This window comes from Festucalex cinctus, chromosome 4 (assembly GCF_051991245.1).
Source record: "Festucalex cinctus isolate MCC-2025b chromosome 4, RoL_Fcin_1.0, whole genome shotgun sequence".
Lineage (NCBI taxonomy): Eukaryota > Metazoa > Chordata > Actinopteri > Syngnathiformes > Syngnathidae > Festucalex > Festucalex cinctus.
In genome coordinates this window covers 21,598,438-21,722,371 of record NC_135414.1, presented here as the reverse complement: position 1 = coordinate 21,722,371, position 123,934 = coordinate 21,598,438, and the positions used below count along the sequence as shown (strand labels likewise).

At 38.8% G+C, this 123,934-nt stretch overlaps 1 protein-coding gene, 1 long non-coding RNA gene and 1 pseudogene across 2 annotated transcripts in view; all 3 read left to right on the top strand.

Annotated features, from left to right (window-relative positions):
- The first annotated feature begins 24,717 nt into the window (after nt 1–24,717).
- tox3 (TOX high mobility group box family member 3) lies at nt 24,718–75,073 on the top strand. Its single transcript, XM_077519712.1, has 7 exons — nt 24,718–25,435; nt 55,641–55,703; nt 61,835–62,086; nt 70,847–71,110; nt 71,211–71,441; nt 72,382–72,462; nt 72,539–75,073. The coding sequence occupies exons 1-7, from the start codon at nt 25,334–25,336 to the stop codon at nt 73,295–73,297; spliced, it is 1,752 nt and encodes a 583-aa protein (XP_077375838.1). The 5' UTR covers nt 24,718–25,333; the 3' UTR covers nt 73,298–75,073.
- Nucleotides 75,074–78,728: 3,655 nt separating this feature from the next.
- LOC144017120 (uncharacterized) overlaps nt 78,729–123,934 on the top strand; it is a 189,088-nt gene continuing 143,882 nt past the window's right edge. Inside the window, exon 1 of the long non-coding RNA XR_013283112.1 lies at nt 78,729–79,068. This is a non-coding gene — a long non-coding RNA (uncharacterized LOC144017120). The remainder of the gene's footprint in view (nt 79,069–123,934) is intronic.
- Nucleotides 111,865–113,041, top strand: LOC144017024 (profilin-2 pseudogene; annotated as a pseudogene).

Sequence of the window (123,934 nt, the reverse complement as noted above, 5' to 3'; positions counted from 1 at the left end):
TGCCAGACCAGCAAAAAATGCATCATTTTCCGTCAATGGCAGTGAATGAGTTAATCAGAATGTCATGTTCAGACTATTGAGGTAACATATAATGTATTATTGTCAAGAAATGTTTAAGGTTGACTTCCACTTTAATAAATAGAATAGTCTGTTGTTTAAATTCTTCTTTGCTATCCACTTTTTCTCACAACACTTAACCTTGTTTAAATTCTTTTAAGAAAATGTACCGTATATTAACCAGCTTTTAAGTTCCCCCCCCCATGATAGAAAATAGACAAATTTGTTTAAAAATTCGAACCAAAATTGCAGGGAGCTTGCATGTTTGTATTAACCGTTTCTCTATTTTATCAATCATTTTAATTGGAACACCACCAAAAAACAGAAGGTGTCCTGTTGGAAATATTTTTACATATGACTTGCATTTCCCATGATATTTTGCTGGTATAAAAACATACAGTATGAGCCACACGTGCACGTTAGTCCATGTTGCTGTCATATTGTGAAACATGTTTTCCATTTGTGCACAGTATGTTTTTGCAGGGAGGTTGAAATGAGATCCTGCCATGCTGTAAAGCTAAACAAATGGATTTGAATGTGCTGTATGAAATGTTGCACACTGAAGGCCATGGAGTGCGTGCGTGTGCGAGTGTGCGTTTGCTGCAGGCACTCAACACTTTGTCCTAATGGGAATTTCACTCCAGTCTTGTTTGCCTGCGAGTGGTCTCGCTGCTTGTGTGTGCTCTAATTACAGACAAGATTAGGGGGGAAGCAAATGAAAGCGCTCGCAGCCACTCCTTTGTAATTGCCACAAGCAAACGTTTGTAATTATGAACAGATTGCTTTACTATTGACAATTAAAACAACAGCGCAACTTATTTAACGACCGTCGGGAGACTCTCTGAAAGTGTGGCAAAAAAAAAAAAAATCCTTTTCAACTGCATGCAAGCGCTTTTTGTTCTGCAGTGCTCTTTATTCTTTATGATGTAGATGCAAATAAGCAGCAGTAACGGTGAAATTTCTGTACAAATCACATTTGAATGCGAAAATATGTTGGAAAATTCTGAAATATATGACAGAAGCACATTTGTAAACTTAATTTTGCTATGGAAAATATGCAGTTCGTTTAAAATGTTGTGTTTTTATGATTGTGTGTTTTGAATATTTTGAAGGTGAAATGCTTGGAAGTGGTGAAAAGTGCCGAATTCAAGAAACTCAAATTTAAAAATCTTGTGATGTTTTAAATTATTTGGGGGATGTTAAACATTTTAAAGTTAGTTCTTTAGCATTTACCCAACAATAGCAAGGTTGACACATTACAGTACTGCGATTGTCCATTGTGTTTTGTGGTAAGCGATATGCACAAGGCGTCAGTATTATTAGTAGCACGGCCATGACGGTAATCCCGCCCACCTGTTCCCATTTGCCATTTGATACTGACACATGATATCAAAGCGAGGTGAGTGACCATGTCGCTATGCTGCCGACTAATGAGCTGCATTATGAGGCAACTGGCAGCAAGCTACCAAACATTTCAATGATGATGATGATGATGATGATGACAGTGTAGTTGGGGTGGTCATTTAATCTTCTCACTACTGTTTGTGTAGATACAATATCGTCAAGTATATGTCCTCTGCTTGTGGCCTAAATGAAGCATCCAATTTGAACGTTAAAAATCGAACCTCATGCATTGTTCCGTGGTTTGAGTGTCACTGTCTTGAAGGTCTGACGTTCTACTGTCATTGCCTTTTAGTCACTGTTCACACAAGTCCTCTGTTTGTCCACAAATAGAATGTCAGATTTTTATTTTAGGCATCATGCAATCTTCCATGGCTTGGGTTTCTCTTTAGTTTCGCCTTCATGCACTATTCCTGAATGTCTGACTCTCTATTGTCTACATTTGGCATTTTAAACTTCTTGTCCTGTCTGTGGCCAAAATGAAACATCCAATTAAAATTTCAGTCATTGCAGAAGTTAGTATGAGAAAATGTAATCATATTGGTCTTTTATCAGCATTTTAGTATCAATTTACTGCACTCGCGTGAATAGAATGTTGACAAAACAATCATATACCTTTTACACCATGGTCACCATCACCTCCCATTACCAAGTGTATTTATTATTACACTCATTCCCATTTTTATTCAACTTGTGTGCTGGATCTTTATACCTTCATAAGGCGCTCTCGATGCCATAACAGATGGTGTTTCATTTTGTGGTCAAAGAGTGCCAGGAGTTGTGTTTGATTTTATTAGTGCCGAGATTTAGCACATACATGCTACATTACGGCACAACACAAGTCCCATTTCTCATCTGCGGGAGAAAATGAAAGTGTGATGAAATGTAATATAGTCACCCTCGGGCGCAACTGCAGGGACTGGGAATTGCGGCACAATAAATCTAATGGATATTACTACACTCCAACACCACCCCCCACTAGGTCTATCCTTTATAATCACCCTCTCTATGCCTAGGTTACCTTCTTTTATTCTCCGTACAATGTACATGTTCGCATCCCCCCAGCCCCCCCTTTCTATCACTTACTGTAGCTTTCCCATCAGACTCGTTTTGCATGCGTTTTAATGGATTTCAAGAAGAGTTGGCTAAATGTGAGTCTGGCTGCGTTTTAAAGAGCACACCATTGGAAGCATACAAGTCATTATGGACGCATGTGACCATGACATAAAAAGGAATGATGGGTCGTTTGTTCGTTATTGTAACAAAGAAAGCAGTCACCGAGCTCTATTAATGCAAGATGCTGCCTTTTTTTTTTTTTTTTAAGTTGTTAAGATTTTTATATATATATATTTTTGAGAACTCATCGTATATTTTTTTTTTAGAAAAAAATTGTAAGAATTTTTTTAGAAGATATATACATAAATTTGAGGGGAAAATGCGTGTATTCTGAGAATAAAATTGTATATATTTCTGAGAATTACATATATTTTCCAGATTTTTTTTTTTTTAAATCTCTTTAAATTGTAATTGTTTTTTTTTAAGAAAAAGGGACATTTTCAATATAAAATGACATTTATGGGAAAAAATACATGTATGTATATCAATCAATCAATCAATCAACTTTATTTATATAGCACCTTTCATACATTTAAAATGCAACTCAAAGTGCTGGACATCCATAATGCAATAAAATAAAAGAAAGAAAAAGCCCCCCCATCCCCATGATCGTACCCACAGACACACCCAAAATATGTATGTGTGTAATAATATAATAAGGTTTTAAAAAAGAAATTCCGCCTCAACAGTGCATATTTTTCATGGAAATCGTTATGCTATGTGAACTAGTTAAAGCTTTGTTTCAAGGCACAAACAGTAAAGCGAGGACATGCACGCTAAACAAGAAGTATCAATAGAAAGAATAGTAAGAGGATGAGTGTTGTCTTAACAGATGGTGCAACACCTACACAGTGACAGTCAATTGCTCTTTGTTCCCTTGTGTATTTATAGCTCACTCAACCATCTTTGCCTCCATTTTACTGCCTAGAGAAACCTGCAGTCCTGTTATCAACATTGCAAACACTGTTCTCAATGAATACATTGAAAAAGCCAAAGTACATTAGTCAAGATATGGTTATTGTTTTGTTTTTCTCACTATACTCTTTTTAACTTATTTCGTCTTGAAATAATGCAACACTTATTTTCATCAAAATTACTTAGGAATGTTTTGTCATTTATTACAACTTAATTGTGATAAAATCTAAAGGTTTGCATACATTTCTTCATACGCTAAAATATTTTTTCTCTCACAATTTATTTTTTCTCTGTTGACTTTTATTTAGTGAAATGGTGTATTTTTGGCTTAATTACGTATTCAGTCTTATAATTTTTTATTATTATTTGCAATATTTTGTAACCGCAAAATTTTACACTTTCAAAATATGACTTTATGACTCTTTTTGTAAACAATGTACCTTTTTTTTTTTTTAAACGATACGTGTCACACTTTTATCAACCTACATACTTTCTTTTCAGTGCGGTTGTATTTGTAACTCTATCCAAAATTATAATAGAGAAACCATTTTTGATGTGTGTGCCTGCGTGCATATGTGTGAGGACGTGCTCGTTACTGAAGGGTTCTTCGTTCTTTTGTAAAATAAAAACAAAAACAGCAGAAAGCTGGCAAACAAAACTGACTGAAGGCTCCTTACCTACGTTTTCCCCCATTAAAATAGTGCGAATCTCATGTCAGGCTTGCTTTTTGAAGTGAGTGCTGAGCGTACAGTTGTGAGTGACGCCACCTCCTCCCATCTTTTGTGCTCGTCTTCATTGTGCTTCGCTCACCCTGCCGCTTTCTGCAATGGAGCAACAACCCACACCTCCTATTAATGCCTGATTAGGCCCAACACTGGCTGTGAGCATTCAGGGCGTCACTCCCACACCCGAGAACGGGAGAATTAATACCAATCCCCCCCACCACCCTTCAAAAAGGCCTGCACTTATCCTCAGCGTCTCCAATCTGCTCTGTGCTTCCTTCACTCACACCACAAAACTCATTGGACTGTTGAAGTGTCAAACTTTTACCACACACGAAGGCCAAACTCGTGCTTCGTTTTGCTCATTTCCTGCAAACACGTTCAATCAAACAAACTTCAAGATCAAGTTCTCCTTGAGGGTTTTGGGATTTGTTTAAGCTAAATAAACCTGCACAGGAAGACGGCTTCAATATGTGCTTTTCATCTCATGGCAACAGGGAGGAGTGGGAGGGGGGGATGGGGTGGCTCATTTAAGTTCAGCTAATTAGAAATTCCTACCACTCCTTTATACAAATGTTATGTAAAGAATTGGTGAAATTACTGGAATAACTTTATATAAGGGGACCTCAGTGAGACAGAAAGCTCACCATCTTTTTTGGAAATACATGTATACTGGTGACCATGTATGAAAATGTTTGGGCTTATGAACACAGCAGCCCAAAACTTGATCAGTAGCGTCGCTTGGAAAATCCGAAAATAAATACCCCCAACACCAGTTACACCAGTCAACATGACATTGGGCGGACATGTCAATAACATGATAGACAAAACAAGTCTCAAGGACACATAACTGAACAGGAAGTCGTCCCATTTTTGTTTGAAGCAGCCAATTTTTGGGCTGATGCCAGGTATGTACTTTGCCAAAATAAAGACAATTTGGAAGCAGATCTTAGGTGAGTGATACTAAATTGCCAACATTTTTTGCCCACGCCATAATAATATGGACAAAGGGCGTCAAAGTCTGATGATCATTTTGATGACCTGAAAAAAGGGACCTGGAAATATGGACGGAAAGAAGTCCTAGACACCAGTTTCACCAATCAGCACAAAATGTGGGTGGACATGTATTGTACCAGGATGCATAAAAACGGCTGTAACAGAGGGGAAGAGAAATTTGGCCATTTTGTTTTGAAGCAACCAATTTTAGGCCGAATTACAGCGCTCGTACTTGAAGCTCCTACTTGGGTAGGATGGATGGATTCCTGACTGTTGTTTGTGCCTGTGCACCAGTTCAGAGCTAGCGTTATTCTCATAATATTAAAGGGAATTTTTAGATCATTACAACTTTCTTTTCACGCCACATTCTGAAAAAAATATAACCTAATTCACATCATTTTACAACAGGACGACAATTTGAATATGCAGCTCCAACTCACAAGCTTGTTTAAGTTGAAGAACTAATTACAAATTCTTTCCACTCTTTTAGACACAAGTTTAATTAAGTACAAAAGAAAAATCACTGGCGCTTCAATTTATCTAATCTTGCTTTAAAACAACTCATCTTTAACTTGTGAAATGTAAAATAAAAAACCGTCACAATTAATTAAAACTCTCCTAAATTGTATTATATCACTTCTGCTTCATTTTCAAGGACATTCTGTGTCCGGTTGATTTGATTTTAAGGGGAAAAACAAATTAATCATTAATTAATATAACTTAAAGTGAAGTTTAAAGCTTAATTAAAACGACTATTATGAAGCACACAGTATTGTGTGAGCATCTAAGTGGACTGGCCTGCAGTGTCCATGTACGGTAAACTCATCATAATACTGCACTGGAACTCATTTATATGTGGTAGGACTACATGATGATTGTTTTGCTGCTGGTTTAGTAACGCTATGTCCCTGGTGACCACAGCAATCACAGTTTTAGACATCAAATTTAGACACCACTGTTGGGTGTGGGCATGATTCAAAACGGGGTTGTATATGACAGGCTGTGATTTCCGTGGATGCCTTTTAAACTGTCAAAAAAAATTGCAACAGCAGTCAAAGGTGCAGATGAGAAACCTCCTCAGTCTTAGTAAAATGGGGTAAATACAACAAACCTAAATCGGAGGTGTTCTGTAGTGGGCCGGGAAGGATATTGCTTCTGAAAAAAATGACTACAAGACTTTACATTGACTGTTGCTTTCACTGCTGCTGTTTTGGTTAGCAACTCCGTAAGCAAATGTGACACCTTTTAAAAACCCTTAAAAATAAATAAAAAAAAGAAAAAAAAAGAAAAAAGACTACTGGTAGGCCATTTTCTTTTAAACATAGCCTGAGAATAATCTGTTCTTTTACATTCACGTGCGAACAATAGCTTCTATGGACTAAGATAATTAAATTTCCCCCCCAATGTATTGCCGTTCCCCAGACATCAACAAAGAGGCGCACGCCACATGGTCACTGTCGACTGGAAAGCTCATTATTGTGATCATAAGATTGTCAGACCATCTGTAATAATGCACATGGAGCAATCAAACATACAGTACATTTGCACACTTTAATTATATTCTAAGTGAGTGGTTGATGCTGCTGTTTTGGTTAACAACAGTTCAAATAGGCCTTCAAACAGTTCAAATAGGCCTTAAAAGTCAATATCCATGTTCATATCCATGTTTGTTTGATAGCGTGTATGAACTGAACCCCCCCTTTAGTAAAACAGAAAGCCATTATTCTGTTGTATGAATGGCAACAGGTGGAATCACAGGTTAATTAGACCTTTAATTGTTGTTCCTTTCATTATTCATCACTGGCATAAAAAGATGAACAAGGATACATTATTTGTCGTAAATAATTAACATACTGTAAGACATTTCTGAATAATTGAAGTGAAATCGGATCATTTTAACGGGGTGCCGGTCCGGCTCAGTGGTTGGGAATTACCACGCAAAGTTAATACTTTCCGAAGTGTTACTGTTGAGGCAGTCCACACAGACCGGGCTGAGGTAAGAGGGGGCTCCATGTGTAGAGTCAGCACACCATTAGTCAGCTAAGGGGGAGGGGGAATCAAAAACAGAATATGCATGCATTAAATTCAACACATTTGTTTCCATGGCAACCATTCAGCATGTCATTCACTTGTCAAGCCGCATCAGGGCCTACGGACTCCATTGTCTGGGTCCTGGTGGGCAAGGTTACTCGAAGGAAGACGGAGAGGGGGGCGATCAGCCCCAATCTTTTCCCCTTCTTCCTCCCCCCTGGCCAACATCCAGGTCATTCAACATGCTGTTATTCCTCTTTAATTCAGATTTTTTTTTTCTTATTTTCCCAGCGCTAATCACATGACAAATGACCAGTGCATCGAAAAAGAAAGCAGCAGTGTGGTATTGAGGCGTGGCTCTTATTAGAATGGGAGGACAAGAGGGGGTTCATCGGGATTAGGGGGACCAAACACCTCAAAGATTTCCCTGCTTCACTTCATAGATGCAGGGCACCCTCGATGACTGGCTGTCAAGATCAGTTAAACAGCCACAATGGCAGAAATGGACATTTGACTTTTCTTTTCTTACTGTTCCCAAACTCCTCACTTTAAACCCCACAGTGGGTTTTCCTCGCTTTTTGGCGCCGTTATTGCTCGGGACGTCAAGAAATGCAGAACAAGCAGTTTGTTTGTAAGACTGGAACAGACCCATCTCCTTTGGCAGAACAAATGCACACTTCCTCCTTGCAGTTAATGATCAACCTCAACTTGTTAACAAGCTTAACATTTAAGTCAATGTTGTGCACCGTGACGCAAACATTGATAAAGACTAACTTCCAGCTATCCATTTTCTATCATGCTTTTTCTCATTAGGTGAGCTGTAGCTTATTTCAGCATTGGACCCGAGGCAGGATAAAACCTGGATTGCTCACTAGTCAATTCCAGTACCCCTATACTCTGGAGAATCATTCACATCTACAGACAATTTTGCCTTGTAAATTAACTTTAAATACTTGATTTTGGATCATCGAGGGTTAGCCAGAATACCTGGAGAAAGCCCATTCAAGAACAGGGAAAACAGACCTGGGACGAAGCAGATCTGCTATACTATAGCAGTCTGCTACCTGATATGAAGTTCCATCCATCCATTTTCTATAGCGCATGTACTTAGGGTGGCAGATGTGCTGTAGCGTATCCATATTGACTTTGAGAGGCAGGGTACACCCTGGACCGGTCGCCAGTCACAAGTCAAAAATGTTCTTTACAATAATGTGTTCTATGCGCCTCTGCTAGTCTAAGCACGGCATCCTCATTGTGTTTGTGGAATATGAGTTAAAGGGTCAGTGTGTCTTTTACTGCCATCCACTGGTGAATTAATAGAATGCAACAATTTTGACACATGCACACCAGGGTGCCTCAGAGAAACCACAGTTTGCAATTGTTACCTAGAGTGAGCGAGCAGGAGCAGCGCTAACGGCTAACGAGTGGCTAGCAAGAACTCGCGGGAGAAGCTAGCAAACGCTTGCAAGAGCAAAGCAGAGAGAGAGAGTGGCGTCGCATCGCCCTGTAGACAGCTGATAGACGCGCTGCAGACAGCTGAAAATATAAACAACTTGTAGATTAGTGCGCATCTATCAGTTGTATGCGGGGCGCCGCGCAGTGATACAAACGAACAGAAATATAGTGCCTGGCGGTAATGGAGTTTGACTTTTTTTCAGGAGGGAGTTTTGTGATACAAATGTATCACTCACTTGAAAACAAATTGTTTTTAGAAGAAAAACGTTTTATTCCCGTGAGTTTCCGTGACTACTGTCCTCGCGACCAACACCGGACCAGAACTCGTGTCACAGAACGTTGTCAGCGGTAAGTCAGTGCTGATCGCACACCACTGGAGGTGAGGATGAAATAGAGATTCACGTCAAAAGATCCGAACTATCCCTTTAAGCGGAAAAAGCCACCTCAGGACGTGACCATTTTGACACTTGTTGTCGACTGAAATTGGCATCATAGTGCCTAAGGACTCAGGTTACGACCTGTTTTCTGAGTTTGATCATGTGATGTTTGCAAGTCAAGCCCTTATGCATTGTGATGTCATTTTTAGTCACCTGGCACAATGGCCATGTGGTTAGTATATCTGCTTCACAGTCAAGACATTCTGGGTTTAAATCTTGTCTTATATTTTCCCTCTGTGCGAATGTGAGGTTTTTTTTCTTCCAAGGACCCTGACATCTTCGGAGTAGTATTATGCAAATTAGCACCACTCTTATGTCGCAATCCAGCAAAATTCAGAATGGCGTGTTTACACAAGGCCAGCAAAAAAAACAAAAAACAAAAAAAGTACTTCGATGCATCGGACAGAAATGTCCGCGAATCAACTGTTATTATAATAGCGATTAAACTTCACTTTTTCATAATATGTCCCTTTTAAAGTCGAATTATTACCAGTAATATCTATGCATTGCTGCCATTTTTGGCTATTTAAAGAATAATGGACAAGAACATAGCAGATATTGTTCCTTGAAAATGACAGGCATGCTTGTCGGGTTAATAAGTAACGTAGTTTGTCACCTGTTATCAGCAGCTGCGTAAAAACCTCAGTGTTTGCGATATTTCATTCTGAGGAGTGATTTCCTGTCTACACAATAACGGGGGGCTAAATTGCGCAAAAAGGGCGTGGGGGTGGGGTGTTTGCTGTAAAGAATGTTTGTATCATATCCGCCTTACGACAGATTACGTGACATGTCGGCTTTTGTAAAACAGCCGCTGATGAAAAGGTGAGAATCTTCAGCCCGATACAATGGGAGCGCGTGTGTGCGTGCGTGTGCGCGCACGCAAGAGCGTCATCTCAAATATTACCAGCACCAATTTATCATTTTCACACTCGGATAATAGAAAGCAATCTTCCTAGCCGTCCGGGCTCACACTTCTCCAAGAAATCATATTTCATGTAAGGGAAGACATGCTCTGCGGAATATCTAAAGTGCCAATCACAGAGTGTAAACACTCTAAAGACAACAATGCAAAAGGATACATGGCGGTGTATCATGCGGCCTCATGGGTGGGAGGGGTAATAAATGTGCAGTGTCTGACCCCTAGAAAATACATTTCTGTTTATGCAGAGCATTTCACAGATAATGTGACAACATGACAGTTAGAATGCTTTACGCATGGCGACATGATACAAAATGCTTTGTATTACCTTTAAAATGTGGTTGGGCGGCCACACTTTAAGATTCCGAATCCATTCAATTTTATCATCACAAGAATGAGAAAAACTGTTTACATGCAAGCAATAACCCTTTTAAAACACAAATGTTGGCAATATATGGATTTTGAAAGGCCATTTAAACATGTGCAAAAAACAAACAAACAAACAAACAAAAGCAAAACAGGTATGGTCTTATATGGATTTAAAAAAAACAACAAAAAAAAACTTTTGTAACCAGAATTCTTCATATAAACGAATTTGGAATACCTCGATTGATCGGGGCATTGGTTTGCCTTGTCTGCATGCTCTATTCTTCCTCTCATTTTTCACAAGGAATCTTGTTCTTTGTAGTACGGGAACAACTATATGCGGTGCTGTCCCAACATCGTTTTTTCTCCATGGCGTTTTCACATTATCTTTCTGCGCCGAAAATGCCACCGTGTGTATCTAGACAAACATACTGTATATACGTGTATATAATTCTGTGCTTCTGGTATGCAACCCACCAGAAATACTCAAGCAGAGGTAAACAAACATGATGACGCAGCAAAGAACTGCACTTTTGGCACAAAGAGGAAATCGACTACTTTGTTTAGGGTGATGAGTGACGTGAATATGATGTCTTTTATTGAATGTAGATTGGTTTTCCAATAGAGCACAATAATCATCTAATATACGGGGTAAAGCATGATACAAATCAAGGGTATATCCTTTAAAGCAACACTAAGAACTTTCAGTTTATGTTGATTATGGCGGCGCCATATGGACAAAAGCTGTAATGCTATGTCTGAAGGAAGACCACATTTCGCATGAGGACCAGTGCATTGCGTTGTTTTTTTGAGCGCATGTCAGCGAGTGAAATCCGGGCCAGTGTTGATCCTGGACTGTCCTTTTATCTGGGTAGCTTCCTTTTTTTTTTTCTGTCTCCTCGGACAAAACTTTTCAGTTGTTTTGCAGCTTCTGCCAGGAAAGCAGTTTTTTATGTGTCTGTGTGTGTGGTAGTGTTCCTACCTAACCTGGCAATAGCCAGATGGATATTAGGTAATATCCTAATATACACCTCCTGAAAAAAAGTCAGACTCCATTACCCCCGGGCACTATTTTTCTGTTCATTCGTATCACTGCGCGTCACCTTATAGACAGCTGATAGACGCACTGCAGACAGCTGATCCGCACGCCTTCCGCCTTCAAAAAGACAAACAACTTGTAGATTAGTGCGCGTCTATCAGCTGCATGTGGGGCGCCGCGCAGTGATACGAACAAACAGAAAAGTAGTGGCCGGCGGTAATGGAGTCTTGACTTTTTTTCAGGAGAGAGTATTGTGATGCAAATGTATCACTCTTTTGAAGACAAATTGTTTTAGAGGAAAAACACTTTATTTAGGTGACCCCAGCCAACTCGCCGGACTATTTTCTTCTCGTCTAACACCGGACCAGAACTCTTCTCACAGAACACTGTCAAGGGTAAGTCAGTGCTGATCGCACACACTGGAGGTGAGGATGAAATAGAGATCCATGTAAAAAAAAAAATCCGAACTCGCTTTAAGGTGAACAAGTTCCTTAGTGCTACTTTAAAGCAATAAAAAACAAATGCTGACATAGGATATTATTAATAAAATAATAATAATGTTCTACTTGTACAAATTAGGTGTTTAATGTTGCAGTATGTGCTCCTGTTTTGGTTTGTAACAGAGTTAAAATCAGCAACTAAGTCTTTGTCTGTGTGAAAACAATAGTGTACTGTATACTTACAGTACCTGTCTATTATCGGGATGTGCTGATTTATCGGAAGTGGATGGTGCCACTGTTTGTGGAAATACACTTGGTCCACTTTGTATCAGCACTTCGTCACTGCTAATGTGCTCTCAAGGTTCACATGGAACGCGTTTCCCTTTCAACGGATACCTGCTCTAGCCCCTCCGTGTTTCTCTATACGTTTCTGCAGCTTGTTTATGTTCTCATCCAATGCAGACGACAGTGTGTTGTGATTGTGCTGTTGAAAAGCGGAGAGAGATATAGAAAGAGTGGGGGGATGGGCAGAAGGAGGGGGAGGAGGAGAGTACATGCCAGTGAGTGTCCCAAGCCATTAGAACAAGGGATATTTCTGCTTGACTGAGCAATTCATTCTCTACATGTCACATTGAATTTCTTCCATTATAAAACACCGCTGCCTTTTCCACTCCAAAGGCAGATTGCCTGCACCTCTTTGGCCCGCTGAAATATTGCCTCGCTCGCCCTCAAACCATCTTTTCTTGTTGCAAAAAAACTTACGAGAGGTGTTTGCAAACAGTGATTAGTGTACGCTCACTCTCAAGGTTGTGCTTTATGAGGTGAGCCACACATGCAAATATGCACAGATGGAAAAAGTGGATGTACGTTTGTTTATGTAAATGGCAGCAACCGCCGAGTGTAAAAATACACCCAAGAGCGAGTACAAATGCAAGAGTAGCAGCAAAGCAGACTGGAAAATCGGAAAGATAAACTTACTTATTTCATCAAATAATGATAGATAATGATAGTTAATAGATAATAACGGCCTCATTTTTCTCGTCAGTTACTTAATTACCCCAGTTCATAGAATTTAAATACTGAGCCCATTTGAACTCTACTGCTAACCAAATTGGGTGTTTAAGAAACATGCTCTTTTGCAATTTTTTCCACAATTTAAAACAATTCCCATGTATTTTAAAATCATAGTTTTGTCCCTTGACATACCTCATATCTTGTCTTGCTGAAATCAACTTTTCAAGTTGATTATCAATATTTCCTCTTTCATGACCAGTAGCATTTCAGTAGACTAATAGGTTGTCACTCCCCAAGTTTTGTGAGCATCAACACTTCTGTTCCAAGTGAGCGATAAGATGGTCTTGGCTTTGGTCCCTCCCAGTCTGCTTCTGTTGTTGCTATTTCTCTATGCATATTCATCAGAATAGATACATCTTCTTTCAATCAGGTAGTGAGTGTAATCGAACATTTGTTAACTTCTGAGACACTTCAAAGTGATTTGCGAACCAAAACAGCAGCACTAAAACAGCAAAATGATCTCTCAGGTGAACTAAATTGTGCCATTTATTGGAAACAAGTTGTAATATTTTCTAAGTAAGTCGCTGAAGCGCCCCATCAGTACACCATATGCTTGGAACGTTCATAAATTGATATTTTTATCATGCACTTTGTTATTGTCAGCGTGTGGTGACATGCGATGTAAAGAGGATGAGCAAGTGTTTAAGCTGAGCCGCTTGCACGGTTGCCTCATCCTCGCTCTGACACTTTCCCCAAAGCCCAACACAGGAGATCTGACTTCACTCCGCAAGCTTCCCGACAGCTCTGACAAGAGCTGCAACAGAGATTGATGTTGCCCGGATAGAAAATATAACAAGAGCAGGGCAATTATGTCCTGTGTAGCAGCACACCAAACGGCACCGGCTGCATTGTTATCGTTCTCAATATCTCCAAGGTGTGTTGTGGGGAGTAAATGGATTGTCTGCAAGAACATTTCATCCCCTGCTCTTCAGCTCCGTTCAATCTCACTCCCATTTTTTCTCTCTCCTCTCTTTTATACAACTGCATGTTGCCTGTTAGTTTAGACCGAGAAAACAGCATTGCCTGTTCAAAGCGCTGAACATGAAAGGCTCAGATAACTGAGGTGACGCAACATCGACGCTATCATTAACAGGCAGGAGTAATCTTTTTTTGTTGAATTTAACCAACCAAAATACCATTTATATTCCACTGAAGTTTGGTTTATGAATAATTGATGTATTAATACAGTGCTCACAAGGCAGTAGTTTGAGAGAACTGCTTATGCAAGTGCAAACAATATCTATCTATCTATCTATCTATCTATCTATCTATCTATCTATCTATCTATCTATCTATCTATCTTCGCACAAGACACAACTATTAGCACCGTGTAATAATACCCATGTCAACCAGTTCAGGCTTTGATTCTACCACCATACTCCTTAAGCAGTATCCCAAAGGCCAATGAAAGAGAAACTCCACTACTATACGGTATACACTGTGTACCGATTTCTTTTACCAGCACAGCGAATCCATCCATGCCTCAGAAAGCACTGTCATTTATGAAGACTTTAAGGACACAGTCCAATGCATGTCCAATTGAAGTGAGTTGAGAGAGTTTGTCAGGGCACTGGCAGCTCGACACTAATGGAAATGACAGCATTCGGAGAGAGATGGTAAAGGGGTCGAGGCTTCTATTCGTCGACACTGAGCCGTATCAAGCGATTAAATTCACAATATGAAGTAACCTGACCTTAAAATAACTTGGAATCAGTAGAATTCAGATGGTATACTTACTATCCACTCATAAGGAGAAGCGCATGCCTGTGATTGAAATGCTGACACACATTTAAGAGGCAGATGTTTTAGTGCTAGCTTCCATGCTAATGCTACGGGGGATGTTTTTATATATATACTCATCATGAAATTGCCTCTGCCCTCAGAACAATTTTGCTATCCAAAGCTAAAGTCACACTCTCTTGATTATTGCTCATCTACTGTCATTTGCAGTCAAGCGTATAACAATAATCACACAACTAGATTTTAAAAGGGTGGTTTATTTTCTTCCCATTTTGTAGCAGCTCCTGGAGCCCTGGTGCCCTTAGCATTTCCCTATTGGGCTAACTAGCCCAAGTTGCCTCCAAGAGTGAAAATTAATCCATCTTCAAATCTTTACTGGTGCTCGATTTTTCTTTCTCACCCTGGACTCGTAGTAGTTGATATTGTTGTCATGGTAACAACATCTGTACTTGTCATTGGTTAGCAGTAGAATGGGATGGTGTGAGTGGTGGCTCATTTGCATGAAACAGGTCCATCAATACAGGCTAATTTCAGCGATGCGAGCAAAAGAGAGTGTAAATTATGCTGTAATTCTCTATCCTTGGGGTATAAGCAAATCACATACATGTTATTTAGACAGCTTTGACATGCTTTAAATTATGAAAAATAATGCAAAAAGTGTCTTCTGAAAAGATTTGCATGCATTCCGGCATAATGAAGGAGCAGAAATCAATTACATTAGAGAAATATTATCATCGGCGCCATCAGCAATTTGTTTTGACTCGTTAAATTAGGTTGATTTAAATTACGCTACGTCGCCTTGATTCCGCTTCGGCTTACATTATTAGCAAATAAGTTTCACTTATTAGATGTCGGCATATTACTTTTCTCCCCGAATGACCGTGAGGGGAACGAGATGCGGTGAGGAATTATAGTACAGATTGAAATGAACTGTTTGCTGCAAATCAAAGATATGTCACTCAAGTGCAGACACCCTCTCTTATTAATTTATGAGCGTGCAGATGAGCCCCACTCTCGCTGCGCTGGACTTCTCATCTATATCAGAAGAGTGGCACATTTATATTCCGCCAGAGATGAGGTTACATTTAGTTTTACACCTTTGTTGACATTTAATTCAAAAGACAACGTTCAAGAGGGCAAGGCTATTCTCCGAGCCGTTTTTAATGTGTTTCAACATTCAGCCGCTGTAAAAAAAAAAAAAAAAAAAAAAGAAAAAAAAAGAAAAAAGAGCCCCAATTTTATTGTGATAATGGAAAAGTAGACTGGAAAAGTGGATTTGGAATTGGTTTGCACATAATATCGGGCTGCTATAAAAATGAGATTTGCAGCCATGGGGGAAAACAAATCAAGCTCCTTTCTTCAGTTATTGGAGCATGGAAGAGAAAATGCAGTTATTTTAATGTAGCTGGGAAAAGTGCACTGTGTTCATAGTGTCTGTCTCGATGCTCTGAGCCTGATGTGATTGCCAGCCAAGAAACACGATTGTCTGTAAATGTGCATTGGCAAAATGTCATTTTTTTCTCCCTGCCTATCTAAAATGTGTCTTTTATTGCCACACAAACACAGAAACACAACAGATATAAAGTGAGTGCATTCCAAATAACACAACAAGCTATTTCTTAATATCTGATCTCGGACTACTTGAGGGAGCCTGCAGGTTCTGCCAGTGTCCATTTGTATGCAACGGGCCATATGTAGATTTAGATTTGCCTAAGCAGTGCACTATTTCATTTCATGCTGAGTGTTCAGTTGCGCTGCAGGGCATACATATGCATGAGGAGTCCTCCTCCCATGATATAAACACAGGAATATGGCCGGTGACAGGCATTAGTGAGCCGGGCCACAGTGGATCAAATAGAATAACCTGTCTCTGATATTACAGAGGCGTCGGCGTCATTACTGTGATTACAGAAAACGTATGAGGCATAAATAGGACTCGTTAAAGCTGCTTTGCCGGTTTTTCTTACGCTGTAATGCAATGTGATTATTACATCACATCTACACTCCCTTCCAAAAGCATTGGAACAGTGAAGCTAATTCCTTCATTTTTGCGGAGGACTGAAAACATTTGGGTTTGACATCAAAAGAGATCAATAGTTTAGTTTTTGTTTTAACATACTGCAACTTGTAACTGTTTCCAATACATTATGTCAGGGATGTAGCTCACGTGGTTAAGTTCTTGTGCCAGGTGCATTGTAAAGACAGCCGTACGAATGGTGTGCCGGTTCAAACCCCGACTGGAGCAACTTACAGAGCAGGGGTGGGGTGAGGGGGGATCGCACATAGAGGACCACACACTTCCTAACCAGATCTATGACAGAAAGGCCTGTTTAAATATTGTCAAAATTAGGGGTGTGAATTGCCTAGTACCTGACGATTTGATTCGTATCACGATTCACAGGTCACGATTCGATTCGATACCGATTAATCCCGATACGAATTTATAAGTCGATTGTTGCGATTTTTTTTCATTCAAATTTAGAAAATACTAATCAGTAAGCTTGTAGAGTGTAAGATTTATATGAAAATGTATTATTTATTTATCTGAAATTTCAGTCTTATAGAGGTTGTAATCTGTTTCATGTTTGAACAGCATTAAAATAAAATATTAAGGCTTAATGTTCCGTTCATATAACATTCTTCCATGTTCAAGGTGTGAATCCTAAAAAAAAAAAAAAAAAAAAAAAAAAAAAAAAAAAAAAAAAAAAAAATCGATTCTGCCGATTATTGAATCGATTCGAGAATCGCGCGATGTAGTATCGCGATATATCGATTTTTTTTTTTAACACCCCTAGTATGCACATATGGGCAAAATATGTGCTGTTCATATTTCATTTTTCATATATTTTTTTAATGCATATATCCACTATCCTAACTCAACAACGAAGTGATTGAATCAAACAACAAAATAACCATATACGTATTATCTATATATATTTTTTTCCCAGAGGGAAAAAAACCCCCATAAAAATTACCATTCAAGGGCGGCACAGAACTGCTTAACAAGAAAATATATAAAAAAAAAAAAAAAAAAAACTCATTTTGTACAGTTTGTCACAAAACTAGCTCAAAATTTTAATATTATTGACGTGCGTATTCTCCTGCATATCATTTCCAAATCTGTAAAAAAAAAAAAAAATGTTTGGCTCACTCACATTGTAGTAGTATAGGGCATTGTAATGCTGCATTCAGGGAAGGTGAAAGTCGGCTTTATCCCACTCGGATAAAGCATTCTCGGCGAAAGATAGCAGCTTCCGATAAATTGTTATTCTGATTCATGCAGTCAGTACAAATCATGTGTTACTAATGTAAATAAATAGATAAATGTGTTTATAATCGTGTAAATTATGTTTAGATATTCGTGTTCTGCTTCTTCATGGGGTTGCCATTCTCAGATTGCAGCCGGTCGGTGAACAACTTGGACCTCCCAGTTCATTGTACCTGGTCGGAGATCGGAAAAGTCCAACTTCTCACTTTCTTGGAAGGCAGTATATGACCCAGTTGAAGTGCAACTAAGACATATCTTCCATCTAGTGGTGACTGGTGATATTACAACTTAAAACCACTGTCAACCCCTGCATAGCATATCCGTAGTTCGGCACGTACAAATTCATATATTAGCAGATTTTGTTTGATCTTTTCTTTTTAGATTTTTTTTTTTCAGTTCCCCCACCCCCAACCCCCATCTAAACAATTTGATTTAAAAAGAAGACTGTGTAAAGATTACATTCAAACTGAAGGATTGGTTCGATCTCCAGACTGCGCTTGCCTTTTACCTGCTAAAGGGGAAACTTGTCACAATACTGTATTGCTTTAACACAAACACACTTTCGTCGAAGGATGTGCAAAATATTACAGGTCTTAGGGAGGGTGACATTTCTCTGAACATGTCACACTACCTTAAAATAGCATCCTGCTTAGATTTTATAATTATAACTTCAAGATTTCAATGTTTTCGATGCTCCTCATATTCATGCCTTTTAGATGTAAGAAGAAACAAATGCTTCTTGTTTCCTTCCTATTATGTATACAACGAAATGTTTGCTTGCAGTATAATTGACCATGTTCTAGCTGAGAGCTATTAATCATCCCACATTGAAATTTCATTACTAAAAACTCATTACACCGCACCATTTAGGGTACGTACACAACCACAGGAGACGCATATAATGTTTTCTCGCGAGCCAACGTTTCTGCAATAACAGATGTCCTGTCAGAATGTAAGGTAATTAATGCTTGGTGGCAATGCAATAAATATTTAAAGACATTCAGAGGCTTTGTGTGTATGTGTGTGTGTGTATGTGCTTTTAATTTAAGCTCGGAGAGTGAACTGCAGCTCAGAGGAGCCACTTTACACAGCTTTAAATCAGCAAATCATTAAAATTTCACACAATCCTTTTCCTACGCCAAAACTGCCACACGGAATAAAGATGTGCATCCAAGTAACTGTTCAGCGTGGTGGCTTTCATTTTATACGGTTATGAAAGGCAAAACGTAGGCTCTTTGATTTAGATGACTGACTCAAAACAGCTGCACTTTGACAGCGAAGAAGCCAGTTAAATCAGATGTAAACATAAGCGATGGATAATTCACTGTCTCCACTTACAACTTGAACTATTAAAAAAATAAAACTCAAATCATTAAAAGAAAAGTGAAGTGCGAAACAGAATTCCATCCTTTCCCGCATTTAAATGGAACGTCAATCAAGAGCACTATCATGGAATAACTTAATGGGATATTGAAATGTCCTCTTTCCAGCACACTGCATGCAAGAGGAGCACTAATTAGTATGAATAGCGAGCGCTAAGATGACTAACGTGGCCGAGGACAGAGATTTAATTGGGAGTAATGTAATGAAATGTCCTGCACATTTGTCATTGTGCTGTCCTTGCTCCTTATTGGACACTGAAGGGCAATATGGAAATAATTTGAGGGCAACAGAACACAATTCAACAAACTACACTACAAACATTGCTAGATTGTTAGCTAGCCCATCATCCATCCATCCATTTTCTTAACCGCTTGTCCTTCACAAGGGTCGCGAGGGTGCTGGAGCCTATCTCAGCTGGCTTCGGGCAGTGGGCGGGGTACACCTGAACTGGTTGCCAGCCAGTCGCAGTGTTAGCTCATCACTTTTGCCCAAAAAAAAAAAACACAAGTTCTTGAGGGAACAGAAACATTTCTAAAATAGCAACAGGGCCGCATTCTCCCGTCACGTGTGACACTCACAACAATTCTCTTGTTCTTACGGGCTTCAAGCTTAGGCAATAATTGAGACCTTATAAATTATAGGATATTTATTGTGTCCTAGGTTAGCTCTATCAACATATATAAGTCATTTACTCTACTTTTGCATTTGGCAGGGAAAAAAAGGAGGGTTAACTTAACATTCCTGCTTTGGTTTTAGGTGACCTCCCTTTTAAAACGCCATTGAGCTTTTCATATTAATACTGAAAAGAGAAGCGCTAACATTATTGGCTTGAAAAAAGTCATTAAACTTCTTTATTACTGCAATAACTTCTAACATTAGAAATTGCCCCCTTGTGGATCAATATGCTGGTGGGGGTGCGGTACAAAGACGAGAATGCACTGCAGGATTTTATATTAATAAAAGATACATTGCAAACCTCGAATGCCATAAATGTTGTAAACTTTGCAATTGAAACAACATATGTCACAACAGTCACGTGAGACATCACATTTCTTCTTCAGAGAATTCAGTAAATCTCACGACACATGAACGACCATAAAAGAGAAATGTAGTACCATAGAACCAGAAATGGTATGTTCTCAACTTTGTTTTGCCCCACCGATGTATGTGTGGATGAATGTGATGCGCACGATAACTTTGAATGATTGATGTGAGCGATGCCAAGTCAAAGTTCAGCAACATGCGTGATTTTAAAGTGAAGAGCTGCGCTGATTGGCTGCGTAGCAAGTCGTATGTATTTGTGCCCTCAACGGCACAATCTTGTTATTAATTGTGTTAAGATGTGTCCAACTGTGAAAATAAAACACCAACACTTTTTGCTGCGGTCAGACCGGACACTATCGTATTTTGTATGTGTATTTACTTGTAAACAAAACTTAGCATTAGCTTAGTCCTTAGCACAACCACCGGCTACCTGATTGACTAGCGATGTACACATATATATATATATATATATATATTTTTTTTTTTTTTAATGCCAGAGCAGAAGCACACCTCCTCTTCTCTGTTGTTACATGGTACGAATGAATAGCTACAAAGTATCCCGTGATGAACTCTTGCGTTTCAGTGTAAATGTAGCATTAGACCACGATTAGCGCCTGACTTGCGCTAGATAGGAATATAGAGCCCATTATTTCAACTTTTGTTAATTGGAAGCTGATCAACATCGTGTGACTGATTTTGTTCAACTTTAGAGCTTCCACTGTAGCTGTTATTGTTTAGCTTTCAGCGTCTTACAAAGTCACAATTGCCCTGATTATTGTGTGGCGTTATAAATAAAATGAGCATCAAATTGTCTTTATCGTCTTCATTTGAAGAGCAATTTATGAAATGTTGCACAGAATCAACAAGCGGTAGCTGTAAACAAAAGATTATTAGGCTAATGAATTATTTTTGCATTCATAACTTTTATTGTAAGTGGGCCTAATCAGGCTGCTCTGCTTTATTTGCAGATAAGCAGGAGCCAGCGAATGATGATAATTTGTTTTCATGTCGCTGCAGTGTTGCCAGACCGGGGAGGAAATGACATATGGTGGAGAAGCGTAACTCATCTTGGCTTTTCCCAAAAAGCAGAGGAGAGAAAAGGAAATGAATTCCACCGACTGGGTGCACTGCTAAACAACAATAAAAAACATGCAATAAGGTGTGTGGGGAAAAAAAAAGACACACAATGATTGTGTCATGTGGCCAACACAACATCCAATAAGCAGGCACAGTGTGGAAGCTTGCTTATCTGATGTGTGCTGTGTGGGAGCCGGTGTGGGATGTTTTATGTGTCACTTGAATGGGATTTGATTGGGTGGGCGTATCTGCAAGTGTAGCACTGCTTGCTTATGCATGCGGGCGGGGGGGAATGGGGGGAAAACGATATCAAACGGGAACACGTTTTGCATGTAGGCCAACATCAATGTGTCCGTAATTACAAAGCGCATTTCTTGGCGACACTTCCGGATTGTTGACCATCTCCCGAGCAAGGAGGCTGGAGAGCGTTCAAATGGGGATTATCTGCCTCGAGCACAGCAGCACACTGTACGACAATGATTACGCTCGCACACAAACATGCCAACGCGCACCGTGCTCACTTTCATTGGCTTGCCTGTCTTGTAATGCTTGTACAATATACTCAGAAAGGCAACAAAACTTTGACATTGAGTTCATTTGAAGTATGTGTTGTGCAATTAGATGCAACATGAAAATAAAGTAAAAACTAAAATCTGTTATTAAAGTGATACTTGAGTGATTGAGCCATTTTCAGAAGTAAAAAGTTAATATTTTGTCTACAATTACTTTGAGAACTTTTTTTTTTTTCATATACAACTATAATACATTTAAAAAGGAATTTACCAATCTACTTGCTGTCGGCTGATGATGACATCACCTGTTCTGAGGAAGTAGGTAACGACCAATCATGGCTGTTTTCTGGGTTTGGTCTGTAAACTGAGCCATGATCGACCGTTACCAAGTGGAAAACTTAGTTTTTAAATGTATTAATTGTACATGAAAAATAATGAAGTTAGCAAATTAATTCTGGACAAAATGTTAACTTTTCACTGCTCACTTCATTTTAATTGATTAATTTAATTTGTTCAGATTTAATTACATCCATATTAGTAAAATACACAAGTTAGGCTGTCACTACTGTATATTTTTAGAATTTATTATTCTATTGATTATTCCATCTGATCAAATTTCATTTTATATTTATGTGTATTGCAGAAACTGTAAAAAGTAAAAAACATTCATTGATTGACGAAGGTATAATGCAAAGGTGTTTCGAGCCCCCACAGAAGGGATGTGTGAGGCCTAAAAAGTTTCTGAAAGGCTGAAATAAAAGTTTTCTGACTTGTTTTTAGGTTTGTGAGGGAACGGGGCCAGGAATTGTGTCAACTCTGACACGGTGTTGAAGGAGATGCGTTTCTTAAAAGGTGAGGGAAAGACTGCAATAAATGAAAATGTAATAAAAGTTGTTGTTTTTTTTTTACTTTGCTGAAAGTGGGTGACAGGTAGAGAGGAAGCGACATCTCTGTCAGGAATGTTGAAGGGGGTGCATGGCTTGACTAATTTGTGAATAGCTGCAATAAAAGCTTTCAGCAGTAACACGGATTCACAGGTCTCCCTTATGATGTATAGTTGGCTGGATTTCCAAGAAGAAATTTGTTTTGTATGTACAGACACCTGTGACATTTTGCAGACAAACACAAACACAAAGCTTTGCTCATGTGTCATACTCAAGGCCGACGCCATTGATTTCCATGTTTATTCACACCTCTTTTGCCCCTCGCCAGAGCCAAATGTGACAACCACAGAGAAAGAGTCCTGTTTGGAAAAACAGCACATGCTAGGAAATGGCGGGGTGTAAATCCAGTATCTGAATCCATTTATTTGACAAGAAGGAGCACTGAGGGAAGATGTAGACTGATATGTTAACTTCTCTCACTAGCTGCCGACTGGTTGTGTTTAAAATGAATATACTGCACATTGCTTTATCACCTTCATCTCACATCAAATGTTAGAGTACACTGCTGTTGAAAAGCGGTGACCTATTTATTAAAACACCCAGGAAAGAAGAATCTGTTACTCCTCAGAGGAGTAACCTATTTCTTAACACCATTTATTTTTAATGTTTGCAGAACTTTGTAATTCAACGACTTGCGTTGTTAGCGTTAGCACAGGTTGTGGTACCGTAAATAAAATGTAACCTAATTCTTTCTCACAATTAGAAAAAAAACAAAGCAATAGCAGTCATTATATGACATTGCTAAGTGCACTTAACAACAAAAACTTGCATCTAGATATACACGAAGCATTAACTGTCGCTACAAATATACGCTAATAATACAAGATGATTAGCATCAGTCACTGTTCTGCTTGACAAGCTTCTTTTCACAAAAAGCTCGGGTTCCCCACTTCAGTCAGAAACTTTTTTTTTTTTTTTGGTGAAAACAACACATGTTCTCCTGCTGTTAATTACGATGGCATATTAGGGACACATATAAATGTTGTTTTTTTTCGTTTTATTTTATTTTATTTTTTTTAGAGGTAATATTTGGAGAAAAAAAATCACATATTTCTGAGAAAAACTTGAATATTTGTGACATAAATTGGCAAAAGTTAGAAGGAAAAAATCACAAATTTAAGAGAAATAAACTTGGATATTTGTGCCATTAAAATTCACAAATTTGCTAGATGATGACACGTTCAGGATGGAGGGGGCAGCACACAACTTAAATCCACTCTGTATTCATAATAATATAGACATTTACACATGCAAAATTTGTCACACTGACAGCTACATTGCCTCTGTCCGGTTTGTTGTAGCTACTGGTGGACAAAAGCCCACACCTCGTCCAGACTACTGTAATTTTTCCTCCGAAATAAACTCCTAGCTTCGGAGTGCCTCTTTAACGTGCAAATGCTTCATGTGATATGTCTCTTATCTGCTAAAGAATTACTTTCTCCTTATTTGACAACCCGACTGAAAAGTATAATTTAACGAGTTTCTGTAGGCGTTATGCACACTTGGGAATTGTGATCATCTGAGAAGGCTACGTGTATTTTTGTGCAAGTTTTGGATTTGTTTTCTTTTTCTCACAAATCTCGGAGTTTATTTCTTGCAAGTTTGCCACTTTATGTCATAAATCTACATTTTTTTCTTGTACATTTGTGAGCTTTTTCTTGGAATATTATATATATATATAAACCTATAAAACTTTTCTTGTAGAATTTTTACACATAGGTAGATGTTCATTTTGCAAGGAGGGAAACAGGGGAACTTGTAATCAGGACAGATAGTGACAAAGCTTCCTGTTAGCAATTAGCATGGGCGTGTCTTGTCGTGTGTATCCCCTTCGCACCCTTTACCTTGTTTTCCTCTGGCTTGTGTGCAGCCAGTCACATCTCACGTCTTTCCCAACAACACATCATCACCTTCACTCACCACACCGCGTGTCCGTGGAGCTCCAGCGCAATTTAGCTCGGCTACTTCCTCCGCTAAGTTGTTCCAACTCACGTGGAAGTGTGTCGGGAGGACTAACTTTTAACTTTTAATCGGTGCGTGAGAAGAAGCAGGAGGAGAAGTAAGAGGAGGAGTTGGACCCGCGCTCAATCGAGCCTCGCTCACTCACGCACTCGCTCACTCGCTCCCTGCCGGTCTTTTGTATCCAGCAGCTGCGTGTACATGCTCGGCCACTGGCGCTCCATGAGGGGCACCTTCTTCCAGCTTTCCTGCAGGGATTCCTTGCGTGTAGAAGAGGGATAACTCAAACTTATACTTTTACTAAGACGTCTGCTTACTACTACGACTACCAGCAACAATACCACCAGGCACCGCGGTGCACTTTAGGATTGTAAAGCCGAGAAAAGCACCCTGTACCCCGGTGCGCCAAAGCCGCGCGACCCCCCCCTACCTTTTGCTATGGATGTACGTTTTTACCCCAATGCCGGTGGAAATGCTATTCCCGGAGAACCACCGAACCTGGATTTCTCCCACTGTTTGGGATACTACAACTTCAACAAGGTGAGGGTGATTGTTTGGGCGATGGTAACCCTAAAACACCAGCGTGCACATCTTAAGTTGTTCCTTTTCTGATCTTTATCTAACCCCACTGGACTGAAAGCTACTCAGTTGATCTCATCTGGCACTTATAAGCAAACTTTTAACAGACTTTAATGCAACGTGTTAAAATCTGTCAAATGCACCAAACCTTTGCCACCTCAAAGTTAATGCATTGCCATGATATCATGTTCAAGATGCATGGATTTATTGCTACAAACGTGGATCATAAAGCCATGATTAATAACACAGCTTTTTACCATCTCGCAAGCAAACGGGTAAAAATAAAAAAAAATTAAAAAAAATCATCACCTGCAAACAATTCTTAGGCAAAATGTCAACCTTGGACTTGAACTTATCCTGTGAATGCTGTCAAACAAATGCAAGCATATGGCAACTCACTACAGCCGTAGTGTTGCAGTAGTAGAACTGCAGGTTTTCCTTAAACAATCACTGAATATGTAATTTTATTCAGAATATTTGAACCTCCTCTAAACATTTGAAAATGTGTTTATTTAGCTAGTTTCACTTGAATATTTTTTTTTTCAAAATATCATAGACGTTCATTGAAACGACATACAAATATTATACACCTATATTTAAAGCCACACTTTCAGTTATTGGTGTAACTAGGGGTGTTAAAAAAAAATCGATTCGGCGATATATCGCGATACTACATCGCGCGATTCTCGAATCGATTCAATAATGGGCAGAATCGATTTTTTTTTTTTTTTTTTTTTTTTTTTTTTTTTTTTTTTTTTTTTTTTTTAGGATTCACACCTTGAGCATGGAAGAATGTTATATGAACGGCACATTAAGCCTTAATATTTTTATTTTAATGCTGTTCAAATGTGAAACAGATTGCAAACTGTTTGTGTACAGTGGCTCACGGTTATAAGCCTCAAGTTTTAGATAAATATATTCATACAAATCTTACAGTGTACATGTACAAATTTACTGATAGTATTTTCTAAATTTGAATGGAAAAAAATCGCAACAATCGACTTATAAATTCGTATCGGGATTAATCGGTATCGAATCGTGACCATTCGTATCGGGATTAATCGGTATCGTATCGAATCGTGACCTGTGAATCGTGATACGAATCGAATCGTCAGGTACTAGGCAATTCACACCCCTAGGTGTAACCTTTGTTTGCCTATTGCCTCAAATGATTTGCCCAGGTTTAAGCAGCCCTTTAAAAATAAACTTAAATCAGGAAAAAAAAAAAAGAAAAAAAAAAGAATCAATGGCGGCACACAAGGCTGTTGAGCTTTTCTCCTACAACTGAATTTGTAAAACAAAATAATGAAGAACACAAGGATACTCGGTGTAAGATGTTCCTGACAGACTTTTCAACAGCGAACGGTGTAAAATAAACTGTTTTGTGCAGGGGCGTCATAATATGCCATCCTGTGGCACAAGAAGTTAAGAGCATACATAAACTTTGCTGTTTGTTGATCTTGCACTTTTGTCGTATAATGTTGACCCCAAATGCATGGGGTCTTTGTGTTTATGATGGTCCCGCAATGTTCCCAACTTGGCGACTTTCTCGCTAAATCTGGCCACATCTCAAAGCCTCTTGGCGACTCTTATTTTTTCAATCAAAAGCGACTAGCGACTTTTTCTGGCGTTCCTTAGGGTGTTCCCCCCCCCCTTATTTGTTGCCTCCCACGACGTTGTTCCTCTCTCCTACATCGTCCATTACTGTTACATGCAAATTGCCAATTATGCAAATTAGGCCCTGACATCATTTAGCAACATCTAGCAACTTTTAGGACAAACGATAGTTACTTTCCTTACTGGAGGTTTGGCAACACTGCGGTTCCGTCATTTGAGAATTTGAAGTTACAACGGACGCGCAATGAAGGCTCAGTTACCTCAGTATTTATTGTTTTTTTATTTGATTGTTTAATATTTATTGGATAGAAGTGTTTTCATACAAATAGTTATTGTAACTAGGACTTTGCTGTTTAATTAGTGTGGATTAGTGATTGACTACGGTCCATTCCGATTTATGTATAAAATCATATTGTGTTGCTCTCATAGGGATGGAACGCTGTCATAAACTATGAACTCATATCCAGCATTTTCATTCATTTAAGTTAGGAATGAAACTTTACAAACCTACTAAGTATTTGACGTCCTTAGTAAATTGTGCTTTAAGTGTAAATTGTGAAAAGAAAATCCACGCTTTATTAGCAAATATGCTTCTAAAGACTTGTGTATTGTTGAGTTCAAAGCATGGTATAGGCTAGCAGAATAATGTCGGCGCATAAGTGGAATTTAGGCCTTTACTGATGTCATGTTGCTTCTTCATTAGTCTGTAAAAGTTGAGATTGAATCAACAGTGTCTCTGCTGGTTGCAGCCAAGTAGTGCACTCCAATTTCAAAACAATAGACCAAATTCTTAACAATCACATTATTGATTATTATGCTCTCCCTTCATCCAAAACGTAGATTTAGACCAACATATCTCTTTGGCTGTGTGACTATAATTATGAGACCATGTGATGTTCTCCATTAACATTACTGTATTTCCAAGAGTCACCTAACTGCATGTTTGTTAAGCATCACCAGGGATTTGTGGTATGTTTATTAGCCCCACAATGTTATGTAAGACCCGCATTTATTTTTTTTTTGTTTCAATATGATGTCAGCGTAACTTGTAGCAGTGGTGATACATCACCCTGACAGAAAAATAATGCCACAACTGGTTTTGGGGTAGTAAAGTCCAAACAGTGTTTCCTCCCCTTCAAGGTTATTGGGTCTATTTGGCCTCTGCCGGTACAAAAAAACAGTTGCCGGCTTTGTCGTACTGTTTCATCAGCTCCATTGTGGCCAACTTGTCATATGTGCCTGATTTCATCATATCTTCATCAGCCCCCAGAGAACGCTGCTTTGATTCAGCCCTGATTTCTTGTTCTTCGTTTGCTCCTAAATTCCCCAGGTCAAGTGTAATCATCTGTAACAGTTAATGGGCCACAATGCAAAAGGAGGCTTATCCTATACTTTTATCGCTAGCAGTTCTGAAAGGGGTGGGGGGGTTGGTAGAGGGGGTTAGAACTAGCACAAATCAAGCGTTTCATCTTAATGACTACTGTTTGAACAGTGGACACATGTTCTCCTTGCATGTATCATTCAAACTGTCCCTCTGTTTATTTCTCACTTTGCCAAACGCTTGCACTCAGTTGGTGTTACACATCGCTCTATTAAATCTATTAACACATCCTGGCAGGATCTTTAGAAATGGATCAAAAAATAAAAAACACAGAGGCAGATTTTGAGACAAGAGGTTCTTTTTTTGTGTTTAATTGACAGGGAAAGCCAAACGAGTGACACAGTTAATTAGCTACTGCAGTCATATCTAATAGAGATTAGATGGAGGAGGAACAAGCTGCGACTTCACACAGAAGAGTAATGCTTCTGTAAAGTGCTTTTGATTGAACAAGAGAATTTCATCATTCAGTGGAATCTATCAACTTGAATGTAAGATTAAGTCGTACACATTAGAATTTGGTGGAAAAAAAAGTTGGAAACTATGGCTGTGCAAAAGTTTGGAGTTCTTTGTCACAACTCATTTAGTCAACACTATTTCAAAAACAGTAGTCCAGGACACCCAAGATATTACTGTCCCATTTAAATAACTGTTGTAACAATACTACTAGTGAATAATTGTTACTTTTAGGAAAAGGTCCAAAAGTCATGCAAAAGGTTTAGTTTGCACCTTAATCTTCTGTGATTCAGAGCAGATGTTTCTTCTTAAATGTGCATCATTTTTTTATTCAGGGCATTCTTTGCCATTTTTTGTATCACCCTGCTTCTACCACCTTAATTTACCTTCTAAAAAAAACATAGTTAGTAAATATTCACTAATGTACAGTATTTGATTTCGTTACATGTTCAAAAAACACAAACATTGATCATAAACATTACAGGTACTTAAAGAGTTGTAAGCTGATCTGGACTTCTTTATGTGGATCTCTTTCACATCAAGTTGATTTTTACTCTGCGGAATAGAATGCTCTAATCCATCATTCTCAAAATCTGTCATCTGATGTAATTCAGTAGAAGCCGGCAAAGAGCAATTGTGGTCATTTCCGCTCTGCAGATTTTGCCAAACATGGCAGGACGCCTTACACTGTAACATACAGTGTATTCTTGCTTTAAAGCGACAGCAAAATGAAAAATCAACTTTTTTTTTTAGCTGTTTTAAAATGCTAATTCCTCACCAAAAACATTACCGAAGCGGTGTTAGCCTTCATTTGCCCTTCTATGAGAAATTCTAGGTTATTCTGCTCTCCAAGCACCAGCCCCTTCCAACTTGAGAAAACGAGCTGTTGGCACTTTTTGATGTCATAAGGTCAAATTCAGATAAAAGCACACGATTCCATATGAAACTTATTGCATGTCTTTGCGATATGCATATTGCATGGCCCAATATCACAATATCGATATTTTTTTTGATATATTGTGCAGCCCTTGAGAAACACAAAACTCGTGTGTCCATTCTCTATTTAAAATATTTAGGGGAAAAACAGATTGTGTTTGACCTCAGATGTTCCACTGTACACAGATTTATTCTATTTCATTTACTTTTAAGTGACATTATTGCTATGCACTGATTGGTTGTGTTGGTGACTCAACATTATGACTCACATTTTTTTTTTTTTTCGCTATTGCCTCTTTGGAGCACATAAAGCAACACAAGGTTGCAGTCACTAACAGGGCTGCTTCCATTGTTTGGAAAACATTTAAGCGCGCACACTGGAGTTTATTTCCATCCATGCAGTGTTTATTTGCCCGATTCTGTATAATATACATTCATATGAGACAGCGAAGGTTATGCGGTTACGCGTGTAAGTCTCAGCACTTAGCACAAGATGAGGAGCTATTCGGGTTTGTCTGGCTTTTTGGTATTTGTAAAAGCAGAATGTGATCAAACTAAATGCTTTCATGAAAGAGACCCAGTGTAGCCCTCATATTTATGACCATCTGGTCTGCCTTCCTTCTTTTTTTTCTTAATAATGTTTCAGATACAGTATCCATTTAGTGTGGGATTTCATTGCCTCCAGGCGCAGAGAGATTGAAATTACCAACAGATGTTCTTGCAAACTCTTCACCTGCTCTGGTGCTAATACTCAAACGAACAAGAATTCCACCAGTGCTAAAACATATGTGGACACATACCAACTTTTGTGTGAAAGGAGGGTTAACATTAGCAACACAGAATAGTTGTTGCATTACAGTACGATTTGAGTATACTTGGCTAGAACTGACATTAGCTTAGCCTGTTGCTATACATTAGCTCTGGATGCTGCAATATTGTACTCCATAGTTTCCATTTAGCTGCAGTGGTCATATGTCCTGCTGTCCTCAGTAGCTGTATAAAATTGGCACATTGGTAACATTTTAGTGCACGTGGCTAGAAATAACAAATAAGCACACAAACTAATGTTAGCTAACCCTGTTGGTGTTCCTTACACTCCACAGTTCACAGTTTTCCCACATCAGGCTGTTTTCTTTCTGACCTCCTTCAAATAAAATTGGAATATTGTAACATTTGTGTTACCATTGCTCGAAATAACAAAGCTAAAAAAATAAAAATAAATACTTGATGCTAACTTAGCTCACCCTGTTGCTGTGCCATAGTTCTGGACATTGAAAAGTTGCAGTATGTTCCATCTCCACTTGCGGGAGCAACACGTTCTTGCTTCCTTCAGTCTCCTCTCAAATAAAATTGCAGCACCAGCATAATATTTGAGGAGAGAGAGAGAGAGAGTGTGAGAGAGAGAGAGTGTGAGAGTGTGAGAGCGAAAGCTTCCCATAGCTTACCCTGTTGCTTGTCAGTAGCTAATATATGCCCACAATTTCCATTTCGCCCGCCGAAGCAGTCTGTTTCTTGCTTCTCTTCTTCTTCTTAAAATTCATCTTCCTATGCAATGAGGTAGACCGTGCCTCATTTTGTTTAATATTTTCAATGTGGTATGTTGTTGCAGTTGTGTAATGTGTAGGCACTATTTTGGAAAAGCAACATTGTGTGCATTCCGTTTGGTGGTGCTTCTCCTCCAGGGATGTTCAGGCTGTTAATTGAATTGGTTTATATGTTTTTTTGTGGCCTACAACATTACATGTGAAAAGCATTTCTTTTTTTAAGCCACCTATGAGCTTCTTGAGTCACTCATGTTTGCGCTGTGGAAAAAAAATGTCAGTTGAAGGGTTGCAGCTGTAATTACCTGAGGCATTTAGTAGGTCTGTAAAAAGAAACTGATCCTGACACTGAATAGCTGCAAAAGCTCTAAGCCCCCTCCCCATCCCATTGTGTCCTTTTGTCCCGCCTTCTGCACAGCAAAGGGTTAAAGCTTCACCTCCACCAGTGGGCCATGTGCATCCCTCCAGTGTACACAGCTGGTGCCATTTCATCACACACATTCTAAACATATCCAAACACAACTTAAACTGTGTGCCCGGGAGGAGTGTGTATATGCGTGTACAGGGGTGTGTGTGTGTGACCTCACAAGCTGTTTTTTCAAGCCCCACAGTTGACAGATAGGACTCCAGGGTGCGTGTAAAATGTGTAATTGTACAAGACGCGAATAGCTGATGCTGTTTTTTTTTTTTTTTTTTTTTTTTTTACAGCCTTTTAATTGTAGCCTGTCAGGAAATGTAGTTTGCCAGATTTATTAAATGCCCAACTTTCCCACTGAGATGAGAGGGTTTATTTTTAGGGCATCGTCATCGCCGCAGAACTCTCATACTGAGCTCCTATATCGGAGAATGATTTTAAAAACTGACAATCGCGCAGTACGATCATATGCTTAACCATATTAGTGCATGGGACAGGAAATAGGGATGCCACAACACTCCTAACTGTTCGTGCATATTAACAGTCATACAACTGTAACAAAAATATTTTTGGATCCTGAAAATGCAGTTCAATGAGATTAGTTGAATTAATTTGTCAGTTGTTATATGCAATAAGAGGCCAACATTTCCAGGAACATTTGCACAGTGGTGGTACATGAGCGAATGACACTGAATGACACTTTAAATTTTGGCGTTAATCCAGATGAAGACGTGGAATGCTTTTAGCCATTCCTGTCCACTTGCAATGGGGCAAAGTTAGGCAGTAAACTGCCCATTTCACTCCAGTTTTCTCTCCCATTTCATTTGAAACAGTTAATATTCCCTGAAACATTGTGCTCTTTGTACGATTTTATAAAAGCAACATTTGAGTTGTGAAACATGACTTTGTTTCATGAAGCAGATTTGACAACGGCTCTGAAAAAAGACAAACAGGCACTGGAACAGTCCAACACCCGAACCGCTCTTTAATTCTGACATTGTGTCTTGAAAAAGAACCTCATTACAACTACTCTGTTGTTTATTCAGCGTTCAGGGCGGAGCACACACCCATAAACCTGCTCTATCGCGTGTCAATCAAGATTATTTGTCATTGTGTTGTCAGCAGGGATGGCTTTGTTTCCCATGTTGGATTAGATACAAGCAGTGGCATTGATGATGTGTTACATCCTGAAGACTGAGCGTCAAAATTGTTAACTGCCAAGTAACAAATCTGATTTACAAAAAAAAAAAAAAAAAGGTGTAGGGTAGTGAGTAGTGACTGACCCAAGGAAAATGCATTTGCAAATTGTGTTCTTAAATTTGACATAGTCACTGAAGAAAATGGAACAGTCCATGCAAGTATCAAAATGGTATTGTCCGTCTGTAGTCTGCAAATAGAAAAATATGTCTCAAGTCATTTAGTTTACTTAAGTTTATTTCAAACAGTACATGGGCCTTTACGGAGGTTTTTGCTTTGACAGTCGTTTTAGTTCCACAATTCTGTATGCAAAAAAAAGTTAGAATAAATAAAGTAACTACAATGTAGCTGTTGACACAATTACAGTCAGCTGCCTGTAAAATGAGGTAAAGGCAGGTTAGTTAAACATGATATAACATAGTTCTTGTTTTTATTCCTCTCATTAAAAACACTTCCTTAAATCAAAATTTTAAAGCCCCTAAATGATGTTTGCACATGTTGACTCACTGCTATTAGCACCAGAGCGTCCGTGTGAACCCGCAGCTGTGCATTCAGTCCGCAGCTCATATTTTGCCGCTTATCTCTCTGTTGTGTACTTGTACAAAGTAAATATGCGGTTGTTAAGTTGGCAGCCATGGACACGGTTTTCCATCTCCACATTGCTTTCAGTAACAACCAACCCAAATCTAAAGATTGGTTTTAGGATTAAAGACAAGTAAGTATTGATTTGATGATATATTGCAAGCACTGGCTGCGAATATCAGTTTGTGGTGGTCCTTCCACACAAGAACTAACAAACTGTAACATTTTCAAATCTGTGTTGTTATTAGAAACATAAATACTTTCCCACTTCAGTCAGTTTATCAAACTGATCAAACTACAGAAAAAGAAAAAAAATACTCATAGTTCCAAGCAATAAAAGAAGTGCTATGCTGCTCAGTTTTATTAAACTGTTCTGTAAATGTTTAACTTTTGCTATAAGGGTTGATATACAATAATTTAATAATCAGATTTATTCATCAGACCAGGTTAAAATGGGTGCAGGTAACATGTATATTTGAGTCATCATAGTGTGATAGTTCTTGATCGGTCTTGGTCACCTCTTAAAATGCAACTCATATTTAAATATAATCCTCCATAGTCTAGAGGACTAAGTTTTATCAGTGAATCAGACTCTAACCACTTTAATCAGTTTAACAGGTTTTGAAATCTTGCTTCATAAGGCCTTGGTGTTGTCTTAGTTTCATCACCACATCATCTTTCGGTGTTGTTCATGACTTGGTATCAACTTCTCTATGTCTTGGTCTCAACTTGTCAAAGACTTGGTCTCAATCGCCTTATCTTCATCTTGATACAAGTCCTCAAAGTCTTGATTACAACATTTCAAGTTTCAGCACTTGAACACTAAATTGTCACCTATGTCCATCCGTCCATCCATCCATCCATCCATCCATTACACGGCTAATTCTACTAAATATGGCACAACCTAGTACCCCGCACTGGGGGCAAGTTGTGCCTCCAAACCTGCAAGCAGGGTTGTAGGGTGCTGGAGCCTATCCCATTTGACGTTGGGCGAAAGGGGAAGTGCATCCTGAACTGGTCGCCAATCAATCTCTGTTTGGGAACTGAAATCCTTAGGAACGTTGTTAACCATACCTTGTAGGTCTTCCTAGAATGCCGGAAGTCACAGGATTGCGTGAGGGGGAAGGGTGCATGACATTTAGGATTCTTTAGACAAGAGTCTTGCGTAGCAACATGAAAAGTCACAGATTTGGGTCACTTTATCTCATAGCTTCAAGGGGAAACAAACCTTCTGTCATTATACACTGATTTAGTCTAGCTTGCCACATCTTTAGACAGCCTTGATCTTATTAAAAGGGGAAAATATCCACTGTCCAACTGCTTTTATCCAAAGTGAAGAAGCACTTCTCAACAGAGCCAGTCAATCACTTGTTGTTGGCTGATTCAATAAGTGTTGTGTCCCTGCAGTGGTTAGGACACATCCATTTTTAAAGCTTTCCAGATGGGGCAGCGCTCCTATGTTTCATAGCGCTAATATCCAATCCTCCTAATGGGCTCATGGGCCGTATTAAAACAGTTGTCTTTTAACTTGACATGCTTGATTTAAGATCTCAACCCCCCATTCCCTCCCATGATAAATGCCCCCCCCCCCTCTTAATTTTCTCTGTTAAATTTCTTGCATTCCTTAAATGTCTCTGCTGGTTATTTTCAATTCAGCTTCTAATCAAGATAGATGCATAATATCATAAATATGGAAGATAAACGTTCCCTGTCAAAACCAGTTTTAAAAAATATAAGCCTCCTTTCCAACAACAGGGTTAGAATTTGTTCCTTCTGTGCTGCAGGTGTGTGTTGTGTATGATTTATCTGCACAACACAGCCAACCCCCCTTCCCCTCCCCTCACATGACACATTCCCATAATGCAGTGTTACCAGGCTGCACTCAATAGGACTGACAAAAGCAGCAGGTGTGCAAATATCTCTCAGAGCCATTGGACAAAGAGCTTCAATATTAGCATTAAATAAAAATGTCCTCATTTTAATGGACAAATGGGTGCACATCAGAACATAGAGCTGTTTTTTTTCTTATCACCGAGATGAAAAGATAGTGTGGAACTGTGGATGTTATGTTAAAGCATGTTGTTGCAAATGTAAGCTAACCAACAATGAAACAAGACTATAGGACAGTAAACCACAGGCAGTTGTAGGCCATGAGAATGATCAGGAGTAGCAGTTTTTCTATGTTATTGAAAAGTTAAGTAATTATTATTCGTAGTATTATATGAAAACATCCATCGTGCCATATAGGCCTAACTATAGTTTGTATACTGTGACTGTGGCAACCCATGCTCCATCTGAGCCACACTAAATCAGGCCAGCATACACTTTGAAGGCTCAGAGGAATGAGGTTTTGCTAATGTATAGGCCGTTCTAGTCTGACGTCACGTTTGGGTGCCGCCACATGCTGGAGGAGAAACTAACAATGCGAGTGACTGAGAAAACAATCAGTGTGACCATGAAAATAGGGCAGTTGATAAATCAGCGACCAATGCTATGGTGAACTTTTGCGTGGCCTACGGATGCTCTAATCGCTCAAAGAGAGATAAGATCATTCTGTCGGCGGCCGGCAGTTACTCTACACCAGGTGGAAGACAGTGAGGTTCCTAGCGAACCTACAACGCGACTGCTTTGCACCCACAAAAGTACGAGGATATACTTTTATATCAGGTAGTTATTCTCTTTTTCATATACATGGGGCATAACATTAACCTCTGATTGTAAATTTCCTGGCAGACGTGATGAATGCGCCATATTATCTTTAATGAAACAATCTTTCATACTTTTTTTTTTTTGCATAAGTATTCAAGTAATTTTGAACAAAAAGTTAACTATTTAAACACGATTATCACAACAATCACACACAACACTCAGGCTTGATATCTGCTGAGGAATGCGTTGCAAACATGCAACGTGTTGTTAGCAGCTAGCAAGCTAAGATAGCTTAAAGGCTTCGATATACAGCAAGAAGAGTACACAAACGGACACAAACGATTTAATGAATGACAATTTACATCATGAAAGTAGTGATCGACGTACTGTTTCAACCAAAAACATACCTTTGGCTTCCACTTCCCCCTTGTCTCCAATCAACTCAATTTTTTTGTAGCTAGTAGCTCCAAACGACTGGTTCCAATTAGTCGCAGTAATGTAGTGTCCTATTCGGGACATATTTTGTGACACTTGACATATTTCCCGCCTTTTAACAAAAACAGTCGCCGAAAATCAAGCTCTCTACATTCATTTGTTATGGGGGCCTTCTCCACCAGGATGCAGAGTTGTAGCTAAGCAGTGACGTCAGCCCTAGCATAAAACACACATTGTTTCACACAATGTTTTCAGCGAAAAAATAACACGTCAGTAAAAGTGGCAACGTAAGGTGGGTGGATGCCCTCTGGCTTCTGCCACAAGGGTCCTATTGAAGGTCCAGTTATTTAGAAGTCCGTGCATCCATTACATTGTGTTAGCGCTGTTGCTCGACGAACATACCTGAGCATTTCGCTCTCCAGGCATTACTAATCAATTAAACACTCAATCCAACTATTACGCCATCACTAAAAGTTTGTTTTTTCTTGGTTTTATTGGTCATGTCTGGAGTGGGCTGGAGGAATGATGTCATCTTTTGTTTTGCCAAATTCAGTCCTTTTGGCATAACACGATGACAAGCGTTTTCAAGGGATTATATAGGTAGTTCTCCTGCAATTCTCTCTCATTTAGCACACCATCGCTGATTACAACATCGGTGCTCCTAGTGATTGACAATCACAGTGGATAGATTGAAACGGTCAAAAGTGTGGAGGTGACAATGCACAATTGGCCACAAGTGAAATCAACCATTATCTACCAGCTAACAATCTCTCAATGGAATGTCACATCTTTGAGAGCTGTTTCATGTACTGACATTACTTGCCAAAGGAGAATGCAGCTTCGAAGTCCAGTCGCTGAAAAATTAACTAATATTATTCTCCAATTGGGCTCTACTATGAAATTCTTGATTCAACTTCTGATATTTTTGAGAGTTCACAGCATGTCTTGGTTGTTTCTTTTGGCGGGTGAACTCTTCCATGAGGCAGGATCGCAGATGGTTTCGGCACTGGCAGTGTATGCCCTCAATGGCCTGACTTGTTTTTTTATTTTTATTTTTTTTTTAAAGATAACTTTCCTAATACCTGAAACAGCCAGTAAAATTGTACATTTTGATGTCTTTTCCTGGCTGATAAACAAGGAGCGGGGCGGCATGATTGCCCTGTTTGGAAGGCATTACTGGCAGCTGATTACAGCGTTGGGTCAAAGTTAGCCAAGGTTAACCGTCCATAATGAAACACTTTGAAAATAATGATACGCCGCATGGTTTTATGAAGGCCTGCTGCTGGCTGCTCCGCTCCACAGTGGTGACCTTCAGCAGCTCCACCGGCTAATCGAAGCTAAGCTCTCTCTGTAGCTGGGAGACTCCGTTTGCTTCTGGGAACATGATCGTCAGATGTGGTCTGTTCTGGTGTTGACCATCTTGTGCGAGCTTCACCTTTGGGGCCGGTCTTGTTTCTTCCCAAACAGAAAGTTTAACTCCCATCAGCTGATCATCTTGAGAAAAGAACTTGAAAAAAACAACAACATTACACGGCACATCTGTTTGAGGATTAACAACAGAACCAAATTGGACCACAGTAATTAGAAGCACATTGAGTTGCAAGAGTTATTCCAGGGAATGCGGGCTGTTAAAACAGCTAAGTATTGAACACCTGGATTATATTAAATATGTTCCATATCCAGGACAGGCCTCCATCCGTGATGTTATAACGAAAGACAGATACAAGACTGTTACAAACAGGGCTATTGCAATATATTGCAATGCTACCTCACATGGTAAAGTAACTATACCAAGGGTGGGAAAATATCACGTACATTGATAGTATCGTGATGATACATTGATGTGTGATACCAGATATGTTAGAAAGTCTCGTACATTTTGTGGAAAATGTATCATAATTGATAATAATTTGATACATAACAAACTTGAGATTTAGGTACACCCCTAATTGACATGCAGACATCAGGTACTAGAAAAATTACAAATGAATAAGTTTTAGTGTGTTGTGATTGTGGTTTCAACTTTCAACTTCTTGGTGTATAAATGCTGGGTCTTAATATTTTCGCTTTTCAAAATATTATGATAATATAGCTTTAACTAAACAGATTGATTCTGCTATACACTTCATATCAATTATAATTATCTAGTTTAATGCTGCAATTACTGGAAACTGATGGTCCTCACACTTACTACAGTGTATCAGATTTTTGTAGCAAATATAGCTCGTTACATTCAGCTTGACACTTGCATGTTCAATAGATATTCACACATTTTGATTTGTTTTTTTTTTGTTTTCAGAAGAACTGACGGGAACTAATTAACAAATTAGAAAGAAAATGGCTCCGGCTCTTTCATTTATCAGCACAGTGCTCTCATAAGAGGCGAGCTTCAAGTAGAAACAACAAAGTAGTAAATCAAAGTGGTTTCCTTTGCCAAGTCGGAGACCCTTGGGAGCTACCTTGGCGCTTAATTAAAATCCAGAAGGATCATGTTTTAAGTGTAGGTGAGCAAGCACTGAATTACAATGACAAATCACACCCCAGAGCATAAGTGCCTTATTTTATTCATTTCTTTAAGAATAGCAGACTGTTATTTCTTTTTTGTTGCATGAATTCAATTTGATATGACAGGGAACCATTTTTCGCAGCATTGCGTTGCCTTTTCTGTCTGGAGAACATGCCAAAAAACAGGATTGACATAGTGTATTAATCTCTTCATTACCCAAACAGGATTAAAAGGAATTATTAGACATTATTATGACGGCTTACTGTTTTCATTGCTTTATATATGTGGTGTTACGGAATGTAGTCATAATGGTGCAGTATATGATTAGATATACATTTACTTTGATTTATGGTAAAAGAATACTTGACGTTAAAGCTTGTAGGGTGTTATTGAATTTCAAAATCTCAAACAGGATCTTTTCAAATTTGCACCACATAGAAATTGGAATGAAATATTTGTATTTCCATTTTCTCCTATGACGAAAAATAATTTCATACTACCAACAAATCTATGGTTGACCAGCAGCCCAAGAATGGATTGTGTTCGACCATAGAGTTCTGACTTTATTTTAGTTTTTCAGAGACAATTTTCCTCATCATGTTTACATACTGCACTGGATGTCAGAGGCCATGGTGGCCATCCTCTGGGCTGTTCTTGTCCCCGATTTTTCAGTTTTGTATGTATGACATTTCTGAAGTGACACTGGCTTGTCTGGGGTCACAACGTAGGGGGGGTGTGGGGGTGTGGGGGTGGGGGGGGGGGAGTACAGTATGGAGTCATCTTTTCAGTGGACAACGACGTGAGTGGCCTATATATTGTACCGCTGTCTCTTAAAACCAAACCAAACTAAATGGCTCATATTTTTTATCAGCAAAAAGTCAAATGTTCTTATACTGCCTAATCATTCAAAGCAAAAACACATTATTTGGAGCTAGGATGAACCAAATAGAACTTTATAGACCTTAAGTCCTGATTTACTAGAGGTTTGCATGTTCAAAATTAGCGTAAACTTGACTGCGCACGCAAATAGATGTGGAAGCTGATCTGCTAGTATCTATGCACAATCGGGGCTGCATATGTCAAATGTGATAAATTAGCACTTTGCGGGAGGAGTTAAGGAGCAAATTATTGAATTTAGCACGTGCATTCTGTGCAATAGTGCATCTGAAAGGCAGGTGCAAACCAGCCAGCAAAGTGGTGCTAGCATAGTGTGGCAAAGTGAGGCAGCTGGGAGAACCTCCCCACTTGTGTAAACATTTTTAAAATGCCAACAAGAATGAATATGACATATCATATATTCAGCAATGCTATTTTGGAGCTTGTCAATAATCTAAGGGCTGACTTATAGCCAGTTGCAAGAAGGAATCATGTCATTGCATATGAAAAAAATCTCATTTCATCAGACAGCTGACATATCTTCCCGATCAGAAACTATCACTAAGGTGAGCCTGGGTGTTTGATAACTGACATTCCTGTTCAGGACATAAATGCTCCACTATCTGTCTCTGCAGCCCAGTACCACAGCCGGACCGTGGACGCTCTAAGTGGTTTGTCCAGTTTTAAATGCCATGTTATGCATGAAGTGCATATACCTGTACATCCAGTTCACACACACTAGCGTTGAAGTAAATCAAACAAAACACGGATTTTCATGCAGTTGTTGGCTGCTAAATTATTGGAATGATGGATTTATTTTGTGTTAATCAATAATACGTTTGCCTTCCACTAACGTCCAAGCTCATCACTTCAAACTTCATTTTGTGCTTGCGGTGCGCTTTCTAATGTTCCAAGATGAAAACCACAAGAGCCACCTAAAGTGTGAAATCCTCTTTTAAATACACCGATCTCCACTTTTACACCTACAGCATATGCCAACCGCGTGCAGTGCCGTGCATAATCTGCTGCAATCTGTGACCACGCAATTTAGCGCCCACTATTTGAGATTTTAGTCAATCAGGCCATAAATGTTGCAAGCATCAGTTCGGTCAGTCAGCATGCTCATTTGGACGATCAGTTTTTACAAAGAAAAAGATTAACTTTCCCTATGTTTCCGGAGAAACTGCCCTTCTGGCTGCTGGTAAATGAGTTGATGACAAGCTGACAGTGGGAAAGCTGTCTCTAAGCCTCTCTGGCTGGGCGCCCCCCTGTTGAATTACCAGATTTTCCCATTGTTTTTACATCGATTAATTGGCTTAGTGCCTTTTAGCTTCTGGGGCTTCTTGACCGTGCACCTGGGTGAAGGTGTGTGCACCGTTTTAGAAAGGATTGACAAAAATCTGTTGTAGGTGTTACTAAAAAGTGAAGTCCATAAAGCATGAGCTGGCTGACCTCATCTATTTGAGCAAAGAAACTCGCCTTCTGGTCCAACAATGCAGGTCAACGCTCAAGAACAGAAAATGTCAATGAACCCCTTTCTTTTAAAGCTACTTGCAGTGGAGAAACAAGGGGGATGGGCAGAGGAGGGGGCACTAACAGGGGGTAGATGGAGGAGGAAATCAATATTGCTGGGACGAGGGGATGGACGTACAACAGAACATGCAAGGTTGCTTCAATGTGCTGTAAAAGCAGAAGAACCAGAGCAATTTATATAATGATGGTCCTGTTTGTGGGCGTGCAGCAAATGGTCTTCATTCATAATCACTAATTTAATTGTGCTCATTGTGTCAGTTGTGCGTGACAAGCTCAAGTCCCCGGGATTAATTACATGCTTGATCCAATCAATGGCGAAATCAATGGAGGAATAGTGGTTTACCACAAGCTTGTTAGTGTTGTCGTGTCTTCTACTGTTCCATTGCGCATCCTTTCATGTGCAGTTCATTTTTAGCTCTAGGGGTACCGTCCTCATATAAGACTATTTATTAGAGGTGTGCAAAATTTCCGATTCTTAGATTATTCACGATTCGGCCGTGCAACAATCGAGAACGATTCACAAATGTCCAAATTCCGATTATATAAATATGCCAAGGGAAGCGAAACGAGCGAAAAGTACGCGGAACTGAAACGCAGTAGCGCGCGCGGTCTTCGGGACGCTTTTTGGGACGGACCGAGAGTACACATCCACAACTCACGCCTCGAGATTCAAAACAACAACAAGCATGGCTGAGCTGACCAACCCACCTCTTCGTCAGATCAGACCTGCTCCGAAAAGGCAAACAACTTCAGGCGGAAGTATCAGCTAGCTGGCTGCAGTGCGTCGGTTAGCGTTCTACAGGGCGCCGCGCAGTGATACGAACGAACGAACAGAAAAGTAGTGGCTGGCGGTAATGGCGTCTGACTTTATTCAGAAAAGAGTATTGTGGTGGAAATGTATCACGCTTTTGAAAACAAATAGTTTTTAGAAGAAAAACGCTTTATTTCCGAGACCCCAGCCAGCTTGCTGGACTATTTTCCTCTCGTCCAACGCCGAAGTCAGCGCTGATCGCACACACGGGAGGTGAGGATCAAATTGAGATTCATGTTAAAAAAGCCGAACGATCCCATTAATGTTTACACGTTCATGTTTACACAAGTTAAAAAGCAGAAAAGCACTTGAGGGTTTTTTTTTTTTGTACCTCTGAGAAACTTTAATGTTTACATGTTCATCTTTACACAACTTAAAAAGCAGGAAAGCACTTTTTTTTTAAGGCATTTGTATTGAAGTAGTAGTTCACATTGTCTTTCATTTATACTTCAGTGCACTTTTGAGTGGATAAAAATAATATATTTTTGCTCAATGCTATGTTTTATTCTGTTGAAGACTGAATATACTTAAAAGCTGTTGTTACAGAATGAGGACTTGAGTATTTTATTTACTGTTTTGAACTGTTAACTTGATACTGAAATAATAGTTTATTTAGGCCTGAGAGGACTTTTGTACTATTTTTGTAACTAATGTACGAAACATTAAAAGCGCCAAAATACATTGTTTTTTTTCTGCTGCCTGGGGGGAAATCAATAATCGTTTTATAATCGAATCGTCGCCTCTGAATCGTAATCGCAATCGAATCGTGAGGTGCCCCAAGATTCCCACCTCTACTATTTATTGGACTCCAAATGATTACCAATTCACGGCTAAAAAGTTCCAAGTTGTAAAAGTCATACTGTTAGATACAATAACAGTTCAAAATGCAGGGTGGACAGAGCAAGTGCACAATGTAATGTGAAGCCACGTTGAACTCTGGAGTTCGTGCTGGCTTTGGCGTTGACAGCAATTTGATGTAATATGGGGACCCGATATGACATTGTTAGTCGCTTGTATGTAGGTCAGTGCTCATCAGATTGATAGACACGCCCACCCTCCAATCCCAAAGATACAGTATGTCTTTACGGAATGAGCTCCCACTTTAGGAGCTCCTGTTTACTAGACAGGTACTTAAACTAATTGATCACAACACCACATTATTAATGCTGCAACAACATTACCAGTTCAAATCAAATTTTAACTAAAACTTGCTTAAGCCCGTATCCCACTGAGGGGCGAACGTTTGCGACGCTAACGACTGTTAAAATGTCCTTGTTAAAAAAACCAAAAAAAACCAACAGACTCTTTAGAAAATTTTACGGCCTTGAACGAACCCTGACGTGAAATCAACATTTAATAGTGTCGCAAAAGTTGGTCCCTCAGTGGGACATGGGTGTTAGAAACAGGACTAACGTGCTCTCAAAAGGTTGCTGGGAAACCCAACCAAAACGTGTATGGTGGACCAAGCAGGGATATATTTTCCCGATACGAATTTACAAGTCGATTGTTGCGATTTTTTTTCATTCAAATTTAGAAAATACTAATCAGTAAGCTTGTAGAGTGTAAGATTTATATGAAAATGTATTATTTATTTATCTGAAATTTCAGTCTTATAGAGGTTGTAATCTGTTTCATGTTTGAACAGCATTAAAATAAAATATTAAGGCTTAATGTTCCGTTCATATAACATTCTTCCATGCTCAAGGTGTGAATCCTAAAAAAAAAACAAAAAAAAACAACAAAAAAAAACAAATCGATTCTGCCGATTATTGAATCGATTCGAGAATCGCGCGATGTAGTATCGCGATATATCGCTGAATCGATTTTTTTTAACACCCCTAGTGCTTAGTCTTTTGTTCATCCATGACGTCAGGACGTCAAGTCAGGAAAAAAATGATCACCAAACAACAACCTCTGGTGCTCATTTGAAGACCACACCATTTTTTTTTATGTGCAGCCCTGACTGTAACATTAGTTCAAATTGTATAGAAAGTGGTTCTAATCCCAAACATTCTACCTAGCAGTCCCCCACTCAAATTGAAGCGAAGCTACTACAGCCTCAATAGATACCATAGTAAGACAACAGAAGGTCAAACTACATTCCACCTTTGACCTGCACATAAGAACAGACTATTTCTGTAGGCTACTGTTCTTTCTATTTTTCTGTATATAATAATTCTGAAAATGCTACACATGCTCTTAATCCTTAAAAAGGTCTCAAATAATCGTACTCTATCATCTATAACGTTATATTACATTCATTTCTCGGAACCTTCCATCCAAATAAACTGTTCCTCCATCATGCTGCAGGAGATATTCTCCTGCTGTTTCTGTCTTTACAATGTCTCGCTCCTCCCAAATCACATTACCTCGCCAGCTGCATGTGTAAGCTCACACGGCCATGTGAGAAACCTGAGATAGTGTGCAATAATGTGAGAACAGAGCTCACACTACTGCCCAAATTTCTGTTATTTCCATTGCACGGCATGTGTCATAGAAAAGATGCAGGATTGTCTTCTTTAATATAAAAATGTTCCTTTACAGTCAGGTACTTTGATTTGTTTGTATGTATTCAAAACAAAGAGAAACCTTGAAGAGACATTTGGGAATTTAAATAACTGCACAAAACAATAAGAGTGAGACGCTTAGCCTAATGGCTCCTGTCACATGGAGAACAGTATCTGCAACTTAGTGCGTCAGGAGTGCTAATAATGTCTGAGTGTGCTGTCAGTCTCGCAGATGAACGCAAACTGGTCCACCGAGGAGGAAAAGCTTGAAAAAGCTAATTGTCTCTAAAAGCCCACTCAGCCATTCTGCGACTGTATGCATGTTCACAGATGTCTTCTCCGGCTTTTTTGTAATGCAAGTCGGCAACAAAAGACAGGATGAACCAGTATGAAAAATTCAGCTTCCCTACACCATGCAGTGTCCAAAGCAGCGACCTTTAAAAAGTCTGACCTGCCAATCCTGATTTTTGCTGATCCCGGTTGTTTTCATAACAACACTTTCAATCTTGTTTTATTGTAACATTGAACAATACCTGCGAAATAATACAAATGGGTTGTTTCAACTGCACATGAAATATTTCTATCAAATAAAAATGAAAAGCCAGTTAAGTCATCTCACAGTAGAAGAAGACAGTAACTGACCTTTTCAAACCTCTAAGGAGAGAGATGATATCGGTGGGCAAGATCGGTTTATTTGAAACCGATCCCCCAAAATTAATGAAACCAGGACAAATCTCGATCCCGGCCAATCGATCGGTGCTCCCCTCATGCAAAACAGATGAATATTTTAGTGAATAGGACAGGTAACCATAGAAAAGTAAAAAATTGTGACAAGGTATGTACAATGAGAAAAAAAAAAAGTAAACTGTAATTACAAAACATTTGGAACTTTACCAAGCTGTAACAGACTGGAACAATGTGACGATTATGTTTTCCATCCAGTTGCAGGAAAAGTTGTCACACAATCTGCATTTTGTACATTGTCGTGATTTCACTTTAATTTTGCCCATCTGTTGCCGTTTATTCCCTGCCAACTTGTTGATTGTCAGTTTTTGGAAGACACATTTCTGGAGAGCGGCCCGTGCGTATTTGCAGTGCCGGACCTCTGTCGGGGAGGTGCCAAGCAACACAGCCACAAATTGGAATGTGGCGCAGCTCTGGGAGCGCTGCCAGGATTTAAATTAGACAATAACCTCTGCTCTCTCCATATTGCTTCTCTTTTCCAGCTGCAGGCCCGGGCAATTTGTTTAATACAGTCAAGCCCCGCGCTATATAATAGACTGATATACGAGTCGTCGCTCAGCAGTTTGTGTGTTTCACATTTATAGAGATTGAACAACTGGTTTGTGCTTATAGGTTTGCTGCAGGTTTATGCTATGAATACCAGTGAGGATAGAGGCAGCATCGGGGCGTTGTCTCACTAAAGGAAGGAGAAACGGATGCGAACGGAATGTTTGTATTGATATTCTGTGTTTTTTCCCCACCCTCTACCCTTAATGGTGCTCCAAAGCAAACACAGCAGCCCACTTCATACGGAACTAGTTGAACTGGATTGAACATGAATTTGCATCACAAATGAATATGTACTAAAAATAGGTTGACAAAAATCTGCTTCTTTACTACTTCCTGCATTGCAGGCTTTTGGAAAAGTGGATTGTGTTTATTTCACAGCCCATAAGCCTGTTATAAAAGGTGTATTAGCCAATAATAGCACAGTGGGCAAGCAAGAGCGAGAGAGCACTTAATAGAGAAGTTCAGTGTCCAATCGTGCAGTTTTGACTAAATCATTAATTATAGTTCAATGAATTAGTTTTTTTCCCAAATGAGAAAAATATTTGCAAATATTCTGAACTACTGATTAATTTATCTCACTATTAACTTTCAACACGGTTTGTAGTGTAGTACTTGTTGTGAAGGTTTATTATTATTAAAAAAAAATAAGTAAAAAAAAATAGTTTTGATTATGCCTATCTTCATCCGGTCAGATATTTTTTGAAATTAGATGCCCGTCAGAAGCAGAGAGCTGTGATTAAATGTCTTACTTTCTTTCACTAACTGTTCAAATCTCTGGTTTGGGAATAATGTACAATAGACCCCAACATACTAACGTTTTGGCACCCGTGGATTCATTTAAAAAAATAATAATTATATACATATATATATATATATATAATTAAAAATAAATAATTAATTTGTTGAGCTTTTTTCATTGAAAACACCTATTGGAGGTTTATTTCCACCCAAGAATTTCTGGGGTTACTTTTTTTTTTTTTTTTATTCATTTTTAATGGGTGTCAATTATACACTCATTTTTGCTAATTGCAGGCTGACCCAGTCATTAAGTGTTCAGTGAAAATAGTGGAAGTCCCCTCCCCTGTATACTGCAAGCGATGTAGCAACACTGTAGCAACGCTGCAAAGCTACGTGGCTACAGCTGATAGTCAAGGGGCTCATTATTTCATACCGACAGTAGACCACACCACAATATCGAGGCACTTTTAATACCGATAAATAATATCGTGATTATTGTGACATCCCTACCAATTAATTGTCTCATTCCTGTCGGGGGGGTGAGCTCTTCTGAAACACAGCAAAACGAGTTGAGTTCAAAATACACTGAGAGCATCTTGGACTTTCTTCAAAGCGTCGAGCAACAAACAGCCTGAAGATGATGTGTGTGTTCAAGCTGCGACAACAAGAGTCCCACCATTAGGCCTCTCATGACACTGCCACTTGAGCTTCAGTGTTCATGCACTAGCGCCAGCCATTGTGGCAAGGCTTCACCATATTTCTGAGGCCCTCTTCATCTCCTACGCTTCTTTTGTGGCCAGCGGCCAATGGCTGCGTACCCCGCAAGTTCAAAGATTGGCGGCCGATTCAGCTGCTAGCTTTCTTGGAGGATGGTCTCATCTCAAGCACGAGAGGCAGCACAAAACAAAAGGGGATGTTGGATGTTGACCTATACTACCGCAGTGTTGACATACTGAGCTCAGGCAACAGGGCCAGCACAAATAACACCGAGATTCAATTTGCTCTTGTGGTGTGTTTTTTGTATTCAGTGCATGATGCTAGTTAATGAGTTAATCATGCCAACAGTCAGTTGAATCTTGTAAGTTAAACATTTGGGAATTTGTCTATACTTTTGATGGTCCCCAAAAAAACCTTGAAGTTTGAACAGCTGTTATGCATGACACATGCAAGCTATGAAAAACATAATTTTGAGAATCAAAGGATCAACTCAGGACAACTGTCGTGCATTTTTGCTGACTTTATGGTGTGTTTACTTTTTGGATCCAGCAACCCCCCTCGTAATCCTAATGCTAGTTAAACGTGACTTCTAAATCATAATAAAAGAATCAAATGAATAAATTGCCTACTTTTGAGAAAAGTTGCAATAAAAAAAAAAGTAAAGTGAAAAATTTGCAATCTTACAGTAAGTACTAATTTTGTACGGTGGTGCCTTGAGATATGAGTTTAATTTGTTTCTTGACCACACTCGGAACTCAAAACATTCGTATCTCAAATCATCTTTACCCATTGAAATGAAAATAAGTGTCATTAATTCATTCCAGCTGCCCCAAGAAACAAAAAAAATTGTAATTTGTTTTTTAAATGAGTAAAAATAGAAATGTGTAATGCTATATTTTATAAAAACAGAGTAATGTTATAATTAAATACAATTAAATATAATTACATTAATTATAATTAATTATATTCCCATTGTATGCTAGTATTAAGGTAGGGGTTGATATTTGGTTGCTTTAAATATATGGCTAATTCTTTTGGTTTTATGTTTAGTTTCCAGTAACCTTAATCTAAATGACGATAAAGAGCTGGAACCTCTTTTTTTTTTTTTTAAAGAGTATTTATTAATTATATCTTCCATTTGAATATGTGACATGACCAGGTCACAGACTATCCACTTCCTGTGCAATTTATTGCATTGACGTTTGAAAAGGAACGGAATAGAAACACACCAGCAGGCGACATAATGATTCGATTTATCCTACAAAAGCAACTAAAGAAGTCGTTGTAGTAGTAGAAAAAATATCTTTAAACCAAAATGTCAAAATTCTTTGGTGGTTTGGGCTCTAAACATTACAGTTGTCATAGTTATACCCCCAGGAAGTAAAGACAAGCAACAATTTGTCAAAACTTATTGTACTATGCATTAAATGAAATGGAAAACATCTTGCAAATACGCTCTCCCCCCGGTCCGTTTGTCTCATCAATCAAGTAAGTAAGCTGTGTGTACTGAATATAAATTCAGCCCTGAGGAATATACTGAAGCTAACAATAGCATGCCTTCAACAATGTCGTAAAGAATGAGTCCCTCTCTTGTTAGTTGAGCTTGAAGAAGAATAACGGCACGGCAATCTCCATTTTAGTTTTGATGTGTCAAAGGAGTGGATTTCATTGACACCTGGACTCCAAGTAGATTTACAGCAGGAGTTTAAACAGAGCCTCTAGGCTGCGATGACGCTCGCTCGCTCGCTGAGATAATCAACAAGACCAGAACTGAACTAAATCATCGCCATTGTGAGTTCAAGCCCCACCACTGAGATGACATTCAGCGATGCTTGGAACAAACTTCCCCTCGGCGCTGCCCTTCTTGAGGACTGGTCGTCCTAATAGTGGAAGACAGTGCTGGGCTGGGGGAGTAATGATTTTAGCTTTAAACTGAATTAACTATTGATTCAGCAGCAGCCCACTGTGTGGACGTGCTGTTTTGTGAACTTGCTTTTCTAAACGTAGCCCTCTACACATATGCGCACATATGAGGAGATACATCTATATATGTCAGCTCAACACTGTATCCACGGTAGCCTGCTGGGCTTGAATGGGCCCTGTGAGGGCTACAGAAGCAGCTGCACGCTGTTTATGTTGAATGAGCTTGTAGAGGAGCAGAGATTTTGGAGATGGAATCTGGTAGTGTATCCCACCAGGATTTATTTTTTCTGTTTACAAGGGTTGCTGTTTTATTTGGAGCATGTTCTTAAATCCGTGGTTCCACCAATTGTTTTTGTATCAGTTAAATCCTGCAGTTTGTTGGCGGGCTGGAAATAGCTACATCAGCTATTTACTAAATACTGTGACATCATGAACATGCCACCACCTACCAGCGTTGCCAGGTGGGAAATATAGGATTATCGTACCATAGACTCAAAATTATAGTATTTTGATGGAAATTATCATACACCCGTCATAACCAAAATACATTGATTCATGACAGTCAAATGTAGTCGTCTTTATTTTTTTTTTGCGTCCTTAGTGATCGATTGAACTTGATTTCAAGACAATGTTGTTCTGCTGACGGTGGTGACGAGTCAAGTCTGCTGTTTCACCTTGAAGCTGTCGGGAGTAGCTTCAAAATAAGAGCGTTTCATGGCTGTAATCTCCATATATTATTTGGTATGGTAATGTTTATATTGAAGTTGGCCTTCACACAATGTGTTACCGTTATGAGCAGTATTTCTGCAGCTGGCTTGACTGCCCTCCTGACGTTGTATGCTAAATAAGATGATACCTGGGGCATAAAAAATATCCTCAAAAAGAAAATAGAGCTCATACTGTATAGGGTGCTCTAATCCTGTGAGATCACATAGTCGTCGATTTCGTCCCATCCCTACATATGATTGTTTCCGTAAAAATGGCCATGTATCAGGATACACGCGCATTGTGATACGTATCGACACAACAGTACTATAAGTGGAAGATGTCTATTATTGCTATACTTGGGCGAATAAATAACATAAATATAACAGAAGTGGATGCCTATACGTTTAAAAATTTTAACAAATATGAGGCGCTGCCATGGTTGGCTGAGCTGTAAAGGAAATTGAGAGAAATAACGCTGTGTGTGTATTTTAAACTGCCATCTCTGTACTGCAGAACATATTAGCATAACGTGTCATGTTCCAGAGGCCTTGGCTCGACTGTGAGATCGCTTGTCAGCAGTTTATGTGATGGTGGAAATAAGAGGGTTGAATTAGTTTAGTGGTTTCCAATTAGCTAAACTGTTATGACTTTTTGATTGTACCCTTTAAAAAACTGCTAAAGCTAATATAAAATCTCTAAGAATGGCCATGCCATTTGTTTTTCCGTGATTCCCTATCTCATGTACACCGTTGACAAGACAATATTTGATGTTCAGATGATGTTAATGCATGCAGACATTGATGGTCCTCAACCACAGATCTTAGCGCTTCCCGCTCATGTTTGCTGATGTGTGGTTACACCTTCAGATTGGGGGTCATGTGGGGTCATATCAGTGCAATATTGTGTTCACCCCAAAGGTTGAAATAATTTTGTGCAGGATAATAGCTGCAAAATGCCTTATTTCCCACTGGACTTTCTTTCTTTCACATAATATTCCTGCACTGGGATATGAAGAAAAGGTGTGAAAGGGGAGAAAACATCTCAAAATTGACACAGACAAAAGAATATATACTTGTATTTATGCGCCGTGCTAGGTTTAGATGGACAGCAGTGTCTGTTCACATTGAGCTCAGCAACTGTGTCGAGCTCTTAATACTCGCTTATTGAAGAAATGTGCTCAGAGGAATACAAACACTGTGTGGCCTTCTCTTCATGCTGCTAAATTCCATCAAGCGAATCTGCCATAAGCCAACGTTTTCTATTAAAACAGAAATGCATTTTTATTGAATGCACGTAATGCCGTTGCCTCTTGACATTTCAGCTGAATTAAGTTTAAAAAGTGGCGATATAAAATAAATCGACTTTCTTCTGTGTTGCACTATATATATACTATGTATGATGCACTGTATACTGTATGTTGCACTAATAGATTGATGGATGGATTTACAGTAGATATACTGTATTTTTTAGAGGGTGACATTTTGTTGGTGTACCACCTCTACCATGGATTTTTGTATGTAAAATGTACTTGGCTCAGTAAAGGTTGGTAAACGTTGATGTTGGCGTCCAGTATATGTTGCCTGTGCACTTTATTGACACTGGAAAGGGAAGTGAAAGCAATAAAAAGCACTCCAGATAGAACATAATGCTTTCCATTCTACATACATAGACATTCATTTGTCCTATCATTTTTAATTACAGAGCTTGCATTGTCTGCGCTGACCCGTTTTACCGTCAGCTGCGCGGCCCCTCCAATCATACTTAATTTCATCTGGCATTGGACTCCAAGAACACCAAGCACCTCCTCCTCCTCTTTGGGAAAAAAATGAATTGGGAATAACAATCCCATCCCCACAGAGGCCTTTCAGCCCCCTCTGCTCAGAGACATGAAACAGCTTTTAGCGGCGAAGATTGATACAGGTGGCAGGGGATGTTTTCTCAAGATGTTCACAGAGCAGAGTAGTAAGCACACTTAAAGGGCCCCCTTGAAAGCCAATAAAAACATAGAGCCCCGCGGGGAAGTCACATCGCTAATTATCACTTTGACGATCCTGATCACTGTCCGCGCTTATGCTGTGCAACTCTACCTTACCCGTCTGTTGATGTTTGTGTTTCTGACACATGGCTTACTGATGTATAAACTCTTGCATGCTCATGAAGTTGTCATCTTCATTAAGCGGTCATGTATGACATTTCAAGTAATTGGGTTGACTTTGGATGTCACCTCAAAATGTGCAAGGAACTGGCAGCAACTGTTCTTGGATCAGTGTCATTGTACTCATCTGTAAGGTTTGTTGTTGTTTTTTACTTGGTAACAGAAGATTTTTTTTATTTTTTTTTGACAGAACCGACGGCATGATTTTGCTACAATTGTGTACTTTTGCACAACAATGCATTGTCCCATAATTACAGTACATAATTATTGCGATTATACTCTTGTCACTCCGGCATTGTAGAAAAGATGTCCCGTTATGACCAGGACAGTCCTGTTGTTGAGCCTTAGGTCCCGTGTCCTGGCGGATTTCGCCCACCTGTTTTGTCCCGATACTACGCAGGTCCTGTTACGGTGTCCCGTTTTTTTTGCCATTTGTATGTCAGTCACATAGTCGTCATAGTGATTTACATGATAAACCCATTAAAAGGAAATTTAACTGGTAAAGTATTTTCTATTTACTTCCAAATTCACGATTGCATTCTCATTCACATCCACATCTAATCAGTAGCTGGATGGAATTCCGTTTCAGGAAGTGACTGAACTAGAACTACTTTTTGCTTTCACATCTAAGAGTCATGGGAAATGTAGTCCTACTAACCATTGCGGTCGCCAGTCGCTGGTCAGACAACACAAGCTGAGCACAGCCAGCTTCCAATAGCTGTCAGGACCAAGCAAAAAAGGGTGGATAATAACAGTCAACCAAGATAGCATTTAGCATTAGCAATTGATGCGAATAGCGGCCATCTTCCAAGTCTCTCTGACTGTCGTCAAAATGTACGCAAGCAGTGGATGAAGTACGCTGGGTATAGTCAGTGAATTGATTGAGGCAACCTCACAAAATATGCACACTATCTCATTTATTGTCATCCACTTCCTCTCTTTGGGCTAACCCGTTTCTTAAGTCTCCAAAAGTGGTTTGGTACTACTTCTCTCCCACCATCCACTTACAATTTCCACAGTCAGACCAATGTTCTTCCTGTCTAAATAGACGAGGGCATCTCTGAGACTCCAGTTTGCCATCTAAGGAACGGAGAAACACTTTCCAAGATAAGTTCAGCTTTTGGGTTAATTACCAGTTTCGGATGTGCAGCACTCCTGGTTCAATCAGGGTTGAGCAGGACATCTTTAGGTGTGATGGCACCAGAGGCTGTGAACCACCTGCTCCGACAACCACTTCTCGTTGATGCGGAACACTGTTAACATAGCTCCCCCACCCCATCCTCTGCTCACTCTCTCTTTCCCTCCAGGGCACAGACTAATTAATGGATACCATTCCTAGTTGATTAGCCCAAGTCCTTTCGGTAATTACATTCGCATACTAACCGCTCCGAATAAAAGGAGATGGGGAAAAAAAAAACGGGCACAAAAGGCTGGATAATATATGAATGCACTTCATGTATTGGCTCTGATCTTAATTTGTTTCTGCTATTGTTTCGCCGCCACAAAGATAAGACGTTTTATTTCTTCTTCTTCTCATCAACTGGAGTTCCAAGACACACACACAAAAGACTGATGAAACGTAAGAAGTTTAACGAAGAGCCCGCGATTCTTACACCACCCCCCCAACCCAAACCGGGTCTTGCGTGGGTCGGGCCCACTGCACACAGAGATGCATTGTGCTGCCTGACCCAGCTGCTAGCCCGTAATTCTTCATTCTATGTCCTATTGTTCCGACCTTTCACCACGCTTGTGTCCCCAAAGAAAGGAAGTGGCTGCCACTTTTCCAGCAGCCGATACATGGGTCAGGAAGGGGGTTTCAGAGGTTGTGAAAACATATTTCTTTGCAAAGTGTTTGATTTTAGTAGCTTAAACACGCATTGACATTTACAGCCACTGTTACTTTAATGCAACAATTCCCAAACTATAGTGCACGTCCTTTCGGGGGTGCACAAGATTAGAAGTGTAATGGTGGTCCATTAAAAATAATGACACAATATCAGTTCTGTTGTGAAGTGAAGGGCACACCTTAATTGAGTTGTGACAAAAGCTTTCTGTTTTTTTTTTTTTTTTGTTTTTTTTTTTTGTTAGGGTGCAGGAGGGTGCGCCAACTGTTGATGGGGTTGCGTGGCTTGTGCAAGCTTGGGAAAGGCTTGTAGCACCCTATAATATAATAATTTCCTAAAAATGTATTAACGCCTGCAATGAGATAAAATGTGCAGTTAACTCAATCAAAAATATAATAAAACACAAATATGTCATAATTTCTAAATCCTTTTCATGCCCCGTTACTAAACACTAAAACTCTGACGTAACAGTGAACTTAACACGCCTTTGATTGGGCGGGGCTTATTTAGATTAAGGCGGAGCTTACTTTGATTAAGTGTCTGCAGATTTGCTTTAACACTAAATAAATCAACTCTGCCAAATAACACTGACCTGCATTTCAATCAGACTGTGTTAAAAATACACTTTGGGGTTTGAAATCAACTCTGAAACATTTAACACCACAATTTTAACACTGTTTTTTTGTTTTGCTGTGGATGTGTAAAAGTCTTAGATTGAATGAACATGAACATGTTACATTTGTCAAGTTTTACATGATCAGTTTTGAGCATAAAATGTAATAAATCAACATTATTTGTGAAATTGTTACATTAATGGGTTTTATTTCAATTTTGATTCTGTTAAGTGCAAAGTGTATTACATTTTCTGGTGTTATTACAGTCTTGGGGAATTATTACATTATATGGTGCTACAAGGCTGGTCTCATACCAACAGCTATGACTACCAACACTCACATTAACTCGCTCTGATTACCCTGTGTCACACTCCCACCCATATGGATAACACACTCGACCTTATGCTCGCCCACAGGTTGTGTGAAGTTAATAAGCCACTAGTGCATCTTGATACTTGTCTTTGTCATGCAAACACACTTAATTGTCATCCCCGAAAGCGCTGAATAGGCAGTGCGGCGTCTCATTACTTTCCACTTTGAATCAGCCCGGGCCTCTCCGAGTGACACAATCAAAGTGGTGGCGTGGCCTTGTGCAAATGGCAAAAAAAAAAAGGTTAAGACCGGTGTGAAAACATTGTGCTGTGAGTGGCGATCTTGAGTGACAGTTGTCCACTATGAGCAGAGCAGCAAGTTGATGGTGTTTTTTGTTGTTGTTGCTTCTTTTTCCCCTTTCAGTTCCAGAACAACAACTACATGAACATGTCAGAAGCCAACGGCGCCCTGCTGACTGCTAGTGATGTGAGTATACATGACTTGGAGCAAAAAATGTTAATAAATTGAAATACTAAAGTATATTTCAGTTTAAGGATTCGGTGTTCCTGCTCATATATCGCGCAGATAGCTATCTCTCTTTTTGTGTGCTTAATTGCTGTGTTTATGCTAAAGTAACAGTTGTTTAAAGTCCAATCTAATTTGTTCGTGTTCAGAACGAAGTCTTTCCAAAGGAACATCCAAAAAAAATAAGTAAAATTAAATTAAAAAAAAAGTGCTACGACCAAACGAAAACAAATTCTTCAGACACCCATTGAGCTGAACTCTGAGATTTGATGATGGCACTTCAACCTCTATATTTTTGCGTGACTTAAGCCATATTTCTCCTGATTATCATATTCCGACTTTATTTGGAAATTCATTTCTTTTGGTTGTGTGATGAAGTGGCTATAAAATTGAAAAAAAAATGTGTTATTTAAACAAGAAGAAGAAGGAACATATCTTTCCTTCCTTGGTAATCCTTCAGTATCATTTCCATTCAGTTCATTCTTTTCATTGGCCCCATTCCATGAATAATAGAGCTCTTATTCATTTCTTTGTGCCTCATAATTCACCACTTCTAAGCATCAATTCCAATATAATAAGCCCAATATGCCATGAAGCCCTCTCTACTTTCATATGGATGAATTGCTGTTACTGCATTCCGCTCTGTTATTTTTATTGCCTGAAACATTTGTGCCTCGTCGTTTGTCCCAAGACCCAGAGACAACACAGGTAGCTTTGTGCTCACATCTTGCATTCTCTGCTGCTCATGTCCAAGGAGCTGACGTTGATATGATGTGACTGCACTCAGTTAGAGATGCTCTGATATACTGGAAATATGACAATGTACATGCCTGCTTTACTTCTAAAAGACATATTGAAGAAGCTGAAAAGAGTTTTTGCAGATCTTCCCGCTAGGATAAAAAACAGAAATTTTTATGTTTTGAGCCGTCTTTCACACAGAATTCTGGCTTTCTTCCTTATTTCCACTCTACACACTCCCTGTAATTTTGTGTTTATGTCCTAAATGTACATTTTGCGATGGTGACTTGTTTGCTCAAGTACTTGTTTTAACATATTTTGCCAAGAAATACCCTTTTAGACTCAACATTTTTACATCTTTCAGTGTTGAATATTTGGCTTTGCTACTAGGACCCTCTGAAGCAAAAAATAAAAAGTAAAAAAAAATTGCTGGGTTCCGTTGTAAATGGACAATGCAAGCAAGTGACGGATCTTCATTTAGGCCAATTTTGCAGAATATGTGAAACCCTTACAGTGCTCATCAAAAGAGGCGGGAAGTGATTTTGCACATCAGTTTGGTTCCGGTCCGGGTTGCGAACGCGCAACCGAGGGGCAAAAAGTCGGAAGCCCAACTATTTTGACGCAGCCCACATGTCGCAAACCGAACCGGAACCAAACTCATGTGCAAAAACAGTCCCACCTCTTCCGTGGCATATACCCCATAGTCACGGAATGGGATGACAAAGTCAACCCAGCAATTTTCTGAGCTGGAATACAAAACCTTTGTGAAAACAAGGTGTGAAGTTTAATACATGAAAATCACTTCTCCCACGGTGTATGGTTGAAAACAATTGGCCCTGTCCCACAATTTAAAAAAACAAACAAATAAACTAGTATATAATTGCATGGCACAGATAATGTACAGGTTCTATCCCCCTCCATAAGTGAGACCCTAGCCATGAGCACCCAATCGACAACTTCAGGAAAAGGAGATGGGATGGGCTGGAAGGGGGGAATTTGGAAAATGGGGGTCGCTCCTTGAGTTATAGAAAGAAAAAAGAAAAAAACAGCCAAACTCATTTGCACTTTATCAAAAGGAACAACTGTTTCCAGTGTTTGGGCACAGATGGTACTGCTCCTCGCTCAGGAGGACAGAGAACGAGAAAGAGAGAGCGAGATAAAGAGATAGAGGACAAGAAGCATGAAGGCGTCATTGTCAGACTTCGTCAAGCCACTCAAAATTCAATGTACATGTAAAAATAGGAGTTTGCCCATTTGAGACACTGCATTTCTGCAAATATTGGACAAGGTTTTTTATTTGCACAACTGCAGGGGTGAGGCCTTTATTTGTTTCTTATAATTTAAGTCCATTGAAAGTGGAGTTTGAAGAAAAGGAAGACTATTGATCATATAGCTGAGAAATTTACTGGTTACAGTAGCAAGCAATGATTACTTCCTGCTTTGGCAAATTTAGTTTACTGGTAGCACATTGCTTTTTAATGCCGCACTAGCGACTACAACTATGTAACCTATTTGAGAGTTTAGTTGCTGCTGTTTTGCTTTGCAACAGGACACTTAATGTCCTCGTGTAAACGATAGCATCAGAGATAGAAAGGAAGTGTGAAGTGTCCACGGTCCTTTTGTGTCAAAAGCAATTGTGGCAGATGTTCAGTTTACGGGGAATAGAAAAGTGTCATCAACTCTGAGAGACTGTTTAAGTGCTGCTGTTTTGGCTAACAACAGTATTCGAATGGATTTATTATTGAAAGTCTACAGTATATGTGCATGATAAAGGCCTACGATTGGAGGCGTTTGTTTTTCTTCCTGATGGGAAATGGGAGGCGTTTATTTGAGGGGCAGGCTATAAAGCTTTCTATCTCACTGTGATTGGTCGGCAATGTATTACATATATTTCGAGTGATTTTGCATTTGCTGTGCTGTGGCGTTTTGATGGCCGCTGTATCATTTACCTGATGCACTTAGAGGATGAGATAAGATGACCTGCTTGTGCTTACTAAAGCATACATCCTCGCTGGCAAAGAGCTTTGACTGCCTCCCTGGCAGTAAAAGATACAGTCCGGTAAGATTGTCTTCCACTCAGATGTATCACTTTACTTAGCCAATCACATTAGAGACATCTAATGAACTATAAATATGTAGAAATGGACTACAAATTTGAAATAATGTTGATTAGGGCTTTCGGTGGCTGATGTTGTCATTTGAGCAGTTGCACTCTGGCCGTCTGCTGATTTGAAACTGGATCCTTAATCCTGCCTGCCATTGATTCGCAGGCTGGCTACATTCAGTAATTACATGCTGCTGCCTTCAACATGTCTTGGTTATTGCATCTGTGAATCGCATTAGTACATTTATTGAAGGGCTGGGAGTACTGCCTGAAAAGCTTTTTGTTCTCTCTCCCTGAAAGAGCAGCCTGATGGCACTCAGATTAAAAATAAATAAATAAATCCACTGATAACAGTTCAACCTTCTTGTTTTTATATTTGTTTCTGCAACCATTGTTATAATCTCCTTATTGCTTTTCAAACAATGTACATTATGTGGACCAATCAAATTTTGTTCAGAGGAGGGTCAGTGAGGTGTAAAGAAAATGGTAAACAATTTCTAAAGCTGTTATTTTACAAGGTCATAACTGGGAATAAATTTTGCAACAAACAAAACCGTGTGCTAACTTGTCATGCAAGTATATATCTTTTTGCATTCTTAATGCACTGAAAGTAGAAGTAAAGTAACAGTGAGGCAAATTCCTTTATTTTTATTTACAGGTTTTCTTACGAATGACATCTTCCAATATCTAACCCAGCGGTAAATACCTGCAAATCAAAGTGGAACTGTTGGTCTGGTCTTGTATTTATGAACTGTTGGAAGCAGCTAGGATCATTTTTATTACACAATCCAACAAAGATGACTGGAGCCAGGTTGCATGTGGGTCCTTTAAATATGATATTGAAACCTGCTCTTATAGTGCTTTGCATGGTTGAATTTGGGCTGGATATGAAAATGATCCATATATGCACTATAGTGGAGTCTGACTTATCAAGAGGTAAGACTTCCTACCCACAGGATTTTTTTATTTTTATTTTTTTGTTGTCAAACTTGCTCTTTTAGCACAATTCCTGCGCACTGTTTGTTGAATGAGGCCCCGAAGGACTACAAAGTGTCCTATTCCGTGCATGAGCACAAGAGTGCTAATGCTAATGCACATCTCATACCTTGTAATGGCTGCCAATGTTGCCCACTCGTCAACATGAACATGCACTTCCATCCCGTGCCAGCAGTTGTTTTGGCGCTTGCCTCAGCTGAGCCTTCCAGAACCATGTGAATGCATAAACAAAGCGGCCATGAAAAGAAATTAGACTGTATGTTTCTTAATCTTCTATCACAGTTCCCCTCTAAGCTGCTCCTACTGTGGAATTAGCTTGGCTTTATTGGAAATGACTCACGGAGGTGTTAGCGACACTGTGACACCCTGCTCCGTCCAGCGGGGTCTGACACCTCCCCCTCCACAAACAACCCGGCAAGGGTCTTTCCTCATGGACAGGAGACATATTTCAACCCCCCTTGTTCCAAATGAGATCTGACTGCACTGAAGGCCTCTGGTGCATATGCTAATTTGTATCATCATTAACATGCAGTGGAGTTGTCCCAGCAGTGAAACTGGTGCCTGATTCCGTCGCTGCATGTCATCAACTTTCTTGTTGTTCATAAAAAATTAAACCATTGATGATAGATGAGTAGGATTCTGGTCCCATTTAAAAAGGCCTCACCATGGCCAAACTTCTTCCTGTTTGTTGGGCTCCAATTTTTTGTTCTGCCCAAACTTCCATAAATCGTTTTTACTCCTATGACAGTACGAGTGCTTTGTGAATGTGACCAGAGCTTTGTCTTCTGCTCATTGTGCCTCACTTTGCTCTAGATTGCTACATTATATAATAGAGATGAGACCAGGACCACAAGGTCTCCACGCTAGCATACAACTTGACCCAGCTCGGAAGGGGAAGTCAGAAAAGATGAATGAACGCGGCAAGGATGGCGGATCTCGAGAGCTTTCCCCCCGCTTGACATGTGACAGTTTAGTTTATTAGCTTTTGGACACATTTTCATTTTTTCATTCACATGTTGGCATCGCTGGGATTTTTTTTTTTTTGAGTGGACTGGAGCTCATGACAGCGGAGAGCTCGTAGCGAACAGCTCTTACTGGAAGTGTGTAATCTATTCAGCACTCGGGCAGCCGGAGGCTGGCATTTTGACAAATTGGACTTTAGCTCCCTGTGAACTGAAGGTGAACTGGTTCTGTTTTCTGAATGAAAATGGTATTAACTGTTTCTGCCCCTGGATGGTTATGAGTGCTGATTAGTTGCTCTTAGCGGATAATGGATGTCTAGTAGTGGTGCTAATACTGTCCAATATTTTGTCAACAATAATGGAACCACGCAATAATCATATTGGAAGTATTTGTGAAAAAAACACATCTGATACATCACAACATCTATATATAAAGGATGGGCAATAATTAAAACTAGCGATGAAGCAATTATGCAAGAATTGTATTAGTAAGAGTGTGAAAGGAATTTTCCAAGCTTTTTTTTTTTTTTAATTCAAATATATATTTTTTTTATTATTTGGATGAATTCAAATTTGAGACCTTCATGATAATCATAAATGCCTTATTTTGGCTTTCAAGCCAATTATAGTAAGGTTAAGGAATTGATCAAACGGAACAGCCCGGTAAAAGTGATCCCAACTGCTATTGGAATCTCACTTCATATGTAAATATAGGATACATGTTGTAAGATCTTTTTTCTCTTTTGCAAAATCCCCTAAAAGCACCTTTGACGCCATGCCCTTTGGTGTTCGTGTGGTCATTGTGAGCTTATGAATATACTCCAATTGCGCAGAGTGGCTTAACGCAACATTGCATATAAAAACAAGAGCTAAGTGTGTGAACATCCCCATCTCCGAGAAGGCGCGTAAGGAAATTAAGCGTGTCGGAAAGCTTTAATTCCAAAGGCAGAAGGATTAGGCTGTTTGATGAGCAGATTTAAGAGTGCAGGCGAGGCGAACAAAAAAAGAAATACTCCTGACCCAGTGTAATCATCTTTGAAAACGTTTTTTTTTAAAGCCATCTAGTTTGTAACGTGTATTTTCATTGCACTTCAACCCAACATCTTGCATCCCTGAGATTAAGTGCCTTCATCGCACATCCTCTCGCTCTCCTGTGATTGCCACTTTTGATGCCTTCTGGACGTAAATAGCTCCAGTAAATACTACACTTTAGTGCACTTACAGGACAAGTGTATTGCCAGTCCTAAAACTTCAATCTGATCAACCGTTTTCTCTCCTCCTCTTCCTTATAGACCTTTCACACACCCAGTCTGGGAGACGAGGAGTTTGAGATTCCTCCCATCACACCTCCGCCGGAAATGGAGTCCGGCCTCGGCCTGTCGGATGGGGATTCACCTTTCCACACCATGCCGGAGACTCCGACCCAGCAGCGGGGCTCACTGATCCCTCAGTTCCCACCTCAAAGCTTGGATCTGCCCTCCATCACAATCTCGCGCAACATGATGGACCAGGAAGGGATGCCGATCAGCAACGGCCAACCGGCGGTGAGTGAAACTGCCCCTCTACTAATACGGCTCGGCAAGAACAGCACAGTGAAAAAATATTGTTTCAAATAATGTCTTTGGTGCTCTTCTATTCATCAAGCTGCTATGGGAACATGCTAATCTGTTGAGGGAAGTCGCTTCTCAGTTTTTAGACCATTGTTGTGTAATTTTCTCCGACATGAGACAGTCAGTCGCAGAGTGGCGGGCAGGCCTGTTAGATTGTTGTCTCAGGTTGGAGAAAGTTGTTCTTAAATGCCACGGTGGCTAGAAACAGTGAAGAGGAAAAATGGAAATGTCAACTGGATGACTGCTTGTCTATTAGAAACAACCGACAGATTCATTTAGCGGAATACAAGCGAAAGGACAAAGTACGATTGGTCCAGATTATGATGATGTTGACGTGCCGCGAACCATTTTAATGTATTTCCTTGTCGTAAATATCAGGAATGGGTTGAACGGTAGCAGTTTTGCAAACAAAACAACCCATTTTGCAATTATTTGCAACATGTAACTTTGCAAAATATGCGGTTGTTTGATTAACGATTTTTGGTGTGCTTGATAAATGAAAGTAAATTTTAAAAAGAAAATTCAAAGTGGCACTTGCATCTTTTGATTTTTCTGTATTTCGGCCAACTAAAATGAAGCATTTTTGGAAGAAAAAGGTAATAAAAACTAACAAACTTGCTCTATAAACTATTTACAACTACCGTAACAGAACATAAATCCCGAAATAAGATCCATATCTGGCTCTTTAGTTATTGTCACACTTTCCCTTGTTGCTGATAAACTCCTGTGGTGACACCACTAAAAAACTAACTACATAAACACATTAAATGCCAAAGTCCTCAACATTTGACAAAGTATTGTTTAACTTTTGAGTCATATTTTTCCAGGTTCCGCTGCATTTATTTACATTCCATAAGGGAAGAAGGGCTATAAACTCTTAACAGCTCCTTTTCCCTGCCTCCGTGCTCCAGGGCCCGCAAGATAATTGCCGCTTTTTTAAAACATCCCGTACAGTAAGTGAGGGCCCCACAAGGCTTGTGCCTAAAGAATTTTCATTTCACGGTCAGTTAAGCTCGGTACATCTGGAGGAACCTTGACACAATTACATTCCGGACCGTTCTCACGACTTGCTGGAGGATTAGATTTTGATTCCCCGGCATTTATTCCTCCTTTAAGACCATTTGCATGGCTCATGTGTCTGATTGGACTCTTATTTCAAAGCTGAGAAAGTAGGTTGCTGCTCGTTATCGGCCATCGCACATTCTGCCGCGGGTGGAGAAAAAAAAATGGCGATGGTCCTTCATTTTCTCCTGAAATGGGATTGATTCCCCAAAAGCCTCGCCACAATGGGTATCGTCACTCCTTCCACCTGCTTTTTTTTGTCTGTTATCTCCAAGAGGGAACTTTTCAAACGAGATAAGTACTGTTCTCAGGTTGCAGACAGTGATTTACGAGGGCCTGAGAGGGGTGTTTTGTCATTGTTGTCAGCACGCTGATAAAGGAATGACAAGCTTATGTACATGATTACAAGCTCGCTTCTTTGTTATGGCTGCAGGGGCACTCAGATAAACAGCACAATATTGCAATTACATTTTTCATTTGTCTTGTTGGCTTCCTGCTTGCTTTTGTCCAGACATCATGCAAAATTGCTCCACCTGTGCCTTTCACACAAAACCCAGAAAAGGTGGTATCGTACTAGTACAACTTTGTGCGCTTTCACGCAGCGACATGACATTTCATAGTCAGTCAATTAGTTGACATTATCACATGTTGCTGCTGTGACGTTTAACTCTTTTACTGCCACGTTATCAGAAAAACAACCCTTACAGTGCCAGCCGATTTTGAGCATTTCAACTCAGGCAAAGAGAATATTGTGTTCTTTTACTATATATACAGCATTGCTATCACATGAAAGATCGCATTCCATTCTTTCTTTAGGAAAAAAAAGTATGTTTTACCGTATTCCGTTCTTTAGTAATCACCATTTGAAAATAGGTCATTTGAGTGACATTGAGCAAAAATTGAAAAGATAAGGAGAAAAGCTTTTTGTGGAAAAAATACATTTTCTCCACAAGAGTGACTTTGACATTAATATTTTTTGTCTTGTGACGATCTGTGAATTAGGTTTAATGTGGACAAAGGCTTTGATCATTCACATCATCCTTGAAAACGTTCGATTTCATTCGATTTCATCAGATTTGACATGTTTCATTGTAATTCCATACACTGGCAGCCCATTTAAAAGAGATACAACGCTGCCATCTGCTGGCCTTAGTTAGTGGGTGTTTTTGATTCCACAACCCATTGACCAGGCAGCGTTGCACTTAGATGTTGACGTAGTTGACGTCATTTAACATTTATGGCGGCATACATTGTGATTTTGCTAATTATTATTAAACGTTTCTTGCGGTCAAAGAGTTAACAATTGCTGAGTTTTACGTTGTGTTTACACAGAACAGTGACAGCAATAAAAGCCAAAAGTCAACTTTTAAACGCAATGTGATGACACAAATACATCCGATGCTTCTTTTAAAAACAAAAGAGCAGGGTTGACTTTGTCTCCCATTTTGTGTCAGTGCTGTATACAGAACAGTGACATGGTAAAAAGAGGAGGGACAATACCAGCTTTTAGAGAAGGTCTGAAAAGGGCTTCTGATTCTTATTCTGAGGACGGAGTCACTTTGTGTTACGGACAAACTGAATATTCGCAGTTGAATATTTTGCAGACAAATCCAGTCACTGTCCATCTTTATTTCATATGAAGCCTAGCTATGCCTAAATACCAAACAAGGGTGTGAAGGCAAATACCCCTATTCCATATTGGTGCAGTTTATACACATCAGTCAAAGGGGGGAAAAAAGTTGTTGAAATACTTGCTGTTACATTAAGTGTCATAAAGAACTAATATGAAAGCTAGCCTTTGAATATACCTGGCCTGATTTGCAAGATTTTCTATCGCATTGCCAAGTGTTCTTCTAATTCCTCATTCCTCATGCACAGCGTAGATCTTGCAAGTTGTTCACCTTGTTAGGGGCACTGCAACACCTGAATGCAAAGTCATTATTTATTTAATCTGCTCTCCTAACAAGCTCCAAACTCTCGTTTTTTGTTTTCTACTTTGCCTAGTTTGCGCTCAAACCCAATCGTACCGCAGGGTACAGCTTGCCAACGTTGCTGTATTCACAATTTCTGCCCCCCAATCTCCTTAGCTGCACAGCGAGAGTCCCTCAGTTTCCAAAGAACACCTGGTGCCTTCGCCGTGTCTTGACATGTGCAAGGACACGGAGAAAATTGCCTCAGTCTGTCCTTTTGTGATTGGATTACAAACATGCAGTAGTTGTCCTGTAATGCAATCTCTGTTTACCACTGTCATGTCCATCCAGCCGTCCATGTTTTATACCGATTATCCTGTTCAGGGGCACAGGACAATTGGAATTTGGTGTCAGAAGCGGGGATACATCCTGGTCTGATCACCTGTCAAGATAGAGTATTAATCCAAGGCATTGAATAGGTCCTGTAACGTTAGCATCGATGCTAACCGGGTGTGTAACAAAAACAGGTTTTAACCGGAAAATTGTTTTTTCATTTAAAAGATGTGAATCACTTCGAACCGAATGAATCATTACACTTGAAATATATCGGGATACATATCGAATTGTCTTTGACTTGAGAGATATATCTTAGAAGGAAATGGCATATTTACATTCATTCCTTCGTTTTTTTTGTTGTTGTTTTTTTTGTTTTTTTATACCAGTAATGCCAAAATAATGTTTTTCAGCATGTTGTTTTGGTGATTTGATGCCTTGCAAACAACATAATAACATTGCTATTGTATTCACCAGTCAAACGTGAGCATTGTAGCAGAAAGCATCTCATCATCCTAGCATGAAGCTCTGACATGAGCCGTACATCAATTTAAAAGAGTGGATTTTTTTCTTCTCCTTCTTCTTTGGTTGCCTTGACGGAGAGCCTGTATGACATGTGGGCTCGGTCAGCAATGATAGATAATCGCACGGCCGAGCAATACTTGTAATGAAGTCTCTGTCTCTGACCTTCTGTGTGATTGATTCTGTGATTTACCACAAAATCACAATAAAATGTTTAAATGCCCATAATGCATCTGGAAGATTAGGGGGAATAGGTAGTTGGCGGGTGTAATTCAGGGGAATGGCGTTCATACAGAAAAGCAATACGGAAAATAGGCTGAAAAGAATTGCTTTTACAGGCAGCCTGGAGTGGCTTCTAATGATACTCCAAAAGACCGGAATATGCCAGGTCTTCCTTTTCCATGTTGTGGCTGGTGACAATGGAAAAAAAAGGCACAAAAAAAAGTAAACTTTGATACTAGCTCAGATGGTGGATTTGCCGGGTTGACTTTGTTCCTCCCATTTTGTTTTGGTGCTGTTATACATAAAAATAAATATATCCACCTGGCTTCTGATACGAACTTAGAAGCGTAAAACCACAACATTTTGTTGAAGGCTTTTACTGGCTGCGTTAAAGGGGCTTCTGACCCTAATTCAGAAGGTGTAAAAAAAAACTGCCATCTCAATTTTATTACTCCACTTCCATTTTGGTTTGCACATTACAGTGCCACAGATAAAATGTAAAAAAAAAAAAAATCAGGCAGAGTCAAAAGGGTTTCTGATATGACCGCAAAAGGCAGAAAATTGCCGGGTCAAACGTGTTCCCCCAATTTGTGTTGTCAGTACAGAACAGTGAAAAAAATGTTCCTTCTGGGGAATATCAGATGACCCTGTTGTAATATCAGTTTTTACAAGCAGTCTGAAATGGGCTTCTGGTTTTACCTCCAAGGCCGGGAAAATACCAGGTCAACTTTTTTCGTTTTGCTACCCTGTATATAGAAAAGAGACTTTGGAAAATGGTGCAAAATGCCAGCTTATAAAGACAACGTGAAAGGGGCTCCTGATATATTCTCCAAATAGGGAAAATCGCCATGCTGACTTGTCCAGACTTTTTGTTTCAGTACCCAAAAAAAAAAAGGGCTGAAAATGCCGGCACTTAGAGGAAGTGCAAAAGCGACTTCTGAAACTTGTTTTTACTTCATCCTCCGAGGCAGTATCGCTGACATTTATACAGTTATTCACGCAATAATAATTCATTATGTTTGATGGTTACATCATATTTTTTTAAATAAATGTAGTCTGCCCCCGGAGGACTGAAATGGCCCCACCCCTGCCTATACCAGTAGTCACAATTGTATTTTTCTCATTTGGCTTAAGCAGTTTCTGAAAATGGAAGGGGAGGGTGGTGTGTGCGTGTATGTGTGCGTGTGTTTTAAAAATAAAAATGATGTCGCCATTTAGAAGCCCAGTAAAGGAATATGTGCTGGGCGCTGATAAACTATCTTTAATAGGACTGACCTTTCATGCTGGCTAAAGTTACTGGGGGATTCATCCACCCATAATTACCATATAGATGATTTTTAGCCCTCTGCTGCCACAGAACGTTTCCAAGAGCTCTGCCCATTGATTGAATGGAAATTGAACTTGTTAACATTCTTTTCAGTGCTCTTACAGCTTAGCGCACGCGGCCACTGTTCATAAACTCTCCATCAATTCTGATTTTCCATTTTATTTTTGTGATATCTTTGTCGAAAGCATATCGCTCGAGTGTCATCCAAACCCAGAAAGATGGCTTTCATTTTATTGCTTTCTCCCTGCAAAAGAAATGCACCCAATAAGCAATTTTTCTTCTCCTTTTCTCCAACATTACATGAGGAATATTACAAAGTGAATGAACATTTATTGATTACAGACATTGCAGTTTGTTTGGTTGCTGAGCGCCGGAGATAAGGACTTATTTGTAGATTTACGCCGACTATCAAAACATCTTGTCGAGAGTACTGACAATACCGCAATCAAAATGCAAACGAGAGACGGTGAGCGCCGTGCGCCGGCACCGATCCATTCATGCGCACTCAAGGCGACTGCGAGCCAAGATGATTCGTTAGCCGTTATCGTTATGTGACGATTCCAGCACTCTGGCACAAAGTTAGTACATCTGTTTCAATTTGCTGTCATTTCAAGACACTTTTTTCCCCAATAGTAATCCGTTGTAATAGAATGTATCTGTTCCAAATGGACGGATGGATTGGATGTTCCAGAGCCAAACAGATTAACTTTTCATTATACGCCTCAAAAGTAAAAAGTGAAATAATTGGGAGTTTTATGAAAATTTTCTGGAAAGTTCTTGTCTCAAAGTAAGTTGATACAAGTGATTTGCCATTCATCTTGGTAGTTATGTTCCAACCATTATAGTTGAAAATATACAATACACTCAATTGGGTTAAATGTAACTCAATTTGGGTAAAAATAAATAAATAAATAAATAAATAAATAAAAATACTACTTGGGCCATTTTGATCCTGAAAATGGGTCATTTTGTTCAAATCCACAAACAAATTGGGTCATTTAAAAAAAAAAAAAAAAAAAAAAAAATGAAAGTTGGGTCAATTGACCCAAGTAGCGGGTTATTTTTGACCCAACTTTTTTTTCAGAATGTTTGGACAGAAACACATTAAAAAATGTTTTATAGTTTAAGCTAAAGCCTTATAGTGTAATACTACTCACACTCACTTTCATCACTTTGAAATGTATTTAACCAATTAAGGCCTTAAAGCACCTTGCAATGGAGGCGTCCATAAGGTTTTTTTTTTCCTGTAATAGTAACACCAACAAGGTTTGATGACAGCCCTAGAAAAGGCAATAGTGCAGTCCAGCGAGCCATCATTTACTGTACATTATAAAGTCCAGTAATGTCTATGTATTGCCTTTTTTTTTTTTTCTAAAATTGGTTAATTGAAATGTTGTAATTCACGTTTTATCTGTTTCTGTTAAATACTTCATTTGTTCAATTATTGTAAATAAATATTAGTGTAATCAACTATTTTACATGTTTTATTGAACAGTCCGTTAACTAAGTATAATTTTACTAATTATAATTCTTACAATTAAAAACGATTGAAATTTTGTATTGGTCAAATTACCTATTTTATTTAAATAACTTTTTTATTAACCAGATTCACCAAAGTTTACCAACTCTGATTGAAGGTTGTTTGACTTTCAATGTTCCACTGTACTGGTTAGCGTTTAAAAGGAAAAACTCAATGTTTAAGGAGCATTTTGAGCTAATCAGCATATTCCAAACAAACGGCGCAATGGCCCATTGCCCGACCTGCATCATTGCCATACAGATGGCCGCGACTAATGAGCTCAGCATGCGTCTTTTTACGGCGCAAACGGCAACCCGTCATGTTTTCAGTAATGACAAAAGCACTTGGAAGCGAGGTGGCTATGCAAATATGCTCACAAGCTTGTGTGTGTATTTTTTTTTTATTATTATTTGGGAGAAAACAAAACCTGTTTTTCACAGCATCTTCCTGTCACATAAATAGACACCTTCCATCACTCCAGAGATTGTATTCATGATAAGGGAGAAGTGACAACAATATGTTGTATCCTTAAAAGGTGTTACAATATTTCTGCAAGATGGGCGAGTTCAATAAAGCCTCATGTGTTGCTTTATGATGTGTTGATTTCAGTGGAAATTGAGTTTGTGCCGCTGAATACCAGATGGACTCAGCCAGAGGGAACAAATCACCTTCTTGTGTTGCGCACACATCTCCTCCTCTGTTCCATGTCATCTCTCTGATCTGGCAGCCCTTAGAGACGGCTGTTGGTTTCAACCTAGCTGCAATCAATGCTAACCTGTGCAAACATGCACCTTGCGTAAAGCACTTTAAACATGGTGTTCCTTCTCAAAGACTCTTTCAAGACCCAATTGTTAGTCTCAAAGACTCTTCAGGCATCTGTAGTTACTTCTTAAAGACTGAAGACCCAGTTCTGCCATTTTAAAACTTAAAATCTTCTAAGATCCTGTTGTTCTTTCTCAAATACTTTCTCAAATATTTTCTCACTTTCCACATGGTTCTTCTCAAAGACTTCTTCAAGAAACACGGTTCTTCTCAGACTGTCAAGAGCAGGTTGCTCATTCTTAAGGGCAGTTAGTTTGTTGGTTATCAAAAACATTCTTTCAAGAGCACCATATTCCATAAAACTCTTAAGAACCAGTTATGCCTTCTCAAATTCTTTCAAGAACTTATTGTTCAGTCTGAAAGAAGAATTGTTGCCTCCACAACACTTTTTTTCAGGGACCAAATGTTCTTCCTTAAAGATTGTCAGGAACTAAAATTTTTCTCTAGTGGATTTCTTCCAGATTCAAATTGTCTTTGTGGAAGACCCTGTCAAGACCCAATTGTTTGTTTCCAAAGACTTTTAGCAACTAAAAGTTCCTTCCATAAGACCTATTTAGAAATGCTCACTTGTTTGTTTTTCCAAGAACATAATACCCAAACACTATTTTCTGAACCAAATATTCCTCCTCAAAGATCCTCCAAAAGCTAATTGTTTCTTTAGGGGGACTCTTAAAAGAAACACTTATACTTCTAGAAGATCGTTTTAGAAAATTTGTGAAACTTTTGTTTGTTCATTTTGAAATAATTATTCACAAACCATACGATTCAGCCTTAAACAGTGGTCTACTTCCTCATTTAAAAGCTTGACATTATGGCACTACCACATAACAGTCCACCATCCATGACTCCATTTCCTCTCTTGAACAGAGATACAAACACTTGCGCTGCATGTACGGCGACGTAACATGAAAAAAGTGGATCAAGACTGCATTACCATATTAACAATACCCCCGTCTCCTTTGGTATCACTTTCGCAGAATGTTGGACCGGCCCATATCCGCCAGTACGCAGCTAACCCAGCCATGCTGATGAAATCCATCGCTAACATAAGCGGCCCCAACGGGATGATCTCACGGCATCAACTGACCACCATCAACCAGTCTCATCTTAACACGCAACTCAACCTGAACATGGGCGGACCCAACATTGCCCACACTTCGCCATCGCCACCAGCCAGCAAGTCCGCCACACCATCTCCCTCCAGCTCCATCAATGAAGATGAACAAGAAGACGGCAACAGGGTAAGGAAGTAGTCAGATGTCTGCTAAAAAGCTTGAATCTTCAGACATTTCTGTAAATATGTAAATGAATCTGAGTGAGCTCTATCCTCCATCATCACAGGTTGTCGGCGAAAAGCGACCGGCACCTATCGATCCCACGAAGAAGCCCAAGACACCCAAAAAGAAGAAGAAGAAGGATCCCAACGAGCCACAGAAGCCGGTGTCAGCATATGCCCTGTTCTTCCGAGACACGCAGGCTGCTATCAAGGGTCAGAACCCCAACGCCACCTTTGGCGAAGTGTCCAAGATCGTGGCATCCATGTGGGACGGTCTTGGGGAGGAGCAGAAACAGGTACGTCCATCACATGAAGTGTTGTTATTGACAGGGAAAACGATGATCTTGCTCAATATTTCAGAACTATAGAATGCAACGTCCAACATTAAAATCATTTGTAGGGTTGTCCATCCTTCCTTCCATGCTTGGCTGTTTATAGACTTAGTACTCTTTATGACAGAATTTTAAAAACCTACTTGGCCTCCTTTTCCCCTCTAAAAGACTCTTTCAAGTAGTAGTTGTTCCTTCTCAAAGACCTTTAAAGAACCTGCTGTTCCTAAAGACATCTTTGACTAAACAAATGTTCCCTAGCAAATACTCTTTCAAGTACCAGTTAAAACTCTTTCAAGTATTAGTTGATCCTTTTCAAACTCTTTGAATAGGCAGTTGTTCCTAACGAGATATTTGAAGAAACAAATGTTCACCAGTAAATACTGTTTCAAAAACCAGTTAAGACTCTTTCAAGAAGTAGTTGATCCATCTCAAAGATCTTTGAAGAACCAGGTGTTTCTTAGGGGATCTTTGACGAAACAAACGTTCCCCAGCAAATACTCTTTCAAGAACCAGTTAAGACTCTTTTAAGTAGTTGGTCCTTCTCAAAGTATTTGAAGAACCAATTGTTCCTATGAGATCTTTGAAGAAACAAATGTTCCCCAGCAAATACTCTTTTAAGAACCAGTTATTCCTTCTCTTCTTCCTTTGAAGAACCTTTTTTTCTTCCTCTCTTGCTCGCTAATAGTTCACGCCCAATCGTATGTGACTGCAAACTACATTAAATTATAGCTGAGAAGTGTCTTTAGCTCCAGAAGAAGGAGCTTTTTCGAATTGATGGCACAGGTTGTACATTCTCGATCCTTCTCAGAATAATTAATGACTGTAGTGCTTGGTGGAAATGGAGTTTTAGCGTATGTCTTACGTCTGTCGTGTTTGTTCATTGATCTCTGTTTTGTTATTGCAGGTGTACAAAAGCAAAACAGAGGCTGCCAAGAAAGAGTACTTGAAGGCCTTGGCTGCATACCGTGCTAGTCTGGTCTCCAAGGTGAGATATTTCTCTCTTTATCCTGAATGTCATTGCATTGTGAAACCTCAGTTTTGATTGTTTTTCTTGGGTCCAGGCTGCGGCGGAATCCGCAGAGGCGCAGACGATCCGGTCTGTGCAGCAGACCTTGGCCTCCACCAGCCTCTCTCCGGGCCTGGTACTCCCCTCGCCCCTCAATCAGCACCCCTCCATGCCCTTAGCCTCCCAGGCCCTTCAGCAAGCCCTGCCCCGAGCCATCGCCCCCAAGCCTCTGCAGATGAGACTCGGGGGCAGTCAAATCGTCACCTCGGTCACAGTTTCCCACCAGAACATGTCCCCGGCGATGCCGCAAATGCTGGGCCAGATGGGCTCCGGCGGAACCATGGCGCATTCCACAGCCGTGTCACAGATGAGCCCGCCCATGCAGGTTCAGCAGCAGCATACCATGCAGCAGCAAATGCAGCAGCACCTCCAGCACCACCAGATGCAGCAGCAGCAGATGCACCACCAGCAGATCCAACAGCAGATGCAGCATCAGCACTTCCAGCACCACCTCCAGCAGCAGCTCCAACAGCACCACATCCACCAACAACAACAGCAGCAGCAGCAGCAGCACTTGCAGATGCAGCACATGCAAATGCAGCAGCAAATGCATCAGCAGCAAATCCAACATCTCCAACAACACCAGTCTCAGTGTTCCCCGCCGCATCATTCACCCGGCACTCCCCATTCTGTGGGGTCCGCCTCGCTTGGCAGCCCCCAGCCGGCCCCCCAGCAGCAGAACCCCCCGCCGCCGCAACACCCCTCCCAAATCCAGGCCCACGCCCAGGTCCTTTCCCAAGTCAGCATTTTCTGAGCCAAAATCCTCCAAGGACATTAGAAATAAAAGCATCAATCCCGGTTGATTTTCAGCGTTGCACTTAACAAGTGTGTCACAATTTAGAATGTTATACCAAGAAGAACTGGTGTCCCTTGTTATAGACGGATCTGCACTCGCGTGGAAATGTGAGGCCAAAAAAGGGGAGAGGGGTTGATGGGGTTTCGTCCAAGCGTGGACGGCGTTTACAGACACTCCCTAACTTACGAACAAGTTACGTTCCAGAGGACTCTTCATTTCTCGAATGGTTCATATGTCGTTGTTTTGTCATTTTTCAACTGTTACTGCGTATTTCTTAGGTTACCTTGTTCGTCACAAACAGTCAATACTAATACAAATTTGAATAACATATACCTTGACTTTGATATTTGTTGTCAACTTCATACTCTTTGTCATCCAATGTTTAGTCAGTCAGGGTTTCTTCAATGTGGGGTTCTTTAACATCTGAAAGGGCTTTTGAGGTAAAAGGCAGCGATCTGAAGAAATTATCTTACAGTCCTTCAGTCCCAATGAAACCTTTGAGAATCTCTCAATGTTGGGGTCCTCATTCTAAAAAAACAAAACAAAACGGAGACCCCTTTCTGTAAGACAAAATGTCATTTTTGTTTCAAACTCCTTGGATGGAACAAGTCCCTCTTCTTCTTGCTCTTAGTTTCACTGTATATCTTCCAGTAGATCTAAGTGCTCAGCACACTGAGGGGCACACAAATTGAAATTCTGATTTGTGAAACTATTGTTTCTTTTTTTTTTAACTAATATGGAAATATTCATGTCTAAAATATATCCTAAGGTTGATGTTCGTAAGTTGGGGGGGAAATCGGTACTCGTTCGTTTGTGGCGTCTTTCAGCTGTCAATGTGTACGCCATGCGTCTGTCACTGTTTTTTATTTAACGCTAAAGCTTTATTTATAAAGGCCAGAGGCGACGACAAATGGACAAACAGGAGAGACAGAGAGACTCATATAAAGCCTGGACTCTGACTGGACTGGGCCCAGAATGGGGAAGGACATTTAAAGACCCGAAAGATTGTTTTTATGTCACCATGTCGTCCAAGTGTAGCTGTTATCTGCTGTATGTGTTTTTTGTAGGGGCGGGGCTAAATCCACTCCCTTAAAATCCAATCCTCCTTTATTACTTTTCACGTCAGTTGTTTAAACAATTAAATGATGTCTTTTATTTTTGTCTAACAAAAAAAGGGGATATTTTATAATCCATTTCTCAAGGTGGACACTTTGGAGGAGGTGATGTATTTTTTACTGGGGGAAAAAAAATAAATAAAAAAAATAAATAAATAATACAAATAAAGCAGAGCCAGTCTGCTGATGCACTGCCAAAGCCAACTGAAAATTAATTGTGAAAACAAAAACAAAAAAATTAAAAAGGCATTGGAGGTATTTTTGCCAGTTGTACAGTAAACCCTAAAGTAAGTTACAAACACGAAAAAGAAATGTAAATTTTTCATATCACTTGTAAAGTTTTAATATGTGAGGCTTTAATGAAAACATTGTTGAAATGACCTGTGGATTGCTATATCACATGATGCATTTTCTGCTCTTTTTTTTCTATTTTTTTTATGAGTTACAATAGCAACAATCAGTTTTCCTTTCTACCTTCGCTTTGCCATACAAGTAGACAAGTCATCAACGCATCCAGAGACATTCCATAACATCTAATATGACAGTAGCCATATTTTTTTTTTTTTGTATGAAGTATTATATATTTGTGTGTGTTCAGAATTAAACTATCAATCGCAAATATTTATTTGACGGAATCCCTTTTGTTTCAGGAGTTATTATGCCTTTTATCTTATTGTTAGCTACTGAAATAAACACACTGATGAAAGTGAACAAATGGTGTTTGTTTGACCCAATTTCGAATATTTGCGATAAATGGCCAAAATGGGGAAACATTCCGATTGAAACACTCTTTTGCACATGGTAATCGGCAATTAGGGTGATTTTATTAGTTCCTTTCTTCCTACTACCCCCCATCCTTCAATGCCAACACACATAACTACTACAAAAATAACAATTTCATACATAACTTGGTTTTAAAGTCATGGTTTGGTCCATATTGGGTAGAGTAATATAACATAATTGACAAAACAAGGTTGCATATATTATTATGAATTGAATATAACCTTATACAGTATTTTCATTTTAGGAAAGTTAAATATCAATGTACTGTAGAATAATCAGATTATTATTCAAGTGTATTTGAATATGTTTAAATGCATACACAGAACCTGTAGTCTTTGAGGCAGTTAGCACTAACCACTAGTGTACAGTGCTGTCCTACTCTGCTTCTGTCAAACTCTCTGATTTTGTTAATATTTCAGTCACATTTGTGGGCATCATTTGTGTTTGATCCTGGACAAGGTCAGCATGTAACTGCTACTTGTCTTCATCATAATAATAAATAACAACACCCCCACCTACCTCCGCCTTCGTACTGCCTTCAGAATTGCTTCATTCCCAACATGTCCCCAAGGCCTGCGAGAGAGAGAGAGAGAGAGAGAGAGAGAGAGAGAGAGAGAGAGCATCAGGGGTCTCTTGGCAAACAATAATTATCATATCTTCACAATAGGCTGCCCAGAAAGGACGTTTTTTTTTTCCTTCTCTTTTTATTTCTTACAAAGGCAACCGAGAGGATTTCAACTTACAAATCAGCGGTGTGAATTGACTCTGACTTCAGTACGTTTCTAATTTGTTTTCCTGTTAGTGTGTGTGTGTGCGTGTGTAGAAGAGAGTGGGGATCAAATAAAAAGGCCAATTTCTTTCACCATGATTAGTGAAGAGGCAAGCACAAAAAAAGAAAGAAAAAAAAGCCTTATGATGTGATGAAAATTAAAGAGCCAGAGTGCGTGAGTTGAATGTCAATGCAGGAAGGAGAGAGAGGATGGAGGAGCTGCGGTGTCCATGGCGACCAAACGCACGCTTTTAAAAAACACACAATAATGAGCCTCTGGGAAATGGCTGTTATTATTATTCCGAGAGGATTCACAGCCGAGGCCCCATAAATAATGCATGGAAGAGTTCCTCGTTGCTCCTGGAAGCCCTCAGAGCCGAGCCGGTCAGTGTGTGTACAAATATCTCACAGCCGCCCCAATCAAAAGGTTATGGCTCCGTTTCAAAACACATCATTTAGCTGAGGAAAAAATGCGCTTCCTTCTCAATGCCTGACTTCACACAATTTAAAATTTAAAATAATAAAATCAGCCTTTTTCGCACTTACCATGCACAAAAGTGTGTCGCAATAGGAATGATTCCTCAAACAAGTGGCCTCTGCTCCACTTGACACCAGGCCTCAATTAATTTTTTTGCAAAAAAAAATTAAATTAAAACAAATAAATAATAATAATAATAATAATCGCTATTTTTTTATTCCCTCATTTTGGCTCAAAGGTAAATAACTGATTCCAAGATCATGATATAATTTAGAATCAGATTTTATTGTCCAAGTATGTTAAAACACAACAAAATTGTCTTAAGTCAGTCACAACCCATCTGAGAAATGTGAAAAATAACAATGACCAACAGAGGATGACAGAACAGGAAGCCTGGCGGGTCGCTTGTTAGCACCTTGAGTTTCGTAGACAGAAAAAAATGAGACATGCATCCTCCAAGAATTACGTTTTATCCATTTATACAATAACTTGTGTTTATAGTCGCATTAAATTAAAAGCATTATTTTTTTTAAATCAGATTAATCAAATTTTTGAAGTTTGATTAATCACTTAATTAAAACATTTTTTTTAATCAACATTTTTTAGCCGCCAAATTTGAAGAGCGCCTGTTATGTGTTAATTCTTTCGACATTTAATTTCTGTCAGGACATCTTCAACATTTTTTGACCCACTGCACACTCTCATCTTTTTTTTAAATCAGTTAATTACTTGCATAATTTAAAATGAAAAATAAAATTAATCGTGTGATTTATCTGCGTTATTAATACATGATTAATGTGATCATTTTTTTGTAATTAATCAATGAGTTCACACTTTAACTTTGACATCACTAGTTTATAGTATCTGTATTAAATACAACTTGTGTATTTGTGGGAAAAATATGCAAATATACGATAATAACGAACACTGTTTTATTAAAATGTGAGGGCGGAGACTGGAAGGTCAAGAAATAAGAACTGAGAGAGGCTGTAGTAAAGGCCTGGAAAAGCATTTCAAATGAAGAATGCAACAATTGAAGGGGACTGTTGTTGAAAAAAAAAAAATGAGATCAGGCGAAATCATTTCCAAACTTTTTCCTCCATTAAGGTGACCTATGACCTTTACAAGTTAATTGAAGAAAATCCTTCCAAGGGAAAGTAAAACTAACCAAGTGAGATCTTCTCTTCTCAATGATTATGTCAGAGTTCAGTTGCCTCGTTTGTGGAGCTCATCACTCAATTTTTTTTTACTTCGGAGGCAATCAGAGGGGGCAACCCTCCCCCCAGCAAAACAAAACAAAACAAAACAAAACAGGAGAAAATGCTGAGTTAGCAATGTCGTGCTGAAATTACTCAGTGAGCAAGCCGGGCGACGGGTGGGCGTGGGCCTGCTGGTCAGATGGTCAGTGTCAGCAGGGCTTTTGTGGCCGTCGCATTGTTTATGTGCGCCCGACGGGAAAGCGACAAAAGAGTCAAATAAATCATTAAAATAGAAAATCCCTTTGCCTGCACATCTGACTCTGCACACACTCTCCAGTGTGATGAACGGGGGTGGGGGGGCATAATTAGGTCATCCTGTGATTGTATTACTTACAATGACAGACCCTATTCTGTCAAAAAGCAGCCAGGGGGGTATTTACTCAACTACAGTAATTACCAGGCATTTATTAGATGGATGAATGGAGGACTGTAGTTGCACAACTCATCTTTTCCCACACTTAATCAAAAATATTTTTTACAATATGACGTACCGTATACATTAAATATAGAGACACGGCATGTATTACAGTGGAGACAACTATGAGAAAAATCCGTTGTAGTACAGATAGATTGTGCAAAAAGTTCCAAACATATTTCCACCCAATTTGTTATTTGCAAGGATTTATTGGGGCAAGGCCCTTATTTGTCCAAAAGCATGTTTGGACAGACAGATAACAGGGATGTGCGCTCAGGTGAGGCAGCGTCTCACCTGCTTGTAAACAAATCAAATAAATAAATAAATAATACATAGTCATTTTCCATTCTTGTGTACTCTAGTGTCATCACATTAGTTCTCAGGTCTGTGCTTTACAATAATTTGCTTTTTTAACCCAATGCTATTTATGATTTCATTGCTGCAATTTCTGAATTTGCATATTTCCTATTCAAGCTGACCTCACTCAGATTGTGCCAGTGTGGCTGGCTGACTCACCATAGGGGGCGTATAAGAGCACACTCCTTCTTCTTCTTCTATGCAAATAGCTAGCTAGCTAGCTCACCTCATAGACATGCTGCACAACCATTAATGTGTATGGCCAGGCTGGGGTTTCCAGCTTTTTGGCTAAAAAGGATCTGATCCAGACTTTACCAAAGGCAACAAAGTTAATCCAGCACAGACGGAGTTGGTGGAAAGCTTTTTCTCATCATTTAAAAGACTCCAAAATTTAATTTGGAATAGGACTGATTTTTCACTGGCTCTAATCTTTCTTGAGACAGAGTGACATTTGAAGCTCAAAGAAGACAAGGAGGACTTTTACAGGAAAGCAACAGATGTTTGTTTTGAGAAAGAGGCACATGCATGAAATTGCATCTACAGGACAATTAAGGTAAGACAGTAAAACAGTTGTCATTTGACTGAAATGAGATCTCCAGATGATGAAATGAATTAAAAATTCCAAAATATTTGAGCATTATAACAACAATTTCAAAACCAAACTGAGTATTAAAAAAAAAGCCTGAAATAAAACTTTTTATTTTTATTTATTTTTTTCACACCACTTGGCAATGGGCTCTCTTTGTTTGCACAGCTCAACTACTTCCTGAACTGAATCCCACACCTTTTTTTTTTTTTTTTTGTCCTAGTGGACAAACTGATTAATCCAGGTGTGTCTGGCCAACATCGTCGTAGTTGCTGAGGTCCGGCACACCTGGATTAATCAGCTTGTCCACTCATGAAAGATAGGAAATGAAGGAATGGTGTTGAGTTCAGGAAGCAGTGGATTTGTGCGAAGAGCCCATTTACTGGGTTTACGTGACGTACAAATACAGTTCACAAGATTGCGCAACAAACGGTTGTCATGAAACCTTGTTGAGGGATGGCACATGGCAACAGTGCACTAATTATGTCCAAATGCATTAAAAAAAAAATTAAAAAAAAATAAAATTACTACAGAATTCGGAAAATTTTCCACACTGATTTCCACCAAATTTTGTAAAGGTGTGTCGGACAAGGCATGTATTATTTGTGACATAGTTATTGGAACAAAGCCTTTATTTGTTCATATGGACTTTTGCACAAATGTATACTGTATGTATAATGTACTGTAGACTACAAGCTGTTGTGTTCAGCTGCCTGCGTAATGCAGAGCAAAGTCGCCACGTGGGAAGATGGCAGTGTGGTGATTGATATGCTCTAATATGCTTCAACCTGCTGTTAATGAGAGCAAATAGCCTCTCTCTCCTCAGAGTAGTTCACCATTAACACACTCAATAAAGGCCAAGAAATACGGCTCATGTTTTTTTTCTCTGCTTTGAAATATCACTGTGGGAAACTGCAAAAAGCAATCGGCATCTTCTTGTGCTTGAGCTGTCCTGGGTTTTAATTCATTAATATCCAAACTAATAAAGCAGCAACGCTAAGATATTGAGATTTGTCAATTTGATGATGCGTACACCTAATTTTTACAAAAGTCTCTGTATAAATATCTGCAGCAGTATCAATGACACTCTCTCCATATCTTCTTGGTATTTAATTGAAACCAAAATTTGCTTTATTGCTCTGGGCTCTATTTTTATAGACAATGCACGTGTCTTGATTTTTGAACCGTGTTTGGGAATTTGTCAGACCATCCTGTGACATACTGGATGTTGCAGCGGACCAAGGGATATTTATTTATTTTTTTAACACATGCCTGATGCATCTGTCAAGTTGACTGAAAGTAGACTTTAGACCAGCTCAGAGGAGGTCTAAGTTGTGGCTCAGGGCGTGTGGGGAATTTGATCGATGTGCAGGCAGATATTCATAAATACGACCACAATGTGAATTGGACCATCTGAATCATTGTAGAAATGAATTTATTGAGCACGAAAATAGGGCCCTCGTTGTTTTGTTAAAGGTCATAAACATTTCTTCTCGTTCTTAGATGTGAAAATGCATCCACATGTATTAAAATGGTTGATATTGTCCCTGTATCTACTTGGTATTGTATCAATCCCAAATGCTGCAGTATGCACACCACTAGCGCGCAACCTCCATTCCATCTGTACTTTATCATCCCTTCTCTTTTAATGCCGCTCACTTGGATTGGTAATCATAAAAGCCATTAACTTGGCCAACATGTTTCTATGGCAACTCAAATGATTAAGCGCGGCAGCGGTGATAGATTACACAAAAGCGCGCCGTGTCACATCCAATTACGTCAAAGGCTGGCAAACTTGCCATTACGCCACCACTCGGCGTGATAATCGATACGTACGGACGGTGCCCGTTTCTCTTTTCCCTCCATGTCGTGCCACAAGAGGCAGGTGGCGCCTAGACACCATTGAAAAGTTGCCCCTATTCAAGGCAAACTCCTCCAACGCTCCATTCATGCATAGCAAAACACCATCTGCTCCTGTTTTGCCCCCCAGCAATCGCAGCTGACCGAGAAGAAAAAAAAAAAAAGAGAAGAAGAAGAAGATGGAAAAAAAAAAGAAATCCATGATAACAGCTGTTGCCAAACAAAAGGTGGTGGGGGTTGGAAAAGGTTAGAGATGAGCAATAATGACTCATTTACTCTGTATGCTCTATAAACATTTACTGTTGCACCGTAGGAGGGATGCTTAAATGGGTTCAAAACTGCACAAGGTGATGATTCAATTGTTTTCGTGGTGCACGCAAACAATTGTCAATAGTTCAGTGAAAAGCATTTAATTAGTCTGAATTATTAATGCCTTTTACTCCAATAAAGAGGAATAATAAAGTACAGTATGCTGTACAGAATAAAAAATAAAAATAAAAACAAAACAAAAAAAAGTAAATATAATGTATGTTTGCTACATACACTCCGGTTGAAAAGTTTGAGGTCACTCTTTCTTTTTCATTGAAGATATTAAAGTATTAAGAAATACAGCCAAGACATTGTTAATGTGTTTTTGTTTTGTTTTGTTTTTTTAAAGTGCTTTTCTTTAAAAAGTCAATTTTTCAGTACTCATTGCTACTGTTATAATAATAATAATAAAAAAATACATGATTATATACACTTTAGAATATCCATCTATATATCCATCCATCCATCCATACAAATAGCAAAACTTTCTCAATTGAGTTGCACAAAACGAATCAAAATGTGTGTTTTTTTTTTTTTTTTTTTTTAAAGATAGTTGTAATTAAAAGAAGAATTGAAATCCCCCAAATACTTAATGAATGTATTCGAACACAAAAGCATCTTATTAATTAAAATTATTGAATTTAATTGAAGCCAATGGCATTCAGGCTTGAGGCTTTGTGTGCTCTGATTAGAATACATTAGTATGTCGTTGGACGTGCACTCATTTGAATACATCATTTAAAAAAAATAATGTACCGCATCGAAAATCCTGTTTTGAATGATCTGGTTATAATTGCAAATATTAATTGAATTATAATATGATACAGAATATACTACTTTATATTATAAAGCTGTCTGACATGTATATATTGAATATTGATGATAAAAATACTATTTACATTTAATGCACTATTTTATTTAGCAGACAACTTCAATTCTATTTTATACAAGTTTGATCATTTATTGAATTTATCCTGTATATTATATATATGATTTTAAGTTCATGGAATGGAATAAATGAAAAAATAATGCATTGACATGGATGAGCACAACCATAACAGAGGTGAAAGATCAAACAGCTTGCATGCCCGCAGGCCTCATGAAGAAAAAGAAAACACGCTCAAGTGTCATTGTGGCCATTCAACACACTGACAGACGAATCATTCGATGAGTTCACTCATTAACTCCCACTGAGATGATAAAGAAGACCCTCCATCTAACATGACTTATTCATGATGGCGTGTTGCAAAAAAAATAAGGGCTCTATTTTCGAGATGGCTTATCATGCGCAGGGGCGGGTTGGACCCGATGTTTGTAATTTCACAGGTGATTGCAGAGGGAAGGCTGCGCTAAGTTCACCTCTAAAGGTTATAGTGCATTCTAGTTTCATTCTAAAAATTGCATTCTGAAGCCGCATAGCCCAAACTTTTTGTGAGTAGTGCATGTCGCCTGTAACTAGCATGGAAATCCTCCAAAAATGTCTTTCTTTGGCTTGGCAACATCATGTCTCAGCATTTGCATTCTGCTTTTCGGGGAATCGCAAAAGCGTTACTAGTTTTCAGGGCATGCAAATACGCGTGCATTGGTTTTATGACTTTGCGTAACAAATTACGAGCCGACGCCAGCTCCAGACGCACATGAGCATTGAACAGCTGCGCTGCGAGAACTGGACAGTGTACAGTTGACAACACAAGACATGCCATGCTCGATTAGAGAGCATTTGTCTGGCAAACCTCTTCCTTTTCTTGTGTTGTTGTGTTTTTTTTTTTTATGTTATCAGTTTACTACCCATCCCATCTTCATTAGTTCTTCACTGGGAAGAACAAGCATGTTTCTGTCAAAAGCATGAGGGAATTGAAGGGGGGTTGGGTTATAGAGCTCGACCCGTCTATCCATTCAGCTCTCAGAGTGATCCATTGTTTGAGTCCTCTCTTTGTTCAGGGACAGGGGGCCAGCCAAAGGGGAGCACGAGGGTCCCATGCACCAAGTGGCCTTCCTGTCCTGAATGTCCACATATCTTTTTGTTTGTTATTAATATGTGTTTTTATTTGGCAGACCTTTCAAGTCTTTGTGCTAAATGAATTGACGGACTATGCTTTGAGTAAGGATGTATCTTAGATCTGAATTGGTCACTATAAAAAATTGTCTGTGACGATCAGAGGAGTTTCTGCCAGATCATAAATTTGAAATTTGAAACATTTGGAAACAACACAGTTCTCTATGTACCTTTGTTATATACGTCGGCATAGAAAAGTCTCGTAATTTTGAGACTTTATAAAGTGGCAAATTTGGGACTTTATAAAGTGACAGTTTTGCGAGGAAAAAAAAACTCTGAAACGTAGGAGGAATACATGTAGCGTACTTGGATGTTTATGCCAATACTTTTCGGTCGGGTTTTCAAATAAGGACACAGTAATTAATTGCTTTAGGAGAGATTAACCATATCATGTTAAAGGGATACTTTACTTATTTAGCCATTTTTGGCAGGCAAACATGAATATTTTGCCTATAATAAATGTGATATTTGAATTATTTTTTTATGTACAATTAGTATCTTTAAAAACACATTTTGCAACTTGCTGTCGACTGAAAATGACACCACAAGGACTCAGATAACCAATCACAGCTCAGCTTGTGAATGTCACATGACCAAACCTTGAAAACAGGTGAGCTGTGATTGGTTACCTGAGTCCTTGTGGTGTCATTTTCAGTCGACAGAAAGTTGCAAAATGTGTTTTTAAAGGTACTATTTGTATGTGAAAAATATTGAAAGTATCAAATTAATTATAGACAAAATATTAACTTTTTATTGCTATAATGGGCTAAATCAGTGAAGTATTCACACTTTGAAGCGTTGGGTACACACTCCACTCAAAGAGATCAGTAACCGCACATATGAGGGCTTGAGATTCGAACCCAGAAACTCTGAGCTGTGAGGGAGACATGCTAATCACTAACAGCTGTCCTTTTCAATCATTTCATTCATTGTGGTTATCATCCGTGAAGGGTTATTGTAAATTTCACCAACCTGAGACTTTTTCCATTTCTGGCTCTTCATACAGGAAACCACTTTGTCCTTGCAAATCCCTTACAGCTGAGATTTTTTCTTGAATGGTGACATCATTTCAATCAACTGCATAATATTCTTCAAGAGGAACGTGAAGGCTTCTTGTGGATAATGGTATGATGCACTATAGAAGACAGAATATATAGCGACGCAAGACAATAGAACAGTTGAAAATTGAGCAATCAAATTTGATACAAACATATTGTGTCTTGGAAAGCAAATAAATGAAAAAGGGGTCTCAATGGACACGTGTTTGTGTGACGTGGCTTTGAAAGACACTTCATATGACATCAAAACTTAAAATATGCTGTTAAATCTCACGTACATGAGCTACATTTTTGCATTTCCTTCCAGCATGATTAGACTTAAGTGGATTTCTGTCAGTCAAAGTTGGCAGGTGGGCGATGACCCCTTGTGCTTGTTATTTTGGCTTTGCTAGCTTACGCTTCACTCACAGATGCTTGTTTACTCCAAAGTATCACTGCCAACTGGTTGAGTAAATATGAGATTTTCATTTACATGATTTCCTCTATACCGTTAGATAATGCAGCATTGTTCCTATAAGATTCTAGTAGTTACAAATGCTGTAATAGTCACATTTATTTATTTTGTTTGCATTAGAACAACACAAGAAAAGCAAAGATAAACAAAAGCCAAATCTGAAACTCCAAAAATCGACTGGACAAAATTAATGGCATCCTGAAGTTAATATTGGGTAGCGCACCCTTTGGAAAAGAATAACCAAAATCAAGCACCAGACTTCTGAAGTCTACAACACCATGTTTTCTTGCAATTTACAGAAAAATGCATCCAAACTAATTGGGAGAAGTTTTGTCATGGACTTCAACGGTGGGGGAAAGTGGAAGATTACCGGACCTGAACCCAATAGAGCATGCATTTTACCTCCGGTAGTGTCGATTGAAGGGAGAAATCCCCAGAAACCAACAAGAACTGAAAGAGGCTGCGGTAAAGGCCAGGAAGGGCATTTCAAATAAAGAATGCAACAGTCTGGTGAGGTCACGGGGTCGCAGGCTTGATGCAGTTTTTGCAAGTAAGGGTTATGCCACTAAATGTGAAATGTTATTCACTTTAAGTGAATTTTGGTGGGGACTGTAGCTAGGGAACGTTAACTTGAATTTGTAGATATAAATGGTAGTATACTCCAACTTTGTTTCGTACTTTGTGTGGGTATCATATCAATGTATCGCACACCAAAAAGAACTTGAATCTCAGTAAACAAAAGCTTTATTCAAATGTAGTGTAGGGCAGTGTATGTTGTCAACTGATGTTCCTTCAACTGTATCATTCTTAATACAGAAAAATCCGTAATGATGTTTGTTTTCATCCCTCGGGAAGCTAATATATAGGACAAAATGGTAAACATTAATGGTGTCGGTCACCTGGCGCAAACAATCCACCGAGCGACTCCACAGTGAATTATAAAGATGATGGATGAGTGCAGAGTAGCAAATCTCTGGAGAGGGAAAGGTCACAGCAGCTATAAACCCACTGCCTCTCTTAAAAAAAAAAAAACAAAAAAAAAAATCCTTCAATTGTTGCCCACTTTTCCCCCATTTCTCCTCCTCTACTGCAAATAGTCTCTCTCAGCTCCGATTGCGAGCGCGCCAGATGATTTTCATTTTCTATTTTTGCAAGTAATAAACATTGACATGAGAAGGAGCCCCGGGCAAGAGCTCTAATGAGAAAATGAAATTAGTTTTTCAGCTGACTGATCAGAAACATTTCATACATTATAATCAAGCATTTATTTGATGTGATTTGTTTTTGTGTGCCTTTGCCGTTAATGTGTGCCCGTGGCTGTGTGTGTGTGCGTACAAATACATTATTCATGCATCTCTTTGCCATGCTACCTTCTTGTTATTGCTCAAACACGCTGCAGCTCATGACATTTTACAACCTTTTCTATGACAACGAGCTCGCTCGCTATATGTGACTTTTATATGGCACATATTTTATTGTCGTGTCAGCCAATTACAGCCAGCGATGTAAAGCAGTGATGGCGATGTCTACGACATGATGAAAAACATATGATGTCTATTAGATTATGGCCGCAAAAGTTTGAATAGCCTGCGATATGAAATTTGCCCTTGCTTCCGCTGCAAATCAAGTTGAGAGCAATCAGTAGTGCTGCTATAATGACTGACATGAAAGCATGACTACACAAACGGCGACAGAAGACACAACCGATCACTGGACTCAAATGTGGGCAGAATGGAAAATTAAAAAATGATTTTGCCCTGCAAACTGTGCTTTACGAAGCCCCTAAATTGCCATGGGTGGAAAAACAAATTGAAATATGTTTCTCACTAGAACGCGAAAACGTTCTCATACTAATGAGAAACTTTCTCGTTAGGACGATAAAGTTTCTCATTCGGACGCTTTGGGGGCTCTGTAGCTTCCATTCAACTCCCCGAATTAATTAACAATGTAACAAATCTGAAGCGTTGCCATCACAGTTTGATCATTTTCGTCTTGTAAGCCTTTATTGTTGCCTGGCCTTTGAATAAGTCATTTTACTTTGTGCCGCCCCGAGGCTGAAGCATCATGTTCATTAGCGTGTGCTTGTTGTTGTTAACCGTGTTTGGATAAGAGCTCGGATGACTGCAATCTGCTGCACATCTCCCTCCGCTAGTACTCAGAAGGGAAGAAATATTGCTTTTATGTAACATCACTCACTTGATCAGCAAGAGCGAACATTCTGTTTTATCATCTGGTTGGGTTGGAAGTTGAAAGTTATTTAGCTGCTGTTTGATTATAAAGATAAAGGAGATGGCATACTGTAATTTAGAATCAAATTTTGAAAAAAAAAAAAAATGTTCACAAGCATAACAATTGTGAACGTTCTTGAAGGAGTAAGACAGAGAAAAAGTTTCTAACTCTGATATGCTCGTTGTTTAATGGTGGACCTTGCAAGCTAAATGGCAGATACATGCTAATGCTAGCATTAACCAAAACTGTCTAGCAGGGACGTGCAGACGTTTTGATGGTGGTAGTGGTGGTTTTCAGCAAAAAAACAAGGGAACCCATCAGCAAAATTATTTTAAAATTATACAAATAGGGCACTTGAGTTATCAAATTGAATGAATGTATGACTTAAGATGTAAAAAAACAAAACAATTATAACCGATTTCAAGAGGGCGTTCTCACTGCCCTGCTGCCTAGACCCCGACTAAAATCTTGCAACATATTGTGAATAATAACTTGAGTCTGTGACCATGAGAGCATCACATTTAGTATCTTTCACACTTCGATGATGCACTTTAAAAAAACAACAAAACGAAACACACAAACTTATTGTGCCAAGCCTACACGGTCACAGCTTGTTCCCACAAAATGAGAATTTGCGTGTGCGTGTATATCCCAGAATAGAAACGAATAGCTTTCAGCCTCGTGGTTGAGAATGGAAAGGTACGACATGTGCTAGTTGGTGAAATGTAATAAAGTTCCTTTTATATTTAGCTTAAGAGAGATATTTGATGCAATTATGTTCAAAATACTGACATTATTTTCTATCTCGGCTGAAGGGCTGGCTTTAACTGATGCTTGGAAAGGATTGGGGTTGTCACGATCAAATAATGTGTATTCCACTGGGGAAAATGAAGTGCAGGTTACAAGATGTTTGCATTTTAATGCACCACATTGCATGTTGTTGTTTGCCCCTTTTTGACATTCAAAAAGCACTTTGTTTGCCTCTATGATCAATTACTGCTAACTAGCACAGAGTTGGCCATTTAAGAGTGCTATAAACAAGCCAAATTGTAATGACAGTTCAAACAAAGAGGCTTGTTTGACTATGTGTATGCATTGTACTCTTTGTAAATTCTCTGAACAGTATGATTTTTTCCAAATACAAATTGTCTTGGAATATTAACACCTTTTGACTGTGATAAAAATATGACTATTTTCCACATAATGTTACAACAATACATAAAATGCCACTTTCATTTCATAGGATATATATATTTTTTTTTTAAGAAATACTGCATCATTTCTAATATTACAACTTTACGCTAAGTCGTTCTCAGAGGATTGCAAATTTTTCCCGTAAAATTCCAACCTGTGAAAAAATAAATAAATAAAACTTTTCCTGAAATATAACCACTTAATTAAATTTTAAATAAAATCAGACATTATTCTTTTGAATTTTGTTTTGACACGTATTATTCTGGTAACAAAACTAAGGAAGCAACATTAAAATTTTTAGCATCATAAAGTAGGATTATACACATTTATCCATTCTTGTCATTTGCACTCGTTATAAAGTAGGACTAAATCATAATTAAATTACAACTTTATTCTCATAAAATGAAAACTACCAAATTACAACCTAAATTACAACATTTTTTTTCAATAAACTTTTCTTTTTAACACTAGTATTATTCTCCTAAAATAGCCATTGTTGTTTTCATTAGTCTACTTGTAAGTATGGCCCTAATTCTTAATGTACTGTAGTAGTACATTGAGTTATACATTATCCGGTTATTTCTAGCCATGGGCTGAGCTCAGCTTCAGTTGAAGCTTCCATTTCCTTTTGAGGTCTCTGCTGTCAAACAATAATGTCCATGCTTTTAGCGTGCAGAACTGACGATGGGAGAGAGCTGATGTATTCTTGTAATTGGCATACTGTTTCATAAAAAAATAATTGGTTCATTTGAGCTAGTTGAAGGATGACGGGGAAAAAAGCATCCCTTTAAAGAAGATCCATTGTGTTCTTCAGGGACTAATCTACTAGGCTGTCCTATTTATTGTGTGCGCGCTAACATACACGAACACGGATTTGCTTGTCTCACTTGTCACGGCTATGAGGGAAGAAGGAGATGATTAATGATGCAAGTTTCTCTTTAAAGTGCCGTTATAGGGCTTCATTCAGCGTTGCTACGACGTCGTCTTTACTCGGTCTGTACAGAAGATTCAATTCTATCTTTTCTTCTCATGTGAAGAACATTTGGGAACGTTTTTTTTCTTAGCTATTATAGAACTTTTTTTTTGACAGGCAGGTAAAATGTTCTTTGAGTAGCTATTTTCTATTTTAATGCAAAGGTTTTATGCTTCAACTGAATGTACAGATGTATTGACGATGAGAATTTTGTTTTGTTTCTGTAATAGTTAATATAGGGCTGAATAATTTTGAAAATAATGAACATTTACCCTCTCAGTATTGCAACTGTGATGTGGGATTCTTTTTTTGATGGTCCTCCTTCCATGTACTTTTTTAAACAAACAAGTAAACAATAAATACATTTACAGTGTTCACTCATTACTTAATGGTTTGGTTATTGTGTGTTCATTCTATCGCTGATTTTCATTTGTGAACAAAACTTCATCTATTGCGAGCTTACCTTTATATTTGCCCACTTCACAGATTTGTGAGCTGCAAGTACTTTGTATCCGTATGTACATGAAGTCTTTTTACAGTTGTTTGTAAACGTATTTTGCGCGCCTCGATTTGCCACACAATATTGCAAATTAGTTTCTCTTCTTTTGCGTCAAGGACTTTTGTGAGCAACATTTTAAGGGAATGAGAGGAGCTGGTGGGGAGTCAGCTGTGTTCACGCCCACAACAGTGCAAAATGCATTTTTGCACAAACGCGTTACCTGCTATGTTATTTCTTTCCATTTAAACAACTCAATCGGGCCTGTTTTGGATTGTTTGGCCTGGGTGGAGGTCTGCGTGCCATTCTGGTTTATAGATGCAACAATTTGTTATTTTCACTTTTATTTCCGAGTCACAGTTCTTGCCTGAAGCATCAGGTGAGGAATTAACTCTCCTTCCTTTGCCTCGTCTTTATTTGTGGTTGTGTTTTTTGCTTGCGGAGAGGCTCATTCCTCCCCACCATGAGTAAGCGTCCTCTCCCGGGAGCCGATGTTTATCCTTGGATCTCAAATTCCAACCTTCCCAAACAGGGCATGGCTGACCTGGAAGAGTACAGATGCCTTCTTTATTCCTGCAGCTCCAATCTCACAGGACTTCTATATACACGCCACTGAAGCAGCTTGAAGAGATTGCAAAGAGTTGTGTTTTTTTTTGTTTCCTCCTTTCTGCGAGGGGAGGTGTTGAGACGCAGTTTGCATCTTAATAACGTGCCTACTTTATCCTCTCTACTGTATCCAATTCACTTCTATTGATTTCTTCTTCACTGCTTTAAATCAGTTGATAGCTTTGTAGACTAAATGTGCTTGGCTGGAGGCCCAAGTCTTCTCTCTTTGAATGTGTAGAGGTGTGCTTTTAAACTGTAATGCAATTTTCTCTTAACCACTGTTGACATAAAAGCGGTAAACTGTGTACAGTACATCATTTTTGTTAATGTAGCCATGAACTGAGAATCTAGGACAGTAAAGCATGTATCGCAATAATAAATACTAACTGCCTGTACTCTTAGGTCGCAGTAAAGCACTACTAATTGTGTACACCTTACTGTGTCCAATTCACTTTAATTGAGTTCTTGTTCACTGCTTTAAATCAGCTTCGTACATTACATGAGCTTCTCCTTCTTTGTGTGTACATGTGTAAACGTGTTTAAGGTGTGCTTTTGAAAAGAGAGGCAAGCAGATGATATCATGCCGTATTAAGCGTAATACAAACAAATTAAACATGCGTGAGTGTAACTGTCACGGGTGGTGGGGGGAGGTGAAGTAAATTCTTCAGTCTTTTGTGTACTTTTTATTGACTGAAATGCGTCACTGTAGTCACAGAACGCTTTGGGGGGAAAATAAGCAAACAAAGGGGCAGGTGCAACTTCCTCCTTTCATTCACGTACATGAGACATTCTGTGCTAATATATGAGTGCAGCAATCACTGGCTATACATTCATGCTTGTTGTATTCATCCATTATGATGATGATGATGATGATCTTTTACTTTGACCCATTTGGCTGTTTTTGTCCCTATTACAGTAATGTGTAGAATAGATACCGGTGCATATTATTACATATAGACATATTTAGTTCAATAATAGATATTTTCTTTCCCCCCCCTCTTTGCTGTTTGCTTGATAGGACTCACAGCCAAAAAACCTAGATAACTTATGGACAGAGTTGACTGAGCAACAAACAATGACTGATTGTTTACCTGAGTAAGTAACAAATTAATTGGCATTATTGTGGCCGGTTTTCGGCTTTTTGATGGTTCTGACCAAGTCATTTCAAAATAAGATACTGCCCAGGGGTTAAATGCGTGAACTAACTAGCGGACTGCGTAACAAAACAATGGATTGACGGACTTGCTAACTAAATGACTGACCAACTAATTGTATGAACTGGCTGATTAAAACTAACTGACAAAATAACTGTGTCACTGATAAACCAAGTAAATACTGACTGCTCACTGACCTATTGATTAAAAAAAAAAAGAAAAAAGAAAAACAAAGTGATTCACTAGCTGAGTAAAGTCAAGCAAGTAAAAACAAATTACTAACAAACTGCATAACCAACCGAGTAACTAATGAATTAAGCGACTGGCTAACTGATGGACTGACTAACTGAAGTCAATAAGTAAATAACTACAAATGAGCAAGTTATTAGCAAACTGTGCTGTAGTTGGAATTACGTAGCTAGCTTGAATGCTAGCTAGCCAGCCAGCTAGCTAGCTAGAGAGATAATGTGGACAGACAAACAGACGTTATTAATCCTCTGAGGAAAATTATTATATATGATATATGTGACATGCTCTTTACTAAAATAATCGTAGCTTGGGCTCGGTAAGTCAAACGGCAGATAAACGACTCAATTAAGCGACTTGACTTTCTCCTACAACACAGCTGCTTGCCCCTGAAAAGAACAAGAAGCAACAAGTCAATAAGCACGGTTATGACTCTTCATCCATTATTGACGGTGGGCCGCTGCTTTTGTGTGGACCCACGCTAACCCAGGATCTTCTCCACTTGTTTTGTTCTACATGCAGCAGGTGGCTTGCGTTGTGCACGTTTTTTTGTTGTTTTTTTGTCGCTTGTGAACTTGAGCTCTATTTTGGCACAGGAGTGTCTTCCCGGGAGATGAGCTTCAGGTTTCTATGTCCAGATCTAGTTGCGTGTTTGTCGTTGGGAAGACCATTCCCAAACCTTTTTAACCATGCACCTACTTTAATTAATTTAGTTCCCAAATGCAAATGCCCTTTTTTAAAATTACTTTTAAAACCGCATTACTACTTCAACAGTTGTCGAAACCCATTTACCCATGCGAAAACTTGTAAAAGTCAGAGGTTTTATTCCAAACTAAGTCACACACCACCTTCAACATCCCAAACTAATTTGTACACACCTTGTGCCCTGCACAGACAAATAAGAAAGCTTTTATTAAAACCATTTTTAAGCCTTCCTCCATGCACAATTTATATAAAGGTTTAAAAACCTTATATTGCAGACTTTTTTTTTTTTTTCTTTTTTTTTTTTTTTTAAGCCACACAAGCCTTTCAACATCCCGACAGAGTTGGGAAAACATTTTATTGCCGACACATTCAAAAAAGTCAGAAATGCTATAATCGCAAATATGGGGGACTGCAACTGTTTTGCAACTCTGCAAATTTGAATTTTTGTGCACCACCCTTTGGGAATCCCTGTTTTATTGGATCCTCCACCTTCCTACTCCTAAATACAATACCTCATTATTAACTCCTATTTTCTATACCCCTTTGCAGTTTGTTTTGAAAGATGATATTTTTTCATTTGACAAACAAAAGCACCATTCACTTTCTTCAAATATGCTTGTTACGAGCTGCCCAGGCTCAGCCTTAACAGCTGCAGTAAAAACACAAACATCTGCTCATTCAAGATTTATTCTGGAAGCCCTTAAAATCTTTGGCAGGTAGCTAAATTACAGGTTTGCTTGAGAAACTTGTAAACTTAAATATAATGTGCCGTACACATCACAGCCCTTTTATTTTCTTATACAGTAAGGGATTCTATAAGCCACTTTGCCTCTAAATGTGTCATTGAATGGCCGTTGTATAGCTTGCATTATTTATCACTGTGAGAGCGTTTGCACATACAGTACTGCACGGAAAAGATCATTTAAGACGATGAGAGGTCACACTTCTCTGACAAAAGCATCAACATTTTTCATCGGTACAATGTTGATAGTTACAGTAATTAATCAAAAAAATGTCGTCAGGAAGTCATGTTGATAAGTAGGGATATTCGATACCGCTTTTTTGGAGACTGATAACAGAATGAACATTCACTGTTTGAGCACTCACCAATACTGATTGCTGATACCTCCTAGTACTTTTATTTTATTTTATTTTTATTTTTTTTCTGATGCAGATGATTCGCCAATGTGTCAAACTGCCACAGTTATATACCTTGAATTAAGGCGGGTGTAAGCTCTTTAACCATCATTTCTAACCCTTGTTTGAAATCTTGGCTTGAAACCACAACTCTGTCTTGACACCATTACACTAATCCAGGATGGAATTTCTTATTTGAGAAACAAACCCAGACTTGAAAACCTGAGCCAAGTTAAAAACCCCAACTTGAAGACCTAATTATTAACAAGCACTAACTTGAAACCCTAATTTGACACCCTACCATTGTTTAGGGACACAAATAACTAAACAATCATTGACTGCCTAATGTAGCTAAATAAGAGGTTATGAGAAACAATATAATATACTGCAGTCTTATCACTGCAAACAAAAATCTCAACAATAAACTTGCTATTAAATCAAAGTGTATCGTTCTGACAGCATCAATCAAAAATGAGCGATGATATTTTGTAAAGGCAGAATTTCAAAATCCAGCTCTGATATTAGATTGTGCTGCAGTGCGGATGAATGTGGTCATCCAGCGAGGTGGAAGTGTCACCATTCGATCCAGGGCTACTTTCCTGCAGCCAGCAGTCATCATTCCTCCATTTTTATGGTCCACACATACACTGAAATTCATGACCTCATCATAATGCAGGAATTGATTTGGCATGCTGCGATTTCCTTTTTTTTTTTTTCTCTCTCTCTCTCTCCACCACTTCCCAAACCCATTTTGACTTTTTTTTTCTCCATGCCAGTGAGAATATGATGTGCACCTTCCCATTCCATTTGATGTTTAGAAATCACATTTGACGGTGCTCACTGAATATAAGCTTCTGGTTCCACATGAAACAATAATGTTCAGCCATGACTGCAGAACTATTTGTGTTTTCAAGTGTCACTCTGCCACAAAACAAATGACAGACAGATAATACACCGGGATGACTCCGGCGTTAATTGAGTGCGTGATGTTGTCAGGAGATGACAGGTTGGGGGTTATTTGATCGGTGGTTTTTGCAAATGGAACTGAAAGGCGTCATTAATCCGCTCATCTGTATGCCGCGAGGTATCAGGACGAAGGTAGCGGGGGAAATTGCTCGTCATCCTCGGCGGCTGTTAATTGTTTTCCTGATGAGTTCGGCGTGGGAATGTGTCTATTTACCTAAATGTTAACAAGGACAGCGGTGACCCACTTACTGCTCCCCGCCCTCCTCCTTCTTCTTCTCACCCTCCATTCTGAATGAAGGCGGAGAAAAATCCCAATGCGCTCCATGAACACTCGCGAAGAAAAAGATCATTATTGCGGTTTAAGGAGTTGAAGCACGTTGTCATTTCTGGTATGCTTTTTTTTTTTTTTTTTTTTTCCTTCTAAACTAATGGCAAGAAATTAAAGAATTAGAGGCATTATGCATTTTATCCATAATGTAAAACAGTTTGAAGGTTTCTTGAAGTCAATTGTCGTATGAATTAAGCAGCAAAATCCACTCATTTTTATAGTCTCAGGGGCGGCCATTTTGCCAGTTGCTGTCAATGGAAAATTACATCACAGTTGCTCAGGGCTCACTTAGGTAGGCTAATGACCAATCACGGCTCACCTGTTTTCTGAGTTTGGTCATGTGACGTTTGCAAGCTGAGCTGTGATTGGGCCCTACCTGAACAACTGTGATGTCATTTTCACTTGACAGCAAGTGTCAAAATGGCTGCCCCCTGAGATGGATGGGGGCGCATAGAACATTATTGTAAACACAAATATTTTTTGCTTGACTTCCCCTTTAAAGGGGGACCAATAGAAAATTGACTTAGTATCTGTATACAGATAGTTGGTCACTTCGGTACCTGCCCACTCAACAAGTGTGATATTAAACACAATTTGTTTCCGTTAAAGTGCAGATGTTAAACACAAGGCTCGTGGGTCAGATTTGGTGGCGGCAACTCGGGCCGAGAGGCCCGACCGTCGCTTCCTCCGGTGCCCCCGCCTCGCCTCGCTCGCCTCCGTTTCGGTTCGGTCTTCCCTTTCCCCACATACACTCAACCTGGTCCAGGTATCGTCGTTGACATGTTCACAATATTTAAAAGGAACACATTTGTTAAAAAAGTCAGGTTGATTTCCATTTGTGCAGTTCTAGCACCCTCTAGTGGCTAGTTTATTAGTGTGGTTTAATTTTCGTTAGGGATGTTTTGGCCTTCTATGTTTAAAATCTATTGTCAGATAAAGGGGAACCTAATTTGCTTGTGAAACGATCAATGTGTGCTTGCATTAGCAAGTAAGTGCCTCAATATTATTGTAGGTGGTTTTTATGCATTGCTGTTATGTACAAAAGCACAATATTGTTGTTTTTTTAGTATGAGCTCTCTTTTTTTTTACAATATTGTGATCTTTTTTTTAAATATCACCAACGCCCCCACAATATCGTGATAATTATCGTATCGTGATCGTCATATCGTGGTAATATCGTATCGTGATGTTTGGATATCGTTACATCCCAATCAATAACATCATTATTGAATTGTCTTGAACATTACTCATTACTTTCATCACATTATGGTTGACTAAATAAAATCTATGTTTATGTAATCTTGCATATCGGGTGTTTTTAGGTGGAACTAAAACACAAAAAGCCACAATAGTAACAGAGAAGAACTTCGAAAAGTCACACTGTCACCTTGAAGCGCTTTTACCGCAGACACGGCAGTAACCTGAAATTACCTGCTAATACCAGACCAAATGCAGAGAGTACACTCTTCTTTTATTACCAAGCATGCAATCACACATAAACACATGACTTTTATAACAGGTGTGTTGCGTTGTTTCAACAAAAACTGGAGGATTTGTGCCGCAGTAGTCGCTATTTACGCGCCCTCCTGCAGGCGCCTCAATAACAGCCTTTGTCTGCTGTATTTTGGTCACTTTAAGGAAGAAAAATAAAACACTCCTCAAGCAATGTTTTGGAACAATTGTTCTGCCATGTCTGACGGTTTCAGTTGTGAGAGACAATTTGAACATCTTTGCAGTCGTACAAAGATGACAGTTTCACTCAGTTCAATCTTTTTTCGATAAAGCTTATCATCACTAAGCTTGCCGGGAAGCTGGAACCTATCCCGCAGTGGAACATTGCTGCCATCTATTTGTGCAAGTAAAGTTGTGTACACGTTTGAAGTTCCCAGACAAGCAGCGTTAGACCTTCCCATAAGAAAACGTAAATAACGAAGATCATCGTCAATGACAATAAACATTCAGATTCCAATTGACGAATCCACAGTATATGTCAATGGCAGTGGCAGTGATCAATGGCAGGAGCAATGAGTTAACACACCGCCAAATACACCAAAGAATGATCAACATGTTGTACTTCTTCCAAAAGCAAACTAGTGCAAACAATCAATTCCACACCATTGACCAAAAGTCCCAATTGTTTAAAAAATCAATGTTGTGCGCATACTTCAGTGGATCACTAATGAAGAGCCGACAATTCTATTTATATTTGAGATTTTTGGTGTTCTTCTTAGCGCAGCCATTTGATAAGGCAGTGAATTATTGTAAGCTACTGTATATTGACCTAGAGAGAAAAAATATAAACAATGACTTGAAATCTTATTGTTATGTTTTAGTAACGTTATTGCCAGAAGTCACTATTAGAAGGTAAATGCAAATGATCAAATAAGAATGTATCAGTGCTGTCCGTCCATTTGAAATGCGTTTGCTGAAAACTAACCCAAGAGACAATTTCCTTGCGAAGAAGAAATAGGTCACAGATTCAATTACAGCCACTGAAGCATGGACTCAATCTATCATGCCAAATTAAGTGTGTTTTAGCAACCTACATTTCTCTCAGCATTTTATAGACACATGCACTCGAGTGGAGAGATTGAGTTGAAACGGAAAGTTATTATGATCAGCCCCTCCCCGCTCTCATTTTTCTTCATTTAAAAATGGTCCCAAGGTTGTAAATTACTTTCTTTGTAGACAGCTACCAAATTAAGTTTGTTAAACTATTGATGGAAGCGAGCTTGTTTTGTGTTATTGAAGTTGTATAAAAAAAAAAAAAAAAGTCACATCTAATTTGGCTAAATATCGTTTAGATTTTGTATATCATTAAAAATAACTACTGTCTGTATGTCACAAATAACATGTCCATATTTCATTTGTAAAACATACAAAAAATTTATTAAATGCTTCTTTACTAATTGTATTAAATAGTCTTTTATTTCTGTTTTGTTTTTAATTTTAAAATTAATCAAGGGGCCACTCAGAGTGTGGTCATGGACCGTAAATGGCCCACGAACCACCTGTTGCCAATCAGTGGACAAGACAATCTGATCATGTCATAGGTGGAGAATCTGGGGTGGGGCCAGTTTTGTAAATAGAACAGCTCGCCATAACAGACACATTTTATATAACCAGAGAACAAAACATTTACTTGGTTGTTTAATTTTACATTACACTTTGGGGTGAAACAAAGTATCAAATATGCGTAACTACGGGAATCAGTCCAATTTCCTTGATGTACACTGTTACAAATCAGAACAAATTAGCCCCACTGCAGTAACGAAACATTTTAATGACGCGTCACCTATCTTAGTTGTCATCGAATGAATGGAAGTCCCATAAAAGGACACTTGTGTTCAGCTTGTCTGCAGACCCTCATCTGAAATGTCACGAAGACTTGTATGGAAAAGATAAACTGTCATTTATAAATGCTGCTCAGGCACACAAAAGCAATTTCGCGAAGGGCGATTCATCGTCTTCTGACACTTATTATTGTGTGCTGATATTCGCGCGAGGTAAATCTGTGCTTGTCATCTAATAAGGTACGGCAGGTTCTCTCATTTCTCCCGCTCTCCTTCAAATGCTGGTTGCCATGGCGAAGACAGACACTGACCATCAGAAGAACCTCTCTGCCGCTTGTTATGGAGTGTTCAGCTGTTTAGCACTAAAGCCGCCATTATGTTGCAGTGCAGCGAATATAGCTGGAATCTTCAGATCGTTGCACCTCACTGTAGAAAAACTCTATGAAGTGAGCTTTAATAATTCATAATGCCCAGTACAGATTCGGTTACGAACTGCTGAGAATCACAAAATTCTTTGCTACTGTGCAGCATGTTAGTGGATCATGTTGAATAATTTTGATGATATGATAGTCCAAGAAAGTGAAACCCATAAAAAGAAGTGATTTATAGAGCACTTTTCATGAAACCCAATTATGATGTTGAGCAATTTCATGTACAAGGCTGGTTGGCTTAAAAAAAATCTTCCCATTTAAAAATCTACGTTTATTTCAATGCTGTTGGATATTAATATCTTGTTTACAACGTAAAGTACATTTAATTTTGTTTGTCTACAATCAATTTTCAAATGTCAGATTTATTGGGACACCCTGCAAATCATCATATTTTATGTGGCACTTTCCTATTTTTTAAATTAAATATGCGTCACACATCCTCTCTTTGCTTTCTCTTGTAGCCTTGTTGGCAACACAAACTACACTAAAAACAGCCACAAAAATCGAACAAACCAAACTTGTAAAGTTTCATTTGACTTTTTCACAGAACATTTTTGGTTGAACTCCAAATTGTTTCCCTCCACCAGCTTTTTGTGACCTACTTTTCCCACAGTGGACAGGAAAGCAGAGTGTCGTTTTTCTTTAGTCCGTGCCATGTCTGATCACGTTAAAACATTTAGTGCACTTTGCTTTAAACGAGTCATTATGAAGTTGCTTTACGTGTCCTCAGCAGAGGAGTCAGATGACTGTTTGAGTGCTTGTCACAGTTTAAATGAAGTAAAAAATATTGTCGATTTACGCATGCATCACGCATTCAGCCTGTGTGCGCTTTCCTCTGCATGCAAAGTATCAGGCAGGTAATTGATTTTACAAGCTTCATTAGCTGCAATTTGTATATCAGATGGGCTGGAAAAGAGAGTTGTTGATTGCTCAGATCTTCCTTTCGGAAATTACTTTTTTTTTTTTTCCCCTCCGCCTCTTTTCGCTGCAACCCTAACAATGTTGATTTATAATGTTGACTCTCAGCAACTTTTTTGTGTATTCAGTCTTAGTTGTTCTTGTGTTGGCGTGCGCTATCATAAATATAAGAATTAATGTGCTGTGTTATCAAACGAAAAATGTGCTGCGGCTTTTAAATACACAGTTTGCATGCATAATGAGCGTGCACACTTTGTATTGGCTTCCATCTGATTACATCTCTTTCGCTTTTTCACAAATCGTATTATACAAGTGATGAAAGTTTGTAGCGTAATGTTTTCCTGTTTATGAACTGTATTCTACCAGACTTACTCACATTTTCTTGAATAAATGCTTCCGATTTGTAGAAATAAAAGGAGAACTAAAGCCCCTCAAGTCACACACAATCAACTAACTGGTGTTAAAATGAGGAAAAGGTTGTATTATCCTTTGTCATGGTGTTGGATGTGCAGAGAGCCTCTTAAATTCACTCCCACCCATTTTCACTGAAGCAAACCCCTTTCTCGGAGGTGTACTACAGGATTTTGAATGATTTTGCAAGGCTAGCAGAATATTGTGTTCTGTTGCTATTAAAACTTCTAACCTACCAAAAGAAATATTAGTCTATTCTTTTATCCTGAAAAAAAAAGTGCATTTGTATCTGTTTTGCAGAAATTAGTATTAGAATATAGCTACGTTTTATCAATATCCGCATTCATGGTGAAAACACTGACAAAAAGCGCTTGTTGCAACATGGCCCTGGCTGATCTCTTATACTTTGCTGCCACCTGCTGGCCTTTTTATTTTTTTTATTTTTTCTGCTCCTATATTTCGATTAACTTGGAGGTTTGCTCGTGCCCGAAAAGTCGCCCACACTCCTGCCCATGTGCACGTCGCTGGGTCCATTCCACGTTTCGCCAGAGGGGTCGCAAATGTGCAAAAACTCAGAATCTTGCATTGTGCCCTTTAATACACACAGACTGGCATTTAGCTTTGTTTTTGTCCCCCCCCCCCCCCCCCCCCCCCCAATCTCAAATAAATAACCAAACCAACCAAACTGGAAATCATGAATTCACCAATTCAAAGCAAAGGACCAGGTATGGTTGACTAATCGGAGAATCAAGTTTTGTTTTAATTGTCCAGAGTTACATCGGTCTGGTGTGCACCAGGGTACGGATGACGGAATTTTTTACTTGAGCTAATAAACTTTGCAATTAGAAATCTAGTTGTTTTTCAACATGTCAAACCTGAGAGTCTGTGAACACACAGTGAAGAACAAAGTATGGATGACCACCCAAATGGAGAATAAAATACAAGGGGTCCTCGGTTTACAGCGTAGCTCCTTGTCCTTCAGCTGCAACATACAGTAACCCAAACTTAAAAGTCTGAATGTGCCGCAATGCATCCCTTGAGTTTGTTTGAGCTGAACCAAAATAAGTCCACCGTGAATTGTTAAGTCTCTTGAGTCCATACAGCACATGAAAACATTATCCAGGCTTCTTTTTGTGACTGTTTTTGAATTGAGGGGGGAAAAAACAACATGCAAATATTAAAGGCCCTAATTCAAGTGCTCTTAAATAGGTTCAAAAGAAAACAGACTGATAATATAAACCAGCCTTGACATGAGCATATTTCCAGCTGTAAGAGATACTCTACTTTTGAGTCCAGTACTTATTTTCCATTAAATAAAATGAAACCTCATCATCTGAACATGTTTTCGGGAAAGTTTTGCTTTCATTGCTCTGTCCATATGCCATGTTGAATGTTATTCAATAAGAGCTTTTTTCCCCCCTTACTAACCAATTTATCTGTAGCACCCCCCACTCCCACCCTCCAAAGAGCCTCTTGGACCACTTGATGGTCCTCGGCTGATGTTTGCAAAAAGCATTAGGCAAAGCGCACCTGCTGGTTTTATACTTTAGACCTTGACCACGAGATTGCAAGGGTCGTATCTTTATTTATCTTTTTTTCTTTTTTAATTATTCTTGTTTTGTTTTATTTTTGTTTGCAGATGTTATTTATTCTTCCTCTTGTTTCATTTTTAAAAGGCTGCTCACGACTCTTATTGTTTTTTTTGTTTTTTTTTGGTGTTTGTTGCATTCTTATCCTTTCTGGCCATCTTAATGCCCTATTTCTGTGACACTTCAGCACTCACAAGCTCAATTTGCTGCCATAATGTTCTTTCTCCTCCTCTTATAAATAATACAGTCTCCCCGCTGTCCCTCTGGCTTCACTTTGTACAACGTGACAAGCTTGGCATACAGTATAAGAGCGCTGCTGCTTTTTAAATGAGGAAGAAGTAGAAAAGCAATGCGAGAATTTTTAAGGCTCTTGGATATTTTCCATATTCAGAATTTGTGCCGCGTCGGCAAAAATGGCTGATGGCGTGTTTGTTTATTCAAAGGAGCCCAGCGCTTCAGGAATATATTATCAACATAACAAGGTGTATGGAGGGGGCAAGAAGACGAATAAGTTGTTTCTTGCAAATTAAATTAAAACTTGATGAGCTTCAAGTATACAGTATTTGATGCAGGGACTGGAGGGTTTCAGTTTTTAACTTTAGGAAAGACTATAAGTTATTTGTACTTCTCTACACCCTAAAATTGGGCTGACTGGAAGGTAAGGCCACACATAAACCCCAGAGGTTTGCAACCTGCGGCTCTGGAGCCACATGTGGCTCTTTAGTATCTCTCCTGTGGCTCGCTAAAATTTTTTTTGTAGAAATTCAAGTTGTTTTTTTGGACATATTTATTTTAATTAATAATCAAATATTCCTTAAATTAAAAAAAATATTTATATAAAATCATGAATTAAATATTCAAAAAATGTCAGAGTCCAAGTTTGTAAGTTGTCAGAAAGAGACGAAATGTAGATGATTTTTTTTTTTTAAATGCCCAAAAATTTTCGAAAAAGTGACCATAAAATCACCGTAAAACAAACGAAAGGCAGAAAATTACCATTATATGTGTTTGGAATTGCCCAAAAAGTCAGAAAAGTAATTTAAAAAAGGCAAAAAAGAAAACGTTCAAAAAGTAGCTAAAAATTGTCCAAAAACAACAGAAAAAAAACAAAACAATTTAATTTCCATAAAATGTCCACAAAATTGCCAAAAATGTCAGAAAATTGACGGAAAGTCAGAAGAGTATAAAAATGTATGAAAAACTAAGTTTGAAAAATTACCAAAAAAAAAGAAAAAAAGAATAAATAAATAATAAAACAAAAAAGTAGAAGAAAATGAATCTCAAAGTATTAGATACGGCATATTTTTGGTTATGGTGCAGCTATAATTAGCTCTTGGGCCTTAACTGTTTCGTTCATCACAATGTTTAAAGATTTTGTGGCTCCAAACAGATTTTTTATTTATTTGGCATAAAATGGCTCTTCTGACAGTAAAGGTTGCTGACCCCTGCACAAACTTAAGGAATGGGGGGGGGGGGGTGTATTTTATAGATCAAATCTGTTTTCTTTATTATCTTTTCCTCTACAATTCGGCTCAAATTCAGTTAATGAATTGTTCAAACTGGATGGCTTGAGCAGAGAGGAAAATCTCCAACAATGGCAGAAAAGTCCAATTTCACTGTACAATAATGTATAATAGTGGTTCGAAAAGAGACTGTGACTTTGAGGTGTACGTATTATTTTCCTTAAAATGTTGGTAGAATTGGCCGAAATACTTCCATTGTATCTACATTATATATGGCATCCAGTGTCAACAAATAGAGTGATTATTAGAAGTACTAATACCTCAAGAACCCTGCCAGTGGCGATTTTGTGGTTTGTGGTTATCAAGAAAGGAAACCGCCACTCACACTCTGCTTTTTCGTGCGTCACGTAAACCGCAGCATATTCGTGAGCTGTAGCGATAAAGTTCTCAGCCCTCCTGATCAAAAACACATAAACATGCAACATTTTCATTTTCCCTGATCCATGTTCTCAGCAGCTGATGCAACTCAAAAGGGGACATGATTAAAAATTCCAATGCTAATTTGCTCTGAGGCTCCTGAGGTGAAAACGCAGGCGGCGCTGCTTGTGACTATTTATAAGCAAGGTTATTAGAATAGCGAAACAAATTAAGCAGGCGTCACTCTGGATTATGTTAACACGATAAAACCGCCACAATGTGAAGACGCGTTCGAACACGAGGACAGTACAGTACGCTCGGGTCGAAGCAACAGTAAAAACCAGTTGACCTCGCTGCGCTGCGTGCTAATCCATTAGCGTGATCAGGACGTGCGCACACTACACAGCAGACCGCTCTTGATTTATACGTTGGGAATAATGGTCTTCATTGTGTGGCAATGTGGCGTCACTGTCTGGTGGCTAATGTCAGCTAATGATTGTCACTGCGGTGCCACGGGCTCCACTGTAATTGCATAGCGTGGTCGAGTGTGATACATGGCTGTGCGCTTACTTCCAATGTAACAAAGAAAGATTGCTTCTGTCATTTCAACTGGCAAATTGGGATCATTTTTATGAAGGTTCTGGCTATTTTGATTATCATCAATCTTCCGTCAGACGCAAGCATAGATGCTAACCAACACATCTCATATGACAGAAACAAGAATTTCTTGGATGGGTATCAACTACAAGGAAGGTTTGCTGAATGGAAATAGTCAGTCTTTACACTTGACAGGGTAAATAGTTTCACAAAATGTTCTCTCAATTTTCTCTTGCAGAATTTAAAATAGAGGCTTCCTTCACGTTTCGTTAATGCCTAATTTACACAAGTATCAATTTCTGAAAAGTAAGGTACTTTGCAGGATCACAATCATTCCTGTATAGCAATTAACTCATTCACTGCCATTGACGGAAAACGACGTCAAATGATGCATTTTTTTGCTGGTCTGGCAATGAATGTGTTAACATTGATGACAAGCAGGTCACAGAATAGTTAGTCACTCACCATTCACTATATAGTGGTATTTGTGTTAACTGCCTCTTGGGTGCAGCAGTGACAGCCACTGGACAAGACTTGAATTTTGGAGAGGAGACCCCATTCCTAAAGACGCAGTATTCAAGTGTAAATTAGAACACAACAGAAAGGGGAATTACAGTATTTAAATCTTGAAGTAAAGCATTCTAGGACTTCACAATTTGCATTCACATCTCGGAGAGTAATATCACATACAGTATGTGCCATGTCACCTTATGACCTCATGAAAACGAATGGAGGAAGGAGAGAGTTTTGTGTTTTCAAACTGGAAATTCAGTCATTATTTTGTGTTTGTTTCAGGTAAAGAAGTGTTGCACATACTGTGCTGTTGACCAAGTGTTTATCTAGCTTTAAAAACATTACCAGTATGTTAAAAAACAAAACAAAAACATATGGCTCGTAGCACTTTCAAGCTCCAAGTGAAAGACTCACATGGCACAAATGTAATCATTATATTTGTAAACATAAAAAATAAATATAAATGTTAAGTGTGCCATGACAATGTTAGGTTAAATATGCTAGGCCAAAACTGTCTTTAAAAAAAAAAAAAAACTATTGTAAGCGAAGTTTAGAAAGACATTTAAAAAAAATATATATATAAACAAGTAGCTTTCTGTGTTAAGTGAAATCCTTAAATACTTTTTTTTTTTTTTTTTTTTTTTAAATAAATAATTACTTTTTGTCAATTCTTTGCAAGAGGCGTCATAAGGTCTGAAAAATGAGTGGATCAGACTTTGGAATCGTGATGTACAGTAGACATTCCGGAATTGGGTAATTTTCCACAGTTGTGAATGCTTCAATTCCAATTTCAGTTAAAAGCATGACGTGAATTTGTTTGCACTTGTAGTATGAACTGTGCAGAAGTTCCTTAAAGTTTTATTTCATGGTGCACTTGATTGTCAGTATACAGCAATACATTTTAATAGCATTTCTCTCTGACCTTTCTTCGCCTTTATTATCCACAAAAAAGGTTACAGGTTTCCTCATTGGCAAACAGTTATTTATATTTATGAGCTCCAACACTTGCTCTTTTTCCTCAATGTCCCCCCCACACCTTCCCGTTTTTTCCCCCTCATTGTGTTTCTCTGTCACGCCAAACCCAACCACATTCTCGTTTAATGATCTTGTGAACATGAGCCGGGATCGAGGTTGGGTCACAGCAAATTTATCTTCGCTATGCACCACGAGACACGCCGCATATGAAAAGCATCTTTACATTGATTAGATAGTTTGGCTATATGGAGGGGAAAAGAGTCCAGTAGTAGCATTAGGGTGGAAGTCATAATGTAGAGGCTTGTTCTCCTGACAGGATGTCATTTGTTTGAATGTGTAGAACTCACTGCCACTGTCCTCTTAAGCACTTTTATTTATTTATTTATTTATATATTTTTTAAGGCACTTTTGTCAAAGTATTGCTGCTAACACACTTAGAATGGAGATGAGCGTACAGAGGAGCGTCATACCGTATTATGGCAATATCAATATACGCTCAGTTACGACAGCACTTGAGCTATTTTTCCAGTTTGTTTTTGATTGTCGAGAAGTTTTTTTTTTTTTTTTTTTTTTTTTTTTTTTTTTTTTTTTAAACAAATAATTACTTCAGTTAGCACTTTGACAGTATTAGCTGAGGTCAGTGATACACTACGTTGGGTTCCATAAAAATACATGTTTAAGACCTGTTGCTGTATTGAGACCTGATGATTCTAGGTCATTACTCTGCTTTATCAGTTGCAGTTGGGCAGTTTCCCATAAAACTTAGCGGTGTGGTACATAAGGCGAAGACCACATCAACAGGAACTGTAAGGTGGGCGACTGTTTTGTCACTTACCTGTTAAGTCTGCTTCTTTGATCCTCATTTCACTTCAATTGTCACCAAGATGTCACAAGATGGTGTAGTAATAGAAATAGCAGTTTTTTTTATGTACATAAAAGAGAGGAAAAATAGCAAAAACAAGATGCGAACCAAAACACAAGAGTAACGAAACAAAACACAGCGTATTAATAAGCACATTACCGCCATCTACTGGACTGGAATAGAACATCTCCGCCTCAGGTGTCATAATTTTTCTTCCTGGCATATATGGCATTGTTCTCAATTATACTCATTTAAGTGGTATTGGTGTAGTATATCTCATTACCTCTGCCAATGAGTTAATATTTTTGTTAGTATCTGTTTTGTTAGTGTACTGGTGTGGCATTGACCAAGAAACAAACTATTAAACGTTAAACCATAAAACAGGTGTAGAATTTATTTGTTTAATATTACTGGGAAAGGTTGTACCATGGAGGACATAGGGGCATTACATTACTGCCAAAGCCTTGGAGGAGGTCTGTGCTCTTCTTTTAGCATGTAAATAAGTAGGACTCTTGGCTAAATTTTTTTTGAGCCTGTCAATCTAGATACCTCACAGTTGTTGAAATTTTAAAAACATACTTACCATTTATGTGTAGCAGAACAAACTTTTTCAAGTAATTGCCAGCTACTGGCCTGTCATGCATATTACAGCAGGTCCATGGGAACATCGACATTGCTTAGAAAAAGGTATTTTTACAAGGTCGTCATCACATAAAGAAGCCCCAAGTGCTCATTTGATTGCGACTATTGCGGTGTATTTTGTACGCATCAGCGTGCATAGCCAGTGGCTTCCTTTTCCCACAAGACAAGCAGCTCCATTGTTTATTGCTCTGTTCGCATGCTTTGTCTGTGGGCCAATCTTATCTCGCACTTGGACCCCAGCCAGCCGCAGATATTCATGAGGAATGGAATTGCATTAATTAACTTCCAGTAACCCGATATGTTGAAATGCAATATGTCAGAATCAACCGCTGGCATTTCCACTATGTGCTCCTCAACTTTGGAGGTTTGACATATTATTCAGTAAAAGGATTTTGGAAGAGCGCGGGCCTTTTCTTGTGGTCTGGTCTATGTTTCTGGTTCTGTAATGACTCCTCATGTCGACTTGTGAATGCATTACCATCTGTGAAATGCCAAACAAATTACATGTAACGTACACCGACTGGATCCAGCAGCGCTCCTCGTGATGTCCATTAGACGCCAATGAGCTATTGCAAATATTTTATTGGCAAATCTAATGAAGCTGCGGCTCTCATTAGGGATTGTCAGTACACACGCACGCACACACCCCAACACACAAAGCTCAAGACCGTAATGAAACCCTTTCAGCGTTGATCAAGCCAGCGGCGGTCCTAGCTTGAATGGCACCTAGTGTGAAATCCCCCCAATTATGCCCCCCAACCACCACCAACACACACACACAATGTTAAAAAGAGTGGGCCTTATATTTTCTATAAGATATATTAATATAAATAATACTATATTGTATTATCAACAAATAAGAATACAGCAAAATTACAGAGCAGCCTGAGTTAAGGAAATGGAGAATTAAAAAGCAAATCATGAAATGCACAAATAATAATAATAATAATAATAATAATATTGAAAATTATTGAAAATTCCAAACAGTTTCCCAATGCAACGCAATGCAAATGCTTCCTTTATACAGTGAAGACAAATAACTGTGACTATCATACAAACCAGGTAGATTGTTATAGTAGTCAAATGAAATTTCATCACATTTTGAAATCAAAAATAATCATCTCAAATCAAATTACAAGTCCAAAGTAACTTGTCATCTAACTTAAAGTACTTTTAAGATCAAGTAATAAGCAACTAAGTTACTTTTTAAATGCAACTGTTGCAACACTGCTGTTTATTATTTGCAGTGTATAGAATACGGTAGTAAATTTAGACTTATAAAAGACTTATTATTCCGTATTGTTGTTTTCAGTGATCACTGGCATGTTGATGAAGATATGTTGGAAATAAATTCTCTTAATTAGCGACGGTTTAACTTTGTGTTAAGTTAGCGTTTTGTTGTTGTTTTTTGTAATACACTCAAACGGTCCTGTTTTCAAGTTTGGTAGATTGTAGCTATTCAATTGACTTTCCAAACAAGATTTTCCTCCAGCCATCCATTTTCTCGAGCTCTCATCCTCATTAGAGTTACAGGTGAGCTGCAGCGCATCCCTGACTTTGGGCAAGAGGCCTGATCTGACTCTTCCCTTCATTGATTTAAATGATGGTTAAGAAGTCCACATTACTCCACTGGCAGCCGTGGGCAATTATTTTGCTTATTTAAGGATGAGCTCAACTGTAGTGTAACTTATTGAGACCATATTTAATTTTTTATGCTTTCACTGTAGATTAGGTTGACAGCGAGTGATTTTGTTTTTATGCAGTTTGGGCAGATATGTGGGAGACATTTTTGGAGCTCAGAGAAGAAAATGAGAACTGTTGATCCCCTCTTTTGTATTTTTAGTTGATTGTTCGTTCAAAAAAATAAAAATAAAAATAAAAAATCGTCAAACCAGTAACGTTTCGTGTTTGGCAAATTTCCAACATGAATACGTCAAAGTAAAATGTAGTACAAATCCAGCCTTGGTCTCCTTCTCTTACCAGTTACCACTGTCCATTTTTCAGGAAAAAATACACATGCAGAGTCAATCCTTTGATGCTGTCTGAAATGAAGTCCTGTGGGCTGTGCTGATGACATGCACAATATGAGGACACCCACCCTGCATTCATGGGCTGCAACAATGAAGGCAAATCTATACAGGTCTCTTACCCAAAAGGCCACATTTTACTGTTAACCTCCCTTATTAAGTTGCATGTGATGCACACATGATTATGGAAGTGGTGAGTGATTCACGTATAAAAGCTCCACGTTGATAATTCATCTGTCTGTTTGCGACTGCCGCCTCATGCCCTAACTAATAATTGATTTGGGATTAATCATAACTGCACACGAGGACAAGCTAGTGCGCAAAAGTGGAAGAAGTGGAGTAGTGTTGCAATACTGCCATCTAGTGGAATGTGTGTGTGAGTATATGATGAAACGTACTCATTGTGTCAGAATAATAGAATCACTAAAAGTGAGGTGAAATTGACAAGTGAATGAAATAATATCAGGCCAGTGATTTTTTTTTTTTTTAAGGATATACTAGTAGAAAATAATCATTTCAAAGCTGCATTCATTGACTGAGCCTTTAGTTGACTTGAGTTCCTATCAGACGAGTCAAACAAACTATAACAGTATAATACCCCCATCGTGTGGTCATGCTGAAGAGCTACAATTTGGTAGAGGGTCTGACAGTAAGTAACTCAAGTTACCACAGCCACTATAAACTGAAATATTGACCCACTTTAATTTATGAAGTACACTAATAGTAATGTGAGTAATAGTCTAAAAGCAAGCTATTTTATTCTATAAGATAATTACTGTCAAGTTATGCGTCATCATCTGTATTCTTGGGATAGGCCCCAAGTTAAATTTGTTTAGTTTGATAAACTATTTATAATAATGTATGTATGTATTTTGTTTGTATGCATTTATTTATCTTTGTAGGATTAGTATGTATTCTTTTATTTTTATTTATTTATTTTTTATTTTTATTTTTTGTTATTATTATTATTTTTTTAATACACCACACACTGCCCAGAATAAAATAAAATGAAGTAGTCTGCAGTACTTAAGAAATTATCCAACTTTACACTTGAGGACGATTATGTAGATTTTTAAAATTACTTTTAAAATAAATAAAATAATTACTGTTGTATTTAAATTTCAGTAATTACTACTGCCCAAAGCCATCTGAGAAAGGCTCCATGCTGTTTTATTATTCTTATTGAATTTTTTTTTTTTACTTTGTACAACACCTAGAAAACCTACTTACATGATCTTGTATTAGGTATTCTGAACTATAAGCCTGTTCTTTATACAGGTAAGTTTTCTTTTTGTGATGCAAGAAAGATATATATATATATATATATATATATATATATATATATATATATATATATATATATATATATATATATATATATATATATATATATATAAAATTTACTATGGCCTTCAGCACGAGGACTTGAAATTCAGTTGTCAACAAAGAGGTGCAGTGAACAGTAATGTATGTTTGTAGAGAAAGTGCAATAGTAAATCTACAGCCCCTGCAGCACAGCAATATGTGGCGCAATATTTATTGACTCTGCTACTGTTAAATTGTCAGAGGTAAAATGTATTTTATTTTCCTGTCCTCAGGTGAGCCGTGTGTCATCTTTTTGCTTGCCGGCAAACATCTGTCATTAGTCACAGTTACGAGTGCAGTAAGCTTATATATACAGTAGTAGGCCTATATTGTTTTCACCGCTGAGAGCTTTGTGAAGAAGAAAGCAAGTTCTTTTTTTCTTTCAAATAATACTGAAAAACTGGACATGTACATGTTTGGCTAGCAGGATGTAAAGTGTGCATCTATATTGGAGGCTTTCAGTAAAAAGTGTACAATGTATTGGTATTGATTACCAGTGGTCATTTTTGCATTTCCATAGTTACACAAAGGGATCACTCATTGTTCATGAATAGTTTTTGTCTTCCCGGATTTAAAATTAAATCAATATAATTTGTTCATCTATGATGTATTCGACTCTATGTAAACACTACTAGTTTGTCGATGGCAACAAAAATTGCCATTAGACCCATCCCATACAATTTTAAGGAAAATGATATGTTAGCATATATTCAATAGGCCTTTCTTTAAAATTATATGTCATTTGTTTTTTGGGGAAAATATTATGTATCGATGATATCGGTCTGACAAAAGGTGCTATCGAACATCCCTACCTATAAGTAATTAAAAAAACAAAGCTCTTTGAATATAAGTGTATCCATTGTATTCCCAGTGAAGTCATCTAAGTTTCAATTTCTGCTGTTCCTCCTGAAGCAGGACGAAGAGTTTGACACTTGCATCATCAGTAAAATGCTGTCGTGGCTTGTACATTTCACCAAATGAAACATTGATGTTCCCCGCCAAGCCTCCATCCTTCTTGCTGTGCCGTTTCGCAGACAATTGCACTTTTTTTGCTTGGCAATTTGTTCACAGCCAAGATGTATGGCCTCCGTGATTAATATTTAAAATCAAATTTGGCAAAAAGACATAGATGGATGCGTCGCCTCCGGGGCTGTCATGGGAACTCGGGCACAGGTACATCTGCGTGGAAACTCCCGGATCCATAAACACTTTTAGTGGTAGTAGTATACTTTGCGCTCCGTTGTTTGGTCAGAACAGAATTGCCGCTTCCGTGTTATGAAGGTACTGTTTGAAAGCTACGTCGGATCATGATGGAGCAATATATTTACGGATAATGTCAGCCTGCAGCACATCAGCTCCATCAGGGTTGACCTCATGAAGCGTCTTTTGATGCTGGTAAGTAAGCAACTCGATGACAACACATAGCCCTGTGATGTCACAAGACCTCATAGCTGGCTGATGTCACACACAATATGACACAATTCCTTACATGCATTTAAAAGCAATTGCTTGCGGAGGGAGTTTGTCAGAACTACACCCAAGTCCTTGTCTGGCTGCAGTGGCTTCTCTTGGTTGGTGACTTTATAAGAAAGCTTGGCGAGTAACGAACCCGACTTGCATCTGTCAGCATTTTTCGCCGCACTTCCTTCTTGATCTTGGATCCATCGTCGGAAAACATGTCTTGGCAAAGTTACGTGGAGAGACTGATGGCGGACGGCACCTGCCAGGATGCGGCCATTGTTGGCTACGGTGAGGCCAAATACGTCTGGGCCTCATTAAAAGGCGGCACGTTCGCCAACATCACGACCTCCGAAATCGACGTGATGGTGGCCAAGGAACGTGACTCTTTCTTCACCCAGGGGCTGACCTTAGGCAATAAAAAATGCTCGGTACTCCGAGATAGCCTCAATGTCGACGGTGACTGGACAATGGACTTCCGGACAAAGAATTCCAACGGAGAGCCCACGTACAACATTTCTGTAGCCAGAACTGACAAAGTCTTGGTTATGGTTATGGGGAAGGAAAGCATCCATGGAGGAGTGCTCAACAAGCAAGCATATGGGATGGCGGACTACCTAAGGAGGTCTGGATACTAAAGCGGCCCATTCCATTTCTGCCAACCACTTCCTGTCCAAGATGCAAGTTATTATCCTGCTCCTCCTTATTCCTCCCCCAAACCATCTTCGCCGTTAAAGTTGATCCATAGCCAAGATAAACTGAAGTCAAAGAAGACCAGCGAAATGAAAGCCACCAAATGAACACTTGAACATTGACACCACAAGTCCCGCAATGTAATCATTACCTTGGAGAGCTTAAAGAAGTAGCTCAGAACATCTTTTACCTTTCCCCACAACAACTTCCTGGAGGAGCGACTGCATGCATATCTGTTGACTGTCTTGCTTTTTATTCATCACATGCCCCCCCAAAAAAGCCCTTCCTGCTGGACGCCCTCTCAGATCTGCGCATGCAGGCCACCCTGTCTAGGTATTGTAATTTAATTCAGTTAACAATCATGAAACAGAATTTTACAAAACCAGTGAACATTCCACAGTTACCAGCTCTGGCAGTTATTGCTATTTTTCTTTTGCCAGCTTCTCTAATGTACTGTATCTCATTGTAACAGGCTGACATTTTGTTGGAAAATAGATATCACTCCTTTCAAACTATCTGAAGTGTCTTTTTTTTTTTTTTTTTTTTTTTCAAATAGGACCAAGTGCAAAACAAGCTAGTGCGTTGATGCAAATGTGTTAAATATGAGGGAAAACAGACACAGCTAACTGTGTGCATAGGTGGGTGGAGTTTTCTTTCTTGTGCTATTGTGGGCAACTGGAGACCACTTTTCACCCATGACCGAGCGTCACTGCGTGAACCGTCCCTCATTCACAAGGGTGCTATTAAAATATTTTGAAGATGACAAAAATTATAATTTGTTAAATGTACTGATTTCTACAATAATTCAAAGGGATTGCCATATTTGTGAAAATGCGGTTCCGAAAATGGATGGATGGGTGGAAATAGTATGACATCCACCACATATCCGCACAGCGCCGAATCTCACTGCTTACGCCTTGATCAAATAGACTAAAATCACGTTACACCACCATTTAGACATACTTTTACCGAGTCTAGTCTACTTCTTGTAACCAAATTTGCAGCTGTGTCAAGGTGTGTTTCATACAGATGGCGCGTCTGCAGAACGCCAAGTGACGCGCAGCGCCGTCTACCAAATTCACAAACACGGTAAGCAATAATAGGGCCCACTCTGTTGACAACAGAAGCTGTCAATCACCTTTTTTCGTCATCCACTGAGCTTGGTGCCAAGACCAAAAATTAAAAATTAATTTGTCACACATAAATGTCTACCACACAGACAATGGAAGTAACTTGCTACAGCCAAATTCACCAACACATGTCAAAATATCAAAATATGCGTATGGTGAAAGTGAAATCAGAAGATTTAAAGGTAAATATTTTTTGTGTCACACAAAAAGCAGACTCTTACCCAAATCTCTATTTTAATGCATGTTCAATGGTCAAGGAGTAGGCTACAATGACATAGTTATTATTCTGTGTCCATAATGTAAAATTGACTTCAACTCTTGAGGAAAATGTAAGCAAATAGCCACTAGTGTGTTAGCTTAACATGGTATAAAAGATGGCAACTACCTACTGGACTGAGCCTCTCTTCCCAAGAGAGATTCATGTCAGATGAGATGAGCACTGCTGTGCTGCTCACTTCATCACCATTGAATGCAGAAAACTCTTGTCATGAGCACGGTGATGACGAATCGCAGTAGCTTGCACATATTCCTCGGGATGCCCCATAGCAACACAGAACACTTGCAGGACTTGGACCTCCCCCAAGTGACATGTATGAGCTATTAAAAGACGTCGCAAAAGTTTCCGCTTTGAGGCTGCTTTGAAAAATACACCCCTCAATGGGTCATTCATCTACTTATGGTAGTTGTGACAACACAAGCTTTGTCTTTATCAAGGAGCTTATTTCTTGGAGTAAACTTTTTAAAGACTTTATAAGCAAATGCTAAAACTTCAAAGTTTAAAAATGATCATCCATGGAATGGATTGAACTATATTTACATTTTTTTTTTCCTGTCATTTGATTCAGCATAATAGATAGGACGTTTACTATTTGTGTTTCTCCGATTTCTCGTATGTCACATTTTGTCCCCAAAAATATGAGCTGACATTTTATTGAGTTTTGCTCCTATTTTGTGGAGTGCAGAGCAATTTCGAAAAGTGTGTTAGTATATTTTCCCCTGCAGGCCTCTCTTCTTGTGATTTATATGAAAAGTACCCACTTAACCAAAGCATACCGTCATTGAGTCATTTGAACTCTGTTGCTAACCAAAACAGCAGCAGGTAAACAATTTCTCTTGTGTGGAGACCCAATGCATGTCCAAAACTGCTTCGATGATCAATATTTAAGTTTATTATTATTGTAGTGATGATGTCTTCAATGACAGTTACCGCTCTACAATGTTGAGTGTGATCCATGTTAATGTCATGGGGAGACATGGCGGGTCATTTGTCTTCAAATTTACAATTGACAATGTAACTCTAAATATACGTACAGGTCCAAACGGCCTTAAACATACTTTGGGAAACATTTTTATTTTTTTATTTTTTTTGAGGCAGTGAACATTAGAGGAAAAGTTGATACATGCTGGAAAAATGACAGCAAAATTATAATGTCTTGAAATAACTTTAACTGGGTCCAAAAATGACACGAAAAAGAACTATTAAGGAGATACGCCCTTGAATGTGACGTGATGGACGTTTTAATGACGCCACCATACCCGAAAGTTATGTGTCCCCAAATAGTCCTTTTGGCTTCTTTATGACCTATTATGATAATATTAATAATAACAAAAATACTCCATTAAGGATTAAGCACAATACTGTACATTTGGAGAGTTCCACACTTGTGAGGCTTTCTATGATAAAACATTACTCCCATTACTAATATGGACATGGTTGCCATGGTAATGTGCAAGCTTCCCCATTTGGACATTTTGACGTGTTGTCTGGCAGAGCTTGGCTGTAATTAATCACACTGATGATGTTTGAATAGCATTTACTGAACGTATTATAAGTTCAACTTGTAGGCTTGCTGGCTAATTGTCTTGTCTAAATGTGACAGGGCCATAATTACTGTTATTACATTTTTGTGCGTGTGTGTCTGCAGCCATGCGTCATCTGGAAATACGTTTTACAGTAAATGGATCATTAATACAAAACTCAGAACAAGTCGAATTGTACAATTCAGAATTTAAGAAGAATTCTCTGGAAAATGTACCATGAAATTTGTGAGCATTGCCCACAAATCGTGACTTTGTGTGTAATTTGCAATACCTAATTCAAAATGAAGGAACAGCTTTAACAAAGGTAATTGCAATTGCAATTTTCCACAAAAACACTATTTTGTCAAAAGTATTAAACTGACTGTAGTACATTAGTAAAATGGTCTTTAAAAAAAAACAAACAAACAAAAAAAATCTCCTTCTTCCCTCGTCTTGTACCTCTGATTTATTTAACAAACCAGTGCGCCCGACGAAAAACAACTAAAAAGAAATGATGTGACTGACGAGGTGTGATGGGAAGGTGCTTCCCAGCCTGACTTGTTTCATTCAGACTTGTTTTATCACCTCACTGATTATTTTTTTTTTAATTGATTGTACATCACAGAAACTAAAACTTCAAACCAACCAACCAACACTACAGTATTATGAATAAGCAATGCTACCATGATTTTTTTTTTGGCCATATTTTTGTTTTCGTTTCACCCATACATCTGGTTATTTTTATGTAGTTTGTACCAGGACTGGTAAAAAAAAAAAAAAAAAAAAAAAAAAAAACAGTACATTATACAATGTCTTAATTTTGTTGCATAAAGGTTTTATCGGTATGAGTATGGAGACTTATCCATTCTCTCTCTCTGGAGCGCAAAAACAAACAAGCAAACGTACGGTAAAATACTACACTTTTAATTGCTATTTGAAGGTGAGAGCTACATCTTGCAAATAGGCTGTGGTACACCGTATGTGAAGCAAATATAAAAGACAAAGATGGGCATAAAACGCAAAGGCAAGAATGTAAACAATAGACGAATTTGTACTGCCCTCCCACCTTCAAATCTCACATCCATGCAGAGAAAAAATGTGGCCGAAAACAATTATATAACAGCACCATTTCTGATTGGGTCACATTGATTGCCGATTTGACGGGCAAAGTCCGTGTAGTCAAACTTTGGCCAGCGCAGAAAGGTGCTCAGCCCCTCTCGCGGAGAACTACTGAGACCCCAGCGCCGAGGAGCCGCTGAGGGCCCAGAAACTCACCCCATCCAGTCGGTAGGTTCCGAGGAATAAGTAAATATAAACAACAATGTGACTTGTATTCATATTTATGAAATACTGTATATTTGAGTAGTTTTGAGAAATTAATTTGTATTACTGGTTTTTGGAAGAACCTTTGCAAGAGGGTTGTCAACTTGTCATTCCATTTTGAATTATATGTTTCTGTACTATTTTGTATAGGCAGCAGTGGCACAGTGTGGCAGTGTTTAGCACATGCACCCGCCTTACATTAGAGACTACTAGTGTTAGTATACTTGGCTTGGATGCAGCTCATATATTGATTCTCAATAGACGATGCAGGTGTCCCTAATGAAGTGTCTGGTGAGTGGATAGCATTTAAATCAGCCTTAATTTGCAAGATCACACTGTGGAGTGTTGATCAAACACTGACCAGCACCAGGATTGCACCCCCCCTCCGACCCCCACCCCAGACTAAACTAAATGACTGACTTATTTTTAGCCCACGAGCCGAGTTGGAGGCGAAAACAGTAGCTAGAGGAGCTCCGAACTGCGGGGGAAGATCTCCCTTCTTATCTTAATAAGTAATGAGGCTGCCACGCGCTGACAATGAAGTATTTTGAAAATACTTGTAATGTATGGCTGCAAAAGGAGAGGCGGGGCATTGATGTATGGCACAAACAGGCCTGGAAACAGGTGAAATATTAATGGGATGCTTTCCCATCAGCCACCTGGAGTTAATGCGTCTGATTGCTTTGAAGAGGGACGGGAATGAAGAGAGTGGACTGAAGGATGCCAAGGTCTGAAATTAATATATACATTTTTTTTATGTATTTATTTATTTTTGTCAGCACAAGTGCATGACTGCAAATAGTGCTGCTTCTAGTATTTGTAATTATTTTTTTCCCCCCTGCACCAGTGTTTCAAATTGCATGTAAATGGTCTACAGTTACTGTGTCACATTCTTACAAAGTAGAGTTAGGGCCACAATTTTAATTCAATTCATTAAAAAATAAATAAATAAATAAATAAAATGAAATTAAAAAGGGACAGAAATATGTATAACTTGTTATCTGCCCCTGATCAACAACAATAAACAAATAAAAATAATCAACACAAAAAATATACATGAATAACTAAATTTGCAAAATATTTTGACCCCAAAAAAGAAAAGAAAAAAAAAATCAGAAAAAAAAAAATGTGGGAGAAGACATTCAAATTTTAGCAGGATAACAGTGTTTTATTTTTTACTAGAAAAGTCATAATTCCGACTAGTGATGTTTGATACCACTTCTTTTTTCAGACCGATACGAGCACTCAAATTTTGAGTAGTCACCGTTACTGTTACCAAGTACTGTATCGATACCACTAGTACTTTTGATACATAAAATTTCCCCCCCAAAAAAGCAATGACAAATAACACACACAATTACATGAAATTAATGGCAAGTTTCAATTGCTATAATTTGTCATTTTTACTTCCTGATTGTAAAACAGTTGTAATTTTTACAAAAATAGTCATAGTACAGTATTTTTTTTTTCTTTTTTTTTACAAAAAATTAAAACATAAGTCATACCTATTTTATAATAGTGAAAAATTCACTACAGGTGCCATCTATGAGCGCTGTATGATTCATAATTCAGTAAATAGTAAACCATTCTTCCAAACTTAAATGCCACTTCCAGTATATTTGATGTGAAATTTACAAATTAAAGTCAAGTGAATGCAAAACAAATACAATACACATTTTTAAATCAACCAAACACTTTGAATGGCTCTCTAACTTCATGCTATTTAATCCGTTTATAAATTCATCCTTGCAAATTGCAGACAACTCACTGATAAAGAATTTCTTTTTTACTTTTTCTTGCCAGTTATCACCCATAGACTTTTATGTGGTTGCTGGAGTGTGTATTATGTGAAAGGACCACAAGGGTGCAGCAGTGTAAAGAGAAAAGTCGCTCTGCACGTCACAGAGCAGTGAACGGCATCTAAAAATGTCAATTGTAAATTCCGTGAGGCGTGAGCCTAAATGACAGTTTTCCACTAGCCTAAATGACAGTTTTCCACTAGCCGTACTACTATACAAGTTCAGCACTCTTCAAGTTTTCTGAGACTGCACCAATCATAATGTTTTAGAAAATTGATGCTGCAAAATGCACTGGTGCCACGTGGAAATAACCTGCTAAAAATAATGAGGTTTAAAATGGTGGGATTGTCATACCCAGGCGACGAGCCTAAAACAACAACGCTGACGTGCCAAATGAAAAAGTTCCGATTTGCGAGTGGCGATGGCATCCCGAAATGCCACTCAACTCCCGGAAAGGTCAATAGTTAAAATAACTTTTGTCAAGAGGAAAAGGAAATCTTGGCGGGAGCGTGGCAAATTGCTTCCAGATTGGTGGCTTTCTTTGCGAGCCAGTTATTAGCCAAATTGAGTGCAGACAACTGACAACACTTAAAGCCGAATTTTCAAACATTGTTTGAAGTGCTGCTCGGAATCGTGACCTTATTTTTTCCCCCCTTATTTGTTTCATGTGCAAAATACATGCCTGGCTGGGATTTCACTTTACACAAGATTAGAAAGGATTCCTGATTGACGCAAAATGGCCGAATAACGACACTGGGATGCTATGGAGCAACTGCGGCATCTTTGGAGCTCTCAAATTACCTTTTTATTGTTTTCATGAGCATCCTCTGCGACCATAACACCACACTTTCCATCCTGTAAATGTTTTGTTCCGTGATTACGCTTTATTCTCCCCGCAAAACTGGTTTATTTCCTTTTCTCCAGAACTACTATTAAAAAGTATGCTCTTTTTTTTTTTTAACCAATAAAAAAGGAAATCATCATACATTGTTAAGTCAGCTTGCGCACAACCACTCAACATGGGATTCATCTTAACTAAAGGAAAATAACATCTTGCTTGTAAGTGGCAATATATTACTTTGAAGTAAAGTGACAAGAATAGCCATGATAATACGAGAACAAGTCATACATTTGCAAGACAGATGTATTATTGTGCGGAGAAAAGAAGTTACATTTTGTGGAAATAACTCGTCGAAAATAGTCATGTTTTTACGAGAAAGTTGTCTATGAGAAAAATGTTGCTTTTAGACACAGAGAGCATACGACCAGCTTCAACAATAGGCTAGCATTAGCATTGTAAACAAGCCGATGTTAGGCATTGAACTAATACATATAATATACAATTAAGTCATGATGAAGAAAAATGTGTCAGTTTACGAGGATAAAGTTGTCATATCGTTAGAAAGTACATACGTTCTGTTTTAAGAAAAGATCATGTGTGTAGTTTTGTTGTTTTTCTTATTTTGTGGCCTATAACCCAGGTTAATGTTACTGTATATTGTACACAAAGTATTTGCATTGTGCAGGACATTTATCAGTTGATTTCTGACACATTTGCATTTAATGTTTAGGGTGAAAAAAGTAGAAAACTTCCAAGAGTCGCTTGCGTAAACTTGCATTTTTCCAGTATTGAGTATAAGATGTTGTGTGAAGGTCCCATTGGCCAGGCTAAATGCTCACCTCCTTTCAAACTTCTTGAATAGAGCCGAGTTGCCCTGCTGCTTAAAATGAAAAGCAAATATTAATATGAACTGGTGTTAGGGTGGAATGTGAAATATGGGAGGCCCGGGAGGTTCTGCACATTCCTCGTTTAATGACACATTTACGCTCTTGTTTTTCTTCATCCACATAACATTCAACATCATTGTACACTTGGCGGCTGATTCGTTTTTTTCTGACTGCAAAAGTGAGATTTGAATTGAATCTCATGTTTATGTTTCGCATCTGAATAGGATTTATAACAAATGTTGTAGTTGTAATGTTTTTAGATGATCTGTTTGTATTACAAAATAATTTTTCTAATCATCATCATCTCATTGGAGCTTTTGCGCCTTCTCAAGTAATTGTACAAGTATGTACGTTGTTACATCCTTGCTTTTACTTAAGTGTAAAATAAAATGTTCGGATTAATACAGACGAAAAATGTTATTTGAATCTCTAAAGTGACCATTCTTAAATTGACATTGTTTATCACAGATTCTTGCTATAAAGTTTCCAGTGGCTTTCTACTCTTATTGGTGTTTTTAATGTATTTTTCCAAAAACGGGCAACATTTGTACAAATGATTGGGAGCAGCTGCTTCACGATACAACAGGACTCAGCGCAAAGCTGGTTAGTATTGAAGCGTCTTTTATGAGATGACGAGTGAGCGTGTGGTGTAATTTCAGTCCGATGGATGGCCCCTCGCCATCAGTGCACCCAGTTCACGTTAGGGGACCAATTACCACTCGCTGAGATGAAAGAGTCTTTGTAAATATGTAATGGCCGCTCCGAGGCGACTTTAATGGAGTTAACCTAGGAACTGGGTGGGGCGGCGGCGATTCAATTGGCCTCGGCCATATTAACCAATCCGTCTGTGTCGGCCCGCAGTAGCTGATCGAAGAAAATGAATGGGTGTCATCAACTGCAATGTCCTTGTCTTACTTTTTATTCGCGTATTATATTTTTGTCCGTTTTTTTCTGCTCCAAAGTTAGGTCTTGTTGCTCTGCTGATAATATTCCTGACAACCATTCAACGGCATGCGAATTTGGTGACGGATTTGTACTGGTGGTATTTTAAATACTGGCTTCCGAAACGATGAATTTGAGTATTTGTGTTGAGCGCAGAAGGGTGTGAGGTCTTTTAATTGGATTCATCGGCGCACAGGTTGCCCTCAGCCTCAGAACGACTTTGAAATACGGCGACATTTGCTCGCCGGCCGCCCCCGCCTTTAAAAGCATATTGGGCTTTAATGCACGCAGCCCTATAATGATCCATCATAGCACGTGGACCGGGGGGGGGAGGGCGAGCCCTCCGCTCCACATAAATAAGCAGCAATTTGACCATCTGCTTGGATTCTTTCCATCTCCCTGGAGACCCCCATCTGCCTTTACATTATCAATTACAGTTCAAGCATGCTGCTGCCCCCAGCGCTCTGCTCTCCTCACTAACTTCTCAACTGGCTCAACCCTCTTAGCACCCTTGAAAGTAAACACGACAAGCCAGATTCAAACACAACTCTGTGTTTGTTTAAAATATGTCAAACTCCCACACATGCTTTAAATTGAGACACAATCTAACACTGTTTTCACACTGCAGGTACAAGTATCCATTTATACTTTAAACATTTAAATTCCTTATTACCATTAACAGAAAGCTGTTATTTAGCAGTAAAATAACAAAAAACAAAAAAACGCTAGAAATTATAAGCAATAACGATTTATTGATTTCAAAGTATTTAATCAACTCAAGTCAAAGAATTTCAGAGCGGTCCTTTTGTGGTATACCCGACCTGTGTGTTTACATTGCACTAGCTTTGGCAGATATCTGATATGTATCAGATTTCTCGCCATGTCATCACTCATTTGCCAAATGTGCAACTCGAGAGCAAAAAGTTGGTATTGTGTCACTTGAACCTTGCAATGTAAATCTAGCACAAAGTGTGTTTTATAACTAGTATCCATCCATCTTCCGTTGACTTTGCTTTCACGACAAGCAACGACAATCAAGACAAATTATGCTGATTTCTGATTTAAAATGTATAAACATTGCTAGTTTTGATGTAACCAGCAGCAGACTGCGTTCAGTGCATTTGCCAATATCTTCTCTTTATCGCAAGGGGTAAACTCTGTAGGGATTACCAGGAAGTAGTCTTATCTGATTTTAAATACCCGGCATTGCTTAAAGTGTTGTGATCTTTCTAATGGCAGCCTCCATCTCCACATTGTTCTGGATGATCCTGCAGGCTTGCTCCTCCGATGAGTGGCTGGAGGATGAGATTTCCAAGAAAAGTGGTGGTGCTCTCATGAGTGGTGGTGGTGGTCCGGGGTGTTGCACAGGTATCTGTGGGAAGAGGACCCTCGTCGAGCACCCTGTACCTCATTAATATGCAGACAGGTGCTCTTTTGGCGGGTTCAGAAGCAGTTCAGTGGCAGCCAGAAGGCAAGTGCATTTTACAAGGCTTCTGGAGGATCTCTGAGCCGACCAAGCCAATAATCCTACTTTCAGGAATGGGAGTCTTTCCTCTCGCTATCAATCCCAGATCGAAAACATCAAATAGAATATCTGGAACTCCCCTCCTCTTACACACACACACACACATAAAATCACTTACTAGATCGAAATAGACAAGCAAGCAAAAGTGTCATCACCTTAGGGATGAGGGGATGGATGGATTTTCCTCAAATTGCAGAATATTTTCCTCCAGTGAAAGCCGATGGTTAAGCACGGCACTTATTGATAAGGTTGTGCGCTGGGGAGAAGCAATCGGTAGAAGTGCTCTTTCATGTTGCTCTACGTACAAGAACAAAGCGAGGATTAAGAGTGGGCCTTTCAGCCACAACACAGGAAGAGTATTTTTATCATTTCTTCAGACTCCCCCTGGGAGGATTGTCCTGTCGCCTGTGGTGGGGTACCATCCCCCAACTTGGGGTCTTTGCCTGGCACCCGGGAGTGTGGGAAATTCCCGCCTCCTGTATGGCAGCTGGCAACCGCATTTACAATATGCCCATTTAGATTGGCAAGCACAATGGGTGGAACAATCTCATATTGTCTGTAAGCAAAGTACAACAAAAATGTTGGCTTTGCTGAGAAACACAAAATATAAATCCCTTCTGTTATTTCTGCTTATTCAATGTGCCTGTCTTATGCAAATTATCTTTTTTTTTTTTTTTTTTTTTCACAAAAAAAAAAAAATCCTGGAAATTTGTTGCCAGATGCTGAAAATATAGGTCCAACGTTGTCTTTTTTTTTTTTTTTTTTTTTCCCCCCATCTTCCTGAGCTCAGCGAAGTATAGCAGCAAATCCTGCAGACCTGCACAATTTTCAATCAAGACGTTAAATTTGTTTGACAAGCTGATCACATCGCAGCATTATTTTGTTATTATTTATCTTCAAGTTATAGGTATTTCCCTTCTTTTTTTGCAGTAAGTAGCATTTCATGTATTTTCTTGATTGATAGATTCTTATATTGTCGTCGTTAATTGCAATCGCAATTGCAACGCAAATCTCAAATTTGTTGCTCATTTCATTGCAAATTTCATGGTTGAATATCATCTTTTTTTTTTTTCCCTGAGGTCAGCAAAACACATTAGCATATCATGCACCTTCTGTAAAATAATTTTTCAAACATAGGTGTCTGTTTATTGTCACATTTTT

Excerpts from the sequence above, each read along its gene's own strand:
- tox3 (XM_077519712.1), top strand. The coding sequence starts at position 25,334 with ATGGATGTACGTTTTTACCCCAATGCCGGTGGAAATGCTATTCCCGGA. Across the intron at positions 55,704-61,834 it reads CCCTGCTGACTGCTAGTGAT|ACCTTTCACACACCCAGTCT; the intron begins GTGAGTATACAT and ends TCTTCCTTATAG. Across the intron at positions 71,111-71,210 it reads AACAAGAAGACGGCAACAGG|GTTGTCGGCGAAAAGCGACC; the intron begins GTAAGGAAGTAG and ends CCATCATCACAG.